Source organism: Haliotis rubra, unplaced genomic scaffold, assembly GCF_003918875.1.
Source record: "Haliotis rubra isolate DU_JTF1 unplaced genomic scaffold, ASM391887v1 Scf274, whole genome shotgun sequence".
NCBI classification, from domain to species: domain Eukaryota; kingdom Metazoa; phylum Mollusca; class Gastropoda; order Lepetellida; family Haliotidae; genus Haliotis; species Haliotis rubra.
This window is the reverse complement of record NW_025766825.1, coordinates 985380-1110931: the sequence shown is the minus strand read 5'-3', so window position 1 is coordinate 1110931 and position 125552 is coordinate 985380. Positions and strand designations below refer to the sequence as shown.

Sequence of the window (125552 nt, the reverse complement as noted above, 5' to 3'; positions counted from 1 at the left end):
TATTGTCTGTTTTATTTGTATTGTCCTTTCTATCCGTATTGTCTGTTTTATTTGTATTGTCTTTCTATCCGTATTGTCTTTTTAAATGTATTGTCCTTTCTATCCGTATTGTCTGTTTTATTTGTATTGTCTTTTTATTTGTATTGTCTTTCTATCCGTATTGTCTGTTTTATTTGTATTGTCCTTTCTATCCGTATTGTCTGTTTTATTTGTATTGTCCTTTATTTAGCGTCTGTTTTATTGTCTTTTCTATCCGTATTGTCTGTTTTAAATGTATTGTCCTTTCTATCCGTATTGTCTGTTTTATTTGTATTGTCTTTCTATCCGTATTGTCTGTTTTATTTGTATTGTCCTTTCTATCCGTATTGTCTGTTTTATTTGTATTGTCCTTTCTATCCGTATTGTCTGTTTTATTTGTATTGTCTTTCTATCCGTATTGTCTGTTTTATTTGTATTGTCTGTTTTATTTGTATCCGTATTGTCTGTTTTATTTGTATTGTCTTTCTATCCGTTTGTATTTTATTGTCCTTTCTATCCGTATTGTTTGTTTTATTTGTATTGTCCTTTCTATCCGCATTGTCTGTTTTATTTGTATTGTCCTTTCTATCCGTATTGTCTGTTTTATTTGTATTGTCTTTCTATCCGTATTGTCTGTTTTATTTTATTGTCCTTTCTATCCGTATTGTTTGTTTTATTTGTATTGTCCTTTCTATCCGTATTTTCTGTTTTATTTGTATTGTCCTTTCTATCCGTATTGTCTGTTTTATTTTATTGTCCTTTCTATCCGTATTGTCTGTTTTATTTGTATTGTCCTTTCTATCCGTATTGTCTGTTTTATTTGTATTGTCCTTTCTATCCGTATTGTCCTTTATTTGTATTGTCCTTTCTATCCGTATTGTTTGTTTTATTTGCGTTGTCCTTTTTAGTCACATTGACTATTTTAAGTGTTAGTCTTTGCGTTATATAAATGCTATCCATTATTATTATTATTATTGTTATTATTATTATTATTATTATTATCTATTATCTGGTTTGTTTCTGTTTGGCTGGTGTCTAGTGTAATCACTGCCTGTTCAGGGGCGGATACAGCTTTTTGAGAAAGGGGGGGTGCACACTATTGAGAAAAGGAGGGGTGCACACTTCATTTTCACCCGAGTTTCAATGGTCATTTAACAAACTTTCAGCACAAAAGGGGGTGCGCACCCCTGAACCCCCCTCTGGATCCGCCTATGCTGTTTAATCAGGTTACTCTGTTTCAGCGCGATAACAATAATCAATTATGGATATAAACTGGAAGAGTGTCATAAAATATCCGCGATTAGTCCCCATGTGTTCCGACTTCATGCTAAAGTTTTCGGGACAAACATATTTAAAATAGTCGTGATACCGTATATTTTGGAATCGCGTGCTTTAGTTGTAATCGGCAACAAACATTGAGGCTATATCTGTTAGTATCTGTGTGAGAAAAATTGCGAATTTCTTAAAGTATCTACAGGAATTTTTTATAACTGTTTGTGTGTTAGTTTTATCTCTGCCTGTTTAATTTCACGGGAAACCAGAAATGGGCTCACACATTGTACCCATGGAGGGAATCGAACCCGGGTCTTCGCCTTGACTAGCGAACGCTTTAACCGCTCGGCTCACCCATGGCTCCAAATGAGAGTTAGACTGAATGCACTTCAGTCATTAACTTCACTCGAGTGAAAACAATGTATTCAACGCCGTTTTGAAACAATATTCCAGTTAAATATCGGAGTGAGTGAGTGAGTTTAGTTTTACGCCGCACTCAGCAATATTCCAATAAATTATCGAGTCTGGACCAGACAATCCAGTGATCAGCAACATGTGCATCGATCTGCGCAATTGGGGACCGATGACATGTAGTTAAATATCGGAGTGTGTCAGCTGGATGTGGGAGAAAATGCCGAAGCAGCACATGTCTCAGGCATCTGCCACCGTAGGGGCGAAAAGGGATTCGAACCCAAGGTCAGACGCCTATGGCTTGTCTAAGGGATGCAACTCTGCAAGTAGAATATTTCGGAACAAACAGTGGTCTCTTTGCATCGAGACGATTCCACTGTATCATCATTAAGTAATTCCTCATCACTCACTTCGGGGGCGGTGGGGTAGTCTAGTGGTTAAAGCGTTCGCTCGTCATGCCGAAGACCCGGGTTCGATTCCCCACATGGGTACAAAATGTGAAGCCCGTTTCTGGTGTCCCCCGACGGCGTAAAACGAAACTCACTCACTCATTTCAGACGGGGTGTAGTGTAGTTTTCTATAACACACGTCCTGTATGTGAGGTTATCAAGTAACGACTGACCTAGGAACGATTGAGATAACATGCGTTATCTAATGAGGTGAGGTGAAATTGGATTTTACGTCGTGCTTGAGAATATTTCGCTCATATGACGACGTGCATGAGTGTGTATGTGTATGTGTGGCTGCTTGTACTAGCCCAGACTGAAGCTGGTTTTATAGTGCTAGCCCACTGAGATACCATGCCGCAGTGAAGCATGAATACCCCACTCAGACACATTATACTGACTCCGAGCCGAGCAGTCCTTGTTGTACCCATTAATGCCGAGCACCAGACAGGGACCAACAAGTACCAAATTTTAACGTCTTTTGGAATGACGCGGTCGGGGATGGAACCTGCGACTTTCCACTCTCCGGGCGGACGCTCTAACCACAACACCACGGAGGCGGTCCGTTATCTAATGAGAACTTCCCACTGAAAGCAATAGGTGAACACAAGCGAGTCTGCACCCTGTAAATAAGGTAATGGGCAAATCATGAGTCTGCAGATTTCGGAAAGAGAATTTCCGGAATCTGCAGACTCGAGTGATTTCTGTGGCTTCAGTCAAGTTACAGTTGATAGATAATTTCTTGTCGGAATCCATATAATGTTGGCCTATGTCTGTATCTGTTCTAAATGTTAAACTGCATGTTGAGAATGGTCAGTGAATTCCTAGCGCACGATCTTTCGAAACAACAATAGCGTGACCTCACCATAATTATGTACTACCAATATAGAATCAACAGCATTCGACATATCTAGCTCAAGGGAATGAACACGTTGTTGAAGTAAATTCTGAAGTTCTCTGTAAAAATACAAATGCCGAGGGTAAATGACTGACTGACTGAGTTTGGTTTTACGCCGCTTTTAGCAATATTCCAGCAACATCACGGCGGGGGACACCAGAAATGGGCTTCACACATTGTACCCATGTGGGGATTCGAACCCGGGTCTTCGGCGTGACGAGCCAACGCTTTAACCACTGGGCTACCCCACCGCCCCCCGAGGGTAAATGACCACGCTTTACATATGTTTATGCCCAGCCTTGTCTCTAGGTAGTTGCAATATTGAGACTGAGTGAGTTTAGTTTTACGCCGCTTTTAGCAATATTCCAGCAACATCACGGCGGGGGAAACGAGAAATGGGCTTCACACATTGTACCCATGTGGGGAATCGAACCCGGGCCTTCGGCGTGACGAGCGAACGCTTTAACCACTAGGCTACCCCACCGCCCCAATCTCACATGGTAATAACCGCAGTTCGTTATAAGCGTTTCGACTAAAATAGTAGTTGAGATCAAGGAGAACAGTTCGTTATAAACGTGTTCGTTATAAACGTATACTACTCACACTTTGCTAAGGATCACAAAAATTCACAACTTTACTTAAACGTAGATTCATAATTTGAAATTGTATCCATTTAAAACTGAATAAATAATGATGTGGTAACCCCTCTTTAGGCAAACAGCCACTTTAATCTAACCTTAAGCACTTGATACATGAGTAACCATAAACATGGTTTTTATGGCACCAAGCAACCATTTTGGAAATCATGGAACGAGTCACTGACAAGTACACAACACCTGTCAATAGCAGGTATGGGTTCCACAAGATGAAATGACATACTGCAACCTGGGATCCATATTTACAATGAGCTTAGATATTTCAACTAAATTTGACCCCACATCATAGTTTTCTGTTGAATCCACGATTTGATCCTTAACAAAGTGTTAATAGTATACTTTTCTGTATTTCTACAGAGCTCCAGGGAGCTCTACACACGGCAGAAGACACGCTATTTTATGTACAAGCTTTATTATTTATTTCATTTTTTTATTCAAAATACTATTTTCTAAATTGATATTCATAAATATGAAACAAAATATCACATGAACAGGGAATCCTTAACAAAATAGTAACAAAAATAGTATATGTCTCTCAAATATATGTTTAACAAGGACGGAATGCTTCAAATATGCGTCATAAGATAAATATCAGTCATACACCCTTGTGTCGAACCTTTATGTGCCGAACGTATGGATGTCTCGAAATAAAAATGTGATCTCTGCTTCTTCGTCATTAATAATAGTTTGTTTAGTGTTGAACCTCCGATAACTCGAAGTATTTACTTTGGCTCCTTCAACTTCGACAAAACAGCGTCCAACCTCCGATGACTCGAAGTGTTTACCTAGGTTCCTTCAACTTCGACGAAACAGTGTTTTACTGTGTCAGTACTTACAGCACAGCACACTGTTTAAGAACGAGTATGTACAAACACGTGGTCATTATAGGGAAGATATATTAATACATCACGTCACCACAGTTACAGAACGGTCATTGAGTTCTTATTCTGTCGAATTATGGGTTATGGGGCCATTGAATCATTTAACTCTCTAATCGCGAATTCAAAAAATGTTTTGTTTAGTGGATTAAACGTACTACAACTAACAAGGTGATGTTATTCAACGAGAAAGATAGAGCACCTGTCACACGTCAGCTGCAGTCGTACATTATACCGGACACGTGGGCGATTTTCGTGCCGCTTCGGTCAATTTATGTCAAGCATTGTTTGGGGGTAAGTCATCCGTGAAGGTCCGGGTTAGAATATTGATCTTCAGCAACCCATGCTTGTCGTAAGAGGCAACTAACGGGATCGGGTGGTCAGACTCGCTGACTTGGTTGACACATGTCATCGGTTCCCCAGATCGATGCTCATGCTGTTGATCACTGGATTGTCTGTTCCAGACTCGATCATTTACAGACCGCCGCCATATAGCTGGAATATTGCTGAGTGCGGCGTAAAACTTAACTCACTCACTCATTGGGGGTAGGTGGTTAGGGTTCGCGTTGGGGTGAGGGACTTAAGGTAGGTGTCCAGTGTAATGCAATCGTAATCAACCGTTCCGCTATATGTTTTTTTCCTGTTTCCTGAAAGATAAACGTTTGACAATAAAAATAAATTATTTGGAATCACAGGTGCTTGTAACAAACAGAAACAACTGTCATCAAGGTATACTCTGTCACTGACGGGGTCTTAGCACTGTATAAAAGGAAAGGGGTGTAACGAGGTCAACACCAAGTTCGTTTCTGGATGAATTCAACAATGCTCACTGCATATAGTGAGTCAGTGAGTATGGTTTTCGCCGCTTGTAACAATATTCCAGTAATATCACGGCGGGGGTCACCCCAGAAATGGACTTCACACATTGTACCCATGTTGGAAATCGAACCCGGGCCTTCGGCGTGACGAGCGAACGCTTTAACCGCTGAGCCACCCCAAAGCCCCGCAAGTGCTTGGGACCCAGGAAAACAGATCGGTTTATCCGTCAGTTCGTTACAAGCGTGCTAGTTATAAACGTAGTTAACTGTTTCCGAGCTAACTCTGCAGCACAAAGCCCCCAACTCGGGCTAGGGTGTCTAAGCCCCAAACTTGAGTTTTTCAAATTATCATTTATCCTGACAGTCATTTAAACGTATCCACCCGAGGAGACATTCGTCTGGAACGTGTACAAGTATCATGGTAATACAAGTGTTTTTAAATGTTACAAAAAGTGTGCAATAAGCGAGTTGATATTTCATTGTTAACTGGAGCCTTGGAACCATCAAGATCAGACACAAAACCCATGAACTCATTTACAGCGAGCGAGTTTGGTTTTTCGCCGCTTTTGGCAATATTCTGGCGATATCACGGAGGGGGACACCAGAAATGGGCTTCACATATTTTGCCCACGTGGGGAATCGAACCCGGGTCTTTGGCGTGACGAGCGAACGCTTTAACCACTAGGCTACCCCATCACCCCTGAACTCATTTACAGAGATATTTGATTAGTAATGGTAACCGCAAGTTCTATAATTTCTAAATATGTGAGTAAACGGTCTCTAAGGCCAAGCCTTTGTAACAATGACCAGCTTCTCTCAAAATACGAATAAAATGTGACTGCAGTTATCGATGAACACAACACAAAATCACAAATGTCAGTAAAGCGAAATCGAAATCAATTGCAAGCATTCATAAAATCTCTGTTTGTTCAGCTGCAGGCCTGAACTTCATCAACACTGCAAGGCGGCTGGTTAAACGGGGCCCACTTTGGCCTTGTCGCTGATGTCTTTGATAAGGACGATGGCGAAAATAACTTCCAGCAGCTGAAAAAAGCAATAGGATAACATTGAGAAGATTGTTTTGAACAATTAAACAATTGCAAGTCTCTTCATATAGAGAAAATTTGCGTTTGTGAATGAATATATATGTGAACAACTTCTGTGTAAACACGTCATTTTAAAAAAAAATTTAAAAAATTATTTTATTTTATTGATTTTTTAAACATTTTTATTTTTATTGTGGGGGGGAAGGTATTTTGTTTTTGTTTGCTGTTGTTGTTTTGGGTTTATTTGTGGGGGTGTCAGGGGAGTATGAAGGATAAAATTCGTAGGAAAGCATAATAACATTAAAATGAATATTGATTGTCATTTTGTCAATTTGTATTATATAAATCTGAAAATATTACCATTGTGATACTGCATTTCTTTATGTGGGAACATCACGAACTCTCGCTTATGGCTACATATAACTGTCCTGTAAAATTGTCCATTCTTAATTCAACATTAACATGTTTATATACATTTACAAACTGAAATCCCGAAGCAATGTTCTGAAAAATATGCCACAATGAACTCAATGGGACCACTAATTCAGTTCGTAATAACCGTAGTTCGATACAAGCGTCTCGACTAAAATATACAGCAAATATTATATTCTGTTATGTCAGTCAAGTCGTCACAAGCATGTTCAATATAAACGTAGTTTTCTGTATATATGATCTGTTCCACATGGGACAACGGCCACTATCAGCCAGGTATGAAAGCATGACAGCCCTATTGGATGTTTTCACTGTGTGAAATATAGATTTAAAGCAGACGTTTAAAGAAACATAAAAAAAGCATTCATCGCCGGTCAGAAGGCACAGTTATTGAATAACAGTAAACCTAATATATGCCTTGCAGGATTTGGTATTTCCGTGCAATTAATTGTGTACAATCTGGTGCTACGCTAGAGTGAGTGAGTGAGTATAGTTTTACGCCACACTCAGCAATATTCCAGCTATATGGCGGCGATCTGTAAATAATCGAGTCTAGACCAGACAATCCAGTGATCAACAGCATGAGCACCGATCTGCGCAATTGAACCGATGCTATATGTCAACCAAGTCAGCGAGTCTAACCACCCGATCCCGTTAGTCGCCTCTTACGACAAGCATGGGTTCCTGAAGGCACATTCTAACCCGGACCTTCACGGGTCTCTTTTTCCCGGAAATGTACCTAATTCGCCTGATAATCGGTGATACAACTCTTGACAATCTTGGAAGCAATTAACGTGAGTGAGTGAGAAAATATATAAAAAAACACACGAAAAAAAACAACAAATACATGTATCCCACTTTTGCTTTTGAGTACAGTTGTCATTGTAACCTTCTCTCACCCTCAGTTAAGCGAGATGAATTCGGGTGTAATTGAATTTATAACTTGTTAGCGGACATATACGGACGCAGTGAGAAGGATAGATGGGACGCGCCTTGAAACAGGGCTGATAATTGAATGTACTTGTGTTGCAAGGTACCAAACACAACAATGCTTCAGAAGTCTGCGTGACAGGACCCCCCTAATGGCTGGGCGGCGCTGGACTGGAACCAAACGTCAAACGTCTCCATTCTTCCATGACTCAAGGGACGGTGAGGTAGCCTATTGGTGAAAGCGTTCGCTGGTCACCCCAAGGACCCGGGTTCGATTCCCAACATGCATAAAATATGGGAAGCCCATTTCTGGTGTCCCCGCCGTGTAATTGCTTGAATAACGCTAAAATAGGCGTCAAACTAACCTCACTCCCTCACTCACCCCATGACTCATGGTCCATCCTACCTGTAGTAAAGGTTCGTAAGGGTATGCCATTGGCTAAAGCTATCGTTGGTCACGCTGAGGACCCGGGTTCGGCTCACCATATCGGTGTAAAGTGTGGAACCTTTTTTCCTCAGCGTGCTATTACTGGGATATTGCTAAATCGCAACTTACTCACACAATACATCGGTAACTTCGACAACCCAGACCCAGTCGGATCCAAAACGTGTTTGAGACAATGTTTTTAGAGACCGTTTTAGAGGAACCCGTCTCTCTGAGCATCTTGATTGACATAGTTAAATGGCAGAATACATGATAAATAGGAAGACATTATACTCTTCGCTATAGCCTAACACATTCCACGATACATCAAATACTCCAGTGGAACCGCACATCGCAGTGATATACCTGGTATACTGAACCCGTGAAGATCCAGGTTAGAATTGATCTTCAGTAACCCATGCTTGTCGTAAGAAACGACTAACGGGATCGGGTGGTCAGGCTCGCTGACTCGGTTGACACATGTCATCGGTTCCCAATTGCGTAGATTGATGCTCATGCTGTTGATCACTGGATTGTCTGTGTCAGACTGGATTATTTACAGACCGCCGCCATATAGCTGGGATATTGCCGAGTGGGACGTAAAACAACAGACCAACCAACCAACTGACATAACTGTTCAAAGCGGTGTAAAATCTCATTCACTCAAAGCCTCGCCAGAGTGACGGTCTCACCAGGAGCAGCAGGAGGCCGACCAGGCCCAATATGGCGTACAGCTTGTTCTTCTCCACTTCCTCCAGGATCTTATCATAGCAGCCCTGCAAACAACACAACAACCACTGTAACTCAAGTCCAAGGCTTTGTCCCGTAACACTGGGTGGTGGGGTAGCCTAGTGGTTAAAACGTTCGCTCGTCACGCAGAAGACCCAGGTTCGATTTCCCACATGGGTATAATGTGTGAAGCCCATTTCCGGTGTCCCCCGCCGTGATATTGCTGGAATATTGCTAAAAGGGGCGTAAAATTAAACTCACTCACTGTAAACACTATCTTCGATGTACAACTGACGCAAAGCCCATAGCTCAACGTTCACTTTCTATGTATTCGCAGCAATCTTTGCATTGTGTATAAAGTCGATATTTTTATGGGAGACCGTTTTAGTATTGGCATCGATTTATAGAGGGGTGATTACACAATCGCGAATTATTCGGATGTAAGCGTTAAAACGTTATAATTGAAACGTACTCGGTATTAAAGATCGGATATATATTTCTTCCGGAGTATAAATATATTTAGAGAGTCCCTTCTTGTCGGACCGTCTCCGTGGTGTAGTGGTTAGAGCGTCCGCCCGGAGAGTGGAAGGTCGCGGGTTCGATCCCCGACCGCGTCATACCAAAAGACGTTAAAATATGGTACTTGTTGGTCCCTGCCTGGCGCTCGGCATTATTGGGTACAACAAGGACTGGTCGGCTCGGAGTCAGTATAATGTGTCTGAGTGGGGTATTCATGCTTCACTGCGGCATGGTATCTCAGTGGGCTAGCACTATAAAACCAGCTTAAGTCTGGGCTAGTACAAGCAGCCTCACATACACATACACACTCATGCACGTCGTCATATGAGCGAAATATTCTCAAGCACGACGTTAAACCCAATTTCACCTCACCTCACCCTTCTTGTAAAAGACCTTGATCTTTATAATCAACTCGGTCAGTTGACCACCATCAAACACAGGTGTACACTTTCTTTTTCCTGGAAATGTATGTAATTCGCCTGATAATCGGTGATACAACTCTGACAATCTTGGAAGCGATTAACGCGAGTGAGTTTAGTTTTACGCCGCTTTTGCAATATTCCAGCAATATCCCAGGGGACAACGGAAATGGGCTTCGCATGCAGTTTAACATTTAAAACAGATACAGACATAGGCCACCATTATGTGAATTCCGACAAGAAATTATCTATCAACTGTAACTTGACTGAAGCCACAGAAATCACTCGAGTCTACGGATTCCGGAAATTCTCCTTCCGAAATCTGCAGACTCATGACTTGCCCATTACCTTATTTACAGGGTGCAGACTCGCTTGTGTTTCACCTATTGCTTTCAGTGGGAAGTTTACATGAGATAGCGCATGTTATCTCAATCGTTCCTAGGTCAGTCGTCACTTGATAACCTCACATACAGGACGTGTGTTATAGAAAACTAGACTACACCCCGTCTGAAATGAGTGTGTGAGTTTCGTTTTACGCCGTCGGGGGACACCAGAAATTGGCTTCACATTTTGTACCCATGTGGGGAATCGAACCCGGGTCTTCGGCGTGACGAGCGAACGCTTTAACCGCTAGGCTACCCCACCGTCCCAGAAGCGATTAACAGTTTATGACCAGAACTCACCTGTGTGTTAGTCTTCATGGAGTCATATACCCCAAAACCATCCTTCTTGGCACACTCTAGAGTAGTGTCGGTCTTGAGGACTTCTGGCTTGCAGCAGGCCGGGGACACGTCGACAGTGACGGTGGCACCGTTGTAGGTGTAGGTCCTCCAAGAAGCTTTGGGGTCGAAGTCGTCTGGGCCGCTGATGGCGCAACACTTGAACTGTGCGAAAGATGAGAAAATTATTCAATGTGTGGGTGAGACAATTATTCAGTTCGTGGCAGTGATTTCTTGTGTTTGACAGTTCAGTGTGAAAGAGGCAGTGACTTAATGTGCTGGAAAAGCGTTATGAGACAGTGTGGGTGTTTGAGGCAGTGTGTGTGTGTGCGTTCGTGCGTGCGTGCGTGCGTGTGTGTGTGTGATGGAGATAATTGGGTGAGTGAGTGGGTTGGGTTTTACGCCGATTTTATTACGGCGGGGACACCAGAAATGGGCTTCTCACATTGTACCCATATGGGGAATCGAACCCGGGCCTTCGGAGTGATATCGATGAGCGAACGCTTTAACCACTAGGCTACCCAACCGCCCCAAGAGACAGAGATAAAGTGTTAGTGTGAGATAGTAATAAAATGTGTGTGTGTGTGTGTGTGTCTCTCTCTCTCTCTCTCTCTCTCTCTCTCTCTCTCTCTCTCTCTCTCTCTCTCTCTCTCTCTCTCTCTCTCTCTCTCTCTCTCTCTCTCTCAAAGTATGTGTGGGGCAATGTGTGAAATAGTGATAAAGTGTGCGTGTGTCTGTGTGTAAGAGAGAGAGGGCGTGTGTGTTTAAGTCTCTCCCTGTCTCTCTCTCATTCTGTATGTGCGTGCGTGCGTGCGTGTGTGTGTGTGATGGAGATAATTGGGTGAGTGAGTGGGTTGGGTTTTACGCCGATTTTATTACGGCGGGGACTCCAGAAATGGGCTTCTCACATTGTACCCATATGGGGAATCGAACCCGGGCCTTCGGAGTGATATCGATGAGCGAACGCTTTAACCACTAGGCTACCCAACCGCCCCAAGAGACAGAGATAAAGTGTTAGTGTGAGATAGTAATAAAATGTGTGTGTGTGTGTGTCTCTCTCTCTCTCTCTCTCTCTCTCTCTCTCTCTCTCTCAAAGTATGTGTGGGGCAATGTGTGAAAAAGTGATAAAGTGTGCGTGTGTCTGTGTGTAAGAGAGAGAGGGCGTGTGTGTTTAAGTCTCTCCCTGTCTCTCTCTCATTCTGTATGTGTGTGTGTGTGTGTGTGTGTGTGTGTGTGTGTGTGTGTGTGTGTGTGTGTGTGTGTGTGTGTGTGTGTGTGTGTGTGTGTGTGTGGAGAGGGGTGTGTTAAGGCAGTGTGGATGTGTATGGAGCAGTGACCAAGCGTGATACTGTGTAGCAGCTTGTCAGTAATTAAAGTGACATTTGATTGTGACGGATCTGTGGTGAAGATCAGAGTGACGAACATTTTAAGCGGGTAGACGAAGAATCACATTCATGGCGCAGCTAAGACCAACGCTGAAATATTCTGTGAGTATAAAAAATGATAAACAAATGAATACAAAATAATGGCTGTCATGTCACTCATCGATATCAATGGTTCAACATCGGAGTATCGGGTTTTGTTACTTACGCCGTAGGAGATGACGTTAATGATGAGGGAGAAGATGTCGTCGTTTTCTGGTCCTTTGTACTCGTTCCGAACCTTCGTCTTGAGAGAGCCTCTGATTGAACTGTGCAGCTGAACATAGACGTGAAGGTTTTATGTTAACGAAGGGTTGTGAGTGAGTGAGGGGGTGAGTGAGTGGTTGAGTGAGTGGGAATTGGATGGGTGAGTGAGTGAGTGGGTAAGTGAGTGGGTGTGTGGTTGAGTGGTTGAGTGAGTGAGTGAGTGGGTGTGTGGTTGAGTGGTTGAGTGAGTGAGTGGGTGGGTGGGTGGTTGAGTGGTTGAGTGAGTGAGTGAGTGGGTGTGTGGTTGAGTGGTTGAGTGAGTGAGGAGTGGGTGGGTGGGTGGTTGTGTGGTTGAGTGAGTGAGTGAGAGGTTGAGTGAGTGAGTGAGTGGGAATTGGATGGGTGAGTGAGTGGGTGTGTGGTTGAGTGGTTGAGTGAGTGAGTGGGTGGGTGGTTGAGTGGTTGAGTGAGTGAGTGAGTGAGTGGGTGTGTGGTTGAGTGGTTGAGTGAGTGAGTGGGTGGGTGGGTGGTTGAGTGGTTGATTGAGTGAGTGAGAGGTTGGGTGAGTGAGTGAGTGGGAATTGTATGGGTGATTGGGTGAGTGGTCGGGTGGGTGTGTGGTTGAGTGGTTGAGTGAATGAGTGAGTGGGTGGGTGTGTGGTTGAATGATGTGAGTTAGAAAACCCGAATAAATGCAGGTGGTAAAGACTCATCACTTCGGGTTTGTTTATGACAAACCTCAATAATCATATCACTTCAAATCATTTGGAAGAAAAAAGAAAGGTGATACGATGACATGTGAAATCGCTTCAGCAAGTCAGCCATCCGATCCCGTTAGTCGCCTCTTACGACAAGCATGGGCTACTGCAGATCATATCTAGCCCGGATCGTCACGGATTACGCGCACAGACGGTAGCAACTACTTACAGTGGACGTCTTTGCCAGGAACAGCCCTCCCAACGTCGCCAGGCTGATGATGACCACCATCATGAACACCACAAACTTGTCAACAAAAACAGTAAACAACAGTCAGTATGTGCCCTCATCGACAGATCTAACAGTGTAGGTACTGGATATATATAGTGTATATAGTGAGTGAGTGAGTGAGTATGGTTTTAGCAATATTCCAGCAATATGACGGCGGGGGATACCATGTGGGGACTCGAACCCGAGTCTTCGGCGTGACGAGCGAACGCTTTAACCACGTGCACCAGGCTACCCCACCGCCCAATTTTTATAAATATATGCTTAGAGACACCATATACCGAGCCAGTTAGGTTTCAACCTTCAGGGTAACAGTTGGTGTGGGAAGTATGTAACCGTCAAATAGATGAGCCCCCACCCACAGGGGGTGCGCAAATATTCTTGTTCAGCATATGTACCACGTCGATAGCTAAATGCGTACCGTTTCAAGATAGCTCCGCGTGAAACACGTGTTACTGGCAGTTTAAATGACCTACACCGACATTCATTAATTGAGACATTTTAAGAATCTGTTGGTTCCGAGGAAGTATCAACCTGAAACCATGTTATGGTTTATATATAATCTTTCTAAACATTTACTTAATTGAGTGTATAAGTGTAGTTTTATTCCAGCAATATCACGTTCGCTCGTGACGCCGAAGACCCGGGTTCGAGTCCCCACATGGGTTCATTGTCCGAAACCCATTTCTGGTGTCCCCCCGCCGTGATATTGCTCGAATATTGCGGCGTAAAACCCAACTCACTCACTCACCTAACACATAAATACTAGCTTCTGACTGATCAAGATTGATAACTGTTCAGTAAGTTATAAACCAAGATGTGACTGGGTTAAAACTTCTGTGACTGAGAATGAGTTAGTGAGGTAAATACTGCCAACGCCGCATCTTTACCAATATCTTCAGTTTTATCAAGGCTTGTCAAAATGTAGGAACCCATTGTTTACATGTTACAGACAGAAAACTGAAAACAAAGTATCAAATCAGGACGAATCGTGGATTTGAACACATCAAGAGGTTGGGGAAACCTACCGATCAGCCTATATTAGACCAAACGGGATGTTATAGGCCGATCGGCCTATTTTGCTGTAGGCCGATCGGCCTATGATTATGAGATTTATCAAATAAATTTGAAGTGGTGCATTTCCGTATGAGGATATTAACATCATTCAAGTTTTGATGTCATGAGGTTTTCATTCAAACCTTTTTTGAGAATTTTCATCATATTATAAAGGATTTTGGAAATTGCTAATTAAATATAAGTCTATAACTTTTTAGACAATTTTCACTGAAGATTAATGACATCGATGTTCAGTTTTAGTTGTCAAAATGAAAATCTATGCAAAATTGTGTTCCTAATGAAACATCTTTTCCTGAACATTATATAAATTTCATTATCCATTTTGTCCACAAATTTATTTTTTTCAAGCAGAGGAGGTCTATTAACTATTTATCTCTGTGATCATATAAAACCATTTCGTGCGAAAATTGATAGTTTTTGAAATAATTAGAAAAATGTTCAAATATAGCCCGATCGGCCTACAGCCAAATAGGCAGAACGGCCTATAATCTCCCGTTCGGCCTATTATAGGCCGATCGCTAGGTTCTTACCAGGATGAGAAACGGCCTACACATACAACAGGCTCCGCAGCAAGCAAAGAAGGAAATCAGGAACAGAACTGCTCCAAAGACAATAAGTGCCAGGCCCAGGTCATCGATGAGTGGAATGGAGGTCAAGTTGTTTGCACTTCCGGGTTTGCTAAATCCAGACACCGAGGAGATTCCGGCCATCAGGAATGACATGAGTAGCCCCGGGAAGAACTTCAGGATCACCCCCACAGCAAGCAGACCCATTGAGATAATCTGCAAACAAGGGTGGAGGTAGTGAGTGGGTTATGTTTGCGTCACTTCATGGAATGTCAAAACAGTTAGCCGTAGGGCAGACCACATTCAGTTAAGCAGAGGACGAGACACATTTAGTCAACAGAACACGTTCAGTTAACCACAACACGTTCAGATAACCAGAGGACGGAACACCTCCAGTTAACCAGAACACATCCAGATAATCAGAGGACAGAACACGTTAAGTTAACCACAACACGTTCAGATAACCAGAGGACGGAACACCTCCAGTTAACCAGAACACGTCCAGATTACCAGAAGACAGAACACCTCCAGTTAACCGCAACATGTTCAGATAACCAGAGGACGAAACACCTCCAGTTATCCAGAACACGTTCAGATAACCAGAGGCCTGAACACCTCAGTTAACAAGAGCACGTTCAGATAACCAGAGGACGGAACACCTCCGGTTAACCAGAACACGTTCAGTTAACCAGAGGACGGAACACCTCCAGTTATCCAGAACACGTTCAGTTAACCAGAGGATGGAACACCTCCAGTTAACAAGAGCACGTTCAGTGAACCAGAGGCCTGAACACCTCCAGTTAACAAGAGCACGTTCAGATAACCAGAGGACGGAATACCTCCGGTTAACCAGAACACGTTCCGTTAACCAGAGGACGGAACACCTCCGGTTATCCACAACACGTTCAGTTAACCAGAGGACGGAACACCTCCATTTAACCAGAACACGTTCAGATAACCAGAGGACTGTGCACCTCCAGTTATCCACAACACGTTCAGTCAACCAGAGGACGGAACACCTCCGGTTATCCAGAAAACGTTCAGTTAACCAGAGGACGGAACACCTCCATTTAACCAGAACACGTTCAGATAACCAGAGGACTGTGCACCTCCAGTTATCCAGAACATGTTCAGTTAACCAGAGGACAGATCACCTCCAGTTAACAAGAGCACGTTCAGATAACCAGAGGACGGAACACCTCCATTTAACCAGAACACGTTCAGATAACCAGAGGACTGTGCACCTCCAGTTATCCAGAACATGTTCAGTTAACCAGAGGACAGATCACCTCCAGTTAACAAGAGCACGTTCAGTTAACCAGAGGACGGAACACCTCCATTTAACCAGAACACGTTCAGATAACCAGAGGACTGTGCACCCCCAGTTATCCAGAACACGTTCAGTAAACCAGAGGACAGAGCACCTCCAGTTATCCAGAACACGTTCAGTTAACCAGAGGACGGAACACCTCCAGTTATCCAGAACACGTTCAGTGAACCAGAGGCCTAAACACCTCCAGTTAACAAGAGCACGTTCAGATAACCAGAGGACGGAATACCTCCGGTTAACCAGAACACGTTGAGTTAACCAGAGGACGGAACACCTCCGGTTATCCAGAACACGTACAGTGATCCAGAGGCCTGAACACCTCCAGTTAACAAGAGCACGTTCAGTTAACCAGAGGACGGAACAACTCCAGTTATCCAGAACACGTTCAGTCAACCAGAGGACGGAGCACCCCCAGTTAACAAGAGCACGTTCAGTTAACAAGAGCAAATTCAGTAAAACCAGAGGACGGAACACCCCCAGTTACCCAGAACACGTTCAGCTAACCAGAGGACGGAACACCTCCAGTTAACCAGAACACGTTCAGTTAACCAAGGTGCCGAATACTTCTGAATAACGAACGATCACATGATAAAACTCATCAGTTCCCTACATTGCCCAAACACGTCTAATCAATTAAACAACCGAAGACGTTTATTTAGCCAAGTACTGAAATCATACACTGAATATGTTTCTATAACTAGAATACCCAATACCTCAAAACACCAGACACTGTTTGTTACCCAGAGTTTCATTTACTCGGATTGTTTACATGTGTCTTTGTGTCTTGACGACCGAAACCATTTTCTCTACCTAGAATACCAAATACCTTAAAATTCCAAACACCATTTCGTACCCAGAGTTAATTTTACTTGACCCGGATTGTTTACATGTGTCTGGACTACCGAAATCATTTTCTCTAACTAGGTCCCCTTTTCACAAAGCTATCGTAGCGCTATGACTGTCGTAAGTCTATGTTACAGTATAGGAGGTACGACAGATAGCTTAGTGAAACGGGGCCCAGAATATCCAATACCTCAGAATACCCAGAGTTCCATTTATCTGAGACAGATTGGCGAAACATGTTTATATGAATGGACTTCCGAAAATCATAGCGTTTTGAAACAATGGCCTTAAACAAAAAAGTTCTCTAACACAAATTCCCGTCAAACAAATGTTTTAACCAGACCCAAACACCTACTAGAACAGCTAATTACAATGGCGTGCACACTGAGCTATCCAGGTCACCATTACACAAGATTTCCACTGGTTTCCAGATTACAGGATGCGATACAATTATTTCTGGGAACTCAAATTACTGAGGTAATAGTTATGTAGACAATATCTACCCCAAATCCACCGATTACCGCCGAGCGAACATAATGGAAAACCGTTGTAATTTGGATTCGAGACGCTAACCTAAACAGGAAATTAGCAACGGGTTCTAGATACACTACCGCTCACAAATACCTTCCTTCGAGGGCACAGTAAGTTCGATTCGCAAAATAACTTTAATTCTGACAACTGTATTCAATAATTCAGTAAAGGATGCTAGAATTTCAAGAGTGAAACTAAGTACGGTAAAGTGAGTGAGTGAGTTTAGGTTTACGCTGCTTTTAGCACCAGAAATGGGCTTCAAACATTGTACCCATGTGGGGAATCGAACCCGGGTCTTCAATCTGTGCAACTACATTGCATGCAACGGACAGTGACTTGTATGCGTTTTAATATCCCATTTGCACAGACCATAAGCCATTAAAGGCACAATGTCACACATTTTCGACAATATTTTGGCCTATATTTTATATATTGGGGCATAAGCACTCACTTTTGCTGCCTACTGATGCAGTAAAAGACTTATTATCCCTTACGACTTGCCTCAAATCGATAATTGAAACTTCGAGGCGAACAGCTTCCAGACAGATAACACTTGCCATGTATGGCATGTAAACGATTGCTCCGTTAATCGAAAACTGTCGCACGCGGTGTTGTTGGTGTTTGCCGAACTGGGCCTCCTTTCACAAAGCACTAAGGTGATCGTAAGTCACTAAGGTAACCTTAGTGCAATGTTAAAGAATGGGAGTTATGGTTAACCTTAGTAAAGGTTGCTTCGTGAAAGGAGCCCATGGTTTCGATCACAAGTTGTTCGAAGGATATTCGTAAAGAGCGTTCCAAGGAACATAGCTCTATGGGCTTCGCTTGGAATAATATCCTGCCGGTAGAGAGCGCGAGAGTTGATTTAATGCAACGTTGCATTAATACATTCTAACTTAATTTAATATTGTAATTTAAATACGTAATTATTTTTGGATTAAATAATATGGTAGCTTCCCGGAGGGCTAATAGTTAATATTATTGACAAAAACGCATTGTTTAGTTTTAGAGAAGTGTGGTGTGAAATAGTGCCTTTAAACGATCGTCACGTATTTCGCCATCATTTTGCGGCTGTGTCGCTCCATTGATAGCTCAAAGAGTTTTGCAAAGATCGATGCAACTGTTTGACAGTATATGGACCTCACTGTGTACTGTCAAAGTGAACGAGAAACATTTTGCTTCTGATTGCAGGATCTGGAACATTTGTTTATCTTTCTCTGTATCTGACGGTTATTTAATGTTTTAATACATACCTATTTCTTGCAACATTCACCAAAAGTAGACACTGGCGTTTTTGTAAGTCACAATCAAAACTCTTTCCGGAAAGTTTACATTGTTTTGTTTTGCTTGTTTTGTGTGGTTGTTTTTTGTTTGTTTGGGGTTGTTTTTTTTGTTTTTTGTTTTTGTTTTTTTTCCGGCGTATCCCCTTTTATCACCACTCCCTATATCCCTATAGGCAGTGTATATACCCCTATATCCCTATAGGCAGTGTATATACCCCTATATCCCTATAGGCAGTGTATATACCCTATATCCCTATAGGCAGTGTATATAACCCTATATCTCTATAGGCAGTGTATTTACCCCTATATCCCTATAGGCAGTGTATATACCCTATATCCCTATAGGCAGTGTATATACCCTATATCCCTATAGGCAGTGTATATAACCCTATATCTCTATAGGCAGTGTCTATACCCCTATATCCCTATAGGCAGTGTCTATACCCCTATATCCCTATAGGCAGTGTCTATACCCCTATATCCCTATAGGCAGTGTATATACCCCTATATCCCTATCCCTATAGTTGCCAGTCAGTAGCTGGTGACGATTGTGTCTCAGTAGCAATGTGACACCCCATTATTCACCTCTCTTTGTCCCGTAATGTGGGTATCCGGTTGTTTTTCCACTCTCCTGGGGAGCTAGATCTTGTGACGTTATTTCGTGCAGGAAATTATCACTATATTATATTTCTATTATTTACACGTACGGCTAGTATCTTTTACGCTTAAAGACACACGTCCAACTGTAAGATACTGGCAACTTCTTTATTATATCATGATGCGATGTTTCGGTATAGGCTTTTATAGCGCTGTCAAGCTGTACGTTCAGCTGATAATATACGAGGGTGAAAAAACGATCGATCACTGGCAACGGTATGTACTTTCCTATCAGATCTTGAAGAGTGAGTGAGTTTAGTTTTACGCCGCTCTCACCAATAAGCCAGCTATATGGCGGCGGTCTGTAAATAATCGAGTCTGGACCAGACAATCCAGTGATCAACAGCATGAGCATCGGTCTACGCAACTGAGATAGACGCTATGTGTCAACCAAGTCAGCGAGCCTGACCACTCGATCCCGTTAGTCGCCTCTTACGACAGGCATGGCTTGCTGAAGATCAATTCTAACCCGGATCTTCACGGGTCCGGATTGTATCAGTTGCGTCCTCAGCGATAATACACCTGTTTAAAGTTAAACTACGCGTTGCTTCAAATGAATCTGAGAAACCAAAATGGCGGCCTGGCTGGTTCATAGCATTAAAAATGATATGGATAGACTGCACTGCTAAATAAAGCCATGTCTTCAACAGTCTTGAACTTCAACGTTTAACGATGGATAACGATCACTACATGAAAGAAACCTGATATCGCAGTCTCTCTGTTCATCTGGCCGTTATAAATGAGTCTCGACACGTAATGTCAGCATACAATAGCGTGGTATCATATACTACTCAAAAATAGTAGGGGATAACAATGAGTGTCACAACTATACATTTTATATCTCTACTGTTGCGGGAATATTCTTAAAAGCCATTCACCCATAATATCTTTAATGCGTGTAACCGGCACATCCAACTGAGATTTGCATTCGACTGTCGTTGAGCGTCGGATGACCATATATGTTGTTACATGATTGATCAAAGCGCCCTACTATTCATTACGTCATTTACCATTAAACGTCAGACTCGTGAACCCGCCTATTTTCTCGAGACAATCCCTTATTGAGTGAGGCGTACTCCTAACCAAACGTCCAATGTCACCTTGGTTCATAGACTAACGCTTAGTCTCTGAATATATAACCCATTTCAATTGAAAAGGAGCCCCAGTAGAGCTTTAGCATTGCAGGGAGGGCTAGGCAGTAGGGGAAATAATGTGGTTCAGGGACTGTGAGACAGACTACATTGCAGGGAGGGCTAGGCAGTAGGGAAAATAATGTGGTTCAGGGACTGTGAGACAGACTACATTGCAGGGAGGGCTAGGCAGTAGGGAAAATAATGTGGTTCAGGGACTGTGAGACAGGCTACATTGCAGGGAGGGCTAGTCAGTAGGGAAAATAATGTGGTTAAGGGACTGTGAGACAGACTACATTGCAGGGAGGGCTAGGCTGTAGGGAAAATAATGTGGTTCAAGGACTGTGAGACAGACTTCATTGCAGGGAGGGCTAGGCAGTAGGGAAAATAATGTGGTTCAGGGACTGTGAGACTGACTACATTGCAGGGAGGGCTAGTCAGTAGGGAAAATAATGTGGTTCAGGGACTGTGAGACAGACTACATTGCAGGGAGGGCTAGGCAGTAGGGAAAATAATGTGGTTCAGGGACTATGAGACAGACTACATTGCAGGGAAGGCTAGGCAGTAGGGAAAATAATGTGGTTCAGGGACTATGAGACAGACTAAATTGCAGGGAGGGTAGGCAGTAGGGAAAAGAATGTGGTTCAAGGACTGTGAGACAGACTACATTGCAGGGAGGACAAGACAGTAGGGACAATAATGTGGTTCTGGGACTATGAGACAGACTACATTGCAGGGAGGGCAAGACAGTAGGGACAATAATGTGGTTCTGGGACTATGAGACAGACTACATTGCAGGGAGGGCAAGACAGTAGGGACAATAATGTGGTTCTGGGACTATGAGACAGACTACATTGCAGGGAGGGCTAGGCAGTAGGGAAAATAATGTGGTTCTGGGACTATGAGACAGACTACATTGCAGGGAGGGCAAGACAGTAGGGACAATAATGTGGTTCTGGGACTATGAGACAGACTACATTGCAGGGAGGGCAAGACAGTAGGGACAATAATGTGGTTCTGGGACTGTGAGACAGACTACATTGCAGGGAGGGCAAGACAGTGGGGACAATAATGTGGTTCTTGGACTGTGAGACAGACTACATTGCAGGGAGGACAAGACAGTAGGGACAATAATGTGGTTCTGGGACTGTGAGACAGACTACATTGCAGGGAGGACAAGACAGTAGGGACAATAATGTGGTTCTGGGACTATGAGACAGACTACATTGCAGGGAGGGCAAGACAGTAGGGACAATAATGTGGTTCAGGGACTGTGAGACAGACTACATTGCAGGGAGGGCAAGACAGTAGGGACAATAATGTGGTTCTGGGACTATGAGACAGACTACATTGCAGGGAGGGCAAGACAGTGGGGACAATAATGTGGTTCTGGGACTATGAGACAGACTACATTGCAGGGAGGGCAAGACAGTAGGGACAATAATGTGGTTCTGGGACTATGAGACAGACTACATTGCAGGGAGGGCAAGACAGTAGGGACAATAATGTGGTTCCGGGACTGTGAGACAGACTACATTGCAGGGAGGGCAAGACAGTAGGGAAAAGAATGTGGTTCAGGGACTGTGAGACAGCGTAGCCTCTAGGTACTCTATAATATAACAGGGGCTTTTGTGCTCTTGCGTTGTCATCATGAAACACAAAACGACACCCATGCCAATACGTATGTCACCAGGATGTTGTCACGATAGTACTGCCAAGTGGCATCTCAGTAAGTAGCATATCAAGGTGTTCTGTCAGTCATAGTGATCCAACCCACCAGTACCGGGTCGCCCCCAAAACGACAGTTGTATCAAACGTTAACGGCATGAAAACGCTCATACTGTGTACGCCACACTATGTCGGTCTGTCAAGGAAGTCTAAAGTAAACCAACCCGTGTAGATCCTGGTTAGAATTGATCTTCAGTAACCCATGCTTTTCGTAAGAGGCGACTTACAGAATCGGGTGGTCAGGCTCGCTGACAGCCTTGACACGTCATCGTATCCCAGTTGCGTAGATAGATGCCCATGCTTTTGATCACTGCATCGTCTGGTCCAGACTCGATTGTTTACAGTCCGCCGTCATATAGCTGGAATATTGCTGAACTCGGTGTTAACATACACACAAAGAGACCAAAGCAAACATTGATTCATCAGAAGACTTATCGTTGGCCCAACGACTCTTGGTCCACTGGTTTTGCAGTAATAAGACGGTTCGTCAATTGTGGGTTAACTCGTGGACGTCGGGCAACCAGGTTCCATCTGTCGACACATTCTAACACCTCTAACTCTATGAAGCTCATCTCCAATTTGGGACGGTGGGGTAGCCTAGTGGTTAAAGCGTTGGCACGTCACGCCGAAGACCCGGGTTCGAATCCCACATGGGTACAATGTGTGAAGCCCATTTCTGGTGTCCCCCGCCGTGATCTTGCTAGAATATTGCTAAAAGCGGAGTAAAACCAAACTCAGTCAGTCAGTCAGTCATCTCCAATTTAAGACACATTTTAACCACGATTTCGGAACTCTGCCATTCTGACCAGATCGACCTCTGTTATCAGCGTTGTCTCTGCTAATTTCTGACCGTCAAACGTTACGAGCTCGTGCCAGAATGCTCTATCTTATTCAAATTGCTGGTAACGGTTCCTCACGTGACAGATGCCGCACAAAACGTTTGATTGAGTTAAAAACAATATCTGAACAACCCAGGGTCTGGTTTTCATTACGGTCTAAAATATAGCTATGATACCAATATCAAAATACATCACAGTTGAATAAAGTCTGGCTTACAGACCAAGGAGAACATATTCAAAAAGGGGTCATGTCGAAAAAATCTTTTTTATTTTTTTTTTCCCCCATGTTTTTATTCCCAGAATTATGTTTACAAACTTTACCTCAGTAGTACAGTACAGGTAGCTTCTTAGTATGCAAGTACAGTGTTTCTTTGATCTCATTGTCAAATAACATGCTGTTCACATGGATGTAAAAAACGGTAAAAAACAAAGCATGTATATGAAGTGTTACATGTTTACAGATTTTACCTCGGTAGTACACAGTACAGTACAAATCGTTTCATTGTACACAAGTACAGTGTTTCCTTTGTCACTCACTGTAACATCATGCTGTTCACAAATATGCAAAATGATCTAACTAAGCATGTCTAGAATTGTCTGGCAAGTGTAGATTAGTTCAGCTCTATCCTAAAGATTTGGTCTGGACTTCTTGTGGATTTCATTAGTATTTCTGTAGAGATATATCCATGGAAACGAAATAAGGGAACACATGAAACTACACGTGTTCCTTTATTTATTTCCAGAATTTCACCCACTGTCCACTACTATCATGTGTTCCCTTATTCGTTTCCATGAGTATATTTCTAAACTACGATAACTATATTTCAAATAATAATCATCATTTCTAATTTGTTTCATCAAATATGTTCTCGTCACGATATGGCTGCAATATTGCCGATGTGACGTTAAACAATAACTCACTCACTCACTCTAATTTGTTTCACTTTTACGGGTGCTTAATTTCTTTTTCCTGACAGTGTATTTCCCATATCATAAACCTGAGTGTTGACTGGCACTGACAAGGTAATTCCCTCAAAGATGATTCAATTTGCGAATTTCCTTAATTCATCTGCTGAATTATTTCTTGCAACTTCGTTATTTAAGAAAAGTTGTTCTTTAAGATACAATGTCAGCGTGGATAATTAACAAAAATATATATGCTTCCATTACACACAGCTAGTTTATTGCTAGAGAAGAGCACGCTTCATCCTTTACAGACTTGGGTCCCGATCCACAAAGCGTTCGTAACTTTACGACCTGTCGTAACTCTATGGTTTACCATAGGCTTACGCACGCTTCATGGATCGAGACCTTGGTTTTGCAATTCTATATTTTTGAGTCTATCATGGATTTAAGCATATTATCTTTACGTGACATATGCGTTTATAGCTATCGTTTGTGTTGTACTTTATACATTTCCTATATGGAAATACTGCAGTGCGTAAAGGACAATGTACTCTTTTAAATCTATTAGATATATTTTTAAGCAGACGTCAACAAATAATATAACATATGTTATATTTGGGATTACACTTTCTCAGTAAAGTACAGATTCTAGTACTTTTTTGGGTTGAGTCTCATCCGGGATTCGAACCCACACCCTCAGAGTCAGGCACCTAATCGCCAGCACACAAAGTCAGACGCCTAGACCGCTCAGCCACCGCTGAGAAAGTGTAATCCCAAATATAACATATGTTACATTTGACCACTTTCTAAATGGCATTGTGTATGTCAACAAATAAGCTTGGGACAATAAGAATTCGTTCTAAAATCAGCCAACATTAAATAAACACACACACACACACACACACACACACACACACACACACACACACACACACACACACACACACACACACACACACACTATCATATATTGTGACTTTGCATTGTTTAAATGGCAAAGACAAATTTATAGGGAATTTGTTGTAAACAGAATCAAAACTCACCACAAAAATAACATTGAGCAGTATCAGCATACATTTTCCAATACTTGTACAGGTTCCCATCGTGCTGTAGTCGTATTGAACCGTATTGCTCCTCTGTCTTGTTTCTGCTGCGGTCTTGGCTGTATGCCTTTTATCCAATACTTCCTCTGCCCGTTGTCTGCTGTCGTGAATACCCGTTTATAGGTACATTTTTCGCTGTTACGACATACAGCGCCCGTTTTTTCCTGGAAGCGACGCCTGACGAGTCTCCGTGTGTGGCTGTGAAAGGGTCATCGTGTGTCATAGAGCATGTTGATGTTAAAGGGGTTATACCCATATGGCTAATTGATTCAGCGTGTTCTGTCATTGCTGTATGTCTGTTATATTGGTACCTTGTATTTCCTTTAGCTTGATCATATTAAAGGTATGCGCCATATAACACATGATAGATTGATTGGTGACTGACTGACTGACTGATAGATTGATTGATTTTGGTTGTTAGTTGGTTTTGGTTGGTTGGTTGGTTGGTTGAACGATCGATCGTGCAATCAATCAATCAATCAATCAATCAATCAATCAATCAGTCAGCCAGTCAGTCAGTCAGTCAGTCAGTCAGTCAGTCAATCGGTCAATCGATCAATCGATCAATCGATCAATCGGTTGGGTTGGTGTCCTAAGTTAGCCATGTTCTAGTTGATGTGTTGGACATATTTGACTACACCCAGGGAAGACACCTGACCTCTTTGTCGGGTAAAATTCGATATTAGATAATATCATATGCCAGGCAGCTGTATAACAAAAGCATTGTGAATATGAACGGAATCGTTTAACAATGGCAAATGTTGACGTTGCCTAAGGCTCCTAATACACAGTGAATATGTCAAGGTAGTAATAGGATTTATACACATTGCATGTATCATGGCAGTAATATACTGAATACACCATGGGTATGTCAGTATAGTAATATGGTTAATACATTAAAAGAACGTGTCAGGGTAGATATATTCTGATACACCATAAATATGTCAAGATAGTAATATGCCTAATACACTATGAATATGTCAATATTCATATGCAGTAATATCCTTATACAACATGGATATGCCATGGTAATATGGCTAATACATCGTGGTAGTAATGTGTCTAATACACAGTGAATATGTTAAGGTATTAATACGCCTAATGCACAATGAATATGTCAATGTGGTAATGTGGCTAATACACTATGGATATGTCAAGCTAGTAATATGCCCAGTACACCGTGAATATGTTACGGTAGTAATATGCTTAATACACCATAAAATATGCTAAGGTAGTAATATGGCTAATGCACAATCAATATATCAAGGTGGCAATATGGCTAATACACCATGGGTATATCAAGGTAGTAATGTGCTTAATACACCATGGATATGTCCATGTGATAATATGGCTAATACACAATGGATATGTCAAGGTAGTAATATGCTCAATACACAATGGATATGTCAATGTGGTAATATGGCTAATACACAATGGATATGTCAAGGTAGTAATATGCTCAATACACAATGGATATGTCAATGTGGTAATATGGCTAATACACAATGGATATGTCAAGGTAGTAATATGCTCAATACACAATGGATATGTCAATGTGGTAATATGGCTAATACACAATGGATATGTCAAGGTAGTAATATGCTCAATACACAATGGATATGTCAATGTGGTAATATTGCTAATACACAATGGATATGTCAAGGTAGTAATATGCTCAATACACAATGGATATGTTAAGGTAGTAATATGGTTAATACAAAATCAATATGTCAAAGTAGTAATATGGCTAATACACAATCAATATATCAAGGTACTAATATGGCTAATACACCATTGGTATGCCAAGGTAGTAATATGGCTAATACACCATGGGTATGCCAATGTAGTAATATGGCTAATACACCATGGGTATGCCAAGGTACTAATATGGCTAATACACCATGGGTATGCCAAGGTAGTAATATGGCTAATACACCATGGGTATGCCAAGGTACTAATATGGCTAATACACCATGGGTATGCCAAGGTACTAATGTGGCTAATACACCATGGGTATGCCAAGGTACTAATATGGCTAATACACCATGGGTATGCCAAGGTAGTAATATGGCTAATACACCATGGGTATGCCAAGGTACTAATATGGCTAATACACCATGGGTATGCCAAGGTACTAATATGGCTAATACACCATGGGTATGCCAAGATACTAATATGGCGAATGCACATGGACATTTGAAGGTAATATATATGTCTAATAAACCATGATTGTGGACGACTGGGAAAAGATTTGACACCGGTCACGAAATCAGTTCGTATCGACCAGGGAGTACGTGACCATATTTAGTCAGATATATAATGCAAAACGAAATAGGATCCAAGGGTGCATCGATTGTGGCTCTCATGTCGCAGATCTCTATCAAACTAAAATGTTTTTTCTCTGATTGTATAGTCGCTGCTCCTATCATATTTCAAAAATATGTTATTCCATGTTAAATTGTTATGTCATTGCTGGCTAGAGACGGGATCACGTTCAACTTCCTGCTGCTGTACACAATCTGTGAGTGAGTGAGTGAGTTTAGTTTTACGCCGCACTCAGCATTATTCCAGCTATATGGCGGCGGCCTGTAAATAATCGTGTCTGGGCAATCCAGTGATCAACAGCATGAGCATCGATCTGAGCAATAGGGAACCAATGACATGTGCCAACCAAGCCAGCGAGCCTGACCACCCGATCCCGTTAGTCGCCTCTTACGACAAGCATGGGTTACTGAAGGTTCATTCTAACCCGGACCTTCACGGGTTCACAATCTGTACTGGCTACAACGTCTAGGGACGACGATGGGGCGGTGGGGTAGCCTAGTGGTTAAAGCGTTGTCTCGTCACGCCGAAGACCCGGGTTCGAATCCCCACATGGGTACAATGTGTGAAGCCCATTTCTGGTGGCCCTTCCCCGCGATGTTGCTGGAATATTGCTAAAAGCGGCGTAAAACCAAACTCAGTCCGTCAGTCAGTCTAGAGACGACAGTGCCAAGGCTACATGTGGACTTAATGAGTCTGTTATATGTAAAACAGTCTGGGTTTGTCCCATGAAGAAAGGTTATGATGTGTGTCTCCAGCAACCCCTTCTCGTCGTAAGATTTGAAGTGGTTGGGCTCGCTTACTTGGTTGATTGATTGATATGTGTTCATGATGCCAATCACTGGATTGTCTGGTCCTACTTGAATATATACAAAGATTGATAATTGCTGCAATGGGACGTTAAACAACAAACAAAATAGTAGGCGTTCGGTTTAAAGTAACATATGTTATATTTGGGATTACATTTCTAAGTAAAGACTACCAGTTGTCCAACTTCCATTTTCTATGCTTGTCGTAAGAGGCGACTATGCTTGTCGTAAGAGGCGACTAACGGGATCGGGTGGTCAGTCTCGCTGACTTGGTTGGCACATGTCATCGGTTCCCAATTGCGCATATCGATGCTCATGCTGTTGATCACTGGATTGTCTGGTCCAGACTCGATTATTTACAGACCGCCGCCATATAGCTGGAATATTGCTGAGCGCGGCGTAAAACTAAACTCACTCACTCACTCACACATGCACGTTATTTGTTTGTCAGTTAGGCATACACACAAACGTAGTGGTAGCGCACTGTGTCAGTAGATGTAAAGATGTTGAAAGTACTGTCGTCGAAATGAAGGCGTAAACTTTGTGCAGTAAAAGTAATTGTGTTCTGATATATTGTGATACCTGAACATGATTACATGGATTATCAGAGGAATGCCTACAAAACATACATGAAATGAACTCGCTACAGCCTAGTATGCCTTTAGTTGGTTGCTTGGTTTGTTGTTATTTATTATTAGTATTATTATTATAGGATATTTATATAGCGCAAATATCCACGCAACTAGTGCATGCTCAAGGCGCTGGTATTTGTTTTCCCTCAATCATTTGATGTCAATCTCAACGGCACATCGTATTATCAATCTCAACTCCCTGGGAAGTATACAACTCTTGCAGCCACTAGGCGCATCGTGTTAGTGTGGCTTTCCCATCCTAACGAGGAGCATTGTTGTTTTATATTCAGCCTATATAGACCAGATAATCCAATGATCAGCATCATGAGTATCGATCTACACAACTGGGATACGATGACATGTGTCAACCAGGTCAGCGAGCCTGACCATCCGATCCTCTTAGTCGCCTCTTACGACAAGCATGGGTTGCACAAGACCAATTCTAATCCACGGGTTAGTATGCCTTTAACAAAAGCACATCAATATTGACTGAGCCCTTTGTGCTCTCAATTCTCAGGTGACGATGAATATTTACTCACTCACTCACTCACTCACTCACTCACTCACTCACTCAGACGTTTCAGTTTATGACTGACAATCTTACCACTGTCAGTATGTAACATTGCCTTCAATACCCTCTTACTAGGAAATAAAACCCATTCTATTGACTTTTAGAACAGACCTGAGTGTAGATATATACCTAGAAAGGGCTCTATATGATCACGCGTGAGCCCGGGTTCCGGGTTTTTTAAGTCAACATAATGGGCGCCGGGGAATTTTACTGTCCACTTGGCTCCGAGTCTTTGTTAGATGATTGGACTGTATACACTCGGCAAATACTTTACTTCAGGATATGTGTGATCTTGTATCAGCTTGTTATAACGTTGGCATGTCTCACTGCACCAACTTGTTTGGAGATATTGACACAAACGTTTGATTAACATCGCAACCTATCAGGACAGACAACTAACAATACACACGATTTTACAATAGCACAACGACAATAACATACATGCACCTGTCGCATATAGACGTTATCGCATCGTACTGGCGTCACACATAGATATCATCATATACATACTGATGTCACACACGGACATCATTATATATACTAGCCACATAAAGAAACTGTGCATTGTCAAAATATTATCCTCACACACGGACATCATCACATGCATACTGACGTCACACACAGTTAACATCATATACATACTGACGTCACACACAGGCAACATCGTATACATACTGACGTCACACACAGTCAACATCATATACATACTGACGTCACACACAGTCAACATCATATACATACTGACGTCACACACAGTCAGCAACATATGCATACTGACGTCACACACAGTCAACATCGTATACATACTGACGTTACACAGCCAACATCATATACATACTGACGCTACACACAGTTAACACCATATACATACTGACGCTACACACAGTCAACATCATATACATACTGACGTCACACACAGTCAACATCATATACATACTGACGTCACAGACAGTCAACATCGTATACATACTGACGTCACACATAATATACATACTGACGTCACACAGTCAACATCGTATACATACTGACGTCACAGACAGTCAACATCGTATACATACTGACGTCACACATAATATACATACCGACTTCACAGACAGTCACCATCATATATACACCGACGTCACATACAATCATCATATACATCATGACGTCACAAACAATCATCATATACATTATGACGTCAGAAAAGTCATCATCATATACATACTGACGTCACACACAGTCATCATCATAAACTTTATGACCTCACACATAGATATTATCACATAAATACTGACATCACACACAGTCATCATCATTAACATTATGACCTCACTCAAGGATATCATCACATACATACTGACGTCACACACAGTCATCATCATATATATGCTGATGTCAAACACAGTCATCATGATAAACATTATGACCCCTCGCACAGTCATCACCATAAACATTATGGCCTCACACACGCACACCATTACATACATACTGACGTCACACACAGTAATCATCATAAACATACTAACGTCACACACGGACATCATCATGATCATTATGACCTCACACAAGGACATTGTCATAAACATACTGACGTCACACCATACACACACTCAAGCATCATATACGTTCAGTATAATTTTACATAGCTTACACACGCTCAAGACACCACACATACAGAACTTCAGTGTGAATGAAAGTAAGTTTTAATTTTTTAATAATCGAGAAAATCACAAAACTTACTGTATTTCTATTACCCAATGTACCGGTTTTAAGAACAAACGTATTGAAAGGCGATTATTGTGATATACCGGTATACCGTGCAGTCCTACTTATGCTTGTGTGGATTTTGCGCAACACATTTTGCCCATGCGTTTTTTATTCTATTGTGACTGATCTGAGCATGTAAGGCAGCTCAATTTCAGTCTAACAACAGGCGTGTTATCAGATCATCGTTTAAGATAGCCGTAGGTCGGAGATCATACACGGTAATACCACACAAAGCCCAAACAAGGCATATCTAACTGGCAATTCGAGGACCGTCTATACAGTCACAGACACAGTGACCCTATCCACTAAACGTTCGTAGCACTATGTCATTCGTAAACCTATGGTAAACGATAGGTCGTAACGTTACGAACGCTTTGTGGATCAGGGCCCCGATCCACCAAGAGTTCGTAGGGCTACGACAATCATAAACCTATGATAAACTATAGAGTTACGACAGGTCGTAACGCTACGAACGCTTTGTGGATCGGGGTCCTGGACCCTGGAGTTACGATAGGTCGTAATGTTACGAACGCTTCGTAGATCCCGACCCTGGAGTTACGATAGGTCGTAACGTTACAATGCTTTGTGGGATCCGATCCATAAAACGTTCGTAACGTAACGACCCATCGTAACTTTATACTTTACCGTAGGCTTCATGTCGTAGCGCTACGGGCGCTTTGTTATTAGGTTATTAGGTTTAGATTATTACCTAAATACATGACAGATCACTGAATATCTCACTGAGTGTTCTTGTAATTGAAGAGTACTGGCAGTATGTCCGCCGACCAGTCTTCGCTTGCTTCAGGTGTAAATAGAACATTCTCTGGTCTCAGATATCTTGGAAGGACCACATGATACAAGAATTAGCGACCCCTCTCTTCCTCATTGTATACATGTCATCCACTGCAGTGGTTGAAACTGTGACTTGTTCTTGTGTGATTAGGGTCTCCATTAGTGGTGTTCCGATGATCTAAAATAATCGAAAATCGATCGAAAGAAGGATTAAACATGATCATCGATTGTAAAAAAACATATTTTCAATTGATTGGAATTTTGTTGTTTTAGTATAACACACTTGAATGAAGTAAACTAACCATTAAATTTGACAAATATTTACGAACAAACATGCGCTCAACAGTGTAAAGCTATGCGCATTGTAACCATTTAACCACTTTAAGCTTACTTACAATTCCAGTGTCTTACTTGCATGCGTGCATTTCATTGCATGACAGTATTAGTTATAAAAAAAACATTAATTAGAAGAAAAAAACTGGGGAAAAAACCCTTATACTTGGTGATTCCATTAAAAATGTATATATTTCGATTATAATCGATAATCGTTCGCCACAAGTCCTATGATAATCGATTGTGGATTTGGTTTCCGATTCCCAACACTAGTCTCCATAAAGTCTGACTCCGGATCCGGATCTAAACAACCCATGCTGGGCGTCGGAGTAGACAGGACAGGACAAGCACAACTTGGAATAAGTTAGTCGTTAGTTGATTCCTATCATTTATCTAAATATGTTACTGTTATTTAATTTAATGTGTGCGGACTGTGTGTCTCTGTTAGTGTTTGACTGTACGGGTGAATTAGTGGATGGCTGCATTACCCAGTGCGTGCGGACTGTGTGTCTCTGTGAGTGTTTGACTGTGCGGGTGAATTAGTGGATGGCTGCATTACCCAGTGCGTGCGGACTGTGTGTCTCTGTGAGTGTTTGACTGTACGGGTGAATTAGTGGGAGTGTTTGACTGTACGGGTGAATTAGTGGATGGCTGTATTACCCAGTGCGTGCGGACTGTGTGTCTCTATGAGTGTTTGATTGTGCGGGTGAATTAGTGGATGACTGTATTACCCAGTGCGTGCGGACTGTGTGTCTCCATGAGTGTTTGATTGTGCGGGTGAATTAGTGGATGGCTGTATTACCCAGTGCGTGCGGACTGTGTGTCTCTATGAGTGTTTGACTGTACGGGTGAATTAGTGGATGATTGTATTACCCAGTGCGTGCGGACTGTGTGTCTCTGTGAGTGTTTGACTGTACGGGTGAATTAGTGGATGACTGTATTACCCAGTGCGTGCGGAGTGTGTGTCTTTATGAGTGTTTGATTGTAAGGGTGAATTAGTGAATTACTGTATTACCCAGTGCGTGCGGACTGTGTGTCTCTATGAGTGTTTGATTGTACGGGTGAATTAGTGAATTACTGTATTACCCAGTGCGTGCGGACTGTGTGTCTCTATGAGTGTTTGATTGTGCGGGTGAATTAGTGGATGATTGTATTACCCAGTGCGTGCGGACTGTGTGTCTCTATGAGTGTTTGATTGTGCGGGTGAATTAGTGGATGACTGTATTACCCAGTGCGTGCGGAGTGTGTGTCTCTATGAGTGTTTGATTGTGCGGGTGAATTAGTGGATGATTGTATTACCCAGTGTGTGCGGACGGTGTGTCTCTATGAGTGTTTGATTGTGCGGGTGAATTAGTGAATTACTGTATTATCCAGTGCGTGCGGAGTGTGTGTCTCTATGAGTGTTTGATTGTACGGGTGAATTAGTGAATTACTGTATTACCCAGTGTGTGCGGACTGTGTGTCTCTATGAGTGTTTGACTGTACGGGTGAAATAAGTGGATGATTGTATTACCCAGTGCGTGCGGACTGTGTGTCTCTATGAGTGTTTGATTGTACGGGTGAATTAGTGAATTACTGTATTACCCAGTGCGTGCGGACTGTGTGTCTCTATGAGTGTTTGATTGTACGGGTGAATTAGTGGATGATTGTATTACCCAGTGTGTGCGGACTGTGTGTCTCTATGAGTGTTTGATTGTAAGGGTGAATTAGTGAATTACTGTATTACCCAGTGCGTGCGGACTGTGTGTCTCTATGGGTGTGCGATTGTGCGGTTGAATTAGTGGATGATTGTATTACCCAGTGCGTGCGGACTGTGTGTCTCTGTGAGTGTTTGATTGTGCGGGTGAATTAGTGGATGATTGTATTATCCAGTGCGTGCGGACTGTGTGTCTCTATGAGTGTTTGATTGTACGGGTGAATTAGTGAATTACTGTATTACCCAGTGCGTGCGGACTGTGTGTCTCCATGAGTGTTTGATTGTACGGGTGAATTAGTGGATGATTGTATTACCCAGTGTGTGCGGACTGTGTGTCTCTATGAGTGTTTGATTGTAAGGGTGAATTAGTGAATTACTGTATTACCCAGTGCGTGCGGACTGTGTGTCTCTATGGGTGTGCGATTGTGCGGTTGAATTAGTGGATGATTGTATTACCCAGTGCGTGCGGACTGTGTGTCTCCATGAGTGTTTGATTGTACGGGTGAATTAGTGGATGACTGTATTACCCAGTGCGTGCGGAGTGTGTGTCTCTATGAGTGGTTGATTGTGCGGGTGAATTAGTGGATTACCGTATTACCCAGTGCGTGCGGACGGTGTGTCTCTATGAGTGTTTGACTGTACGGGTGAATTAGTGGATGACTGTATTACCCAATTGTAACATGGGGCAATTGTAACAAGGGCGATTCTCTAAAAGTTTTCTGTCCAGCATAGTGTAGATGAGTAGAGTTACTTCCCTTTGTTTTCCTGCGGTACACATTTTGGCGTTTTTCAGCTGCTTGCACATCGTTTTTCACATAATTATGTAAATTTTTCACAAAACGTAATAAAACGTTCTTAATGCAGTAAATATTATTTGGTATGAGATTATATTTTCAAGTGTTAAACTGAGGTATTACGACATATTTTTAAGCAGAAATATTTGAGAAACCCAAAGTAGTTAACATGTGTTACAATTGCCCCCATGTACGTTTCTTTGGTGTTACATGAAATTGTCAATCAAATGATTATGAAGGCTTAATGTTTATTATTACAGATTTTATTAGTGTTGAAAATTGTCATTTTGAACATAGATTTATAGCGATTTTCATATAGGAATTAGGATTACCAAAAGAAAGATTTCCTGCTTATGAAATTAACAATCAAATGATGATGAAGGTTTAATATTAATTCTTTAACAGTTTTATCAAAGTTTGACCAATTTCAATGAGACAGTTTTGCAAAAATTATCCCTCGAGTGAAAGTTTTTGGTGTTAGTCATTTTATTATATTTTGGGCATACCAAAACCAGATTTTTATACCAATAGTATACTCATGGCAACAATGACATGAGCACGTGCTAAGTACAAACGTTCGATTTTTAACAGGGCTGAGAACTTATTGAACAGGTTATGGTCGACATAGGGTCAAACTAGAGAATTCACTATCAGTGCTGTTGACGCTGATGACGTTAATGTCAGGAAGCGGTTTCTAAGGTGTAACGTCCTCAGGTGGGGGTCTTTCTGCGCAGATGTCACCCGGGGTCTGCCTGTCTGGGCCTGTCTGAGGTCTGACCAGTTTGTTGGTAGCGCCGACGAAGGTTCCTGACGATCACGACGGAGCAATTGAAGGTTCTTGCAACGTGATCCGTTATAGCGCCCATCTGCAGCATTCCGATGGCCATCTCTCGCTCTGCTGAAGTTAACCTCGGCATTGTAAAGTGGTTTTCTGCTGAAGTACGATCTGCTCTGTACTGTGAGGTGGTTTTATACCATGCATGCACGTGCATTTTACCCTTACTTGTACAACACGTGCATTTTGCTGTTTTCGATGCAAAGTTGTCAAGAGGTGAGTTTGAGCGCTGCTGTTGGTCAGAATCGAACTCTTGTTGTTGGCAATAACAATGGGGCAATTTGCATTTGAATATATCTTCTTATGTTAATATTATGAAAGATTTTGCAACAGAAAGTTTCTTTTGCCCATCAGTATATATAAGATATACTAGCATTAACATAAGAAATCCCTTCTGGCGAGATGTCTTATCATCCTGGGCTTTATGTTCCTGAAGAAACATAAGAAACACGAAAGGATGCGTACTCACAGTATCTATGGTATAACGATAATGTAAAGGATGCGTACTCACAGTATCTATGGTATAACGATAATGTAAAGGATGCGTACTCACAGTATCTATGGTATAACGATAATGTAAAGGATGCGTACTCACGGTATCTATGGTATAACGATAATGTAAAGGATGCGTACTCACGGTATCTATGGTATAACGATAATGTAAAGGATGCGTACTCACAGTATCAGTATCTATGGTATAACGATAATGTAAAGGATGCGTACTCACAGTATCTATGGTATAACGATAATGTAAAGGATGCGTACACACAGTATCTATGGTATAACGATAATGTAAAGGATGCGTACTCACGGTATCTATGGTATAACGATAATGTAAAGGATGCGTACTCACAGTATCTATGGTATAACGATAATGTAAAGGATGCGTACTCACAGTATCTATGGTATAACGATAATGTAAAGGATGCGTACTCACAGTATCTATGGTATAACGAGAATGTAAAGGATACGTACTCACAGTATCTATGGTATAACGATAATGTAAAGGATGCGTACTCACAGTATCCATGGTATAACGATAATGTAAAGGATGCGTACTCACAGTATCTATGGTATAACGATAATGAGCAGATTGATGATGAATGTATATTTATTAAAAAGTAGGATGAAGCCGGAGTAAAATTTATCAACGATTTGATCGATAAAGATGGTCAAATTCTTTCATACTTCGATTTCAAGAATAAGTGCAAATATTTCCTGTAATTATTTAACATTTTATGGGGTAAGAAATGCCTTGAATATATATTCAAAGGAGCTTGATTCTGATGATATTACCCCATTAACAGCACCAGGGTTACCATTTATTATTCATCTGGACCTGAATAGACAAAGGGGATCAAAATAGTACTATAATGTTTTATTACGATCTTTCAAAAGACTTCAGCCAATCAACAATGGGAGAAAGATATAGCAAAACAGTATACAGCTATGGAATGGAGGAATATTAATGAAATTCCACTTCGATCAACTGATAGTGTTCAATTACGGTGGCTTCAATATAGAATTATTAACCAAATCATTCCAGTTGGAAAATATTTGTTTAAGATTGCATACATGAACTCTCCTGTTTGTACAATTTGTTCACAGTCGATATTTGTCATGTTTTATGGAATTGTGAAATTGTGAACTAAAGAAACCATTCTGATGGGCTTTACTTCTAAACGAAATGTCGAATCCCCACATGGGTACAATTTGTGAAGCCCATTTCTGGTGTCCCCCGCCGTGATGTTGCTGGAATATTGCTAAATGCGGCGTAAAACCAAATTCAGTCAGTCTCCCTTTATGAGACCCTTTAAACGTAATCTGTCTTGTAATGAAAAACACAATTTTCAAAGTCTGTCTTAAAAGAGGAAAACTTTTCTTTGCTTCGATCCAGAGGGAGTTAACAAATGACTATAATATAACTACAGCCATAGCCTACTCCAATTGGGACAACAACAAATTACTATAATATAACTACAGCCATAGCCTACTCCAATTGGGACTACAACAAATTACTATAATATAACTACAGCCATAGCCTACTCCAATTGGGACTACAACAAATTACTATAATATAACTACAGCCATAGCCTACTCCAATTGGGACTACAACAAATTACTATAATATAACTACAGCCATAGCCTACTCCAATTGGGACTACAACAAATTACTATAATATAACTACAGCCATAGCCTACTCCAATTGGGACTACAACAAATTACTATAATATAACTACAGCCATAGCCTACTCCCAATTGGGACTACAACAAATTACTATAATATAACTATAGCCTAGCCATAGCCTACTATAATCCAATTGGGACTACAACAATAATTACTATAATATAACAAATTACAGCCATAGCCTACTCCAATTGGGACTACAACAAATTACTATAATATAACTACAGCCATAGCCTACTCCAATTGGGACTACAACAAATTACTATAATATAACTACAGCCATAGCCTACTCCAATTGGGACTACAACAAATTACTATAATATAACTACAGCCATAGCCTACTCCAATTGGGACTACAACAAATTACTATAATATAACTACAGCCATAGCCTACTCCAATTGGGACTACAACAAATTACTATAATATAACTACAGCCATAGCCTACTCCAATTGGGACTACAACAAATTACTATAATATAACTACAGCCATAGCCTACTCAATTGGGACTACAACAAATTACTATAATATAACTACAGCCATAGCTACTCCAATTGGGACTACAACAAATTACTATAATATAACACAGCCTACTCCAATTGGGACTACAACAAATTACTATAATATAACTACAGCCATAGCCTACTCCAATTGGGACTACAACAAATTACTATAATATAACTACAGCCATAGCCTACTCCAATTGGGACTACAACAAATTACTATAATATAACTACAGCCATAGCCTACTCCAATTGGGACTACAACAAATTACTATAATATAACTACAGCCATAGCCTACTCCAATTGGGACTACAAGAAACGTATCAAATTTTGGTCTAGTTGCCATAACTTGTTTCCTTAATCCTTTCTATTCAATTACCACTTTCAGTGAAACTTTGTATATTGATGTATGACAGTATAATAATCTTCAGTGACATTTTATATGTTGAATGACATTATATGATTTGCTGTACAACAATAAAAAGCGGAATAATAAAAATAAAATATATTTCCACCTCAATTGATCAAGATGACATCTTTCCACATTTGATTTTTATTGTATTTGGAAAATAAACAGATTGTTACATTTGAACCTTCATTGTAACAATTGCCCCATCCACCTGTAACAATTGCCCTGTGTAAGGGGTCAGTTGTAACACTTGCAGTCATTGCATTTGATAAGTAATAACTTTGTAACGACATGATAGCGAACCTCAAATGACACTGGGTTTTAAAGCCAAGATGCCAATGTATTAGTTAGTACCGATTAACTTTGTGACAGGTTGACTAATACCGAACTACAACAACTTAAGTAAAAGTGTTACAATTGACTCCGGTCTCCCCTGTATGTATCTATGGATGTTTGACTGTATGGGTGAGTTAGACTATTAGTGGATAGTTACCGGGTAGCGTCAGTAATGATAATTCATTCTGTAAGGTGTGAGACATATCGCGAGAAACAAGTTATCTACCTCCTTAGACCTGTAATGTCTTCGCACTACCAATAACACGCTCGTAAACAAGTCCATTATATAACACCTCTGCATTATATGTAATGGAAATAGTAAATGGCTGAAAAGAAGTTCAGTGCCCATTGTTTGATTATTGGCTAAATGCCCATTCTACGGTGTTTTATAGACTGTTTGTTCCCAGGGACAATCAGTTATCCTCAGCTATTACTTACAACACCCATTTGCCCTTTTCAAACATTCAAGTAGAATATCATTTATCATATATGGGAAGGTTTTTCGGTAGAATTCTAGACCTAGGCTAATATACTAATTCAGGTATGATCATTATAAACAGTATAAGTCGACGATACCCAAAACTGGTGTATGACACGAGGGTAACAAAAATGGAGAAAACTGCATGCAGGCCTCTGTAAGTTGAGGTCTTTTCTCGATTTAAAATTGTTAAATGTGTCCGAAATATGGCCGAAATGTTATTTGTTTATCTCAAATTCCTTCATTTTTTCCACATCTTTATGAATACATCAGAATATGACACAAATGAGGCGGTTTCAAGTACATACACGAAGCATTAGTTTAATGAGAGCGCAGTTGGGAACCGCTGACATGTGTCAATTCTAACCCGGACCTTCACGGGTAGTTTATGAGAGCACTGAGTGAGAGTTGTATCGAAGTTCTGAGATTAACGAGATGTTACAGACTAAAGGGAAATAACTTTATTTCATGTTACTTCGGGATAACTCCCAGCCTGCAAGAAGATACCTCATACACTCAGATGCATTTGGGTCAACCCACGAGGATATGAGGCTTTAATGACCAAAGAGATCACGAGCACCAACCCTAAGTAAATATATTTAGCATTACACAGAAAATAGAAACATTGAATATAACATAAAATAAAGTAATGTAGTAGTAATAGTCCATTTTGATGAATATCTTGCTCAAAGCGCAATAATTAACCCGGATAACCCAAGCTGCCTGTTAGGCGCGAGAAGGTTAATAGTCACATGTTCCATATTCTTGCCTAAGGTGAGACGACATGTATCATGTGCTTCGTTGTGGGGCAGGGCCTAGATTTTCGAAGCTCTCTTAGCGCTAAGATAGTCGTAAATTAATGTTAATGTATGGCACTTACGACTATCTTAGCGCTAAAAGAGCTTCGAAAATCTAGGCCCAGAACCGAAGTCCTAGAAACTCTCAGGAGTCGAGCTGCCAAACACGGTCACCCATCCGAGGACTGTCTGCGCTCAACGTTGCTTAACTTCAACTGATATGTGACCGGGGCCCTTATTCTCGAAACGTTCGTAGCCCTAAGAATTCGTAACTTTTATCGTAGCCAATGTGTTAAGAATGGGCTTAAGAAGTTCGTAGGGCTACGAACGTTTCGAGAATAAGGGCCCTGAGCTCTATGCACAAGGCCACACACCACACAAGTGATGGTCTTCGCGAAAATGTTCGGTGCACCTTCCTCCAATTCTTGCTGTTTACAATATTATTGCTTAACAATGGAATATATGTTGTGCATGATGCGGTACCGTACACTGGCACTCAAGTGGTCCCCATCCTCGGCATAGTGGGTCTGGATGTTCGGTTTCCTTTAGTTACGTCGGACCACCAAGACCTGGATCTCTCCCTTGCGTGTGTTAAGACGCCAGTTCCGGTTTTTCGGAACAATACTTACATTGTATTGCCTGTTACGCCATCCAAGACCAAAATAGCAGATGGCTTATATGTCAGTGAAGCCTGTACATCCAACGCATTATTGTAAATCGATGCCACAATATCATAATTATTATCATATGTTATTTGGTTAGGGGCCGTAGGTATGCTACAAATTGCGTATTAACGTACATCGAAACACAGTGCCATCTGTTTGAATACTAGTATACTGTCTTCATTTGGGCAACGTTCATGTCATGCCACTGACCGGTCGTCCACCTTTAACGACACGACAAGAAGACAACCATATTCAGTTGATGCATCGACAGAATTGATAGCAAACTGCACCCATAACAATCAAGCATACGACTTTATGGAAAACAACTTCTAATGTATTGCATACAGCGACGTTTCTGTGTAGATTCTTACACCGTTAACTGCGGTAAATACCTGTTCCCGATATCAGAGGACATTTTATTTTGTTCGTCACGCACCTCAAGTTTGTGGAGACAAAATCTGAGGGTCAGTAGACAAGACGGGGACAGTATACTGTTCTCAAACGATTCCAGGTTTTATCTGATATTCTTGCAAGGGTCTGGGAAAAAAAACATTTTGAGGACGCTTGCCTCATTCAACGTCGTCAGTTTGGGAGACTGTAGTGTAGCTTGTTCACATGCTGCGAAGACGCCAAGACCTCACTATTACCAAAGGAGCCCCGATATGAATTCCATCGAACATCTCTGGGTCAACCTTGGACACCAAGTTCGAGCTAGCGATCTTCCTTTTCAAAATCTTCAGGACTTAACGCAGACACTCCTTGAAGAATATCAGAGGATTCCGATGCTGAGAATTCGACGCTTGGTTGCCAGTATGAGGAGGAATGTGACAGAGGTTGTCCGTGCGAGGGATGGCAACACCAGGTGCTGATGTGTCCAGTGGTGGTTCATGCTAACTGACTGACTGACTGAGTTTGGTTTTACGCCGCTTTTAGCAATATTCCAGCAACCTCACGGCAGGGGACACCAGAAATGGGCTTCACACATTGTACCAATGTGGGGATTCGAACCCGGGTCTTCGGCGTGACGAGTCAAGGCTTTAACCACTAGGCTACCCCACCGCCCGGTGGTTCATACAATCTCAATCTCACCAATCATTATTTGAGTACTGCGTGGCAATCAGATTTTCGGCGTAGTAATGGTGACCATACGTCCGACATTGTTGATTTTCACGTGTTTGTGTGTTGTTTCAAATTGCAAGTGAATTGTTAGCGAATATCAATTTCAGTTTTGATTATGTTTCAATCACTGTAAAATATGTTACAGTTACATTTTAACACGCTGAACTTGCTTTTCAAAGCATACACAAGTTGTGTTGTCAGGCTTATCATATCAAGAAAACGGGGTTGTTGCTTGATTAATACTTACGTGTACATACGTGCGCGGATTGGGCGAATTACACACAATAAGCATTTACACAACACAATGTACACAACGGATTTATTTATTTAGTGTATATGAAGTTCTGCTTTATTACTGAAAGGTCAGATACAAACTTGCAAGTCAGCAAATACTGTTCTTATATTCCCTTGTCTCCATGCACAACAAGCAGCTTACGGAACATCCGAAACAGTTTGTCCATCACAGTGATTCAGCAGCAGGTGCTACTGGGATGAAATACTCCACGACAGGATCGTGGTATAACACAGTTATACATCACGGCAATTAGGAGATAAACATCATGTGTTGGCCAATTCCCGGGTGTTATTGAGTATTTGAAACACGGGAATTCATTTGGAACCGACGGCGTCAGCCGGAGGTTTCAAATGAAATATTCCCGTGCTTCAAATACTCAATAACACCCGGAAATAAGCCAACACATGATGTTTATCGACATTGTAAACACAAACGTAAACCAAAAGGTCCACACACGTTTTCGTGTCTGCACTCATTGACATCGTGTACGGGTACAGCAGTGAAATGTCATCAGCCGGCCGTTTCGGCTGTCTCCCATGGTTGCATCTGGAATTGCTCATTTGTGACGTCATTCGGACTTTACGTCACAATATGATTTTAATGACGTCATCACAGCTGACGACGTAACAATACAATGGTGTGAGCGATGTTTGTATGTATTAATACGCAACGAATTTCCGGGAATCGAATACCATTTGATCACGTTTATCAACCAATCAGATTAAAGAACACAGTGACTTTTGATTTACAATATAGGTTTGAAGACTGTGATACAGATACAATGCACACATATCGAATTCTCCATATCCCCCAGGTATACAAAACCTGGGCCCCGATCCATAAAGCGTTCGTAACGTCAGGGGCGACCCCACCCCCTCTCCTCTCCCCCGAAAAAGAATTCCCTGAGGAGTATTTCCCCCTAACCTTCCTTTGGACGTTATGACTGAGGTGTGTCTTAGCGCTACGAACGTTTTGTTGATCGGGCCCCTGATACATAAGAGACAATAAATACTATATACAATACCATAGATATATATACTACTCTACAAAGAAGTGCTTTACTATCATCTAATACAAGGTTGTACAGGACTGATAGCTTATTCTAATATTATGTCCACTTGCGCGCTCTATATCCACAACCACGTGCTCCTGGTGATTAAACCGATGCGAGAAAGAATGCTGAAATAACTTTCAAAAGATGTGTCTTTAACAGTGCTTTCTGCCAAATCTTAAACAGGACTTCTTTTTTACCATAAACTGGCGTATAAAAGAAAATAAAGACCTGAATATTTTGGCAACACGTACAAAAAGTGTGTGATTTCTGAGTTGCAACCAAAAAACTTTAATTTCGAAATATTTACGTTGCTTTTCGGACAATAATCCCAATCACTAAATGTGCACTTTCCTTTTCACAGGAGTTTAGCAAGCAAGGTTACAGAAACGAGACATAGATGTGGAAATTCGAAATATGTTTGAAAGGATGCTTCAGAAATTGAGCTTTGAATCGTGTCAAAGATTCTCCAAATTTAAAGGCGTCCACTTCCAGTACTAAACGTCAGTAGATTCGGATCGTGCTAATAACCTGTAGTATACAAAACCTACATTCGTCAGTCCTTACCAAGAACGACAACTGCCGTCCACGGTTGCGATCATGGGAACAAGTGCTTGTCAAAAATAACAAAAATAATGGATAATGGATTGAAACACTGTCACAATATGGCCGTGAAAGAAGATTAAGGACAATACTGGCTTCCTATCACTGAGTTTGGTTAAGGACGAAATTTTGCCTTTAATACATCGACATGAAATGGAATGAAATTAATTTTCAACAGAATACTTCACGATCAAATTTATAATAAGAGCGTTATCATGTTCCCGTCATCATTAACATCGAAACACGAGAACGCAACTGAAGTTTGTTTGTTTTTACAGAGTGATCTCCGCTTGTCATGACATTTTTTTTCCTCTTCTATTTTTCATCTCTCACTGAACAGTCTGTCTCAAATCTGATAACGTTCATTCTTGATTCACTTCCTCTTTCGTCTTATCATTTTCCTCTCTTTCCGAAGACTTCTTCTCCTTGCCTGGCTCTTTATTGTCAACATTCACTTTGGCTCCTTCCGGTTTTACAGCTTTCTGATTACCGGATTTATCCAAGTTTGGTTCTGTTCCTCGCTGTGATTGGTTAGATCTGTCAAGGGAGTTCATCCGCGACCTTTTCCCGAACTTCCTTTCTCTACCCTTCAGGAATTCGGTCTTAATTTGTTCCAGGCGGGCGAGCTGGTGCTCACGTTGTCTGACAAGTGTTTTCTCCCTTCGTTCGAGCTGCTCCCGTTTCCGGTTGTAGTCCAGCTTTTCGACCTCATTTTCCCGTTCAAGCATTTGCTGCTGACGTCGCTTCCTCTCTTCCCAAGAGTCCCTGCGAGTAATTAGTAATCAGATGCATTACTTCACCTACTGAGCAAAGTACTAACTTGAAAAAACAGCTACATACTTAGCATTTTGTTGAAACGTGGCCATGGTACACCTTTTAGCTCAGAACGCATGTATAAGGGAAGTAACTCTACGGGAGAAGATTACGTGTCTGTGGGCACAGGTACGCCTGGCTGTGGTTAAAGTTCGCCCTTCAACAATCTGAATTTATTTATTTTTTTATCTATGTAAATTGATATCAGTTATTTATTAGATCTAGGTGTGTATGTTATTGGTAGTCCAACATTGTATTACTTGGATATTTCACTCACTCACTCACTCACCCATTCACCCACTCACCAACCCACTCACTCACCTGATTCGCCTCTCGGTATCAGCTATGTGTCTATGTCGTTTCTCCTCCATCCTGAACGACAATAAACTCTCCCGCCGCTTCAGTCTTGTAACGAGGCTCTCACTCCCGGTTGTACATGTCAAGCCTCGCTTTCAAAATGGAGTTCTGGCGCTCTTCATCCCGTTCTGAGAGGTCACTCTCGGACTGGGCCTCGCGAGACCTCCGTCTGTTAGCTTCAAGCTCGAGTTGTCTGGAACAGCAAAGGAAGTTCTGACATGTACGCCTACCTCTACGTCTATGTGTTTAAAGTAGTGTGGGGCAGTGGGGTAGCCTAATGCTTAAAGAGTCCACTCGTCACGCTGAAGACCCGGGTTCGAATCCCCACTTGAGTACAATGTGTTGAGCCCACTTATTGTGTCCCCTGCCGTGATATTGCTGGAATATACCGCCGTGATGTTGCTGGGATATTGCTAAAAGCGGCGTAAAACCAAACTCAGTCAGTGCTGGAATATTGCTTAAACCATACTGACTTACTGCACACTCAAAACGGACATCCGATCCGATCACAAGGACCGATGTGATCTCACACTTTACAACAACTTGTGAGCAGTTTCGTACTTGAAAATATTTACATATTATGCTGAAACCGGGGGGCATTGCTTTTGTACATGACATGAGTCGTGGGGGTGTCACTAACTTGTACTTAAATGTTAGGTGGAGTCATTCACATTGTACATGCTTCACCATAAAAATCATATCACACACACACACACACACACACACACACACACACACACACACACACACACACACACACACACACACACACACACACACACCCCGACCCCCACCATTATTTATGAACGGTCCCTTAGCACTACGATTATCTTAAGTCTATGTTAAAATGAGTGAGTGAGTGAGTATGGTTTTACGCCGCTTTTAGCAGTATTCCAGCAATATCACGGGGGGAATACCAGAAATTGGCTTCACACATTGTACCCATGTTAGGAATCGAACCGAGATCTTCAGCTTTAACCACTAGGCTACCCCACCGAATATGAGAGTTAGAATCAGCGCTAAGATCGCTTTGTGCATGTAGGACCTGACCTCCCACTGGTCAGAATATATCCCATGTACACTTACTTGTACAACAAATTTAAGTTTGTAACAATTTGACCATCTGAACATGTGTCAGGGTTGCCAGATGGCGTCGATAGTTTGTTTTCAGTTCCAAACTACAACCACGTGTTCCAGACTTGTTTTTGTTTCGCTGAGTTTTTATTGCTCATCCCGTGAAGATCCGGGGTAGAATAGGTCTTCAGCAACCCATGCTTGCCACAAAAGGCGACTATGCTTGTCGTAAAAGGCGACTAACGGGATCGGGTGGTCAGGCTCGCTGACTTGCTTGACACATGTCATCGGTTCCCAATTGCGCAGGTCGATGCTCATGCTGTTGATCACTGGATTGTCTGGTCCAGACTCGATTATTTACAGACCGCCGCCATATAGCTGGAATATTGCTGAGTGCGGCGTAAAACTAAACTCACTCACTCACTCACTTTTATTGCTCATAGATGACTGAAACACTGTCACTGCAATCTGATATTAAACAATTATTATCTTATCTTCAGGATTTGTCGATTGTGCCCTTCAGATATACACATATCATTTTAACCCATAACCATAAATATTTTCATAATTATGTTTGTGTGATTATTTTGACCCTCGGGCATTGATTTTAGACTTGTAGGTGCTACTGTAATGGGAAAGCATCACTTGTAAGTCAAAACAGGTTTCCGTTGTTTTTGCGTTTAGATTTGCCATTTAATTATTTATTCAGGGTCAGTTTATCCAAATAGTAAGTTAAACCGAGGTTTGGATAAGTTGCTATGGTTAATGGTAACATATCGATACTATGCAAAATATGGGGCGTTGCGATACTTTTTTTCATGTGTATATTTACTACTCTTAGGGTTATCTGAGATCTGCTGCTGACTCTTCGGGTGAAAGTCAACTCAAACTAACCTGTGCCTCTTGAGATTAAAGTCTGTGACGCTCCTGTGGCGTAAGTATTCCCTGTATTCGTTGAACTCCTTCACGGAGCATGTGATCTTTGAGTCCTTGGTGATGAGCCCGTTGCCCAGCAAGATGCGCTTGGTCGGGGGTTTCTGGAAGTAGTTCTTGAGGAAGGGGTCTTGTAGGGAGTCGTACTCGGCAGGGGTGGCGTTACCTAGGGGGGTCCGTCAGGTCGAAGTCGTATCTGGAATGAAGAAGTTTTCCGCCGCTTCTAGCAATATTTCAGCAATATCATGGCAGGGGACACCAGAACTGGGCTTCACTTCACTCATTGTACCCATGTGAAGAATCGAACCCGGGTCTTCGCTTTAACCACTAGGCTACCCAACCGCCCCAGAAGTTTCCAGAAGCAAACTAGCAGACTCTCCCAGCCTTGAGCGCGAAGTAAAATGGACCCTGTAATGTTTCCAAGATCGAAGAACAACACGAGAGACCAGATTCAAGTCAATTTGCATTTCGAATTCGCACATATAACATCGCAGTCCACAATTCAATCCCCTCACGGGCCAACGATCGCAAATCTCACAGTGGTAACAACACAGACTTCCACGTTTGACCTGTACGCGCTGGCACTGTTAGTGCTACTGACTATAGAGCACGTGCAACATTATGCTGCATCAGAGTACACCATGACTTGGAAAATTCGCAAGACCACGTCGCACCCATATTTCCCGCTCGCTCCAAGCACGTTCACAAGGGAGCTAACTCCCATGAATCAAACTGTCAACCGCTAAGAAACTTGCCGTTACAGACCCCATTCTAATTGGTGCTAACAAGCTAAACAAGAGGTCTGTCGTTTGTAGATCGAGGTCGAGGTCACGTGCTGTGTCCTCCTATTACTGAAATTAGTGAGTGAGTTTAGTTTTAGCAATAATCCAGCAATATCACGGCAGGGGACACCAGAAATAGGCTTCACACATTGTACCCATGTCGGGACTCGAACCAAGATCTAAACACCGACCCTCCGCATACTGGAGTAAGAGTAGGGGGGATCCAGTGGGATACCCTACCCCCTGCTTTTTCACATTACTTTTTTCATACCATTATTTTGACAAGCAGAATCAGGAACGGGTGTCTTGAATCTCAGTATAGCTAACTACGGTCCCGTTCCTAAAAGGTCGTAGCACAGCGACAGTCGACAGGCTATTTCAGTGTTGTGGCTCCTATCAACTGAACGTAAAAATATTTTTGCGGCAGAGAGATTAATGACGTCATTTGATTATGACGTCATGGTAACTAATGACGTACTTCTGCCTGTTGATGTACTTGGGTTGACCGATCTCCGTGGTAAACAGCGTGTACGATCCCCGGGGGCTAGGGGCCACGGGCAACTTGGAGTCCAGGGACAGGGTGGACCAGTAAGGTAAGTTGTCCCCCAGGGGCAGCAGGGACCTGCTGAACACCTTCTGGCGGCGGGGGGCGGCGAGGCGATCCATCGGTGAGATGCGGGCCTGGAATAGAGAAGACCATAATGACGGTACAGAGAAACTGTATAGCATTTTAAAAAATATGACGTTGCGATATTGCGCTGAACAATGTCACTGCATTGTCTCCACTTTGTATTAAATATCTAGGATACACAGACTTTGGTGTTATTTTTACATTTATAGACGTATATACTTACAACAACAAAAATTAACGTTACGGCCTGTCGTAACTCCCATACTTTAACGTAAACGTAGGACTGTCGTAGCGCTACGATCGCTTTGAGGAACGGGGCCCAAGATCCCAATGCGCAAAGCGTTCGTAACGTTACGACCTGTCGTTTATCATAGGGTTACGAATGTTTTGTGAATTGTTACCCAGAACTTATATGTGTGTGCGTAAGACCTCTTTTCTAGATAAGATAGTAGTTGCTATAACCTTAAGATTAGAGATAATCTCATAAACAAAATGAACATACAGCAAGTAGCCATTATATTGGTTCATCCAACTGACAAGAAAACTGTAATTACAACGGCATTCATTAATGTCGGGCACAGCTAATTAAGCAGTAGCTGTAAGATATTGTCCTGTCCAACGTAAAATGTCCTCTGACTCCTTAAGTAACAAACAAACGGAAACACCATGGCAGATTACGAAGGTAAGTCATTTTGAATGCACTTCATTTCCACACGTGAGGAACTGGTAAAGAATACGGGTTAGTATCGATTTTCATTAACCCATGCTTGTCGTTAGAGGCGACTAACGGGATCGGGTGGTCAGGCTCGCTGACTTGGTTGACACATGTCATCGATGCCCATGATGTTGATCACTGGATTGTCTGGTCCAGGCTCGATTATTTACAGTCCGCCGCCATATAGCTGGAATATTGCTGAGTGTGGCGTTAAACAACAAACAAACATGTAATGTCCGTGCAGCATATTTGTGTGGTTTTCCGTAAATTACAACTGATGTCATATAAATGTCAGACTGAAATATAAAATGTGATTACGCATTGTTGTGTTACTTAAATATATTATAATCATTTAAGTGGAACTTTGACGTCATCATACTCGAGAACTTCACTATCGTGATCCTTCAAACAACAAATGGAATTTTATATAACAGTATTTCAATCTGTCCCCTTCAACGTAGTACTGTGATGGTTCTTATATTGGTAGAAGTACACTACTGTCTAAATGTCCATTCCCCTTGAAAGCGTTGAGAACGCGTGTGACACGCATGTGATACGGATGTGCAACGCGTTTGAGTCCCGTGTCACACGGGTGTGCAACGCGTTTGAGTCCCGTGTCACAAGCGTGTGCAACGCGTTTGAGTCCCGTGTCACACGCGTGTGCAACGCGTTTGAGTCCCGTGTCACACGCGTGCGCAACGAGACACACACGCGTGTACCACGCGTGTAACACGGGACCAAGTTTCATTTGAATTTGACGAAAAGCGTTTAAGGTTGCATACTTAAAACTGTATGAATTTTGAATTCGGAAATTTGTAGGAAGTGGTCGAGAATGAACTACAGGATGGTTCAGTTGGTACTTGTTTTGCTTATTTTTATGTTTTGTGTTTGTATTTTTAATGTAGTACTTGTTTTGTTTATTTTTATGTTTTGATTTTGCATTTTTAAAGTTATCACTATCTGGTTATATGGGATTATATGCGAAGTAGAAGGCCAGTATTGATAAGAATTATACCTAAGGCTTTGAATGTTTGAGTGTTATTTAGTGGGGTTAGAAGTGTTTGTAGTGTTACTGTGTGTTTGTGTCCAGTGAACTCTGGAGTACCATTCTGTGTTGTTGGTAGTGTGTGCAGTGTTGTAGGACGTGCGCGGGCGTTTCTGTTTCGTTGCAGTCTGTGAATTTGTCTGTTTGGAATTTAATTTTGCTGTCTGTTTGGAATTTGGCTATTGTCCTGGAAATATTTCTACATTTATGGTAGTTGTTCTTTAATCTTGTAAGTGGTTTTATTTGATATATTGTTTAGTTATGATTTTGAAATTGGGTAGTTACATTGCCACTTTTTGAAGATTTTGGTTAGGATAATATTTTTTTATGAGATAATATTATTTAAAAACGAAGTGAAAAGCCTTTAAATGGAACACTCATGAAAGAACACATATTAAAGTCACATCGTTCATGTTCGCTCTGTTGTTTACTGTTCCCAAACACCAAGTAAGTGGGATACCGAGTCTGTGCCCTCCAGGACAGTCGTGGTGTCAGTGAGTAACTGCAGGGGTGTCCGGGATTGCCAGATTTGAAAAATACCAATTGCCGCTAATGCCACATTTCAAGTACAAACCTCGGCGCCGCGAATCGCCGCGCTTTTTCAAATAAGCGTCACCAATTGTTTTAGTGGCTTGTCCTTTGTTTGTTTAGTTAACATATGATGGGCGGCTTCTTTATTCTGGTTGAAGTTTTTAGTTAACACATGATAACATATGTTCTGAGATAAAATGATACATAATAATGGGTCATTCTATGGAAAAGGGCAATTTCAGCTTTTGCTCTTAATAAAACTTTGTTTGTATTTTTTTTTATGTCTTCATGTAAACTACTTTGGTTTGTATGATTGGTATATCGTATCAGCAGAGAAGTTTGGACAAGAATTTTGCTTAAAAACAGCTATGAAATGGAAAGAGTTAGGCGTCACATATGTGGTTGTTAGTATATTTGTACAATAAATGGTCCTTCTTCTATAATATACTAAGCAGCAAAAGAAACATCAGTTTGGAATTTTCCTCTGCAGAAACGGATAACTGTAAACTCATTTAATGTTTTGATTGTATATTTTTGACAACATCTCCAACTTTATCCGAGCAAAGATATTCCTTACCAAACTCAGAATGGAACCCAGGAAATGGTCTCAAAAACACAACCTGATATCTCGGAGATGGTACGGTGTTCTCTTTGTTTTCATGCAACTCATGCTGCACGTGCTCTTCACAAGGACCAGCGCTATAAAATGCACCTCCAAACCTGGTTGAAACATTAACATTACAACGTCAGCAGGATGACGCGACTCACGACAGCTAAGAGGAACCAGGCGCTAGCCAGACTTGAAGCTGGCCACACTGCACAAGCCGTTGCCAATCACTTCCAGGTCAATGTTCGGACCATCTACAGGCTGCAGGAACGTTTCCGGGCCACCAACACCACAAATGATCGCCCCCGTACTGGCAGGCCAAGGGTGACCACAAGACGGCAAAACCCTCCATTTTGTGCTACAGCATGTACAGAATCCCTTTTTGCAGGCATCCGAAGCAGCACGCCAGACAGTGGGAACACACGGAAGACCAGTCAGTACTGATACAGTACGCCGACGTCTTAACAGCGGGAACCTCCATTGCCGTAGACCTTACCGTGGACCAATCCTCTGCCCTCGTCATCGGCGTGAACGTCTACAGTTTGCCTTACAACGTCAAAACTGGCGATACAGGCAATGGATAACTGTTCTGTTCACAGATGAGAGTCGGTACTGCGTATCAACTGCAGATGGCAGAACAAGAATATGACGACGACGTGACCAGCGTTACTCAGACCAATGTGTTATGGAAAAAGACTCATGGGGAGGTGCAAGCATCATGGTCTGGGGTGGAATAGGCCTGAACCAGAGAGTGGGTCCTGTGGTGTTTCAGAACCTTGGTCCAGGGAGAGGAGGCGGCATCACAGCGGTGCGCTACATCGACCAAGCTCTCAGACCCCACGTCATACCACATTTCGCACGTCACCGGAACAACATTTTCCAGCATAATAACGCCCGGGCCCATACTACCAGAGCTACACGGGACTTCCTACAGCAGAACGGTGTCAACATTATGCAGTGGCAAGCCCTTAGTGCTGATTTAAACCCAATTGAACATCTTTTGGATGAGATTCAGAGGAGACTGAATAATGTCATACCAAGGTCGAACACAGCCGGTTTATTGCGCCAGGCCCTTCTCAGAGTATGGTTCCAGGTGCCAATGGCCTTCATCAATTGATTGGTGCACTCCATGCAAAGACGCTGTGCTGCAGTTATTGCCGCTCGTGGTGGTCACACTAGATACTGAAGTCAAGAGTCTGAATGGACTGCAAACGTTCACATAATGTCTTGGAATTGTGCTGAGTTATTCATTGATGTGTCAGGATATTGTACACAAAAAATGTTTTGTATCAGTTATTATGTCCATTTCTGTAATGATTTGATTACAGTGCCTATCTAATTTTGAATTCGTACTGACGTTTTTTTCGCTGCTGAGTATAGTTTTTATTTATCTATTTTTTGTTGTTGAGTTTTAAGCATGAATGTAAACATAATAACTGAGGCAACCATAGCTAATTCGTAAAAGGGGTCTGAGTATACCTACGTGAGGCAGCTAGTTTGCGTGATCTGGACTGTTTTCCTCGAGCAATTCAACTGGATTTCGAGATTTTACATAATTAATATTTCACTTTATTTACGGTAACACAGATTAGCTAATAGCGCATTGCCGGGAGAGCCCCATTCACACGATCACTCAACCATGTCCATTGCCGGTTAAGCCACACAATTTCAACTCCGTTTTTCTTAAATGTGGCTTTCCCGGGCTGTAACCGCCGCAGCAACCCCTAGTCAATAGCTACATAGCATTTCACAGTAGACAACTCTCATTACTTTGGGCGTGAAAATATTCCTGCTTCTTTTTCCTCGACCCAGTTTTATATTTTGTATGAGAATAAATATGTTTGCAACAGTGACACATGGGCAGGAATGTTAAGTTTAGCGCAGAATCCATGTTTGTGGGTTGTAAATGAATGTAACACAAAATTCAACTCATTTTGACATAATTCGAATAATTTAGAGCGTTATTAAAAAATCTCGTCCATGGGAGAAAAACATTTCGCCCATGAGCGAGAATAGTTGCATTTTCTCAAAATACATGGTTTTTTTAATATTTGAGAGGTTGTAAATGAGTGAAAGTATGTTTATAGGTATCATGAGAAAAAATTAAATCATTTGGACTTAATTCGACTAATTTAGAACGTTATTTAAGAATATTTACTTTTGCTCAAAATACATGTTTTCCCATGTTTTGGAGGTTGTAAATGAACGAATGTATGTTTTTAATTATCATGACAAAAACAATTAAAATCATTCGACTAATTTTGAGCTTTATTAAAGTCTCGCCCATAGGCGAGAATATTTACTTTTGCTCAAAAAACATGGATTTTAATGTTTTGGAGGTTTTAAATGAATGAAAGTATGTTTATAAGTATCATGAGAAAAAAATAAATGATTTGGACTTAATTTGACTAATTTTGAGCATTATAAAAAAGTCTCGCCTATGGTCGAAACACAATTTGGCCCATGGGCGAGAATATTTACTTTTGCCCAAAATACATGTTGTTTTCGTGTTTTGAAGGTCATGGGCTGTAGTAGCAGTAGCCATAGTAGTAGTAGCAGCAGTAGTAGTAGCAGCAGCAGCAGCAGTAGTAGTAGCAACGGCAGCAGCAGTAGTAGTAGTAGTAGTAGTAGCAGCAGCAGCAGCAGCAGCAGCTGCAGTAGTGGTAGTAGTACCAGTACCAGTACCAGCAGCAGCAGCAGCAGTAGTAGTAGTAGTAGTAGTAGTAGTAGTAGTTAGCTAGTTTGGTTTGGTGTCTGAGAGCAATACACCCACATTTCACACACACAACCATAAACCCCTCTGCATGCTCGTGTCCAAAACTGGAGCAACAGACAGAAAGATATTACCTGAGGCATATTCCTCTAACGAGAGTCTCGCAGCAGACGGGATCTCACCTGACTACCTGCTCTTCTCCCGGCGGGTCACGTGGTACTTCGACAAGCCTGAGGACAAAAACAGAATGTGAGGGGCATCTTCCGAAAACCTTTACATACAATAAATTCGAGATTTCGGTTATCACAACCCTAACATATATTTTTAGGTTTTATTATGTAGAAAATAGGCTCTGCATGTACAATCAATGTCACTCATAGTCAAACACTGAATCTCCCAGTATATCGCAATACGTATCGGAATATTTGCCAATACACTGCCCTGCTGAAAAGTGAGTGAGTGAGTGAGTTTTGATCATCTAGCGTGTCTAGCTCAGCCAACCAAGGACATTATTTCACACAACTTCAAATAGAAAGTTTGATGGTTTGATTATCCATAAGTTTTGTCTTCTATTCAAACAGATATGTTTTCATATCTGCTCGGTCCCATTAACATCACAATAAAAGTCCTAGGAATTCCCGTATTTAGGCCCACGCGAAATTTAGCCAATGGGCTAAAATACGGGATTTAAATTTGGATTTAATTCTTGGGTGTTTAGAGTGACGTCCCTTTCCAAACGCATGGCGAGCCTCGACGTTTTCAACATTAGTAGTGCCTCTGCGAGGTTATCACGTTTACAGAACATTTTGGACACCCGTTACAGGGTAATTATTAGTGACAGAAATTGATCATCTTAACCCCTACGATGTGCATGCAGTTGCAGTTAAATTGAACCATGCGGTCATTCAATTTTGAATTTATAGACCAGTTTCCTGATAAAAGAGTATTTAAAAAACGATTCTTTTTATTTATCAACATATACTCATGCCGATATTGGTTGTCACCCCTTCAATTTTTTAATTGGAGAGGGTGTGGGGTGTGGGTGTGAGGTGTGGGGGTGGGTGGGTTTGGGGAGGAGGGTGACAACCATTATTGGCATGAGTATATTACGCATTTTCGAATTTGAGCCCTGGACTTATATACGATTAAAAATTGTCATCACTAGAACAGTGATTCTCTGGTACATAAAATATTAACTGTTTGAGAGGCATTCTAGAAGTTGTAAACAAAAGGAATGACAAGCGTTTATGGATGATCAACTTCTTTATTGTACAACGGCGAGACGTTTCGGTATAGATGCTTATACCGTTTTCAAGCATGACATGGGGAATGAGTACAGCAGAATATATACTCATGCCAATAATGGTTGTCACCCCCTTCATTTTTTTTTGAGAAGGGGTCGGGGTGTGAGGTGTGTGGGGGTTGGGGTGGGAAGGGGGTGACAACCATTATCCGCATGAGTTACATAGGGTACATGAGGGCTAACAAAGACAATGGATGATGTTGTTATTCGGCTTATGTATGTTGATGCTTGTGTTCATTGTTAATCATCTTATTTGTATCATCCATTGTCTTTGTTAGCCCTCATTTAGGAGATAAACGTACTGTGTTTGGAAATTAGATGAATGTTAGACCGAATTGATAGTCTCTAAATTTCATTTGAAGCCGAACGCGTAGCGTGAGGTTTCAAATGATTAATTTAGAGACTATCAATTCGGTCTAACATTCATCTAATTTCCAAACACAGTACCTTTATCTCCATTCTACCATAACTTATTTAAAATCGAACTTCCTCGTCCTGCGGAAGACACTGCGTAATCCGGCATGGGACCACTCTCCTACCCAGAGTTCCATGCGGCAAGCCAGCATAGTATCTCTGACGATTCGTCACATCTTGCCATGTCCATTCAATATAATGTACAGATTACTTTAACTGTTTTATTTTGGACGAGTCTACACATCTGACTCAACATCTTTAATAGAATGGTTTAGTTTCACTGAGAAAATATCCAAAAACATGTAACGCTATTTCGATTTGCGTAGCGATCCTTTGTTTACATAGGTTGTACGGCTCCACGTGCTGTCATCGAAGCTGATGGAGAGCAAACGATGCAGCCAGTTTGATATCTAAATATGTACTGTCATAGACCTTACTGTCGGAGTTGTGGAAGAATATATATGTAACAATGTAAAACATTATGAACAGAGCGCCGAAAAGCTTTCGTGAGTCCAGTCTCTTCTTATTATGAATATGCGCGTTTGATTACAAACAAGAGAAAAGTCCGGTCACGTGATATGCAAATTAGCCTGTGGCAGTGATGTTATGTTAAGTCATCGCTGTGCCGGAGTGTGGCATGGGACGAGAGGCGAATTGAACTCGTCTGATAAAGGAGTGGTAGGTTCCTTTCGTATTTTCGTTAACATTGCAACATAAAAAATATTCTGTCCAAAGAAAACATACTACTGTTTATTCAATGCAATAATGTAACACATAAGAGCTTGGTTTTTTATAATCATAACCCCACAAGACCAAAACCAGCCTATTGTTTTGTGTGCCGTGTTACTGTACCCCCCTGTCCACACTATAATGGAATCGTCTGACCTACTTATTTTCTTGGAAGTAGACAGTTACGCAACAGTTTGAAATGGCGGACGAGCCAGTGTTTACATTTTGCGAAAGGTTGAAATTCGAAGTGACAGTGGAAAATACTTGACTGACTGTCGAACCTGAACCCTGCAGAATCGAAGAATAGATCCTTTTCTGATCGACCTATAACCCGTAAGTCATCAAAGACTGTTAATTTTTTATGACCGGGCCGGCGAGCGTCGATCATGATTTCACGTACGTGCCGCCACCCCGGCATGCGAGGAAGAGTGACAGTACTGCTGCTTTGTGTACCTTCGACTAACTTGGGATTCCTTGGATCATTGTTCTCGTCATTTGGGACTGGATTGTGGCCAAGCTTTTCAAAGTGTACGAACATAGCTGCAGTGACAGCCTTCGGGGAAGGTTGAAGAGAACTAAATTCTCATGGTTACGTTTTTGACATTTGAACGATGCAACGGGACATGATGGAGTATGAGTGGCAAATTTTGTGTTTCGCCTGACCGTTATCTTGCGAATTTCCCATTCTAAAGGGAAACAAATATACCATTTATCGGTAGGTTAATGTTTACAAACGTTTTGCCGCACAAATAGGGATAGATAGGGATGTATTGTTACAAGGTTTTCTGATTTATATGTTAGATATTGTTTGTTTATGTGTGGGGCTGTGTATTGTAATTGAGTTTGAATATTTTTATAATAGAAGGTAATAATTATGATAGTGAGGTCCCCTAATAATTGTGGTGGAGAAATCGTATAATTGTATTTTTCGAGTTTTAATAAATGTTTCATCAGTATTTCCATCACGTCTGTTGTGTTGATGTTAGTCATGTTGGTGGCCAAGCTGAAGTAGTGCGGCAGGGTTGTAGACGTGCGCAGTGAAGCGCCGTGAAATCAGACGCATTTTCAATCCAAATTGATACCGTCTGATTTTGTGGCTTGACCAATCAAATTCGAGCATTTCACGTAGCCATGGTAGAATGGTTAATGACACATGTCTTAATGACAATGTCTTAATGACACATGTCTTAATGACAATGGCCGGAATTTATACACATGTAAAAGCGATAGTTTATCCATATAAAATGATGTTATGTTTTTTCGCTGTGATCTTAAAAAACAGGTTTTGGCAACTACACTTGAAACAAGAGCTATTCTCCAATGATCGTATAATATAAGTGACGGTGATTACACATGCTCTTCATCTTCAATTCAACGTTCCAATTAATGTAAAGCCGTGTTTTCAAGGGACAGAATTTCTGCAAATTCATTTCATTATAATTAATGTTCATATTGTTAAGGGATATGTGAAATGGACAGACTATTGTGCATTAATGAATTGTGTATCGTGACAATAATTGTACGAAGAGGAGACAAAAACAAATGAAGCGTACGTAATATATACGTTTGATCGCATTTCATCTGCAGAATCTTAGGAGCGAAACACGACCTGTTCAGTGAGTGAGTGAGTTTAGTTTTACGTCGCACTCAGCAATATTCCAGCTATATGGCGGCGCTCTGTAAATAATCGAGTCTGGACCAGACAATCCAGTGATCAACAGCATGAGCATCGATCTACGCAACTGGGAACCGATGACATGTATCAACCAAGTCAACGAGCCTGATCACCCGATCCCGTTAGTCGCCTCTAACGACAAGCATGGGTTACTGAATATCAATTCTAACCCGAATCTTCACGGGTCTAATTTTGAAAGAAAGAAACAACTATATAATAGGGGATTCGTAGGAAAATCTAGATTAAATCTAAATCTAGTGGAAAATTCGAAGCATTTACATTGCATATAGGGCTGGGTGGAAGGGAAAGATATAGATCAAGGACTATGAGACAGACTACTTTACAAACAAACAATAATCTTCTGTTTAAGCGTGGGACAAAATCAATCAAACTGACCATTGTCAAGAGTTTTATCACCGGTTGTGTAATTGACCAAGCGGTCAACAAACGGGATAACAGTCAAAGGGTTTGACCAGTTTGAAATCCAAGAAGCCATTATGGAGGACCAGTGAAAATACGTTTTAGAATTAATCTTCAGTAACCCATGCTCGTCTTCCCCGTGGACAATCCGTGTTAAAATTGATCTTCAGCAACTAATGCTCCACGCAAAACGCGACTAACGGATTCGGGTGGTCAGGCTCGCTGACTTTGTTGACACATGTCATCGGTTCCCAATTGCTCAGATCGATGATCATGATGTCTATCACATGATTGTCTAGTCCAGTCACGATTATTTACAGACTCGTGTGATAAAAATGGGATATTGCTGAGTGTGGCGTTATATAATAAACAAACAAAGTCAAAACGAAAACAACATGGCGGCAACGGTAATATGGAGATACACATAGCGATACGACAGGATAATCATCCATTACAACTGGTAGGTATCTGGCAGTATCCTGCTACCAGATTCAAGGTACCGATATCTGTATATTACTGACTCATACTCTATATCTGCTACACATCAATCAGGGCATAAGTCAATAATCTCGGCACAGATGGTATATGGAGTACCTCAACAATACTCCATAACCGTGTCACCATTGACGTGTCTCAGGCCTTCTGGTGTATCAGGTCATCTAATCGAACACGGCTTAGTTGCCACCAGCAGCTTTGGTCAATATCGGCACTTCAAAGTAAGCTGGACGATGTTGTATTACGACTCTACATGTTCTGTCGAGATGTAAATCAGAATCGTTATTTGTGACTGTGGGTACTGTTATTTCAAGGATATTGGTGTTAGGTTTAATTTGGCTGGCGAACAACCAGTTACAGGTTGATCGAAACGAGCGCACGGTAGGCTTTAAGGTGTTGTTAGTTGAAATATGTTCTGTTACTTTCGAGCGTTAGACCAGCCGTTACTTATTTACTTCTGTAAATTCAATACGTAAACAGTACTAAATGGACACATGTTATGCTCTGGGCCTCGATTTTCGAAGCACTCTTAGCGCTAAGTTAGTCGTGAGTTCATGTTAATATATGGCACTTACGACTATCTTAGCGCTAGGAAAGCTTCGAAAATCTAGACTCTGATGTGCATTCGATGAACAGTTGGTTGGTCGGTTTGCTGTTAAACGCCACACTCAGCAATATTCCAGCTATATGGCGGCGATCTGTAAATAATTGAGTCTGGACCAGAGAATCCAGTGATCAACGGCATGAGCATCGAGCTATACAATTGGAATACGATGACATGTGTCAACCATGTCGGCGAGTCTGACCACCCGATTCCGCTGGTCGCCTCTTACGACAAGCATGGGTTACTGAAGACTGGACCGCCTCCCTGGTGTAGTGGTTAGAGCGTCCGCCCGCGGGTTCGATCCCCGACTGCGTCATACCAAAAGACGTTAAAATATGGTACTTGTTGGTCCCTGCCTGGCGCTCGGCATTAATGGGTACAACAAGGACTGGTCGGCTCGGAGTCAGTATAATGTGTCTGAGTGGGGTATTCATGCTTCACTGCGGCATGGTATCTCAGTGGGCTAGCACTATAAAACCAGCTTAAGTCTGGGCTAGTACAAGCAGCCGCACATACACATACACACGCATGCACGTCGTCATATGAGCGAAATATTCTCAAGCACGACGTTAAACCCAATTTCACCTCACCTCACTGAAGACTGACTGAGTTTGGTGCTTTAGGGAGTTTCTCACAAGTGTATATTCTAGATAACAACTTCTGTGTTTTAGTGAACAAACCAACTAACTGTAATTGCTGAAATCAGAATGTTACATGAAATGGTTCAGACTCCCTTTGAGACGTGGCTCAACATGAACAACGTTTAGACAAAGATATTTGAATATTAATGCTTGAAATATCAATCTGGTTGGTGTGTTATTTCGTTGTAGTTGGTTTTGGAGTTTTGGGGGATTTAATTTGTTTGGATGTCCTTTTTGATGTTTTTGCTGTTGTTGACGACGGAGTTGCACACACCGATACACGAGGGTGGATGGTGAATTTATAAGGGAGATATCTCCTGATTCAGATGTACTTTTCTGGATAGGGGTCAGATACAAATGTAAACACTTCCTTTTAAAGTTGACAAAATAAATAAATAAATGAATGAATGAATGAATGAATGAATGAATGAATGAATGAATGAATGAATGAATGAATACGTCAATTTTAAGGGGGTAACGTAGGCCATCGTTTATCAACTGCTGATGACCCGAGTGACGTTAAGATACCAATGCCCCCGGTATTCTTGATATTACACCATATTTATGAAGACCATTAATTCCGCAGTATAAACTTAAAAGCCCGATTGACAGATCTTATCAACACGTAATTCACAAAATTTCTGTCACACACCGTGAGTTCTTTGTCAGTTAGAATAAATAGTCATTGCTCGTAATACTATAATCCATAAATATTTTCGTGACAAGCAAACCCTACCCGTGTTGGTAGCCAGGGTAGCGGATGTCGACCCCAACCCGATAGTATTACATGGCGTGTATTGTAACGAGCTAATCCATCACGGCTGGCTGCTTCAAGAGATCTAATCTGCTCCATAATGAACCACACGGTGCCCTCTGGCTGAAACCTATACAAAACTAGTCGCCAGGAAAACGGTAGCAGATAAAAACACTCACGAGACATAATTACTGAGAAGGTTCGGGTTTTCGATCAATTATATTAATATATTTTTCAAACACGAAGAATAATTTATAGGAGCACAAATAATAAGTACTGGTTAGTAACATGAGACCTAAACCGACAGGGTCAAATGGTAGCTTCAGACCTCATCGGTAAGATCGGTTGTATTGTACATGAAAAATTGCTATACTGATTGTGTGACAACTTATACCAGCAATCTTCAATTCCCACCTGGCATAATACGAATATCCTTAGCATAAAAGATAGCATAGTAGTGTGTGTCAACATGCATGCCTGTAATCTGCTTTACCGCCCGCATACCCTGTCTGGTTCAGACTCGACAGCAGGTGCCCGCACCACTCGGTAAGGTACCAGGGTGCACGAAGCAACGTTAGCGCTTCCACAGTGATACAACCAGTGAGTTTAAGCCCAGGTAAAGACGGCGTGTAGCTGGATGAGTCGAGGCAAGACAAACCTGTGGTCGATGTTATGAACAATCAATCACCGAACTGATGACCCAGTCCAATTAAGTCTCGCCTAACAAGTAATACATCTTTCTAGCAGACTAGCAGCGAGGCTAGTCATTAGAATTAGATCATATGTGGACATCGTTGCTCTATGGCTGAAACAAAGCCGATGCGAAGTAAGGCTTCAGCTAAATCACTCACTCACTCATTTGTGGACTGCAGTAGTAGCAGGAAACATAACATTACATCTTACTATAGGCTGAAGTAGTGACCTGACACCACCACCACCACCCCACCCCCACCCACCACTTTTCCGACATACACATCACTTCGCTCTCACCCCTCACCTCCAAAACACTCCACCCCCACCCAACACAAACACTCACCTCTCCTACCCTCCAGTAGGCACGTATGTAAACCCGCATGGCAGGTTCACTTCCGTATATCTAATCATATATACTCAGCAAAAATAGTCTAGGACCATCCCAAGTATCAATATTTCAGTATCTAATAGTTGATATTATGATCCATATGATACTTAAATATTGAATGTTGGGGTTGTCCTTGAGTATATATTCATATAGGCACACCATACACAACCTTCACGTTGTACATTTACATTTGATCAGGGCGTAGGTTGTGGGGAAATTATAATCTGTATGTATTGTCATTAATTAGGTTATTTATTACACGGGCTATGAATACAACCATGCTTGTCGTAAGCCTCGACTAAAGGCTTCCGGTGGTCATGCTAGCCTTTTGTACAGTCCTGAGGGACACACAAATATCTGCAATGTGCTTGAATTATGCTAAAAATGTTTCACCACACAAATCCTCCTCTTCCCACTCCCCCGTGCCACAATCCAATAGGTCAATACTTTAACATAGACTTATTCCTGGCAGAGTTGTCACGAGATTCGAACCCAAGATGTGTGTGCGACAACATGTATACATAGGACTCATAGAGGATACTAAACTAATACCATTTTTATCAAACGAGTTAATTATTTGGCATCAAACGAGCGAAATGGAGTTTGATACTAATTCTTTCACGAGTTAAATAAAAATGGTATTTCACGGAAGCGAGTTTAGGATTCTGTATATTACTCTCCAACATAAGTTGATAGAAACTGCATACAGTGTGCGGGCTCTCAAGCAAGGTCCTAAGCGGCCTTCACACGGCAAACTAAAGTTTGACAACTCGAGTTTTAGTTTGTGAACATTCCATTGTGACAGAGGTATTAGCATTGTGACGTCATAACTGTTAACCATTATGACGTCATACGTCTAGCGGTATTAAACTTTTGTAATATTGCCGTAAACATATTACATAGAGGATATTATATGAGTGCCCATGTCATACTATGTTTACGACACGAGTGCCTAAATGTTGGTATTTCACGAGCTAGAGCGAGGGATATACCGATATTTAGGCACGAGTGTCGTAAACGCAGAATGATGTGGGCACGAATATAATATTCTGTTTATTACCGAAGTCGTCAAATTGAGGAAAATAAACCCAAACTTACTTTCAAACATAGCTGGCTACCCGCAGTCGCCGCATATAGAACGCAACGTCACAGAAGAAACGTGACGTCATAGCATTGTTCATGACGTCACGTCACCATGACAAAGTGATATTTTGCCCTAGGGCATCGTATGAAAAATATGAACCCTGATATTTTCGCCCTCGTAGGTAATAAACTGCAGTATCTTTCACGGGCGAGTAATAAAAGACAATAGCATGACGTCGAGTCAGCCGGATGTTTGTGACGTCAAACATCTGGTTCGATTCCCGAAATGGACACAGCTGGGACAGTATTGGTGAGTCTTTGCCACGGTGATTCCAACAGATCCATCCACTTTCCCAAGTGAGTGAGTGAGTTGGGTTTTACGCCACTTTTAGCAATATTCCAGCAATATCACGGCGGGGGACACCATAAATGGGCTTCACACATTGTGCCCATGTGGGGATTCGAACCGGGTCGTCAGCGTGACGAGCCGACGCTTTTACCACTAGGCTACCCCACCGCCCCCACTTTCCCAAGGGGCGCTGGGGTAGCCTAGTGGTAAAAGCGGTCGTTCGTCACGCCGAAGATCAAGGTTCAATTCCCCACATGGGTACATTGTGTGAAGCCTATTTCTGGTGCCCCCCGCCCTGATATTGCCGGAATATTGCTAAAGCGGCGTAGAACTGAACTCACTCACTCTACTTTCCTAAAGCTACAAATACTGTCTGAGGGTTAACCAGTTTCGAACCCTCGACCCGCTCCTGTAAACCACCTGTACATATCGCACACGGAGCAAGTCGCCACTCATAAAGGCAGGGTCTTACCCTCCCGACATTATCAAACGTTTACAAACATCACGACGACTTATCGCCTATCTGCTGTAATACAGTAACGATCAACATGCGACAGTGTGCGTCCTGACCCCTAGAGACTTGACACGGGGGGTGGGGACACTCAAGAGCTGCCCCTCAACCACCCCGACCCTCGACAGTTGTGGAGGTGTGAGCGTGACGAACTGTCGATAATATTGACAACTGCTGATACCTGGTGGTCGGGTACATATAGTTTATCGAGTGTGAGGGAATTACTTGTTCCTCGACACAAGCAGGTGTTGGGTTTATACGGAATGGCAACATACAAGAGTAACCATATGTGGGTCCCGATTGTCCAGTAAGGTGATTGTCCACTAAGGTGCCCCATCAAAGGGCTGATCACAAACCAGTCATACAAAAGTTATCACCTGAGGTGATGATGGGGGACCTCAGAGCTCCATGAAACCTCACTCACTCACTCACCCAGGAAAGACTGCCGCCCGTATTCCCCCTTAAATTTTGAAAGGACCTAACCCTAACCCTAACCCTACACTCTACACCCTAAACCCTAACCCTAACCCTACACTCTACACCCTAAACCCTAAACCCTAACCCTAACCCTAACCCTACACTCTACACCCTAAACCCTAAACCCTAACCCTAACCCTTATAGTCTAACCTTAAACCCTAACTCATATTTTATGGCCTCTAATCATCGTTAAAATTTAAGGGGTGGGGTGGGGGCTGGGGAGTTACGGGCGGAAGTCTTACCCCACTCACTCACTCACACACTCGTCTTATAACCGCTGGTCCAGTGAGTAAGGTGCCTACCCGGAAAGAGGAAGGTCGGTAATATCTGTCGGCTCCGTGTCTGTTTACAACACGCACGCACGCATGCACACACGCACGCACGCACGCACGCACGCACGCACGCACGCACGCACGCACGCACGCACGCACACGTTTTATTTTAACTGACCCAGTGAGTATTTGTATTTAGTATTTAGACAATTATTGTCTGTTCAAACTGTCAGCGATAAAAACACAAACTCAAATAAATAATAAAATTGATGCATTTCACTGTAGGGTTAGTTTTATCTATGTAGATATACTGTATATAATACCTCAATGTAGTCACAAAGACATAGTCATTAAAGACCAGAGGTAGAATAAATCAGACCCGGAACGTTTGTCTATTACTGGAGAGTATTTGGTCACCTAAGTCGATAATTCGACAGTAAATCTAACTATTTTATCAGTAGATTATGACATCATAGACGCAGATGTAAGTATCTTCCATTTGGATGTAAGTATCATGTACGTAGAGAATAATTTCCTTGGATTATGGCTCTAATATGCTTCCATACTTTCACCTGACCTCACTCATGTAGTGAGTGGGTTACCATGAACAGGCCGAATGATCGAGGTTCACCTGTCGGCCTGATCTCTAGGTATCACGTGACAGTCCGTCATCTCGGAGCTTTAAGTGGAATCCAAGTTTCACCAGATATTCAAATTAATGTTGTATCTTGTCAGTGGGATATAAGGAGACTTAGCCTGCAAAAGTAAATGGGTTTTGCGAGGGACAAAGTAAGTGTGAGGAGAAAGTTCTAATGGGCTCCTCGAGTACATCCCAGCTACACGCCCTTACACAGATCACAGAATTCACTGCCGCTATCGATGGTATCAGTAGCAACAGTAGCAGTGTTGTTATCGTCTTCGACGTTGTAGTAGTAACAGCGGCAGTAGTAGAAGTAGTTGTTGTATTTGTTCTAGTACCAGTAGTAGAAGTAGTAATAGCGGCAGCAGTAGTGGTAGTAGCTGCAGCAGTTGCAGTAGTAGTAGGAGTAGTAGGAGTAGTAGTAGCTACAGTTGTAGTAGTAGTAGTAGTAGTGGTAGTAGTAGAAGTAGTAGTAGCGGCAGCAGTAGTGGTAGTAGCTGCAGCAGTTGCAGTAGCAGTAGTAGTAGCAGCAGCAGTAGTAGTAGTAGCTACAGTTGTCGTAGTAGTAGTAGCGGCAGCAGTAGTGGTAGTAGCAGCAGTTGTAGTAGCAGTAGTAGTAGTAGCTACAGTAGAAGTAGCGGCAGTAGAAGTAGCAGTAGTAGTAGTAGCTACAGTAGATGTAGCAGTAGTAGTAGTAGTAGCTACAGTAGAAGTAGCAGCAGTAGTAGTAGCTTCAGTAGAAGTAGCAGTAGAAGTAGCTTCAGTAGAAGTAGAAGTAGCAGTAGTAGTAGCTACAGTAGTGGTAGCTACAGTAGAAGTAGCAGCAGTAGTGGTAGCTACAGTAGATGTAGCAGTAGTAGTAGTAGTAGTAGCTACAGTAGAGGTAGCAGTAGTAGTAGTAGTAGCTACAGTAGAGGTAGCAGTCGTAGTAGCTACAGTATTAGCAGAAGCAGTAGCATTAGTAGCTATAGTAGCAGCAGCAGTAGAAGAAGCAGCAGCAGCAGTAGTAGCGGTAGTAGCAGCAGCAGTAGAAGTAGCAGTAGTAGTAGTAGTAGCTACAGTATTAGTAGAAGAAGCAGCAGCAGTAGTAGCGGTAGTAGCAGCAGCAGTAGAAGTAGCAGTAGTAGTAGCAGCAGCTACAGTAGATGTAGCAGTAGTAGTAGTAGCTACAGTAGAAGTAGCAGTAGTAGTAGTAGCTTCAGTAGAAGTAGCAGTAGAAGTAGCTTCAATAGAAGTAGCAGTAGAAGTAGAAGTAGCAGTAGTAGTAGCGACAGTAGATGTAGCAGTAGTAGTAGTAGCTACAGTAGAAGTAGCAGTAGACGTAGCAGCAGCTACAGTAGATGTAGCAGTAGTAGTAGTAGCGACAGTAGATGTAGCAGTAGTAGTAGTAGCGACAGTAGATGTAGCAGTAGTAGTAGTAGCTACAGTAGAAGTAGAAGTAGCAGTAGAAGTAGAAGTAGAAGTAGCAGTAGCAGTAGTAGTAGTAGCGACAGTAGATGTAGCAGTAGTAGTAGTAGCTATAGTAGAAGTAGCAGTAGAAGCAGCAGTAGAAATAGCAGCAGCTACAGTAGATGTTGCAGTAGAAGTAGCAGCAGCTACAGTAGATGTAGCAGTAGTAGTAGTAGCGACAGTAGATGTAGCAGTAGTAGTAGTAGCTATAGTAGAAGTAGCAGTAGTAGTAGCTACAGTAGAAGTAGCGGCAGTAGAAGTAGCTACAGTAGTAGCAGTAGTAGTAGTAGTAGTAGTAGTAGTAGTAGTAGTAGTAGTAGTAGTAGTAGTAGTAGTAGCTGCGTATTGGCGGAAAAATTGTATTGCAACATATTGTGATACCCGTATGGCGATATATAGGGAACTTAAGTGTTTGACAGTGAGTGGCACTAATTGTGCATGTCAATCCTATTTTCTACATTATAAATCCCTAAACATATATGTCATGGTTCTGATAACAGCAATCTCAAAATTAGGTTGCGTAGTCAAGGACTCTATTTTCTTTTTGTCATTGAATAACGAAGGGAAACATTTGTTGTGAATGAAAGTACGTGTAGATTATATTTTAAACCATAAAGGTGAGGTGAGGTGAGGTTAAATTGGGTTTAACGTCGTGCTTGAGAATATTTCGCTCATATGACGACGTGCATGCGTGTGTATGTGTAGCTGAGGCTGCTTGTACTAGCCCAGACTGAAGCTGGTTTTATAGTGCTAGCCCACTGAGATACCATGCCGCAGTGAAGCATGAATACCCCACTCAGACACAGTATACTGACTCCGAGTCGACCAGTCCTTGTTGTACCCATTTATGCCGAGCGCCAGGCAGGGACCAACAAATACCATATTTTAACGTCTTTTGGTATGACGCGGCCGGGGAGCGAGCCCGCGACCTTTTCGCTCTCCGGGCGGACGCTCTAACCACTACACCACGGAGGCGGTCAAACCATAAAGGTAATCACAAAAACTTCATATATGTTCTTTACCCAATATACCATGAACAACATTGCAATACGTATCGTTTGAAAAGCGTCGTTGAAAAAAGCACGCTTGAAAACGGTATAAGAATCTATACCGAAACGTCGCCATTGTCAAAATAAAGAAGTTGTCATCGATAAGGTCTTGTCACCTCTGTAGCAGCAGTAGTAGTAATTTTTATTTTTATTTATTTTTATGTGTAATGGTTATTATTATTATTATTAGAATTGTAGAACTGTGTATATTATTATCAGTGGTGTTAACAGTTTCGTAAACTGGGGTGTCACAAGCTTGGGTTTTATTTAGTTTAAATTGCTCCCCATATCACTTGCAACTGTCGCGTACTTGAGACATGGGCTTTTTTCTCTTTTTTTCTTGTATAGTATATGGTAGGGATCCGCGGTAAAGTCCTAGTGCTGTCACGCTCACCCTTCGTTGTCGCACAATACACTGTTTTAGTCTGTGCTTTCTGTGTGTGTAGCTGAACGCTGTCATACCCCTCTCCACAATTTGTTTCTATCACGCATATTACCACAGGCTAAAACCCTCGACATGGCCACAATAAACTGTCATAACACAACATACTCTTATTGCTATTTGCGTTTTTATCCACCAATCTTTCAATGCTGACATTTACATTTTGTACACCTTACCACTGTCACGTGCATCTTGTTTTGCCGTCAACCTTCTCCGCGCGTCTCCGCGCATCCCCCCGCCTTGATATTGCTGGAATATTGCTAAAAGCTGCGTAAAACTAGACTCACTCACTCACCCGTAGTTGGTTTGTTCACTAACACAGAGAAGCTGTTATCTAGAATATACACTTGTGAGAAACTCTGAAAGCACCAAACTCAGTCAGTCTTCAGTAAACCATGTTCTCGTAAGAGGCGACTAACAGGATCGGGTGGTCAGACATGCTGACTTGGTTGACACATGCCATCGTAGCCCAGCTGAGTAGACCGAGACTCACGGTGTTGGTCACTCGATTATTTACAGACCACCGCCATATAGCTGTATTATGGTGAATGTGGCCTTACTAAACAAGCCGCGCGTCGTAAGTTTTCTTCAGTCATTTTTTCCAGACCCGATGACAGCTGTTGTTGTTCCTGGTGTTTAAATGTGTTTATAACGAACACGTATATAACGAACTGTTCTCCTTCATCTCGACTACTATTTTAGTCGAAACGCTTATAACGAACTGCGGTTATTACCATGTAAGATTGGGGCGGTGGGGTAGCCTAGTGGTTAAAGCGTTCGCTCGTCACGCCGAGGACCTAGGTTCGATTCCCCACATGGGTACTATGTGTGAAGCCTATATCTGGTTTTCCCCCGCCGAGATATTGCTGGAAAATTGCTAAAACTGGCCTAAAACTAAACTCACTCGCTGTTGTTCACAGTACACACGACGCCATAACGCACCTGTAAATAACTATCAGAGTGGATATCTAATATGCAATACACGTTTTACATCATTAGCATATCGAGCACATATTAAGCTTTCTATAGTCTGACCAGCTGCAGTGCAACACATTATGTGGTAGATCTCCTATATTGAACATAGCACTTATTATTGTCAGTTTGTATAAACCAACTGCAGATTAATCAGGTAACGGGGATTAATGCGTACTGATTTCATGACAGGTGCTCATGTCTGTGTAATTTATCACTGACTAAGTCCCCTAGAGTTTAATATTTTCGGGATCGGGTGGTCAGGCTCGCTGACGTGGTCATCGTATCCCAATTGCGTAGATCGAGGCTCATGCATCATTGGATTGTCTGGTCCAGAATCGATTATTTACAGACACTGGTCATAGAGATTCCAGGTTAGAATGTGTACCAGCAAATCACACTTGTCATAGAGATTACAGGTTAGAATGTGTCCTAGCAACTCACACTTGTCATGGAGATTCAAGGTTCGAATGTGTCCCAGCAACTCACACTGATCATGGAGATTCCAGGTTACAATGTGTCCCAGCAATCCACAGTGATCATAGAGATTCCAGGTTAGAATGTGTCCTAGCAACTCACTCGGGTCATAGAGATTCCAGGTTAGAATGTGTCCTAGCAACTCACTCGGGTCATAGAGATTCCAGGTTAGAATGTGTCCTAGCAACTCACTCGGGTCATAGAGATTCCAGGTTAGAATGTGTCCCAGCAACTCACTCGGGTCACGGAGATTCCAGGTTAGAATGTGTCCCAGCAACTCACACGGGTCATGGAGATTCCAGGTTAGAATGTGTCCTAGCAACTCACTCGGGTCATGGAGATTCCAGGTTAGAATGTGTCCCAGCAACTCACACGGGTCATAGAGATTCCAGGTTAGAATGTGTCCAAGCAACTCACTCGGGTCATAGAGATTCCAGGTTAGAATGTGTCCCAGCAACTCACTCGGGTCATGGAGATTCCAGGTTAGAATGTGTCCTAGCAACTCACAGTGGTCATGGAGATTCCAGGTTAGAATGTGTCCTAGCAACTCACACTTGTCATGGAGATTCCAGGTTAGAATGTGTCCTAGCAACTCACTCGGGTCATGGAGATTCCAGGTTAGAATGTGTCCTAGCAACTCACACCGGTCATGGAGATTCCAGGTTAGAATGTGTCCTAGCAACTCACTCGGGTCATGGAGATTCCAGGTTAGAATGTGTCCTAGAAACTTACTCGGGTCATGGAGATTCCAGGTTAGAATGTGTCCCAGCAACTCACTCGGGTCATAGAGATTCCAGGTTAGAATGTGTCCCCAGCAACTCACTCGGGTCATAGAGATTCCAGGTTAGAATGTGTCCCCAGCAACTCACACTGGTCATAGAGATTCCAGGTTAGAATGTGTCCTAGCAACTCACACTTGTCATGGAGATTCCAGGTTAGAATGTGTCCCAGCAACTCACACTTGTCATGGAGATTACAGGTTAGAATGTGTCCAAGCAACTCACACGGGTCATAGAGATTCCAGGTTAGAATGTGTCCTAGCAACTCACTCGGGTCATAGAGATTCCAGGTTAGAATGTGTCCCAGCAACTCCCTCGGGTCATAGAGATTCCAGGTTAGAATGTGTCCTAGCAACTCACTCGGGTCATAGAGATTCCAGGTTAGAATGTGTCCCAGCAACTCACACTGGTCATGGAGATTCCAGGTTAGAATGTGTCCCAGCAACTCACACTGGTCATGGAGATTCCAGGTTAGAATGTGTCCTAGCAACTCACAGTTGTCATGGAGATTCCAGGTTAGAATGTGTCCTAGCAACTCACACTTGTCATGGAGATTCCAGGTTAGAATGTGTCCCAGCAACTCACACTTGTCATAGAGATTCCAGGTTAGAATGTGTCCTAGCAACTCACTCGGGTCATGGAGATTCCAGGTTAGAATGTGTCCCAGCAACTCACACTTGTCATAGAGATTCCAGGTTAGAATGTGTCGCAGCAACTCACACTGGTCATGGAGATTCCAGGTTAGAATGCTTCCCAGCAATCCACACTTGTCATGGAGATTCCAGGTTAGAATGCGTCCCAGCAATCCACACTGGTCATGGATATTCCAGGTTAGAATGTGTCCCAGCAACTCACAGTGGTCATGGAGATTCCAGGTTACAATGTGTCCTAGCAACTCACACTTGTCATGGAGATTCCAGGTTAGAATGTGTCCTAGCAACTCACAGTGGTCATGTAGATTCCAGGTTAGAATGTGTCCTACCAACTCACAGTGGTCACGGAGATTCCAGGTTAGAATGTGTCCTAGCAACTCACTCGGGTCATGGAGATTCCAGGTTAGAATGTGTCCCAGCAACTCACTCGGGTCATAGAGATTCCAGGTTAGAATGTGTCCTAGCAACTCACTCGGGTCATAGAGATTCCAGGTTAGAATGTGTCCCAGCAACTCACACTTGTCATAGAGATTCCAGGTTAGAATGTGTCCCAGCAACTCACACTTCCCATAGAGATTCCAGGTTAGAATGTGTCCTAGCAACTCACACTTGTCATGGAGATTCCAGGTTAGAATGTGTCCCAGCAACTCACACTTGTCATAGAGATTCCAGGTTAGAATGTGTCCTAGCAACTCACTCGGGTCATAGAGATTCCAGGTTAGAATGTGTCCCAGCAACTCCCTCGGGTCATAGAGATTCCAGGTTAGAATGTGTCCTAGCAACTCACTCGGGTCATAGAGATTCCAGGTTAGAATGTGTCCCAGCAACTCACACTGGTCATGGAGATTCCAGGTTAGAATGTGTCCCAGCAACTCACACTGGTCATGGAGATTCCAGGTTAGAATGTGTCCTAGCAACTCACAGTTGTCATGGAGATTCCAGGTTAGAATGTGTCCCAGCAACTCACACTTGTCATGGAGATTCCAGGTTAGAATGTGTCCCAGCAACTCACACTTGTCATAGAGATTCCAGGTTAGAATGTGTCCTAGCAACTCACTCGGGTCATGGAGATTCCAGGTTAGAATGTGTCCCAGCAACTCACACTTGTCATAGAGATTCCAGGTTAGAATGTGTCGCAGCAACTCACACTGGTCATGGAGATTCCAGGTTAGAATGCTTCCCAGCAATCCACACTTGTCATGGAGATTCCAGGTTAGAATGCGTCCCAGCAATCCACACTGGTCATGGATATTCCAGGTTAGAATGTGTCCCAGCAACTCACAGTGGTCATGGAGATTCCAGGTTACAATGTGTCCTAGCAACTCACACTTGTCATGGAGATTCCAGGTTAGAATGTGTCCTAGCAACTCACAGTGGTCATGTAGATTCCAGGTTAGAATGTGTCCTACCAACTCACAGTGGTCACGGAGATTCCAGGTTAGAATGTGTCCTAGCAACTCACTCTGGTCATGGAGATTCCAGGTTAGAATGTGTCCCAGCAACTCACTCGGGTCATAGAGATTCCAGGTTAGAATGTGTCCTAGCAACTCACTCGGGTCATAGAGATTCCAGGTTAGAATGTGTCCCAGCAACTCACACTTGTCATAGAGATTCCAGGTTAGAATGTGTCCCAGCAACTCACACTTCCCATAGAGATTCCAGGTTAGAATGTGTCCTAGCAACTCACACTTGTCATGGAGATTCCAGGTTAGAATGTGTCCCAGCAACTCACACTTGTCATAGAGATTCCAGGTTAGAATGTGTCCTAGCAACTCACTCGGGTCATGGAGATTCCAGGTTAGAATGTGTCCCAGCAACTCACACTTGTCATAGAGATTCCAGGTTAGAATGCGTCCCAGCAACTCACACTTGTCATAGAGATTCCAGGTTAGAATGCGTCCCAGCAATCCACACTTGTCATGGAGATTCCAGGTTAGAATGCGTCCCAGCAATCCACACTGGTCATGGATATTCCAGGTTAGAATGTGTCCCAGCAACTCACAGTGGTCATGGAGATTCCAGGTTAGAATGTGTCCCAGCAACTCACACTGATCATGGAGATTCCAGGTTACAATGTGTCCCAGCAATCCACAGTGATCATAGAGATTCCAGGTTAGAATGTGTCCTAGCAACTCACTCGGGTCATAGAGATTCCAGGTTAGAATGTGTCCTAGCAACTCACTCGGGTCATAGAGATTCCAGGTTAGAATGTGTCCTAGCAACTCACTCGGGTCATAGAGATTCCAGGTTAGAATGTGTCCCAGCAACTCACTCGGGTCATGGAGATTCCAGGTTAGAATGTGTCCCAGCAACTCACACGGGTCATGGAGATTCCAGGTTAGAATGTGTCCTAGCAACTCACTCGGGTCATGGAGATTCCAGGTTAGAATGTGTCCCAGCAACTCACACGGGTCATAGAGATTCCAGGTTAGAATGTGTCCAAGCAACTCACTCGGGTCATAGAGATTCCAGGTTAGAATGTGTCCCAGCAACTCACTCGGGTCATGGAGATTCCAGGTTAGAATGTGTCCTAGCAACTCACAGTGGTCATGGAGATTCCAGGTTAGAATGTGTCCTAGCAACTCACACTTGTCATGGAGATTCCAGGTTAGAATGTGTCCTAGCAACTCACTCGGGTCATGGAGATTCCAGGTTAGAATGTGTCCTAGCAACTCACACCGGTCATGGAGATTCCAGGTTAGAATGTGTCCTAGCAACTCACTCGGGCTATGGAGATTCCAGGTTAGAATGTGTCCTAGAAACTTACTCGGGTCATGGAGATTCCAGGTTAGAATGTGTCCCAGCAACTCACTCGGGTCATAGAGATTCCAGGTTAGAATGTGTCCCCAGCAACTCACTCGGGTCATAGAGATTCCAGGTTAGAATGTGTCCCCAGCAACTCACACTGGTCATAGAGATTCCAGGTTAGAATGTGTCCTAGCAACTCACACTTGTCATGGAGATTCCAGGTTAGAATGTGTCCCAGCAACTCACACTTGTCATGGAGATTACAGGTTAGAATGTGTCCAAGCAACTCACACGGGTCATAGAGATTCCAGGTTAGAATGTGTCCTAGCAACTCACTCGGGTCATAGAGATTCCAGGTTAGAATGTGTCCCAGCAACTCCCTCGGGTCATAGAGATTCCAGGTTAGAATGTGTCCTAGCAACTCACTCGGGTCATAGAGATTCCAGGTTAGAATGTGTCCCAGCAACTCACACTGGTCATGGAGATTCCAGGTTAGAATGTGCCCCAGCAACTCACACTGGTCATGGAGATTCCAGGTTAGAATGTGTCCTAGCAACTCACAGTTGTCATGGAGATTCCAGGTTAGAATGTGTCCTAGCAACTCACACTTGTCATGGAGATTCCAGGTTAGAATGTGTCCCAGCAACTCACACTTGTCATAGAGATTCCAGGTTAGAATGTGTCCTAGCAACTCACTCGGGTCATGGAGATTCCAGGTTAGAATGTGTCCTAGCAACTCACACTTGTCATGGAGATTCCAGGTTAGAATGTGTCCTAGCAACTCACAGTGGTCATGTAGATTCCAGGTTAGAATGTGTCCTACCAACTCACAGTGGTCACGGAGATTCCAGGTTAGAATGTGTCCTAGCAACTCACTCGGGTCATGGAGATTCCAGGTTAGAATGTGTCCCAGCAACTCACTCGGGTCATAGAGATTCCAGGTTAGAATGTGTCCTAGCAACTCACTCGGGTCATAGAGATTCCAGGTTAGAATGTGTCCCAGCAACTCACACTTGTCATAGAGATTCCAGGTTAGAATGTGTCCTAGCAACTCACACTTCCCATAGAGATTCCAGGTTAGAATGTGTCCTAGCAACTCACACTTGTCATGGAGATTCCAGGTTAGAATGTGTCCCAGCAACTCACACTTGTCATAGAGATTCCAGGTTAGAATGTGTCCTAGCAACTCACTCGGGTCATGGAGATTCCAGGTTAGAATGTGTCCCAGCAACTCACACTTGTCATAGAGATTCCAGGTTAGAATGCGTCCCAGCAACTCACACTTGTAATAGAGATTCCAGGTTAGAATGCGTCCCAGCAATCCACACTTGTCATGGAGATTCCAGGTTAGAATGCGTCCCAGCAATCCACACTGGTCATGGATATTCCAGGTTAGAATGTGTCCCAGCAACTCACAGTGGTCATGGAGATTCCAGGTTAGAATGTGTCCTAGCAACTCACAGTTGTCATGGAGATTCCAGGTTAGAATGTGTCCTAGCAACTCACAGTGGTCATCGAGATTCCAGGTTAGAATGTGTCCTAGCAACTCACAGTGGTCACGGAGATTCCAGGTTAGAATGTGTCCTAGCAACTCACACTTGTCATGGAGATTCCAGGTTAGAATGCGTCCCAGCAATCCACACTGGTCATGGATATTCCAGGTTAGAATGTGTCCTAGCACCTCACAGTGGTCATGTAGATTCCAGGTTAGAATGTGTCCCAGCAATCCACACTGGTCATGGATATTCCAGGTTAGAATGTGTCCTAGCAACTCACAGTGGTCATGTAGATTCCAGGTTAGAATGTGTCCTAGCAACTCACAGTGGTCATGGAGATTCCAGGTTAGAATGCGTCCCAGCAACTCACAGTGGTCATGTAGATTCCAGGTTAGAATGTGTCCCAGCAACTCACTCGGGTCATGGAGATTCCAGATTAGAATGCGTCCCAGCAACTCACAGTGGTCATGGAGATTCCAGGTTAGAATGTGCCCCAACAATCCACACTGGTCATGGATATTCCAGGTTAGAATGTGTCCTAGCAACTCACTCGGGTCATGGAGATTCCAGGTTAGAATGTGCCCCAGCAATCCACACTGGTCATGGATATTCCAGGTTAGAATGTGTCCTAGCAACTCACAGTGGTCATGGAGATTCCAGGTTAGAATGCGTCCCAGCAACTCACTCGGGTCATGTAGATTCCAGGTTAGAATGTGTCCTAGCAACTCACAGTGGTCATGGAGATTCCAGGTTAGAATGCGTCCCAGCAACTCACAGTGGTCATGTAGATTCCAGGTTAGAATGTGTCGCAGCAACTCACAGTGGTCATGTAGATTCCAGGTAAGAATGCGTCCCAGCAACTCACAGTGGTCATGGAGATTCCAGGTTAGAATGTGCCCCAGCAACTCACAGTGGTCATGGATATTCCAGGTTAGAATGTGCCCCAGCAATCCACACAGGTCATGGATATTCCAGGTTAGAATGTGTCCCAGCAACTCACAGTGGTCATGTAGATTCCAGGTTAGAATGCGTCCCAGCAACTCACACTGGTCATGGATATTCCAGGTTAGAATGCGTCCAAGCAACTCACACTGGTCATGGATATTCCAGGTTAGAATGAGCCCCAGCAACTCACAGTGGTCATGGAGATTCCAGGTTAGAATGTGCCCCAGCAATCCACACTGGTCATGGATATTCCAGGTTAGAATGTGTCCCAGCAACTCACAGTGGTCATGTAGATACCAGGTTAGAATGCGTCCAAGCAACTCCCACTGGTCATGGAGATTCCAAGTTAGAATGTGCCCCAGCAACTCACAGTGGTCATGGAGATTCCAGGTTAGAATGTGCCCCAGCAATCCACACTGGTCATGGATATTCCAGGTTAGAATGTGCCCCAGCAATCCACACTGGTCATGGATATTCCAGGTTAGAATGTGTCCCAGCAACTCACAGTGGTCATGTAGATTCCAGGTTAGAATGCGTCCCAGCAACTCACAGTGGTCATGGAGATTCAAGGTTAGAATGTGCCCCAGCAACTCACAGTGGTCATGGAGATTCCAGGTTAGAATGTGCCCCAGCAATCCACACTGGTCATGGAGATTCCAGGTTAGAATGTGTCCTAGCAACTCACTGTGGTCATGGAGATTCCAGGTTAGAATGTGTCCTAGCAACTCACAGTGGTCATGTAGATTCCAGGTTAGAATGCGTGCCAGCAACTCACAGTGGTCATGGAGATTCCAGGTTAGAATGCGTCCCAGCAACTCACTCGGGTCATGGAGATTCCAGGTTAGAATGCGTCCTAGCAACTCACAGTGGTCATGTAGATTCCAGGTTAGAATGTGTCCTAGCAACTCACAGTGGTCATGGAGATTCCAGGTTAGAATGCGTCCTAGCAACTCACAGTGGTCATGGAGATTCCAGGTTAGAATGCGTCCCAGCAATCCACACTGGTCATAGAGATTCCAGGTTAGAATGCGTCCTAGCAACTCACAGTGGTCATGTAGATTCCAGGTTAGAATGCGTCCCAGCAATCCACACTGGTCATAGAGATTCCAGGTTAGAATGTGTCCTAGCAACTCACAGTGGTCATGGAGATTCCAGGTTAGAATGCGTCCTAGCAACTCACAGTGGTCATGTAGATTCAAGGTTACAATGTGTCCTAGCAACTCACAGTGGTCATGGAGATTCCAGGTTAGAATGCGTCCCAGCAACTCACTCGGGTCATGGAGATTCCAGGTTAGAATGCGTCCCAGCAACTCACAGTGGTCATGTAGATTCCAGGCTAGAATGCGTCCCAGCAACTCACACTGGTCATGGATATTCCAGGTTAGAATGCGTCCTAGCAGCTCACAGTGGTCATGTAGATTCCAGGTTAGAATGTGTCCTAGCAACTCACAGTGGTCATGGAGATTCCAGGTTAGAATGCGTCCCAGCAACTCACTCGGGTCATGGAGATTCCAGGTTAGAATGCGTCCCAGCAACTCACAGTGGTCATGTAGATTCCAGGTTAGAATGCGTCCCAGCAACTCACAGTGGTCATGGAGATTCCAGGTTAGAATGCGTCCCAGCAACTCACAGTGGTCATGTAGATTCCAGGTTAGAATGCGTCCCAGCAACTCACAGTGGTCATGGAGATTCCAGGTTAGAATGCGTCCCAGCAACTCACAGTGGTCATGGAGATTCCAGGTTAGAATGTGTCCTAGCAACTCACAGTGGTCATGTAGATACCAGGTTAGAATGCGTCCCAGCAATCCACACTGGTCATGGAGATTCCAGGTTAGAATGTGTCCTAGCAACTCACTCGGGTCATGGAGATTCCAGGTTAGAATGTGCCCCAGCAATCCACACTGGTCATGGATATTCCAGGTTAGAATGTGCCCCAGCAATCCACACTGGTCATGGATATTCCAGGTTAGAATGTGTCCCAGCAACTCACAGTGGTCATGTAGATTCCAGGTTAGAATGCGTCCCAGCAACTCACAGTGGTCATGGAGATTCAAGGTTAGAATGTGCCCCAGCAACTCACAGTGGTCATGGAGATTCCAGGTTAGAATGTGCCCCAGCAATCCACACTGGTCATGGATATTCCAGGTTAGAATGTGTCCTAGCAACTCACAGTGGTCATGGAGATTCCAGGTTAGAATGTGTCCTAGCAACTCACAGTGGTCATGTAGATTCCAGGTTAGAATGCGTGCCAGCAACTCACAGTGGTCATGGAGATTCCAGGTTAGAATGCGTCCCAGCAACTCACTCGGGTCATGGAGATTCCAGGTTAGAATGCGTCCCAGCAACTCACAGTGGTCATGGAGATTCCAGGTTAGAATGCGTCCTAGCAACTCACAGTGGTCATGTAGATTCAAGGTTACAATGTGTCCTAGCAACTCACAGTGGTCATGGAGATTCCAGGTTAGAATGCGTCCTAGCAACTCACAGTGGTCATGTAGATTCCAGGTTAGAATGCGTCCCAGCAATCCACACTGGTCATAGAGATTCCAGGTTAGAATGTGTCCTAGCAACTCACAGTGGTCATGGAGATTCCAGGTTAGAATGCGTCCCAGCAACTCACAGTGGTCATGTAGATTCCAGGTTAGAATGCGTCCCAGCAATCCACACTGGTCATAGAGATTCCAGGTTAGAATGTGTCCTAGCAACTCACAGTGGTCATGGAGATTCCAGGTTAGAATGCGTCCTAGCAACTCACAGTGGTCATGTAGATTCAAGGTTACAATGTGTCCTAGCAACTCACAGTGGTGATGGAGATTCCAGGTTAGAATGCGTCCCAGCAACTCACTCGGGTCATGTAGATTCCAGGTTAGAATGCGTCCCAGCAACTCACAGTGGTCATGGAGATTCCAGGTTAGAATGTGCCCCAGCAATCCACACTGGTCATGGATATTCCAGGTTAGAATGCGTCCCAGCAACTCACAGTGGTCATGGAGATTCCAGGTTAGAATGTGCCCCAGCAATCCACACTGGTCATGGATATTCCAGGTTAGAATGTGTCCTAGCAACTCACAGTGGTCATGGAGGTTCCAGGTTAGAATGCGCCCCAGCAACTCACTCGGGTCATGGAGATTCCAGGTTAGAATGCGTCCCAGCAGTCGTTGCTGCGACCTAATGGATCGGTTGGAATGGTCGCAGTGTATTTGTTAACAGTTCGGCATAATTTTCCGGTGGTGTGAATCGTTGCTTACATCATTAATCACTGGATTGTCTGACCAAGGAGGCACAGGCGATCTTAACGCTAATGTCATCGTATCTCCCATCATCGCAGCACTAAGATGGAACGAGGCCCACGCTTGATTATATACAGACCACCGTCATCCAGGTTTCATGCTGGGGATTGTATTTCCATATGGGCAGTGGGGTAGCCTAGTCGTCTAAGCGTTCGCTCGTCACGCTGAAGACCCGGGTTCCATTCCCCACATGGGTTCAATGTGTGAAGCCCATTTCTGGTGTCCCCCGCCGTGATATTGCTGGAATGTTGCTTAAAGAGGCGCAAAACCACAATCACTTACTGGTTGTTGTTGTTTTTGGGTATATATACTTAACACCAAAAGAAACGCGACTCTGCCTTTTTGTCAAGTTTTTAAATAGAAGACATAAACATGAACGCTTACTTTCTATAACATGCGTTTCTTTTGCTGTTCAGTATAATATAAACCTTTTATGTCCTATATACATAATATGTATTAATTCAGTAATTATCGCTATTTCTTTTTGATATTAAAGTTGTAAAGTGTAGGCACAGAAAGATTCAGTGAATGCCGTGTTAAAATTTTCTGAAAGTCACTTGAGCATTGCAGTTTTTTGATAATGCGTCTGCTTGATGTGGTGGGAACGCGTACAAAAATACCATTTTAGCGATTTTGAAATTCGAACACAGAATCACATGAGGAGTGCGCCTCCCTTGGCTCCACACGACCACTGGGCCAACCTCCTACACCCGCGTTCCTTAAGGCGTTATATAACACCACCATTGTCGTTTGTGTTGTAAAGGCTACCAGTAAAACAGTGGGATACTAAACTGATCTGATCTGTGTTTAGGGGGCAGGGGTTCGGGGTGAAGGAAGGGGATTTGTTCTGGTGTCCGAGTCAGCGATGGCCCCAACACAGTTCAATACGACGGTATTAACCTGTGGAACAAACTAATTCATTGGTAACAATGCTTCTTTTGTCTGTGAATACCTGGCAGTCAGCTGTCATACACAGTCCCCAGCCGTGACTAACGACATGGACCCCGCCATTGAGATCCTGCCAGATATACGGCGTCAGGCCAAGCGGTAAAACGCCGTGTTAATGGATTCACACGCAATCGCGTGCACGTGCGCGCATGCACACACACGCACGCACACACGAGAACCACATACACGCACGCACACGCGTAAACAAATATACATGTGCACACATACACACACGCGCGAGCACACATACGCACCACACGCGCACACACATACACTCAATCACACGCGCACACATACAAACACGCGCGCACGAAACATCTGACTCGGTAAATATATTCAGTCATTGTGCACAAGGGTATTTCAAGGGTATGTATGTATGTATGTATGTATGTATGTATGTATGTATGTATGTATGTATGTATGTATGTATGTATGTATGTATGTATGTATGTATGTATGTATGTATGTATGTATGTATGTATGTATGTGTGTATGTGTGTGTGTAAATGTGTGTATGTGTGTATATATGTGTGTATGTATGTGTGTGTATGTATGTATGTATTATGTATGTATGTGTATGTGTGTATGTGTGTGTATGTATGTGTGTGTATGTATGTATGCATGCATGCATGCATGCATGTATGTACATGAGTGTCTGTGTGTGTGAATGTCTGTACATGAGTGTCTGTGTGTGTGAATGTATGTACATGAGTGTCTGTGTGTGTGAATGTATGTACATGAGTGTCTGTGTGTGTGAATGTATGTACATGAGTGTCTGTATGTGTGTATGTATGTACATGAGTGTCTGTGTGTGTGAATGTATGAGTTTATATGTATATGACGTGAAATATGTACGCAAATATACAACACAATACAAATTCCATCCAACATGTGCTGTTATTATTTTACACACACACACACACACGCACACACACAGAAAGTATTTATACACAGTACGTCCGGCCAAGCATCCATACACATACACACACACACATATACACACATATACACGAATACACACACATGTATACTCACTCCAGCCCACCCTACCCCCATCCCCACCCCCGCCCATCCCACAAGACCAAACACCCATCTACCACTACCTCCCACTATCCAACACAAAGCACCACACAGCTACCCACCATTCCTCCAAGATCATTAATCTATCCACTATCCTCCCAGGTGAACACCCAGGTGATACCCGACCCTTGAAACATATAGAAACAGGGAAGTATTTCCCTCCACCTTGGATATACATTAATCATATGTCTTCATGCCACACTAAGCCATGCCATGCCTGTGCAGTTGGCAAGCGCCATTACGACGAGGAGTGCCGTGTGGAAGGAATATATATAATCGTTACGCTCAGAAATGTTAAAGGTTAAGATACGGGGGATCTAGTTAAATGATATTCGATATGAAAGTATTGAATAATAATATTGATAATATCTGTTGTCTATCGTGATAAGTGCATATTTGTTCAGTTCATGAATTAACGTACGTTTCAACCAATGTGCATGGTGTATGGAAAGCTACAAACGACGTTAGGAAATGACAATCAGTCGAGAGAAAACATAACAATAGTTAACAAACAATATGTCTTAGAGTAGCGCCCACCTACAGACACTGGGGTGCGTTGCTAGGCACTACAGTGAGTGAGTATGGCTTTACGCCGCTATATATAGGACATAAAAGGTTTATATATTACTGAACAGCAAAAGAAACGCAAGTTTCGAAAAAATGAAAGTAAGCGTTCATGTTTATGTCTTCTATTTAAAAAATTGACAAAAAGGCAGAGTTGCGTTTCTTTTGGTGTTCAGTATATACGCACACAAAAAAACAGTGAGTGATTGTGGTTTTGCGCTTCTTTTAGCAACATTCCTGCAACATCACGGCGGGGGACACCAGAAATGGGCTTTACACATTGTACCCATGTGGGGAATGGAACCCGGGTCTTCAGCGTGACGAGCAAACGCTTTAACCACTAGGCTACCCCACCGCCCCGTAGGCACTAGAACACACCCCTGATCTGTTAACGTACAGCCCACTTACAGACGCTTTTGTACATCCCTTATCTCCTGACGTAAACTCCAATTACATGCTCTAAGACACACTCCTTATTATTCGTTACGCCAACTTCTAGGAAATAGGAATAGCCCATCTCTCGATCTAACGCCCAATTCCAGGACCTTATCTCTCGATCTAACACCCACGTCCAGGCACTAGGGCTCGCCCCTTATCTCTCGATATAACAAATTACTTACAGAAGCAGCTCATATTTTCTGGCGTAACAACCACTGACAGGTACTAATAAACATTCTGTATCTCTAAGTGTAATAGCTACTGACAGACACAAAGAAACACTTTGTATCTCTCAGTGTAGCAACCACTGACAGACGCTAATAAACACTTTGTAACCCCAAAAATAACAACTAGTCTGACAGACGCTAATAAACACTCTGTATCTCTCAGCGTAACAACCACTGACAGACGCTAATAAACACTCTGTATCTCTAAGAGTAACAACCACTGACAGACGCTAATAAACACTCTGTATCTCTCAGCGTAACAACCACTGACAGACGCTAATAAACACTATGTATCTCTAAGAGTAACAACCACTGACAGACGTTAATAAACACTCTGTATCTCTAAGTGTAGCAGCCACTGACAGACGCTAATAAACACTCTGTATCTCTAAGTGTAACAACCACTGACAGACGTTAATAAACACTCTGTATCTCTCAGCGTAACAACCACTGACAGACGCTAATAAACACTCTGTATCTCTAAGTGTAACAACCACTGACAGACGCTAATAAACACTCTGTATCTCTCAGCGTAACAACCACTGACAGACGCTAATAAACACTCTGTATTTCTAAGTGTAACAATCACTGACAGACGCTAATAAACACTCTGTATCTCTAAGTGTAACAACTACTAACAGACAGTAATAAACACTCTGTATGTCTAAGTGCAACAACCACTGACAGACGCTAATAAACACTCCGTATCTCTAAGTGTAACAACCACTGACAGACGCTAATAAACACTCTGCATCTCTAAGTCTAACAATCACTGACAGACGCTAATAAACACTCTGTATCTCTAAGTGTAACAACCACTGACAGACGTTAATAAACATTCTGTATCTCTTAGTGTAACAACCACTGACAGACGCTAATAAACACTCTGTATCTCTAAGTGTAACAACCACTGACAGACACTAATAAACACTCTGTATCTCTAAGTGTAACAACCACTGACAGACGCTAATAAACACTCTGTATCTCTAAGTGTAACAACCACTGACAGACGCTAATAAACACTCTGTATCTCTAAGTATAACAACCACTGATAGACGCTAATAAACACTCTGTATCTCTAAGTATAACAACCACTGATAGACACTAATAAACACTCTGTATCTCTAAGTGTAGCAACCACTGACAGACACTAATAAACACTCTGTATCTCTAAGTATAACACACACTTACAGACACTTACTCACAGCTCTTTTCGCCCAACCGAAAGTCCACTTTCATCGCTTAAGTTTGGCCTCGCTTCTTTCACAGCATAAGGTTTATTTGATTCCCTACAACTGTGGTAACAAATAATAGGTCTGTATTGTGCTATATTTACTATATTTTTGGCCTGATATAGTCGCAAGCCTGACGTATTGTAGGTTACAGATCTGCTTGAAGCTACTTGTACATATGGAACTGAAGTATAAAAGAAAGGTCACGGAAGTTCGGGATTATTTTCCAAAATACAACGTAAATATTTTGAAAACTGTTTTGATTGTGACTTGCAAGTCACAAACAATGTGTACGTGTTGCCAAACCGGCACCTCTTCAGCAAGTCCCGTTATTTTGTTGTGTAGAGTTGAATTTACTGCTCACCTTGAAAGACAGGTTTTTAGGTTCACATGACGTTTGTGCTCTTGCCATTAAACTGGAAATACAGTCTGACAAATGGTGTCTGTAAATTTCCTCACACAATAATTAATCAAGGTCTGAGTGGGAAGTGGGAAGGAGGATGTTGCTATTTACAAACCAGTATTTGGAGTGGCCACTGTTAGGCAGTAAAGTGTGTTGGCAACACGTTATTGTCTTGAAACCGTGTGCAAATCAGTAGAAATATTGTATAAATACTTTGGTGACTTGGTCTACTGTACAAATCAGTGGATGTCATGGAATCACGTACAAATCAGTTGATGTCAAGGAATCACGTACAAATCAGTTGATGTCAAGGAATCGGGTACAAATCAGTTGATGTCAAGGAATCGGGAATAAATCAGTGGATGTCAGGGAATCATGTACAAATCAGTGGATGTCAAGGAATCACGTACAAATCAGTGGATGTCAGGGAATCACGTACAAATCAGTGGATGTCAAGGAATCACGTACAAATCAGTTGATGTCAAGGAATCGGGTACAAATCAGTTGATGTCAAGGAATCACGTACAAATCAGTTGATGTCAAGGAATCATGTACAAATCAGTTGATGTCAAGGAATCACGTACAAATCAGTTGATGTCAAGGAATCGGGAACAAATCAGTTGATGTCAAGGAATCACGTACAAAACATCGGATGTCAAGGAATCACGTACAAATCAGTGGATGTCAAGGAATCATGTACAAATCAGTTGATGTCAAGGAGTCACGTACAAATCAGTTGATGTCAGGGAATCACGTCCGAATCAGTTGATGTCAAGTACTCGGGTACAAATCAGTTGATGTCAAGGAATCGGGAATAAATCAGTTGATGTCAAGTACTCGGGTACAAATCAGTTGATGTCAAGGAATCACGTACAAATCAGTTGATGTCAAGGAATCACGTACAAATCAGTTGATGTCAAGGAATCACGTACAAATCAGTTGATGTCAGGGAATCACGTACAAATCAGTTGATGTCAAGGAATCACGTACAAATCAGTTGATGTCAAGGAATCACGTACAAATCAGTTGATGTCAAGGAATCACGTACAAATCAGTTGATGTCAAGGAATCTGGTACAAATCAGCTGATGTCAGGGAATTGGGTACAAATCAGTTGATGTCAAGGAATCGGGAACAAATCAGTTGATGTCAAGGAATCACGTACAAAACATCGGATGTCAAGGAATCACGTACAAATCAGTGGATGTCAAGGAATCATGTACAAATCAGTTGATGTCAAGGAGTCACGTACAAATCAGTTGATGTCAGGGAATCACGTCCGAATCAGTTGATGTCAAGTACTCGGGTACAAATCAGTTGATGTCAAGGAATCGGGAATAAATCAGTTGATGTCAAGTACTCGGGTACAAATCAGTTGATGTCAAGGAATCACGTACAAATCAGTTGATGTCAAGGAATCACGTACAAATCAGTTGATGTCAAGGAATCACGTACAAATCAGTTGATGTCAGGGAATCACGTACAAATCAGTTGATGTCAAGGAATCACGTACAAATCAGTTGATGTCAAGGAATCACGTACAAATCAGTTGATGTCAAGGAATCACGTACAAATCAGTTGATGTCAAGGAATCTGGTACAAATCAGCTGATGTCAGGGAATTGGGTACAAATCAGTTGATGTCAAGGAATCGGGAACAAATCAGTTGGTGTCATGGAATCACGTACAAATCAGTTGATGTCAAGGAATCGGGTACAAATCAGTTGATGTCAAGGAATCGGGTACAAATCAGTTGATGTCAAGGAATCACGTACAAATCAGTGGATGTCAAGGAATCATGTACAAATCAGTGGATGTCAAGGAATCACGTACAAATCAGTTGATGTCAAGGAATCACGTACAAATCAGTTGATGTCAGGGAATCACGTACAAATCGGTTGATGTCATGGAATCATATACAAATCAGTGGATGTCATGGAATCTGGTACAAATCAGTGGATGTCATGGAATCTGGTACAAATCAGTTGATGTCAAGGCTGAGCTGAGCTGAGTATGGTTTTACGCCGTTTTTAGCAATATTCCAGCAATATCAGGGCGGGGGACACCAGAAATGGGCTTCACAAGTTGTACCCATGTGGGGAATCGAACCCGGGCCTTTGGCGTGACGAGCGAACGCTTTAACCACTAGGCTACCCCACCGCCCCAGTTGATGTCAAGGAATCACGTACAAATCAGTTGATGTCAAGGAATCGGGTACAAATCAGTGGATGTCAAGGAATCATGTACAAATCAGTTGATGTCAAGGAATAGGGTACAAATTGTGGATGTCAGGGAATCACGTACAAATCACTTGATTTGTGGAATCGTGTACAAATCATGGACAGCCAATTTAATCATGCATTTCATTCCGAAGAAAATGTCATATCACCCGAGCGAGAAAATTAAACGCTTTACCGCTGTAATATATGACGTTGAAATAAGTGAAGCATAAACAAAAAATACACAGGAACACATATTGCTATCTAGTTTCACAAAATATATGCTATATTCCAAGAAGGTAGGTTCGAGATATCCCTACATTCGGGAAATCTCGCGATAGCGGGTGCTGATTCCAGTTATCTACTCCCCAAATGCAATCTTGAATTTTGCCGTTATAATGAATCAATCAAACAGCATACATTTGCATCGCATTCATGGAGCCTTAAACTGGCATAACATCAGAGACAGTAAAAGATAATGACAAATCTAAACAATAGAAATAAAGAAAATTATTGTACTATTTAAATCGAATATCTCGTAACCAATGGACACTTAGTTTGCTGGTTCAACTAGATCACACATGCAATAAACGTACATAATAAAAACCGAATGTTTGTGACAAATAAAACCAACGGGCCAATGAACGTACCTGTTAATTAAACTGTCGTCTTCTTCTTTGACGAGGTTGTTTGAAGACGGTCACACGTTACTAGGGACGGTGTAGTTCACGCTCGTGGGGGTACGCTGGGTGTATGTGTGGTATACACTGCTACATTGTATCTGCAGGGAGCTACCCGCGGGGGGCCGGGTATCTAGTGACTCCCGATTGGCTAGATAGGTGATCTGATAACAGGATTATAACCTCATAGACACAGTTGATCTCGGGATGAGATAAGACAGAGTTATCGCCCATGAGTACACCTCGCTGCAGGGTATTTTTCAAGAGCAGTATTACCGTAACCTCCAAGGAGCCTCGAGTGTGCCACTGCTATTTAACATCTTCCTACAACGCTGGGACTTCAACTTGAACCTGGTCGCCACATGAATAATAGTAAAGTTTTTTTAAGGCCAAACTTTTTTGATCACTTGGTTTACGGATTTTTCACAGCACTATTCCTGTCGGTAGGTGGCCAAAAAAATAATGATTAAAAAATGCTATTTCATGATTTTTTTCCCTAAGTGGCTTTCAGAGTAAGTAGGCTGTGTTAAAAAAATAGAATATGCCATCAGCCATTCAGGTGTTTTCATTTCCAACAATAATAGAGTTTTTAAATACGAGCATTTTCATTCGATAACGTTAATCTGGCGATTATATACTCATGCCAATAATGGTTGTCACACCCCTCCCCACCCCGACCCCACACACACCTCACACCCACACCCCACACCCCCTCTCCAATTAAAAAAATTGAAGGGGGTGACAACCATTATTGGCATGAGTATATTTGTTTCAATATTTAAAATTCTGTTTTGCACCGATGCAAACTTCGTAATAGAAAGTCGATTTCAATAAAGTAGATTTTTTAAATGTTTATTTGGATTTTATTTATTGGTAGTATTTAAAAAATGGCAAAATTGATTTTTAATTTTTTTTTCAATTTAGCAAAAATTACAGTCGACGGATCCGTAAACCAAGTAATTAAAAAGTGTGGCTTTAACATTAAATACTTCAGCATGTCATTTTGGTCGTTGATATGACTAGAGGAGAGGCAAAGGGGTGGATGCAGAGGGGGCAAAGGGCGGGGTGCAGAGGAGGGGCAAAGGGCGGGGGGTGCAGAGGAGGGCCGAGGGGTGGGGTGCAGAGGTGGGGCAAGGGGTGGGACCAGAAGTGGGGCAATGGGTTTGTTGAAGAGGTCGAGCAGGGGTTGAGGTGCAGAGGGGCAAGAGATGGGGCAAAGGATAGGGTGAAGAGGTGGAGCAAAGGGTGGGGTGCAGCGGTGGGTCAAAGGGTGGGTTGTAGCGGAGCAGCAAGGGGTGGGATCAGACATCTGACAAGGAGTGGGACCCGAAGTGGGGCAAAGTGTGGTGTGTAGAGTTGGGGCAAGGAGTGGGGCCACATGTGGGTCAGTGGATTTGGTACAAGGGTGGGGCAAGTGATAAATCAATAGTGTGCGTTTTTGGAAGAAAAACCATCCGCACGGCTGCCTGTCAGTCAGTCAGTCAACACTACCATTTACCAGCAAGCACTGGTAGTCCAGTCAAATTGTGACAAAACCTCCAAATAATTGGTACAGAGTGTTTTCAACATGTTTAAGTTATAACTAATGAGTACTAAAGGTCCTCCCTTGAAATATCTTGCTAAGTCCTATATTTGGGGGTAAAAAGTTGAAAAATTGAAATTTTCAGTGAATAATTTTTCTAATCTCACACTGAGACACAAATTCACCTTTTTATATATTTTTTTCAAAGAGAACACAAGGTACTACTAATAAATGGATTAGAAAAGTCAAATAATGTTATGCGAAGTCCTATTTTGGGGTAAAAAGTTAAAAATTTGAAATTTTAAAAGAATATTTTTTTTAAATTTCATGTTGAGACACAAATGTACTTTTATGGATATTTTCAAAGAGAACGCAAGGTATTACTAATACATGGGTTATAAAAGTCAAATAAATTCATGCTAAATCCTATTTATGGGGTAAAAAATTGAAAAGTTGAACTTTTCAGAGAATAATTTTTAATATCTCATACTGAGACCCAAATGTACTTTTATGTGTGTATTGTCAAAGAGGACACAAGGAACTACTAATACATGAGCTGGAAAAGTCATATAATTTGAATAAACCCATAGATAAAAGACTTTTCAGAACATATTTTTTCTATTTTCAATTGTAAAATAAACACAACTTCAGGAGCATGCAATTTAGTTCCTCTTTTTGTCCCATCAAAGTTATGATTTATCTGAAAGGAAACTATCCTCTATCAATATGGAGAAGCTGATAATTAAATTTCATCCCATATCTCTAAAACTAACACATATTCATTCATAAACTTTGAACAGAGAGAGAGATCAAGTTATGAACTAGAGCCCTGTGCTATTTGAAGATGTTGAAATGTTATTACCTTGGCAATAAGTTTGACTTTGACTCCATGGTATGGCTCGTTTGATTTCATTTTAGACCGATGAATTGCTCACAAACACAAAATCTAATAAATGCAACAAGATCAAACTTTGCACAGTCACATGAAATCGACAGACCAACTCTGATGATTTGTCTCATAATTTTGGACACCCGAATAAGGAAAGTTGTTTAACAAACGATCATTATTTTGTTGTTACTTTTCGCTATTTCTAACGAGGGGGGACCACTTGCTGGTAGAACAGCCAGGTGTGTGAGTTGTGTGTGAAATTGAAATTTCACTGCACACGCATGTTGATTACTTGGCTGTTCTACCACAAAATAATGATCGTTTGTTAAACAACCTTTTTTATTCGGCTGTCCAAAATTATGAATCTGTTTAGGCCATTTGACTAACCTAATATATGTGGCTTGTCGAAATGTGTACCGACATTGTACTTCTATGTCTGACCGCTCACAAACACGCAAGTAGAGCAAATACAGCTTTGAGTCTGAGATTCAGGTTGATCATAGGCACGAAGGTGACATAACTCAATACTGAGAACGATACAATCTAGTGATTCATTTATATTCTACATGAATTGTTCAAGACATCAAGCAATTTGATTCAGCATCTCCGTAACATATGAACCCAGGACATATGAATCCATCCCTGTTAGCGCATCAACACCTTGGCATCCTTGGCAAACCCTCATCTGATTGGCAATCATCGGTATGTGTTAATCCATGTTCTCAGATTGATCTACATTATCTGTTGCAAGCTGAATGTACACCCATTTTCAGAAGCGTTGCAATAAGCTCCTACGTCTGTAACTAGAGGTGAGGTGAGGTGAAATTGGGTTTAACGTCGTGCTTGAGAATATTTCGCTCATATGACGACGTGCATGCGTGTGTGTGTGTGTGTGTGTGTGCGGCTACTTGTACTAGCCCAGACTTAAGCTGTTTTTATAGTGCTAGCCCACTGAGATACCATGTCGCAGTGAAGCATGAATACCCCACTCAGAAACATTATACTGACTCCGAGCCGACCAGTCCTTGTTGTACCCATTAATGCCGAGCGCCAGGCAGGGACCAACAAGTACCATATTTTAACATCTTTTGGTATGACGCGGTCGGGGATCGAACCCGCGACCTTCCGTTCTCCGGGCGGACGCTCTAACCACTACACCACGGAGGCGGTCTCTGTAACTAGAGACAGTAATAACTGAACAAGATATTAATTATCTTATCTGGCGGCTTGAACTATAGTGATGGTGACCCTGAACACCAAGGGCTTTTCAATGGGGTGACAGATATTCCCTTGGTCTCATAGTCTGTATATTTTAATTAATTTTGAGTATCATGCTTGGTGACAATGCTATTCCAAGCAAAACTTAACAGTAACTAGGGGTGGGTATTGCAGAGAATTTTCATATTGCCATATATTGCGATATGTATTGCAATATATTGCAAGAAGTTTTTTCAACAAAAAAACTACTTATACTCGAGTTAATGCTTGATTTATAAAGCAAAAACAAACCAAAATCATCATGTTTGATTAAGCTTTAATAAAACTTTTAATCCTGACAAAATAAAAATGTAAATAATATTTGGCACAAATGAAACAAGGCAATATCCGAAGATTTCCGAGTGTTACGAAGTTTTCCGAATGCATGTCAAAATACCGGTTTTCGATCAGCGTATCGCAATACGTATCGTTTTCATGTCTGAATCGGTGAATACCGGTAAACCGTGTATATTGCGCAGCCCTAACAGTAACAGAAGATATTCTGAGTAAAGGAAGTCGAGTAATTTGAAGGGCTGTGTACAGGTTAACTTGAATATTTGAGATGTGGTTAGGTCAGGTGATTTGATTGAACGGTGCTTGCAATAGTTTTTCACTTACCGGTACATCGAATTGTACATGATTTCATGACAGTTACCCCCAACGACATGTGATACCATGGGATATATAATCATCCCTGTGTCAGTCAGAAATCTTTGTTTCCTGAGCAAATTTTAAGACGCTTGATATTAAAGCATGTACCACCTACTATCAAAGTATTTGAAATACTTAACGTATTTGTCCTTCAGTAATTTCAGTTTCAAAAATACCAATATTATTTTAAAAATTTACTGGCAGTAAAAAAGACAATACTGGATGTACTTTCAAAACCTTTCTAGACCTTTTAACAAGTAGCCTACCCCTCGTGAAGATCCAGGTTAGAATTGATCTTCAGTGAGCCATGCTTGTCATAAGAGGCAACTAACGGTATCGGGTGATCGTGTTCGCTGACTTGGTTGACACGTGTCATTGTATCCCAGTTGCGTAGATCGATGCTCATGCTGCTGATCACTGGATGGTCTGGTCCAGGCTCGATTATTTACAGACCGTCGCCATACAGCTGGAATTTGCTGACTGCGGCGTAAAACTAAACTCACTCACTACAAGGAGCCTAAGTGGTTTTGTGTTTATATCATTTACAATAGTTATGTAAACAACAGTGGGCTAGTTGACCTCACAACAAATATGCAGATATTGAAGCATCAGAAATTGAACATTTGTAAATTGTTAAATCTGTTTATTGTTTTATTGAAAAATCTTGTCGATTTAGAAGATTTTGTCTTCATTCTAGCACGACTGATAAGCGTTATAAAACCGGACTGTTTGGCGCGCAAGAACACAAGGGATGAAGGGGCCTTTTTCCTGGGAATCGCTTGGAATCGTCCCGTTGAGGGACAGGTTGTGTAATGAACAAAATAAGACATTTTCAACAACATAAATGCGTTATTTCAGGAACCAGTATGCTTGTATTTGTAACAAGTAGCATACATAAATCAAAATAATACAGTTTATACTGTGAGCAAGTACAATTATTTGATTTTTCTCAAGCGAATTATTGATCTCCCCTACTGTATGACAATTGACTCGCCCAAATTCAAGCCGTGAACTCGCAAAGTTTAGTCACCGCTAACTTTATTCACGGAAATAACTGTTGATAACCACCCTACTATTCCCAATTTGGACATGCCACGTTTTATGTGGGATACATGTGTAACCGGGATAGTGAGCGGATGTTAATAAATTATCCAGGACACTGGTTACGGAGGTGAGACCTTTTATTCCAGGTACTAACTACACCCTGAAACAATACATGGTTCAATTAATACAAAGTCATAATATATACATAAGATTTAAAATCCGTTATTACATCTTTTAGATGAAATACCATTATGACACACATTCTAGACAAATAAGGGGCGATGGGGTAGCCTAATGGTTAAAGCGTTGGCTCGTCAAGCCGAAGACCCGGGTTCGAATCCCCACATGGGCACAATGTGTAAAGCCCATTTCTGGTGTCCCCCGCCGTGATGTTGCTTGAATATTGCTAAAAGCGGCGTAAAACCAAAGTCAGTCAGTCTAGACAAAAAAACTACAAGGGGCGATCACTCCTTGATTTACTGATTACATATTAATCACAAATATAGTTAAGGTAGAGGCATATAAATCCTATAAACATGCCCAGATAGAAAATATAAAGTATACAATACTACATAAATACATACAATCAAGCACAATGTAATGCCTACCCGGTGTATGGCACTAGGGTGCAGATTACAGCCCAGTCAAGCCGCCAAGCCAGTCAAACGTACGTATAATCTGTATAAACAATAATCAACGTTAAAGCTGCAATAACTTAAACTATATATATATATTCTACCATTTCAAAACCTAGAATATAATATAAGCAGTTCAAACTTATATCGCATTCATACTTACATTCACATACACACTATACTTTCTCTCATTTATAAAATCAATCAGTCAAACGTGCAAATATGTAACCATTCACTCATAGGAGAGAGAAAACACTTTGATGAACTGAATAATTTATTTGGATACTAAAAGATGATTGGATTGTAATTTAGCTTAGTGACCCTAACAAGCTAAACCTAACTTGTACACTTACACACAAGTTACAGTTAATAGTAACACATAAGTTACAGCTGATATTTAAACATAAGCATGAACAATATAGCATTGAAAGGTATACACACTGATTAATTGATATAAAAGATTGAACTGACCTGTGGTGATCTTATAAAATGGATGAATTCCAACACAGGATAAACGTCTTGTTGGTGCAAGCAGTGACAGTGAAGATTTGAATTAGTAAAAGAGGGCAAGAGTTTGAATGATACAATCAGACTGGATCAACTAAGGGCACATAATAATGTAATGACCCTACCTAACCACCCTTAAGTAAACTAGAATAGCACTGACTGCATAGCTATTAATAGACATGCGTTAAGATGAGTATAGTCAGTTTCAAAATGAACAGACCTGTGGATATAAAAACATTCATTACTATAAATGAGAAATATTATACCTGCAATGCAAAGTGACAGTTAATATACACATATCCATAAATATCCAAATATGAAATGATATCCCTGAAACTGCAATGTAACTGTTAACATTCATAAAATTAATAATATTAAAACTAATATGTACATGACTGTAAAAATACAATATTATATATCCGCCACACATGGACAGTGGAAGTAAAAGGACTGGGCATTACGGCCGGGACGGAAGCGGTCAGATTAGGACGTGAGGGCCGACGTGTGTTGTCGACGTCAACACACGTAGATCTGGACCCGGTTTGAATATACTGCCGCTTTTGCACTGCTGACGGATTTTCCTGCTTCGTAGTTTCTTCACTGGGATTAGGGTCAAGAAATTCTTCTTCAAACCATTCGGTTTTTACTTCAAAAACACCAAAGATGCTGCCGAGATAGAAATTGCCGATGTCCGACATGTCCAAACAATAGGGTCAACGAGTTCGTGGTATTCATACGCGGTGAATCGGTCACTTTATTAGCGGTGTTAAACGGTTTTGATGAGCTCAAAGCCAATCAGAATGGAGTATCACACAATGTCGTGCTAGAATTAAGATTTAAGAAGCAATGTACTGAAATGCAACGTAATACATAACTGTAAACCTACTGTAAATGAATTTATTTCTTTTGACCAACTTCAATGTCATTTAATATTTCCGTGAGTTACTGTTGATAATTCATATATGAATATAATCAATACTTTTGTATTGGGGCGGCATTAAGATAAGCCTTTGGCTTGTTTGCCAGTCCTGTTCATCATTTATATGAATAAAATTTGCTTAAATCGAAAACAACAAATGGGACTGGTGATGACACCAATAGACAACACCGGGTGGTGTGGGTATGTCAGATGTAACTGTTGAGGGTTGGGGGGGGGGATATTGCCAGACAGGTCGGCAGGAGTTAGTGTGAGGTGTAGGGTATGCCAGATGTAACTGTTGGGGGGAAACATTGCCAGACAGTTCGGCAGGAGTTAATGTGAGGTGTAGGGTATGTGAGATGTAACTGTTGGGGGGAAACATTGCCAGACAGTTCGGCAGGAGTTAGTGTGAGGTGTAGGGTATGTGAGATGTAGCTGTTGGGGGGAAACACAGTTCGGCAGGAGTTAGTGTGAGGTGTAGGGTATGTGAGATGTAACTGTTGGGGGGACATATTGCCAGACAGTTCGGCAGGAGTTAGTGTGAGGTGTACGGGTATGTGAGATGTAACTGTTGGGGGGAATCATTGCCAGACAATTCATACATATATTGCAGACATGAATCGTTAGGATCAAGACTTAAGCCTCCACATACCTATTGAGTCCACATACAATATCAATTTTTGAACAATTGTTTACAACATCTGGTGCTGGAAGATATTTTTCTTACACACGGTGTTCATTTTCATATTGATAACCGAATGAGTCACATGTGTCATTGAAAGGTAAGCTTAATAGTTTATGGGGGCGGTGGGGTACCCTAGTGGTTAAAGCGTTGGCTCGTCACGCCGAAGACCCGGGTTCGAATCCCCACATGGGTACAATGTGTGAAGCCCATTTCTGGTGTCCTCTGCAGTGATATTGCTGGAATATTGCTAAAAGCGGCGTAAAACCAAACTCAGTCAGTCCGTCAGTAATAGTTTATGTGTGTGTGCGTATTTGTGCACACGCGTGTGTGTATGTGCGCGCGCGTGTATTTGTGTATGCGTTTGCGTGCGTGTGTGTGTTCGTGTGTATGTGTGCGTGCGTAAACGAGATTGCGTGTGATTCAGTTATGACGGTGTTTTACAGCTAGGCCTGGCGCCGTATATCTGGCAGGATCTCAATGGCGAGCTCCATGTCGTTAGTCACGGCTGGGGACTGTGTATGACAGCTGACTGCCAGGTATTCACAGACAAACGAAGCATTGTTACGAATTGATTAGTTTGTGTCACAGGTTAATACCGTCGTATTGAGCTGTGTTGGGGCCATCGCTGACTCGGACACCAGAACAAATCCCCTTCTTCACCCCGAACCCCTGCCCTCTAAACACAGATCAGATCAGTTTAGTATCCCACTGTTTTACTGGTAGCCTTTACAACACAAACGACAATGGTGGTGTTATATAACGCCTTAAGGAACGCGGGTGTAGGAGGTTGGCCCAGTGGTCGTGTGGAGCCAAGGGAGGCGCACTCCTCATGTGATTCTGTGTTCGAATTTCAAATCTTTACGAATTTTTACGCCGCTTGTAGCAATATCACGGCGGGGAACACCAGAAATGGGCTTCACACATTGTACCCAGCATCAGGACAAACAGAGGCATGCATATATGGACAGGATGTGCATGAGGTGCTGGAAAACTGATGTTTGGATATACATTTGTATACTCAACCACAAAAGAAATGTCGCACTGATAGCGGTTTCTTAAAGCACACACTTTAATTCACTCTTATTAACAATCAAAACGGAGGATTGAGTTGAAACTTGACAATTATGGTTAACACATTTTCGGGATTCACATTTAGAGTTCACACAAACAAAATCACACAAAAATGGTACCATTATGATACTAGTACCTCAAAGTTAGTATTGTGTGTGGCCTCTATGGACATCTGTTGTAAGTCCCAATGGTCTTGCGCACAATCTGTCGGTCTTGACGTTGTGATGTTACTGAAGCTCGCCCACTGTGTGGACGGTCTTCGATGCTGTTAGTGACCTGATACCACTCCTGCAGTCGGTAGATTGTCCTAACATGAACATTAAAATGATTGGGTACCCTCCGTGCATTCTGGACAACTTGCTGTTGTCCCAAGACTCGGTTCCTCTGATCTCTCGTAAGTCGTTGCATGGTGATTGTGTCAAAACAAAAATGATTTCAGGCGAGTTTGGGACTCGCTTTCATTGGTAGGGTTGTCAAGACATGCACGTGAATTTTGATTTTCACGAATGTCATACGGAACGTTTTACCATCTCTGCCTTTTTCGGTGCGTTTGGTCGATATGCCTTTTCATCAGAAAACACACAGATGTTGGTAACAACTGTCAATTTGGATTGAAAAACATGTTAACAAAACGATACAATCATAATAAAAACACCACCGTGTTAGAACAAAATTTTGCATTTGGTTTTGAAAGGCGACGTTTCTTTTGTGGTTCAGTATCTTGACAGAATCGTTGGGCACGATGAAATATATCATGTTATGATTATACGTTATGTTTTGTTTTGCTTTGAAATTTATTTACAGTGTATCTGTGGTTTAACATGTGATTTACACATCGGTGTGCGATTTATCTCTTCGGTCCTCATAAGTGACATCAGCTAATAACGTTGTCCGCTTCCGTTGGGTATGTTTCTGACCAAAGTATAACCGGGCATATTTCGACCAATCAATACACGACTCTGGCTAGTCAACATCCAACCTATGCAAAGTAAAGTTGACTAGTCCAAGGAAGGAGGCGCTTTTTCATAACCTAAACCCTACAACCAACTCATTGTTGCGCATTAAAACTGCGCAGAGTCCAGGTAACAATCAGTTGACTGACTGACTGAGTTTAGTTTTACGCCGCTTTTAGCAATATTCCAGCAATATCACGGCGGGGGACACCAAAAATGGGCTTAACACATTGTACCCATGTGGGGATTCGAACCCGGGTCTTCGGCGTGACGAGCCAACGCTTTAACCACTAGGCTACCCCACCGCCCCAACAAATCAGTTGAAGTTAAGCAACGTTGGTCGCCGAGAGTCCGAGGATAATGAACATGTTGGCAGCTTGACTCCAGACAGTTTCTAGGACTTCAGTCCTACTCCTCAACGAAATTCACGTGATACATGTGGTCTCATCTTAGGCAGAAAATGGGTACCCGGTGGGATAAGTCATGTGACTATTAACCTGCAAGTGACTCACAGGCAGATAATAATTATCAGATTGTTTGGGCGCTTCGAGCATGCATTGTACGTGCAGAAATGCGCATGATGAATGCAATATTATTTATTTTTATTATTATAACTTTGAAGAAAGGGCCAGGCAGAGAGTGTCCAGGGCATGATCATCACATACAATGCTGGTCTTCTTCAACAGAGCCTTGACCAGAGTCTTGGCCAGACCATCCAGTGATCAACATCGTGAGCATCGATCTACGCGATATGTGACATGGCTCAACTCGTTAGTCGCCTCTTACCACTAGCATAAAAATGGGTTTCACAAACACCTAGCACCGTTTATGCAAACATCGGTTATGCAAACACAAACGGGTTTCACAAACACCTGCATCGGTTATGCAAAAACAAACGGGTTTCACAAACACCTGCATCGGTTATGCAAAAACAAACGGGTTTCACAAACACCTGCATCGGTTATGCAAAAACAAACGGGTTTCACAAACACCTGCATCGGTTATGCAAAAACAAACGGGTTTCACAAACACCTGCATCGGTTATGCAAAAACAAACGGGTTTCACAAACACCTGCATCGGTTATGCAAAAACAAACGGGTTTCAGGAACAACTGGCATCATTTATATACAAGCAATACAAATGAGATGTATTTCACTTTTCTGGTTGCGCATGGAGTATATTCGTTACTGAGTTAATATACTGGAAACTCTTCATTCACAATAGTAACTTTTTTTAACTAAGATTTTGAGGAAATTGAAAAGTGACCAAAAAATATATTTGAGTGAGTATGGTTTTACGCATCCTCGATAATCTCCAGGGTATACGTTACGATCACTCTCCACTATACCCTGGATGCATCCACGGCTTGGGGGCGATGATTTTATTACCTCCCTTTGCTGGCTTTTTATCCAGTCAGATGCCAACGCTGGGAAGTTGAGCGTACCAATCACTACTCACTTTCGCGTCTTAAATTATCTAACCGTTTAAACTTGGCAACACAATTGATGCAGAGGTACTCTGAAAGAAGTAGAAGGTGTTCTTTCATATATTCTTTTTAAAGTTTCAGATCTGTGAATTTGTCTTTATCATTTCCCCAAAAATCTGAGTGGCACTGCGAACAAACCTTTCCAACTGCGACCGCAATCTTTGTCGACACTGGCAAGCTCGGTTGTAACGGCGGCTTAGCTGATTGGCTACTGTGAGAATGCGGAGCCAGCAAAGGGAGGTAATAAAATCATCGCCCCAAGCCGTGGATGCATCCAGGGTATAGTGGAGAGTGATCGTAACGTATACCCTGGAGATTATCGAGGATGGGTTTAACGCCGCTTTTAGGAATATCACGGCTGGGGACACCAGAAATAAGCTTTACACATTGTACCGATGTGGAGAATCGAACTAGTCACTTCAGCGTGGCGAGCGGACGCTTTAACCATGAGGTTACCCTACCGCCCCTCAATAATAATTGAGAGGTGTGTTTTACATGTGTCTATGCCAGTAATTCTCCTGAGAATAATAAACTAGTAGTGAACGTAGCTAAGTCACGCTAATGGGTTTATATTTTCAATGGACATTGTCCGATAAATCTACAAATAGCTCTGTAGATGTGTGTGAGTGCGCGCTTGTCTGTGTCTGTGTGTCTGTGTGCGGGCGATGTATACGTGATTGTATGTATGATTGTAATTGCGTGCGTGCGTATGCGTGTGCGCGTGTGCGTGCGTGCGTGCGTGCGTGGCTTCCTGCCTCCATTTCCGGAAATTAATACGTCAAAGGTTAGGTGATGTTTATGTAGCAGGGCCTTGTCAGCATGCTGATGGGGTTGACCTATTTGGTTTTCCAGAACAGGACTCAGAATTGTATGACCGCTACATTAGAATTAATGTATGTGTAATCCTGAATATTCACATATATATTAACGAGCCTAGAAAATTCATTTTCAGAAGTCATGACGGACCTAGTGGTTTAAGCGTTCGCTCTTCACGCCCATAACTGACATAACGTAATGTGATGCAACTGACATGATGCCCTGTGATGTAACTGACATAATGCCCTGTGATATAACTGACATAACGTAATGTGATGTAACTGACAAAATGTCATGTGATGTGACTGACATAACGTAGTGTGATGTAACTGACATAATGTAGTGATATAACTGACATAATGTAGTATGATATAACTGACATAATGTAGTGTGATGTAACTGACATAATGTCCTGTGATATAACTGACATAATGTAGTGTGATATAATTGACATCATGTCCTGTGATATAACTGACATAATGTCCTGTGATATAACTGACATAATGTAGTGTGATATAACTGACATAACGAAGTGTGATATAACTGACATAATGTCCTGAGACATAGCTGACATAATGTAGTATGATATAACTGAAATAATTCCTTGCGGTATATCTGACAAAACGTAGTGTGATATAACTGACATCATGCCCCGTGATATAACTGACATAATGTAGTGTGATATAACTGACATAATTTAGTTTGATATAACTGACACAATGTCCTGAGACATAACTGACATAATGTAGTATGACTGAAATAATGCCTTCTGGTATATTTGTCATTACGTAGTGTGATATAACTGACATAATATCCTGTGATATAACTGACATCATGTCCTGTGATATAACTGACATAGTGTAGTGAAATAACAGACATAATGTAGTGTGATGTAACTGACATAATGCCCTGTGATATAACTGACATAATGCAGTGTGATGTAGCTGACATAATGTCCTGTGCTATAACTGACATAATGTAGTGATATAACTGACATAATGTAGTGTGATATAACTGACATAAATGGTGTGTGATATAATTGGCATCATGTCCTGTGATATAACTGACATAATGTAGTGTGATATAACTGACATAACGAAGAGTGATATAACTGACATAATGTCCTGAGACATAACTGACATAATGTAGTATGATATAACTGAAATAATACCTTGTCCTGTGATATAACTGACATAATATAGTGTGATATAACTGACATAGCGTAGTGTGATATAACTGACATAATGCCCCGTGATATAACTGACATAATGTAGTGTGATATAATTGACATGATGTCCTGAGACATAACTGACATAATGTAGTGTGATGTAACTGACATAATGTAGTGTGATATAACTGACATAATGTAGTGTGATATAACTGACATAATGTCCTGATACATAACTGACATAATGTAGTGAGATATAACTGATATAATTCCCTGCGGTATATCTGACATAATGTAGTTTGATGTAATTGACATAATGTCCTGTGATATAATTGACATAATGTCCTATGATATAACTGACATAATGTCTGGACATATAACTGACATAATGTAGTGTGTTATAACTTACATAATGTCCTGTCATTTGACTGACATGATGTCCTAATCAGCCTTCATCTAATGACATATATTTGGTGTAAATGCCCTTTTTCTCGTGTACCCCGATGTGATGTGCGTACACCCATAATTATTCACTCACCCCACCAAAGGGTGTTATGCACGTACGTACAATCGTTTCCCTTCTGACATCGACTGCTGCATCCCCTCGTCTGTGAAAACACTTGAGGAAATGCACTCTTCAATAACAAAACAGAAACGATTAGGTGAGTTTGAGAATATTGGATTCTATCTAGCCGCGGAAAAAACAATACAGACATACTATTTCTTTTCAAAACGTCATCTTTGTGTGATGGTAAACAGCTTCAGCGCCCAAACACGACAATTTTTAACTTTTTCCCTTGTTTTAGGGGCGTTTGAAGAAATATTCGCCAAAACGTCATCATGTAAACATGCAAAGCAAAATGCACGTGCAAGTAAGCGGAAAAGCACGTTGTATCAATCACTATAAAAAGGCCAACGTTGTGTTTAATTTTGTCATTCGTTTTAGCCTGGAAAAAAATAAATCATCATGCCTCGACTGAGTGCCGCCAATCGAAACATCGCCATAGGCTGCCATGAAGCTACGGAGTTGCAGTCTGCAGTTGCCCGACATTTCAACGTTTATCATCTCAATTACATGAAATTGTACTTAAATTACGCAGAAAAATTATCCTAAAAAATAAAAATCGCTTAATATTCTTTTTTTTTTTTTTGCTTTTTTTTTGAGAATGTAGCTAGAGCTGGACTTCTGCATATTTAACGTTATATCGGCTCCGCTTGCGCGTCGCCGATATAACTAAATTTGCGGCTATATAACCACCGCTTGCGCGTCGCCGATATAACTAAATTTGCGGCTATATAACCATCGGTATACGTCCCCAATTCGTCCAACACAGTACAGTTATCCCCATTCTAATTCAACTCGTTTTACGCTGTTTTTCGTGAAAGAAATTCATTATTTAAACCAGGTCAAAGTTCCTCTAGGTCAAAGGTTAATCATATCACTCCTTGAACTTACACCATCGCCAGAAAAAGTAGTTCCCTTTTCAAATTACACACGTTTATTATGTGCACACAGACTAAATCTGACAATGATGAATAGATCATAGTATTATAGATAAAATGGAAGGAAGTATGATGAAATCGCCCTCTAGTTACAGAAACGAGCGGCCCGCTAATTCCTTAACTACGGGCAATTATCAGTTCTGTTGTCAAATGACGTCACAGCAGGTGACGTCACGCTCCATAATGACGTCATAATCTTGTTTCATGATCTAACAGTGTTGGGTCAACAGCCCGTTGCGAGTAAGTTGTTTGAACTTAAAATTAAATTTATTATACTATTTTGTCGTTTTTAACACAAATTCTACCCATTTTAGCTGGATAGGGTAGTTAATTGACCTATGGCTTCTGCAAATGACAATGTCCTGCAAATCAGCGTTACCCCAAAAGTGTAGGGATACATTTAAAGGTTTTGGTGAATCGGTTTTCAAATTGCGACCGTATATGCTGATTATACGGTCGGAAATTTATAGCATTGACCAATCAGAACTCGTGTTTCATACTAAGTTGAATTAGAATACACAGGAAAATGTATTTAAGACACTGTCATTCATCACCATGGCTAATGTACAAGTACATCTAGAGTTCATTCCTAATACGCAAGGTGGCCGTAACCTTGTCTTTCAAGGTTATAAGATCAGAATACAGAAGAGACGCATGGGAGATGCTGATAGGCAGGATGTCCTGCAACCATCAACTCTGCCAGCAAAACCAAGATAAATTGTCGATATCCATGACTGTTATTATTCAGAGATAACTTGTTATAACCACTATAAATATGTACAACATTATGCACAAATGTGAACCTTCACATGTATTATGGGGCGGCATTAATATAGCCTAGTAGTTAAAGCGTCGGCTCGTCACGCCGAAGACCCGGGTTCGAATCCCACATTGGTACAATGTGTGAAGCCCATTTCAACACATTATTGAGATGAAATACCTTGCTAACTTACTAATCTCCCTAAACCCTGAGTGAGTGAGTGAGTGAGTGAGTGAGTGAGGGTACGCGACTCTGCCAAGCGGTTTCATCGTTGTTTATATCATAATGATAACAGTCCATTTGTATGGCGTTTTTCCAAGAAGAATATCAAGTCCAAAGACGACCTAAACTGTCTTTGAGGTGCTGCTGGCTGAACAGAGGCAGATATCGGACAAATTCATCAGCGTCGGACATGACTGTCCCAAGAAACTCTGTCAGGAGACAAATTGTCGAACATAGTCCCCCATTCGAGGACTTCACCTGATGTTTATGCCGATGTGAACTCAATTTTAACAATATTTCAGTTTTTTTCACAACCTGTCAGCTTGATATTGGTGAAATGTCCAATGTGGTGAATGTTTATGGTGCTGTGATTCGAACCTATGATCATAGCTTTCTGGTGCGACTAAGAGATGCAACCCTACACAGGGAATTGCTAGAAGCGCCTATAATGATAGGGCCAAAGCGTGCCGTCATTACAATGAATAGTAGCGCTAATAATGTGTTTTTGCTGCTAAAGCACACTTGATTGGCTAAATATATTTACAAACTATAAAATAATTTTCAAAGCAACAATGAAAGATTTGCATTAAGTTCAAGAAAAGCAGCTCCCATTGCCATTAAAAGTACGACTTCATTTTCAAAACTTCATTAGAGGGTAACAAAATACCAATGAAGTCTGAAATAGAGTATAACATTTTCTGCGCATGCGTAGACTAATTGACTTTCTACACATGCGCACCGGTAATAAAAAAGGGCGATAACGCGATATGTCGCACTGTCGCGTTGTCGTTAATTTTGGGGCTTTTTTCACACATCTTAGATGGGGCGACAATGCGACAACGCGACATATTTTGACCTTGCAAATTTGTCGCATTGTCGCCCTTTGGAGGAATAGAAATATATTATTCAAAAAGCGACATCGCGACAATGCGACAAATGGCCGAAATTTCGCGTTGTCGCATTGTCGCTTTGGTTCATTTTGCCTCATTTTGCTTGGTTTTTTAGAGGGCGACAATGCGACAATGTCCCTACCAGGATTCCATACATATGCCCCAAATATGAAGTCCAAAATATTGTCGAAAATGTGTGACATTGTGCCTTTAACATGATGCTGTTTTGTGTTCTTGCCTCCTCAATATCCTCTTCGGGTTCTCTTCACTTGGGGACACCTCACATTCCCCACATCTATTGTTTAGAGTCTGGGTCCACCAGGCCGTGACCAATTAGTTAACAGAGGGGGATTAAGGTATAGTCTGTAGCGGAAGAGGTGGGACGTTCTTGGCACGGGACCAATACAGACTGGCTTGTAAGCTGTAGAATGTGGGGACGGTTGCCGCCATATCATGTCCTTCGCGGTTGTTGAAGGCTGAAACAATGAAAAGGAATATATTAAGATCTTCTGATCTGATGATTAGCCTTATTTATAGATGTATGCACATAAAAGAATCTAATTGTATTAATAGATTCTCAATGAAAGGATAAAATCTTGACATCTCTCTGATGATTAATTTTATTTATAAATGAAAGGTTATAAATTTGCAAAGGTCTTACCTCAAAGCTCTCCCTTGTACAAGGAAGGTACAGCTCTGAATCTGGCCTTCATCTGCTGCATGACCTCTTGGACTGCTATCTTGTCCTCCTCTGAAGGATGATTGTCTTGAGGTGAATTGAGATGAGGTGAAATTGGGTTTAACGTCGTGCTTGAGAATATTTCGCTCATATGACGACGTGCATGCGTGTGTATGTGCGGCTGCTTGTACTAGCCCCGACTGAAGCTGGTTTTATAGTGCTAGCCCACTAGATACCATGCCGCAGTGAAGCAGGAATACCCCACTCAGACACAGTACACTGACTCCGAGCCGACCAGTCCTTGTTGTACCCATTAATGCCGAGCGCCAGGCAGGGACCAACAAGTACCATATTTTAACGTCTTTTGATATGACGCGGTCGGGGATCGAACCCGCGACCTTCCGCTCTCCGGGTGGACGCTCTAGCCACTACACCACGGAGGCGGTCGATTGTGTTGAGGAAGAGGCGATGCTAAAATACCATCGCGAATGGTAACTCTGGCTGTGCCGTCTTTTTTGCAACATTCCCAGTATGTGATAATATTACGTCTAGACGTAACTCTGAATTTGAAACCGTCTTACACTACATTCTGACCACTTTTAGTATTAGCAATGTATCTAAAGTTTTGGAATGACCATTTGTGATTCAGAGGAGCTATTTGTGTCAAAACGATAAGCTATGATTAAATCTCAGTAGTTTATTTGTTTTTATTTCAAATTAATTATTACATCAAGACCTATTAAAACAGTTCACAATTTATAAGTGAATTGATTTCACCAATTGGCCTTAGCTCCCTTTTACTGATAGTGAAAAGTGTTCACTAAACATTAGAACAGACCATAGTCCCACATTAACAGTCATGTGACCTCCTAATCCCTTATCCAAACATTCAAATGTGGGGAAAGTGAGGTTAAACCCTTCACTTACCTAAATCCTCCAGTTCAATTAGTGTTGACAGAAGTATTTTTTATAGATTATACATTATTTAAGTTCAAGAGGAACAAATGGGGAGATTGTCCATAAAGTCAACAAAACTATAAAACTAGCATTGGATAATTCATGAGCAAGACAAGCTAAGGGGGTGTTCATAAGTTATGGCTGGGGTGGGCGTGCGGTGATGATTTTAGGGGGAGACGGGGGGTAGTCACCCATTTCTGGGGTGGTAGGGGGTCATCAATTTTGTACACATGTACGGGGGTGAGCAATTTTGTACATAAAAATATATAAAAAATCATGCTAAAAAATTATGGAAGGGGAGGGGGGTCTCATTGATTTTGTATATGATACGCAGGGTGGGTCACTTACTTTATAAATTTTACTGGGGTCATTCACATTGCACATGCTTCTCCATAAAAATCATCATCATCATCATCATCACACACTCACACACACACACACGCACACACACACACGCACACCTCCCCCCCCTAGCCAACCCTGCTGTTAACAGACACTGAACCTGGGATAATCAAGCCATGCGCCATGTAGGGACTTACCATTATCTTATATACATGACCTTTGGTTTCTGCATGTTTTGACACGGGGTTCTTGCCATTGAAAGGTTTGTGTACATTCACATTAAACAACTACCGCACGACTTCCAGTGAGTTTATGAATGAGTTCGACGGTGTATTGTTTGCATTTGATCAGTTTCATTCTGGAAACCCAAAAGTCCAGAACTCTCCGCACTATGGCCAGTTTCTAACAAAGGATTTGACAAAATTCAAAATGTAGTTATCATGCACATATGTTAAGGATGAAAAATTGGGGGAAAAAAGTTTTCGAAAATATTTTCATGTCTGAACCGGTCAATACCGGTAAACCGGTTATATTGCGCAGCCCTACTTGACACATACCATTATTATCATGGGTACAGCTTAAGTAAGCCTTATGCAACCAACCAATAAAATGTGTTGTTTTAAGCAGTGTCTTTTGCGAGGTCTGTCTTATGGGAAGATACCAAGACCAATTCTAACCCGGACCTTCAAGGAGCTGCACATGCTGTAACACGATGTAATGCGTTAATATTTTCAATGGACATTCGATAACTCCATAAATAGCTGGTGTTATAACACAGGTTGTGTGCATGTGTTATTGCATGTATGTTTGTGTGCGCGCTACCTGCCTCATTACAAGTACATTTCAATGTACCGTATTTCCTCCATTAAGACTTCCAGACCCGGCGCTTATTAGAGGCCCGGTGCTTATTGCGCTTACTATTAGATATGCGTTCTTTGAAACAACATGTTGCAATGTGAATAAATAATGCAATTTAGAAAGTGGTCAAATGTAAAATATGTTATATTTGGGATTACACTTTCTCAGTAAAGTACAAATTCTAGTACTTTTATTGGGTTGAGTCCCATCCGGGAGTCGAACCCAAACCCCTCAGAGTCAGGCACCTAATCCCCAGCACTTTACTGAGGTGCAATCCCAACTGTAACATGGTGCAGTATCAACTTGTAGGTCTGGCTTCAGACTCAGCTCAGGCCACTTGTAAGCGAATAGAGAAGGTCAATCATGCGTTAAATACATGGATGACAAGTGGAAGTCTAACACGAGAGACACACCTGAAGCCCTACTTGTTGGCAAACAACAACACCTGGAAAGCATCATTGACAGAAAGATTAATATTGCACTTGCCAAGCTACTTTGTCTACTCTTGGGAAGATAAGTGTCTGCATGGATTCAGATATCTCAGTTGGACAGACACTGCAAACTAGTGTTGGGAATTGGTTGAAATCTCACAATTGATGATTGCTTCATAACCAACGAACAATCATCGGAAAAAAATGGTTAGCGTCATTTTTCAGATTTTCCTATCCAGAATGTTATTGCAGATATGTATGACATGATGCAACTTGCTACTTTAAAGAGATGACTTATATATCATGAACATAAACTTCCTGGAGTCTTCAAGAAATATTCAATCATGGCTTTTCAGTTGGTGAACTGAGTTTTCTAAGAATTAAACACGCTTTCAGGCCCTGACAACTTCGAATATATACTGAGTCAAGAAAGAAACTTCACATTCTTTCTTCAGGGCACTATAAAAGAAAAAGAGATGGTAAGATGGTTAAATTGTTATTATTTCATTGCTGAGATCTGTGTGATGTACTCGATACACTGACAGTGCCATAATCAGTTCCATTAGGCTACACCGCGGTTCCAAAACATGGGTATACAGAATGTTAAGTCACAAGAATAAAAATGCGAAATTTCTCAGTTCAATATCGTGTATGGCCGCCCCGCGCATTCACCACTGCCAAACACCGTCTCCTCATCGACTGCCTGATGCTTGTAAACACGTGGTTGGGGATTCTGCGCCATTGCTCTTGCAAGGCAGCGCCAAGTTCCTGCAAATTCTGAGGTTGGTTCCTAAGACCACGAAGCCTTCTCCCAAGTGCATCCCAAACGTGCTCTATTGGATTAAGGTCAGAGGACCTCGATGGCCAGTCCATGACGTTGATTCCAGCGTTTTGAAGGAAATTTCGTGTCAACATCGCGGTATGCGGCCGAGCATTATCATGCTGGAACTGTAGACCTGGGCCATGAGCCGCCATGAAAGGAACGAGTTCAGGGGTGAGCACCTGGTCGCGGTAAGCAGCAGCTGTGAGGTTTCCACGGATGACCAGAAGTCGGGAACGGTTGTTCCCACAGAAAGCATCCCACACCATGCAACTTCCGCCCCCGAATCTGTCGACTTCCTGTACACAACATTGGGCATACCGTTCACGACGTCGTCTCCAGACTCTATGCCTGCCGTCCGCGCATCTGAGGGTAAACCTGGATTCATCGCTAAAGACGACTCGATTCCAGTCTCTCTGGGTCCATCGGAGGTGACGTTGGGCCCACAGCAGACGTTGACGTTGATGAAACGGCGTCAATATTGGCCCACGATATGGACGTCGAGAATTGAGAATTGCAGCCCGCAACCGATTTCGAATGGTCTGTGAGGACAGTCGACCTCTAAACATCTCAGCCCTGGTTCGTGTAGCCGGCAGAAATCTGTCACGTAGGTGACGTAGGACGATTTGACGGTCATCTGCTCGTGACGTCACACGTGGACGACCCGACCTTGGGCGATCAGAAGTGGTGCCAGTTTGTTGTAGACGACCTCGCAAGTCATACACAGTACGACGGCTGCATCCCATTGCTCTTGCGACGTCAATAACTGATCTTCCCGCTTGCAACATGCCAACGGCACGTTCACGTTGCACATTTGACAATCGTGGCATTTCAAGTACCGTTAGAACTGTGGTTTAAAAGTGTTTTTTCAATTCTTGAGGCCAATGCAAACACGTGCATATGAAGAAAACTTCGATGCGAAGATCACGTGATCGACTGCACGTGCAAAACCTGATTTGGCACTAACGTCATTTGCACGACGAATGGATTTTGCTCACGTTTTTCTAGAGTCGAAAGATAGGGATCCCATTTCGGATACATAAATGTATCATCAGAGAAAAAATATTCATTATTTTTCAAATTACATTTCATCATTATGTAACTAACTCACTTATACAGTACTCTCCCTAGTGTACTGTGATGTCACTTGCATTGTGACGTCATAACTCAGTAATGACGTCATAGTGACGACGTCATAGTCCTAACTGACAGTTCACCTGATGAAGGGACCTGGAATGGTCTCGAAACGTTGTGAGAGAAATTTAAAAAGAAGTTTAATCCATAAAAAATATCTTGGACATTTTGTGAAGTTTCTTTTTTGACTCAGTATATGTTCCATTGTCAAGTATTTCAAAGACTAAAACAGTAGTTCGAAAATTGTTTATGTTCGATTATGAGAAAATGTGATCGATTGCTTGGTCGTTTGGTCACTGCGATCAATCTTCGATTATTTCAATCAATCGGAACACCACTACTGCAAACCATGCTACTTTCATATGTGAGTGAGTGAGTGAGTACGGTTTTACGCCGCTTTTATCAATCTTCCAGTAATATCGCGGCGGGGGGACACTAGAAAAAAGGTTTCATACATTGTACCCATGTGGGGAATCGAACACGGGTCTTCGGCGTGACGAGCCCACGCTTTAACCACTATGCTACCCCATCACCGGTATGGTTGGAAACATCTGAAAGTACAATAATAATGAATATATATATATTATCGGTTCCCATTTGCGCAGATCGACGCTCATGCTGTTGATCACTGGATTGTCTGGTCCAGACTCGATTATTTACAGACTGCCACAAACAACAACCAACTGCAGCATGTGCAAGTCATGCACAGAACTGTAAAAGTTTTATTAAACCATTCACTTGACAATATAAAGTCAACCTACAAAGTGAACGTGTGTGCATGCAAACTACACTATAGGCTTGAGGCATTTTAGTATTTGTCCTGAGTGAGTATGGTTTTATGCCGCGTTTAGCAATATTCCAGCAATATCACGGCGGGGGAACACCAGAAATGGGCTTCACACATTGTACCCATATGGGGAATCGAACCCGGGTCTTCTGCTTGACGAGCGAACACTTTTACCACCCCATCGCCTCTCCAGTATTTGTAAATGAAGGCTGAGTGATTCAAGTATTAGTATGAGTATGGTTTCATGCCGCTTTTACCAAGCTTCCAACATCACGGCGGGGAACACCAAGTCAAGTCTTTTATTGTTTATTGGCCACAGGCCCGTGTACAACATATATACAAATGTTACATACATTTACACGTGTGTACAATAACAAAGGTTGAGTTTACAACACATAGTTATAACGATACAGTACATGGAGTATCATACAAAATATATTTCTTTATGAATTGGCAAGTATTTTGATTCTCTCAGTTCATATGCATGGTATAAATATGTACATAACTTTCTTAGAAGTGTTTCTTTATTAGTAGTTAATAGGAATTTCAACTTATGATAATTAGGGTTTTGTCAATATACAGATGGTAAATATTTATCTATGATTATTATACACATTACATACAAATAAAGGGGCGGTGGGGTAGCCTAGTGGTTAAAGCGTTGGCTCGTCACGCCGAAGACCCGGGTTCGAAACCCCACATGGGCACATTGTGTGAAGCCCATTTTTGGTGTCCCCCGCCGTGATATTGCTTGAATATTGCTAAAAGCGGCGTAAAACCATACTCACTCACTCACTCATACAAATAAAAAGTGATACTTATCTTCTACTCCTAAATTGCACAATGGAAAGTTGCGTTCCGTTGCATAAATATTTTGCCATCTACTTTCATTATACTTTAATCTTAGCAATCCACATCTAAATTTAATCAATATTTTGCGGAGTTTTCTGTCGACAATACATACTAAATATTTTTTTCGGGAGCTAAAAGACTTTTAAATTCTATATAAACTCTGTCAAAAAAGAAACGCAACCCATGTATTTTAGAGATTTTGATCTGAAGTTTTAGGACGACACGGCATTTTTATTATTTAAGACAGAAGTCTGAAATTTGGCAGAATAATAACCCAGATGGGCATGTTTAAAATTGTCAGTTCAAAAGTCATCTCACAGACACCAGTTTGTCACCAGGGGGGGCGTCTTTCTCAGTATCTCGTATGAGCACCACGCGCTGCAATCACTGCACGGCATCTCCTTGGACAAGAACGGATAAGACGCCGGATTCTTTCCTGGGGAATGGCTCTCCACTCCTCCTGCAGTGCAACGGCGAGCTGTTGCAGCGTCTGTGGCGGCGGCTGACGTTGACGTACGCGTCGATCCAGAGTATCCCACAGGTGTTCAATAGGGTTGAGGTCTGGTGATTTAGAGGGTCATGGCAAGACATTGACGTTGGAATTCTGCAGAAAGTTCATTGTTGCACGTGCAGTATGAGGCCGGGCGTTGTCCCGTTGAAAAATCTGTGTCTGTTGGTCAATAATCGGGAGAAGGTGAAGCTCTAACACGTGGTTGATGTAACGTTGGGCTGTCAGGTTCCCTGGAACGATCACCAAGTCTGATATCTGGTTGTATGAGATGGTTCCCCAAACCATGACGCTTTCTCCGCCAAATCTGTCCACCTGTCGGACGCAGATGGGCGCAAAACGTTTATGACGTCTCCTATACAGACGCTGTCTTCCGTCGTGACGTTGCAAAAGAAAACGTGATTCATCAGAAAACCAGATTCGCCTCCAGTTTTGTAAAGTCCGTATCCTTACGTTGTTGCACCACCTGAGTCGTCGGCGTCGATGTAGGGGCGTAGTACAGGTCCAACAACTGGTCTACAGGCACGTAAACCCGCTTCTTTCAGACGGTTCCTAATCGTTTGAGCTGACACTCTCCTCAAACCTGGTATTTGTGTGGCAGTCACGGTTGGTAGGGCATGCCGATTACGCAGGTGATGGACCCGGATGTACCGATCTTGAAGGGGGTCGTGATTCTTGGCCTTCCACTTCTCGGGCGATCGTTGGTCAAATTGAAGTTGTTGTAGCGGCTCCAAAGTCGGGATATCGTTGTTTTGTGAACATTTAGGTGCCGTGCAACAGTTCCAAAACTTTCTCCGGCTTGAACACGACCAATGGCGATATTTCGGTCGGCAGCACTCAATCGTGGCATTTTAACACAGCTTTTCGGCGACAAATGAATGAATATAATACGGAAGCACATGGGCTTTTATACACCCCTACATTAACTGCCATTTTCATGATTTGCATGTGTTTTTTTTGTGCGAAGTCACCATGAGGGTCATTTCATGCGTTGTGACGGAATAAGCAATAAAATACACTTATGCGTACAAATGCAGTTGTTTGGATGGTAATCTTCATTAATTACGTGTATCATTTCAATACATTCGAATAAAATTCAGTTTGGAAGCAATAACTTCATTCAAACGAATTTTTCATTTCTGAGGACAGGGGTTGCGTTTCTTTTTTGAGAGAGTTTATATACAATATCGTGAACTGTTATGTAATATACACGTCCATAACTGGAAAAACATATTGATTGCAACTGATTTGAATTCATTAATAAAAGAAGCTTTATCACCGACCGTCTGAGAACTCCAGCCATAACCAAAACTATGTGAAAAAAAGAATATTTCTTATATATGTATATATCCCCAGTTATCATAGTACATTTGCATTTTATAGACTTTAAAACGAATTCTGTCTCTATTCATACGAGTGATTTTTAACCAATATTTCAAAGTTTTACACATTGCATATATAAAGAGAGGGTACCTTCCACACTTACCGCAGACAATAGTGGTAGGAATTTGTGGAGTAACTTTTGTAATATTTTACAGGCTATCAAATGGACCTTTTCTATTTGATCAAATTTATGCATTCCCCATATGTCAGCCTGTTACGACGTAAATTGTAATAAAAACGCAAATTGTAATACTTGCAGCAAATTGTAATAAACTTGACGTAAATTGTAATAAAACGTAAATTGTAGTAAAAATTGACGTAAATTGTAATACGCAAATTGGAATAAAAATTGACGTAAATTGTAATAATTTTCGTTGTGGTAAAATGTAACAAATGTTTACGTAAATTGTAATAACAGTTTTAATCACTCGTAAATACGCGGGTGTTTGTTTTTCGTTGCATTTCATACATCAAATAAGCTTGTTAGGGCGATAACTCAAGAAAGAAATGATGGATTTTGTTCAAATTTGGTACCAAGGTATATTGGCGAGATTCACCGACACAAGTGAAATGGAGTGACCTTGAGATAATTTTAAAGGTCACAGCAAAAATCTGAGGGTTTTGCCAATATAAAGATTGTTAGCGCGATAACCCAAGAATGAATTGACAAATCTTAGCTAAATGACGAAAAAAAAGATATTCGTCCTGATATATAATCGAAACTGTCCTCTTTATCATGTCTTTTCGCAAATATCTTTTCAGGTTTTGATATGTATAAATATAAAGTGGGGGTGGGGTAGGGGTGGGTTTCTAACGGGTATATCTAACACACTTGCATGCATGTAGAGTTGGAGAGGTGGGTGGGTGTTCTAACGGGTATAACTACGAGGAACGTTCAAATAGTAGTCAGCCTCACCTAGACTATGATACAAATGCATCTGTTTTTATGTTTTATTTTTCTACATATTATCTGTCAGCCTCAAGCAAATTGGTTTTGCTATGTTGCAGCCTCACGATCCCCATTTTGTGAGACTTTGTATCTTGGCTTGGTACTCCCAAAAAACGTAAAATCTGCAATAAAATGCATCACAAACTTCAGGAAACAAAATATGCTATGTTTGAGATTGGTAGAAGTCGGCTAGAATCGAACATAGATATTAAACTGCACAAAAAAGCAATTTCAAAACTACAATCGCTTGTTCAAATGATTCCCATTCTGTTTACTGAAAGAACTCGAGAAAGAAATGATGGATTTTGTTCAAATTTGGTACCAAGGTTTATTGACTGGAGATTGGAGATTTACCGACAACACTTGAATTTAGTGACCTTGAGGTCATTTTAAAGGTCACAGCGAAGGTGTAACAGTTTTGCACATGCCAAGCTTGGTAGCCGCGAACTCAGGAAAATATTAATAGATTTTGATCCAATTTTATATCAAGGTGTATTGGCGGGATTCCCCCAACACCAATTGATTGGGAAACTTGTGCTCATTTTAAGTTCACAGTGAAAAGTGTTTTGCACATGTCTGACTTTTTAGTCCGAAAATACAAGACACAATTAATATGTTTTGCTTAAAGGTAGTACCAAGATGCGTTGGGAGTATCGTCTAACGCCAGTCCAATTCAGTGACCTTCGGATTATTTTCAAGGTCACAGCGAGTATTCTTGCGATATCTCCAAACCTAATGGATGGAATTTGTTCGCATTTTGTATCAAGGCATCAGATGACAGTTTCGGTAACGTTTACATAATTTTCAGGGTCAGACAGAGGATAATTGCGACATTCAGATATCGACATGTGGCGGGGGTAATAGCTATGTTTGTGACAAACGCTTTGTCATTACTAATTTTCAAATTTTTGTTAGCATATGGTTTCTATAATTTCATGTTAATTCTACCAGCTGTGAAATTATTCGTGACACGTCTTAAAAAAGCCAGAGATTATTTTTGTATGTTTAAAGTTAATTGTTTTTCATTATGGAGTTATTTTCGATGTTGACGCAAGGACATATTTTACGAGCAATAACTTTCAATAATTTAATGTTATTTCTATTACATTTTGAAGTTCTTCATAGCATATCCCCAAATAACAGGATATTGTTTGTTTACGCTTTGAAACGTACGTTTCTTTTTCTTCATTTTCGAATTATTTTCAATGTTGACGGAATGACATATTTGAAGTTAATTTAATGTTTTAATCATATGTGATTTATTATGATTTATGTTTCGATCATACATTCATATATTGCGTTGTCATAGTTTAACCTGGTTCGTATTATTTTCTTCATCATATTACTACATATTATTGTATTTTTATGAGAGGGAATTTTAAGTTACATTTGCTAAGGATATCATAAATCGCTGGTGCCTGGTTACAACCGAGCTTGCCAGTGTCAACAAGGATAGCGGTCGCAGTCGCGAAGGTTTGTTCGCAGTGCCACTCAGATTTTTGGGGAAATAATAAAGACAAATTGACAGATCTGAAACTTTAAAAAATATATGACAGAACTCCTTCTACTTCTTTCAGAGTACCTCTGCATCAATTGTGTTGCCAAGTTTTAACGGTTAGATAATTTAAGAAGCGAAAGTGAGTTGTGATTGGTACGCTCAACTTCCCAGCGTAGACACCTGATTGGATAAAAAGCCAGCCAAGGGAGGTAATAAAATCATCGCCCTAAGCCGTGGATGCATCCAGGGTCTAGTGGAGAGTGATCGTAACGTATACCCTGGAGATTATCGAGAATGTAAGAGAGATAAAGTGCTAGTCTATTGGGTCAGCTAGGGACACTTGAGAGGACAAAGAGGCACCTCATCGCCCTTTGTTCACCACTGAACCTTTTAATCCCCCGAAAGAAGCACCTCACAAGATCTGCCAACACCGCAGACAAGACGTAACTGATACTGGTAGCAAGAACGAGTGCAGCTTAATAAGGCGTGTTAGCTTGCGTAATACTGCTTTCTTTGTCAGGCTCTTTTGGTGATAAGAATAATGAGTTCACGTGGACGTGCAGCACATTGAATACTCGGATGATATACTCCAGTAGAAAAATCATATAACTATATAACTCTATATATATATATATATATATATATATATGTCTGCGGATATATATATATATATATGTCTATGCGGATATATATATATATATATATATATATATATATGTCTGCGGATCTAAGTCGACCATATCAGATTAATGTCTATTAATATATCGCTCATCGCCTACGTATATACGAGATATTAAGTACTACGTAGGGGATAATTTGTCCTACGTAGGAGAAAATATGCGTTACGTAGGAGATATTAAGTCCTACGTAGGAGATAGTGAGACCAAACATTTTTTTCACCGTGGCCCTACTACGCTTCCGTAGTACTAAACCCTAACTTGAAACTCTACATGTTACTGTAAGAGACAGTTATCATGAACATAGAACCGTTCATAGAGAACCGTTCTCTGTCAAGTTTATACAGGAGGTGGTGCGCGTGTAAAAGTATGAAGTAATGTCCGTTACATGTTCAACACCAATGTCATTATGAATTAGCTTCACAATATCATCTGCGACTGAATATCTTCGATATTCACTGCGCGATCAAAGGTAACAAGAGTTTTTAAACTCCCAGCGTTGTTGAGTGAGTGACTCAACATGGATGTATGCATAAACACCATACAGGGCATTGATTAGATTCATGTTCCCAAAGGAAAGGCCAGCACGAACAAACACAGGCGTTCACTACACGCTCTCGCTTTATGTCACTTTATGTCACAACATGTACTCAGTGAGTGTTCAATAGCAAAAAAAAGTCAGTAGTTTACAAACTAAATTAAAAAAGCAAGCTTTGTTTTTATCCACTATTATGTATCATTTAACATGTGTTAAGTTGTAGAAACGCTACACTTCAAAGAGTAAATAAGCACAAGAACTTCCATTTGTTTTCCGTTGTCAGATCACATAATGCCAATGTCATCGCTGGGCGTGGGACGAGAAGTGACTGAAAAGCAAATCAGCTCGGAATACTTTCTGTGTTTCAAAGACAGCTATTTAACATTGATGGCTGGTGTAAATCACATAATGCCAATGTCATCGCTGGGCGTGGGACGTGAAGTGACTGAAAAGCAAATCAGCTCGGTATAGAAGCTGTGTTTAAAAGACATGTTTTTAACATGGACGACTAGTGTAAATTTTGCAGTAATGACTTTTTAATAACGATCGAAATGGGTTGACCAATATGAATAATCTCTCCATATATGCCTATGAGTATTAAGTCAAGTACATGTAATGCCTTGCAAATGGCATTATTGGTAAATATAACTTGACAAACGTTCATCCATTATTTGGGCTGTGGGGTAGCCAAGTGGTTAAAGCGTTCACTCGTCACGCCGAAGACCCGGGTTCGATTCCCCAAATGGTTACTATGTGTGAAGCCCATTTTAGGTGTCCCCCGCCGTGATATTGCCGGAATATTGCTAAAAGCGGGTAAAACTAAACTCACCCACTCACTTCATTATTACCGACACTGTCCATGTATTTCATGCAGCCCCGACTATTTTGCCGTCGCCCATGTCCGTGTATGAACCATACAGAGACACATACAAATTGCATGTTACAATAATGTCAGTAAAAGCTGATATCATCTTAATGCGTTTTCATGCAAGATTAAAGAGTTACAAAGGAGATATCCAAATAAACGATAAGAAGGAATCTCGTAGCATGCTGTTACTCTGTAATCAACGAGTGAGCGAGTGAGTGTGGTTTGGGCCGCTTTTTGTAATATTCCAGCAATATCTCGGGGGTGGCCTCACACATTATGCAAATATGGGAAATTGAACCCGGATCCACGAGCGAACGCTTTAACCACTAGCCAAGCAAACCGACACTCCATGATCAACGAGGACACGTGACCAGAACATAATTTGTTAAACATCAAGCACATTCCTATGGTTGTTTTCATATATGGACACAGCAGATAATTTCATATATGCTTTCATTCGGAAAGTGAAGTATGTGTATATATAAAATTTTATTTTCTAGCATTGCCATTGAAAAACATAGTTTTATTGCTTCCTTTTTAAAACTGTTTCTGAAGAGCGAATACAATACAACCATTCTGAATAACACATATAAGATTCAGATTTAAGATTCACAAATCGTAATCGAGACGGGAAGCTATATGAAGACCTTAGGAGAACGCATAACTTGTCAGTTGACACGATTTATCAGCAATGAAGATCTTACCGGACCCGAGCAGTGCAAGCTCGAAGGGCCCTCCAACTTGTCTTGTATAAGAAAGTTGAGGCGTCATGGGTGACCAGCGGGGTCATGCATCCTCATTAAGATGGGGGACGGGCCGGCGAGAAAGGTAGCCAACAGTACTTCGATGAAGTGTGCAAGTCTACTAAACTCAAGGTGGTGATTAGTCTGAGTCAAGACAAATGAATACTATAACAGTCATGAGATAACTTGTTTGAAATACCCATAATGCCCTTGCACGATCTCATGAACAGTTACTGTCGATAGTCATCATGACTCCATGCTTTACATATGTTAACATCAGTATAACTGTGCATAAAACTGTGTTGTTTACAGTAACATTGCGCTTTTGCAGAGATTCACATGTGATGTAAATGAACAATTTATATGATTTAGATAAATATGATAATATGTGCTCATGAAGTTGTCAATGCCTCCCTTCACGTCTTCAGTCAGTCACACGCACCGCCAGATGTTAACGGTGAACGCGCTGCGAATGTTGTGAAGCACGTGCACGTGAGTGTGTGGGATGCACGAGCAGTGTATCCGTGCTCTACATGCTATGTAACGGTTCTGTCTACTACAGACAGACAACGCGTACTTATAATAGATCGTCCATACAAGTAAACTGTGAGCTTCCTCCGATGATAACGAGTCCCAGTGTACCAACTTGATTTTTATGCGTACTATGATTTTGCTTGCTTGGTTCCTCATTTCATTAAAATGCACATACGAATACACATTTGTTTGCATCTCTAACCAGGTGTAATCTTGAATACGAGTGGACGTTGCTTAGCATAGCATTGACTACATGCATAATACGTTGTGTAGTATATGTGCAACATATACAGTATTGCAGTATGCATATTACAGTAAGGGTTGGACAGAAGGGCAAATAATATCGGTCTGTGACTGTGATACAGACTGGGACAAGGTATGGAAAACCAACAATTTGGACAACAGACCATTGTTTGGGTCTTTTAAATGTAAATATGATTCAAATAGCTTAACCTAGATTTCGATATCCTCGAATGTAGATTTGGTTGAAACTGGAAAATATACATTTATCCAGAGACAAGAACGAATGTTTACATATAATTCAAAAGTATGACAGCACGAGTATCCATTTTGTCTTTTGTCTTCTACCCGTCCCTACTAGACGAACAACTGGCCTGAAATGAACATATTTTACAGAAAAAAAAGTTCATAGTAAAAAAGAGAAATATAATAAAAAGGAGCCCTGAGACATTCTCCTGAAGCTGTGGAAATCTAGACTTGCCACATTTTCTAGACTTGCATGGACTTGGATATATTTGCTTCTGGGTCTGTATGACAGACTACGTCCCTATAGCTACATACGCTCAATCACAAGTGTCTCCAGGTCACGGAGAATCATTGGTGTAGGGGCTCGTATTGCAATTCTCGTGCGTTTGCATGTGTTGTTGACGCGGCATGGACGCCTCGAAACATCACTATTTGATTATGATTCACAAACACATGCTCATGATATGGTCGGAATCATGCCACGGATTAGCAGATATTTATCATGAAAACAGGTTTCTATGTAGGTGGCTTGAAACTTGCTTTTAGAAAGGCCAATAGATTCGATCACAATACTTTTATTTTTACAACTTCTTTTCTCTTAACATGCTGACCTCAAAACTGATTTAAATTCTAATCGCTGATTAAAGAGTAAGACAATAAATAGTATGCCAAATTATCGTTACCATGATAACCCTGTGATATTTCACCTTATGTAAGAGAGTAATAAATACGATGCTAGGTATGGCAGTACTACTGCAGCTGATAGTGTCTGTCGTAAATTTTAATAAGTTGCTTCAACGCTATCACTAATCACTGGGTATGTATACAATTATATGTGTAATGGAGGAGATCTTGCGTCGCTAGTTTTCTCAATAATCTGAATACATGTATGTAGCGTGAAACCGGCAGATACCCATAGAAGAAAGTGTTTGCCCTACCTGTAACAACGATGTCCCGTGTCTATAGAAGGGATATAATATGGGGATGAATGGCATGTACTTTTATCTTGGCCCGTTTATGAAGATAAATACTGCGACCTTTCACAATAATCTCTCTGGCTATCAGATTGAGGGTACTTTTTAAACATAACTGTACTGGTATTTCAATTATTGTATTTATACAGTAACATTCTTCGAACGTCCTCCACATACGTCCGTCAGATACATCGCGCACTACCCCTTTCTCTTTTGATCTCTCAAACGACTGTTACAAGTTCGAAGAATCCTGGTCAAAGTTGAAACGTCTTAAGACTATTCCCTACTATTCTGTAACATGCACATTGTACCTAAAATGGGTAGAGCTTTTGTTCGGGGGAATATCAGAAGGACAGCGATACACTTGTCTCCAATGTTGTAGAAGGCACTCCACTTACTTAGGAAAACAATAACCCAATGAGATATTGCATTCATGTCGGATTCAATTTTTTCGGCCCCTATCAGATGTGAACTTGAACATGCAAGGTCTGCGTCTATGTCAGACTAAAGGTCTACGAGTTGTTTAGCAGCACTGGGGCGTAATAGTCATATAGGCCTGCTCCAAACAACGGAATATATATCTTTTGAGAAGGACTTCTCCGACGGGTAAAGGTACAGCAATGCAACATTACGACAAAAAAGTGTTTTCACTATTTTTCATTTCATGTCTCACAGAATATATAATTTGATGGGCGAGAGTTTTTAATATCGTTCTTACTTAGTCGAATTAAGTCAAAATGAGCTGAAATTTGTGTCATGATGCTTATAAACATACACTCATTCATTTACAACCTCAAAACATGAATTCTGAGCGAAATTAAACATTCTCTCGCCCATGGGCCAACATATATTTCGCCCATGGGCGAGATTTTTTCATATCGCCCTAAGTTAGTCGAATTAAGTCAAAATGAGTTGAATTTGTGTCAAGATGCTTATAAACATACACTCATTCATTTACAACCTCCAAAACATGAATTCTGAGCAAACTTAAACATTCTCGCCCATGGGCCGGCCCATGGACGAGCGAGTTTAAATCTAAAGTTTTCTCAAAAAATGTTTTTCATCCTTGGTATATATATTCATAACAACTGGTTTAATTTGGTCAAATCACTTGTCAGAAAGTACCCACAGTGCGGAGAGTTTCTGGACTTTTGTGAGTCCAGAATTAAATTGTGACGTGTTAATGACATTTGTTATACTTTTAACACAGCGATGGCTAACAGGTGGCAAAGTCTTGCCGCCATCAGTAACATTTGAAACAGATACAAAATATCCATTTAATGTTTGAGCTTTATCCAAATCTCTAAAAACTGAAGGTATAACAGAATCATCAGTGACAAGAAGGGGAGTGGGCCCCGATGAAGTACTAACCACCTGATTGAGTAGACTGAGGTGATAAATAGTTATCAAAATTAGAATAAAAGTTTCCCTTGGCTATTCTTTTCAGATTATTTACTTTATTCCTTTGCTTTTTGTATTTAAATAGCTCAGAAGTATTCAGAGATCGAAATGCTTTTTTCCTTAGACGTTCTCATTTCTTTTAAGTATGTTACGAGGGGCGTTGAAAAAGTAGTCAAACTAACTATATTCTCGATGTCCAATGTTTGGAAAGAAGCTTCCATTTTATTTTGAAGGAATCATTAGCAAAGTCATATCCAAAATTTCATGTGGGTAATGTGGTTAACGAGATATTAGTCATCACAATATTGGGGTATTATGTTTCTTGCAAATTTGCAGAAAAAATGGAAAACGATCTCCTATTTGGTATCTAGTAATAGTAATAGTCCGCTTATATGGCGCTCACATCCAGGCACATTGCCTGCTCACGGCGCTACGTACATTACTATCCCCGATCATAGGACACTATCGTAGTTTCCGATACTTTTTCAACTCCCTGGGGACTGTACAGCCATGCTTCCTGTTTGGCGCAATGAACTAAACACTCACATTGCCAGCACATACTCACGGGTACCCATTTTACAGCTGGGTGAACTGAGACAGTGTAGATCTAAGTATCATGTCCAAGGATACTACGCAAATGTGCCCATCTCGGGAACCGAACCTCGGTGCCTCCTCGAAACAGGGCCTTCAGCGTGATAGGCAGACGCCTTAGAACTGCACTATTGCGCTATCTCTTGGATAATGGTATACCCTCAGATAGTATCATATAAAATATGTTCAGCATAGTATTGGATGACTTCCCGTCATCATCAACATTCAAAGATTTGGATTGCTTGATTTACATTTAGACGGGGACTGTTTTTTAGGACACCCTCATGTGTCCAGATATACAACATATTGAGAGCTGACACTTGTGTGACCATTCAGTATTTAGTTTGAAGCCTTGACACCATGTATGAATAAGTGAAAACTTTAGGATGAGTTATATCCTTATGATGACGTCAACTGAAAGGGGGTGGGTACTGTCTCCAAAACAAGCCCTTTTAGTAAACATGAAGGGGGAGTCACTTGAACAAGCGATTATAGTTTAAAATTGCTTTTTTGTGCAGTTTAATATTTATGTTTGACTTTTACCAACATACAACATGTTTTTTGCATATTTTGTTTCAATTGGTGTAGGGGGGATTCCCGCCAATACACCTTGATATAAAATTGGATCAAAATCTATTAATTCTTTCCTAAGTTCGCGGCTACCAAGCTTGGCATGTGCAAAACTATTACACCTTCGCTGTGAACTTTAAAATAACCTCAAGGTCACTAAATTCAAGTGGTGTCGGTAAATCTCGTCAATAAACCTTGGTACCAAATTTGAACAAAATCCATCATTTCTTTCTCGAGTTCTTTCAGTAATCCGAACGGGGAGTCATTTGAACAAGCGATTGTAGTTTCAAATTGCCTTTTTGTGCAGTTTAATATCTAAGTTTGATTCGAGCCGACCTCTACCAATCTCAAACATACAAAAATGTTTCTTGCATATTTTGTTTCCTGAAGTTTAATTTGTGATGCATTTCATTGCTCGTCAGCTAGGCTATTCCATTTGTCCGAACCACAACATACGGAGACAGATCATTTAGCAGACTGGGTGCTGTACTCTGGAATTGATTACCTGAAAATGTCAGAAAACGGAAAATATCAACAGTTTCCGATCTTGTCACAAAACCATCCTCTTAAAACGAGCATTCGACTAAGACATGATACAGAGGACAGTAAGAGATTTTATATCAATTATATATCAGGACGAATATCATTTTCGTCATTTCGCTAAGATTTGTCAGTTCTTTCTTGGGTTATCGCGCTAACAATCTTTATATTGGCAAAACCCTCAGATTTTTGCTGTGACCTTGAAAATTATCTCAAGGTCACTCCATTTCACTTGTGTCGGTGAATCACGTCAATATACCTTGGTACCAAATTTGAACAAAATCCATCATTTCTTTCTTGAGTTATCGCCCAAACAAGCTTATTTGATGTATGAAATGCAACGAAAAACAAACACCCGCGTATTTACGAGTGATTAAAACTGTTATTACAATTTACGTAAACATTTATTACATTTTACGTCAATTTTTATTCCAATTTGCGTATTACAATTTACGTCAATTTTTATTACAATTTACGTTTTTATTACAATTTACGTCAAGTTTATTACAATTTGCTGCAATACAATTTGCGTTTTTATTACAATTTACGTCGTAACATTTACCTCTTTGTGCCAGATCATTAACACAATTTCTCATTTTAAAAGTTGAAGAAAATATTACACCAAAATATTTATATAAGTATTAACTGTTATTGGCTCATCATTCAAAAAACACTTTTCGTTTCTCGCTAGGCGACCTCACCCCCTGAAAACAACAATATTTGTCTTATCTAAATAAATTTTCAAGCCCGAGTATTCAGAGAAATTATACCAAATATTAAGTTGATTTTGTAACCCAGAAATTGTATCAGACACAAGGACCACAAACATAAGTAGTAAAGTTTCTAATAAATCGGGAAATAACTGTATACCACATTTACCATATTTTGATAATTCATCTGATAATTCATTAATGAATAGAGAAAACAATAGAGGGCTGAGGACACACCCTTGCTTTAAACCGACCGGACAGTCAAAATAATCAGTAAAACCATTATCATTTCTAACACAAGCTTTGACAGGGCTATAAATACTCATAATAGCAGTTAGCATTTTCCCGTATAAGCCGGATTTAAATAAACAAGTGATTGAGTTGGGTTTAACGCCGCTTTTAGCAATATTCCGGAACCCCCGACCTTCCACTCATCAAATAGACGTTCCAGCCACTAGATCACGGACCGGTTAGAATTGGTCTAATGGTATTGGCTGGTCAGGATCGTTGACTCAGTTCACGCGTGTCAGCGTATCCCAAATGCGTAGACCGATGCTCATGATATCACTCACTGGATTTTACTATCCAGATTGTGAGTGAGTGTGTTTAGTTTTACGCCGCTTTTAGCAATATTCCGGCAATATCACGACGGGGAACACCAGAAATGGGCTTCACACATTGTACTCATGTAGGGAATCGAACCCGGGTCTTCGGCGTGACGAGTGAACGCTTTAACCACTAGGCCGCCCCACAGCGGTTACAAGTATTAGTAAAGCTGTGGTCTACTGGATCACGTTGGGACACGCGCA

At 41.6% G+C, this 125552-nt stretch overlaps 2 protein-coding genes across 4 annotated transcripts; both read right to left on the bottom strand.

The window, feature by feature from the left end:
• Positions 1-6108: 6108 nt before the first annotated feature.
• LOC124280819 (tetraspanin-18-like) lies at positions 6109-25280 on the bottom strand. Its single transcript, XM_046716799.1, has 7 exons — positions 25158-25280; positions 14835-15086; positions 13171-13245; positions 12206-12313; positions 10580-10780; positions 8922-9005; positions 6109-6441 (listed from the first exon to the last, which is right to left on the bottom strand). Exons 1-7 carry the CDS (start codon positions 25215-25217, stop codon positions 6370-6372), a joined length of 852 nt encoding a protein of 283 aa, XP_046572755.1. The 5' UTR covers positions 25218-25280; the 3' UTR covers positions 6109-6369.
• An 18587-nt stretch (positions 25281-43867) lies between these two features.
• LOC124280797 (vicilin-like seed storage protein At2g18540) lies at positions 43868-88022 on the bottom strand. 3 transcript variants are annotated; one of them, XM_046716771.1, is made up of 6 exons: positions 87905-88022; positions 54531-54626; positions 48633-48835; positions 47334-47568; positions 45330-45558; positions 43868-44960 (listed from the first exon to the last, which is right to left on the bottom strand). In XM_046716771.1, exons 5-6 carry the CDS (start codon positions 45377-45379, stop codon positions 44558-44560), a joined length of 453 nt encoding a protein of 150 aa, XP_046572727.1. In that variant the 5' UTR covers positions 45380-45558; positions 47334-47568; positions 48633-48835; positions 54531-54626; positions 87905-88022; the 3' UTR covers positions 43868-44557. The 3 variants fall into 3 exon arrangements, with proteins under 3 accessions (XP_046572727.1, XP_046572726.1, XP_046572728.1); XM_046716770.1 differs by having other exon boundaries at positions 54579-54626; XM_046716772.1 differs by lacking the exons at positions 48633-48835; positions 54531-54626; positions 87905-88022 and adding an exon at positions 48047-48076.
• Positions 88023-125552: the final 37530 nt, after the last annotated feature.

Excerpts from the sequence above, each read along its gene's own strand:
- LOC124280819 (XM_046716799.1), bottom strand. The coding sequence starts at position 25,217 with ATGGGAACCTGTACAAGTATTGGAAAATGTATGCTGATACTGCTCAAT. Across the intron at positions 13,246-14,834 it reads GTAGGCCGTTTCTCATCCTG|TTTGTGGTGTTCATGATGGT; the intron begins GTAAGAACCTAG and ends TTTGTTGACAAG. Across the intron at positions 9,006-10,579 it reads CCATGAAGACTAACACACAG|GGCTGCTATGATAAGATCCT; the intron begins GTGAGTTCTGGT and ends TGTTGTTTGCAG.
- LOC124280797 (XM_046716771.1), bottom strand. The coding sequence starts at position 45,379 with ATGGAGGAGAAACGACATAGACACATAGCTGATACCGAGAGGCGAATC. Across the intron at positions 44,961-45,329 it reads GATACCGAGAGGCGAATCAG|GGACTCTTGGGAAGAGAGGA; the intron begins GTGAGTGAGTGG and ends AATTACTCGCAG.